This window comes from Leptodactylus fuscus, chromosome 10 (genome assembly GCF_031893055.1).
Source record: "Leptodactylus fuscus isolate aLepFus1 chromosome 10, aLepFus1.hap2, whole genome shotgun sequence".
In the NCBI taxonomy this organism is placed as follows: domain Eukaryota; kingdom Metazoa; phylum Chordata; class Amphibia; order Anura; family Leptodactylidae; genus Leptodactylus; species Leptodactylus fuscus.
In genome coordinates this window covers 18,787,811-18,931,989 of record NC_134274.1, presented here as the reverse complement: position 1 = coordinate 18,931,989, position 144,179 = coordinate 18,787,811, and the positions used below count along the sequence as shown (strand labels likewise).

General features: G+C 43.6%; 1 protein-coding gene across 1 annotated transcript; it reads right to left on the bottom strand.

Annotated features, from left to right (window-relative positions):
• Positions 1–45,545: 45,545 nt before the first annotated feature.
• On the bottom strand, positions 45,546–111,403 carry KNDC1 (kinase non-catalytic C-lobe domain containing 1). Its single transcript, XM_075258483.1, has 30 exons — positions 111,127–111,403; positions 97,925–98,123; positions 95,346–95,404; positions 94,833–94,979; positions 91,637–91,751; positions 90,624–91,477; positions 88,510–88,624; positions 85,353–85,424; positions 84,111–84,178; positions 80,228–80,386; positions 79,561–79,638; positions 79,049–79,109; positions 78,132–78,282; positions 77,266–77,996; positions 75,994–76,138; positions 75,352–75,593; positions 74,006–74,391; positions 72,836–72,929; positions 68,540–68,637; positions 67,666–67,865; positions 64,619–64,732; positions 62,797–62,944; positions 62,048–62,215; positions 60,792–61,007; positions 59,205–59,287; positions 58,073–58,223; positions 57,628–57,750; positions 57,469–57,528; positions 50,199–50,356; positions 45,546–49,032 (listed from the first exon to the last, which is right to left on the bottom strand). The coding sequence occupies exons 1-30, from the start codon at positions 111,367–111,369 to the stop codon at positions 48,801–48,803; spliced, it is 5,670 nt and encodes a 1,889-aa protein (XP_075114584.1). The 5' UTR covers positions 111,370–111,403; the 3' UTR covers positions 45,546–48,800.
• Positions 111,404–144,179: the final 32,776 nt, after the last annotated feature.

Here is a 144,179-nt window from a genome sequence, read left to right as displayed (position 1 = left end):
GCTAGTGTGAGGATTAGTGTGTGCTGAGCTGAGAATCTAACCCTGTGTATCTAAGCCAATGTATGCTGAGTATCTAACGCTGTGTATCTAAGCCTCTGGGAACTAGTGTGAGTATTAGTGTGTGCTGAGCTGAGTATCTAACCCTGTGTATCTAAGCTACTGTCAGGATTAGTGTGTGCTAAACTGAGTATCTAACCCTGTGTATCTAAGCTACTGTCAGGATTAGTGTGTGCTGAGTTGAGTATCTAACCCTGTGTATCTAAGCCTCTGAGCTACTGTCATGATTAGTGTGTGCTGAGCTGAGTATCTAACCCTGTGTATCTAAGCCAATGTATGCTGAGTATCTAACCCTGTGTATCTAAGCCAATGTATGCTGAGTAACTAACCCTGTGTATCTAAGCCTCTGTGAGCTAGTGTGAAGATTAGTGTGTGCTGAGCTGAGTATCTAACCCTGTGTATCTAAGCTACGGTCAGGATCAGTGTATGCTGAGTTGAGTATCTAAGCCTGTGTATCTAAGCCAAATGTATGCTGAGTATCTAACCCTGTGTATCTAAGCCTCTGTGAGGATTAGTGTGTGCTGAGTTGAGTATCTAAAGCTGTGTATCTAAGCTACTGTCAGGATCAGTGTTTGCTGAGCTGAGTATCTAACCCTGTGTATCTAAGCCTCTGTGAGCTACTGTTAGGATTATTGTGTGCTGAGTTGAGTATCTAACCCTGTGTATCTAAGCCTCTAAACTACTGTCATGATTAGTGTGTGCTGAGCTGAGTATCTAACTCTGTGTATCTAAGCCAATGTATGCTGAGTATCTAACCCTGTGTATCTAAGCCTCTGTGAGGATTAGTGTGTGCTGAGTTGAGTATCTAAAGCTGTGTATCTAAGCTACTGTCAGGATCAGTGTTTGCTGAGCTGAGTATCTAACCCTGTGTATCTAAGCCTCTGTGAGCTACTGTTAGGATTATTGTGTGCTGAGTTGAGTATCTAACCCTGTGTATCTAAGCCTCTAAACTACTGTCATGATTAGTGTGTGCTGAGCTGAGTATCTAACTCTGTGTATCTAAGCCAATGTATGCTGAGTAGCTACTGCTAGGATCAGTGTGTGCTGAGTTGAGTATCTAACCCTGTGTATCTAAGCTACTGTCAGGTTCAGTGTATGCTGAGTTGCGTATCTAACCCTGTGTATCTAAGCCACTGTCAGGATCAGTGTATGCTGAGTTGAGTATCTAACCCTGTGTATCTAAGCCTCTGTGAGCTACTGTCAGGATCAGTGTGTGCTGAGCTGAGTATCTAACCCTGTGTATCTAAGCTACGGTCAGGATCAGTGTATGCTGAGTTGAGTATCTAAGCCTGTGTATCTAAGCCAAATGTATGCTGAGTATCTAACCCTGTGTATCTAAGCCAATGTATGCTGTGTAACTAGCCCTGTGTATCTAAGCTACTGTCAGGATCAGTGTGCTGAGCTGAGTATCTAACCCTGTGTATCTAAGCCAATGTATGCTGAGTATCTAACCCTGTGTATCTAAGCTACGGTCAGGATCAGTGTATGCTGAGTTGAGTATCTAAGCCTGTGTATCTAAGCCAAATGTATGCTGAGTATCTAACCCTGTGTATCTAAGCCAATGTATGCTGTGTAACTAGCCCTGTGTATCTAAGCTACTGTCAGGATCAGTGTGCTGAGCTGAGTATCTAACCCTGTGTATCTAAGCCAATGTATGCTGAGTATCTAACCCTGTGTATCTAAGCTACTGTCAGGATCAGTGTGTGCTGAGTTGAGTATCTAACCCTGTGTATCTAAGCCTCTGTGAGCTACTGTCAGGATCAGTGTGTGCTGAGCCGAGTATCTAACCCTGTGTATCTAAGCCAATGTATGCTGAGTAGCTACTGCTAGGATCAGTGTGTGCTGAGCTGAGTATCTAACCCTTTGTATCTAAGCCAATATATGCTGAGTATCTAACCCTGTGTATCTAAGCCAATGTATGCTGAGTAGCTACTGCTAGGATCAGTGTGTGCTGAGTTATCTAACCCTGTGTATCTAAGCTACTGTCAGGTTCAGTGTATGCTGAGTTGCGTATCTAACCCTATGTATCTAAGCCACTGTCAGGATCAGTGTATGCTGAGTTGAGTATGTTACCCTGTGTATCTAAGTCTCTGTGAGCTAGTGTGAAGATCAGTGTGTGCTGAGTTGAGTATCTAACCCTGTGTATCTAAGCCAATGTATGCTGAGTATCTAACCCTGTGTATCTAAGCTACTGTCAGGATTAGTGTGCTGAGTAACCATGTGTATCTAAGCTACTATCAGGATTAGTGTGTGCTGATCTGAGTATCTAACTCTGTGTATCTAAGCCAATGTATGCTGAGTATCTAACTGTGTATCTAAGCTACTGTCAGGATTAGTGTGCTAAGTATCTAACCATGTGTATCTAAGCCTATGAGCTACTGTCAGGATCAGTGTGTGCTGATCTGAGTATCTAACCCTGTGTATCTAAGCCAATGTATGCTGAGTATCTAACCCTGTGTATCTAAGCCTCTGGGAGCTAGTGTGAGTATTAGTGTGTGCTGAGATGAGTATCTAACCCTGTGTATCTAAGCCAATGTATGCTGAGTAACTAACCCTGTGTATCTAAGCCAATGTATGCTGAGTAGCCACTGTCAGGATCAGTGTATGCTGAGTTGAGTATCTAACCCTGTGTATCTAAGCCTCTGTGAGCTAGTGTGAGGATGTGTGTGCTGAGTTGAGTATCTAACCCTGTGTACCTAAGCCAATGTATGCCGAGTATCTAACCCTGTGTATCTAAGCCAATGTATGATGAGTATCTAACCCTGTGTATCTAAGCCTCTGTGAGCTAGTGTGAGGATTAGTGTGCTGAGTTGAGTATCTAACCCTGTGTACCTAAGCCAATGTATGCCGAGTATCTAACCCTGTGTATCTAAGCCAATGTATGCTGAGTATCTAACGCTGTGTATCTAAGCCTCTGGGAGCTAGTGTGAGGATTAGTGTGTGCTGAGATGAGTATCTAACCCTGTGTATCTAAGCCAATGTATGCTGAGTATCTAACTGTGTATCTAAGATACTTTCAGGATTAGTGTGCTGAGTATCTAACCCTGTGTATCTAAGCTACTGTCAGGATCAGTGTATGCTGAGTTGAGTATCTAACCCTGTGTATCTAAGCTACTGTCAGGTTCAGTGTATGCTGAGTTGCGTATCTAACCATGTGTATCTAAGCCACTGTCAGGATCAGTGTATGCTGAGTTGAGTATGTTAGCCTGTGTATCTAGTGTGCCTGTGAGTTAGTGTGAGAATTAGTGTGTACTGAACTGAGTATCTAACCTTGTGTATCTAAGCTGCTGAGTGCTGAGTATCTAACCCTGTGTATCTAAGCCTCTGCGAGCTAGTGTGAGGATTAGTGTGTGCTGAGTTCAGCATCTAACTCTGTGTATCTAAGCTACTGTCAGGATTAGTGTGTTCTGAGTTAAGTATCTAACCCTGTGAATATAAGCCGCTGAGTGCTGAGCTCAGTATCTAACCTTGTGTAGCTAAGCCATTGTATGCTGAGTATCTAAGCCTCTGTGAGCTAGTGTAAGGATTAGTGTGTACTGAGCTGAATATCTAACCTTGTGTATCTAAGCCATTGCATGCTGAGTATCTAAGCCTCTGTGAGCTAGTGTGAGGATTAGTGTGTGCTGAGTTGAGTATCTAACCCTGTGTATCTAAGCCAATGTATACTGAGTAGCTACAGCTAGGATCAGTGTGTGCTGAGCTGAGTATCTAACCCTGTGTATCTAAGCTAATGTACGCTGAGTATCTAACATGTGTATCTAAGTCAATGTATGCTGAGTATCTAACCCTGTGTATCTAAGCCTCTGAGCTAGTGTGAGGATTAGTGTGTGCTGAGTATCTAACCCTGTGTATCTAAGCCTCTGTAAACTAGTGTGAGGATTAGTGTGTGCGGAGTATCTAACCCGTGTATCTAAGCTACTGTCAGGATCAGTGTGTGCTGAGCTGAGTATCTAACCCTGTGTATCTAAGCCAATGTATGCTGAGTATCTAACTCTGTGTGTCTAAACCAATGTATGCTGAGTAGCTACTGCTAGGATCAGTGTGCTGAGTTGAGTATCTAACCCTGTGTATCTAAGCTACTGTCAGGATCAGTGTGTGCTGAGCTGAGTATCTAACCCTGTGTATCTAAGCCTCTGTGAGCTAGTGTGAGGATTAGTGTGTGCTGAGCTGAGAATCTAACCCTGTGTATCTAAGCCAATGTATGCTGAGTATCTAACGCTGTGTATCTAAGCCTCTGGGAACTAGTGTGAGTATTAGTGTGTGCTGAGCTGAGTATCTAACCCTGTGTATCTAAGCTACTGTCAGGATTAGTGTGTGCTAAACTGAGTATCTAACCCTGTGTATCTAAGCTACTGTCAGGATTAGTGTGTGCTGAGTTGAGTATCTAACCCTGTGTATCTAAGCCTCTGAGCTACTGTCATGATTAGTGTGTGCTGAGCTGAGTATCTAACCCTGTGTATCTAAGCCAATGTATGCTGAGTATCTAACCCTGTGTATCTAAGCCAATGTATGCTGAGTAACTAACCCTGTGTATCTAAGCCTCTGTGAGCTAGTGTGAAGATTAGTGTGTGCTGAGCTGAGTATCTAACCCTGTGTATCTAAGCTACGGTCAGGATCAGTGTATGCTGAGTTGAGTATCTAAGCCTGTGTATCTAAGCCAAATGTATGCTGAGTATCTAACCCTGTGTATCTAAGCCTCTGTGAGGATTAGTGTGTGCTGAGTTGAGTATCTAAAGCTGTGTATCTAAGCTACTGTCAGGATCAGTGTTTGCTGAGCTGAGTATCTAACCCTGTGTATCTAAGCCTCTGTGAGCTACTGTTAGGATTATTGTGTGCTGAGTTGAGTATCTAACCCTGTGTATCTAAGCCTCTAAACTACTGTCATGATTAGTGTGTGCTGAGCTGAGTATCTAACCCTGTGTATCTAAGCCTCTGTGAGCTACTGTTAGGATTATTGTGTGCTGAGTTGAGTATCTAACCCTGTGTATCTAAGCCTCTAAACTACTGTCATGATTAGTGTGTGCTGAGCTGAGTATCTAACTCTGTGTATCTAAGCCAATGTATGCTGAGTAGCTACTGCTAGGATCAGTGTGTGCTGAGTTGAGTATCTAACCCTGTGTATCTAAGCTACTGTCAGGTTCAGTGTATGCTGAGTTGCGTATCTAACCCTGTGTATCTAAGCCACTGTCAGGATCAGTGTATGCTGAGTTGAGTATCTAACCCTGTGTATCTAAGCCTCTGTGAGCTACTGTCAGGATCAGTGTGTGCTGAGCTGAGTATCTAACCCTGTGTATCTAAGCTACGGTCAGGATCAGTGTATGCTGAGTTGAGTATCTAAGCCTGTGTATCTAAGCCAAATGTATGCTGAGTATCTAACCCTGTGTATCTAAGCCAATGTATGCTGTGTAACTAGCCCTGTGTATCTAAGCTACTGTCAGGATCAGTGTGCTGAGCTGAGTATCTAACCCTGTGTATCTAAGCCAATGTATGCTGAGTATCTAACCCTGTGTATCTAAGCTACGGTCAGGATCAGTGTATGCTGAGTTGAGTATCTAACCCTGTGTATCTAAGCCTCTGTGAGCTACTGTCAGGATCAGTGTGTGCTGAGCCGAGTATCTAACCCTGTGTATCTAAGCCAATGTATGCTGAGTAGCTACTGCTAGGATCAGTGTGTGCTGAGCTGAGTATCTAACCCTTTGTATCTAAGCCAATATATGCTGAGTATCTAACCCTGTGTATCTAAGCCAATGTATGCTGAGTAGCTACTGCTAGGATCAGTGTGTGCTGAGTTATCTAACCCTGTGTATCTAAGCTACTGTCAGGTTCAGTGTATGCTGAGTTGCGTATCTAACCCTATGTATCTAAGCCACTGTCAGGATCAGTGTATGCTGAGTTGAGTATGTTACCCTGTGTATCTAAGTCTCTGTGAGCTAGTGTGAAGATCAGTGTGTGCTGAGTTGAGTATCTAACCCTGTGTATCTAAGCCAATGTATGCTGAGTATCTAACCCTGTGTATCTAAGCTACTGTCAGGATTAGTGTGCTGAGTAACCATGTGTATCTAAGCTACTATCAGGATTAGTGTGTGCTGATCTGAGTATCTAACTCTGTGTATCTAAGCCAATGTATGCTGAGTATCTAACTGTGTATCTAAGCTACTGTCAGGATTAGTGTGCTGAGTATCTAACCATGTGTATCTAAGCCTATGAGCTACTGTCAGGATCAGTGTGTGCTGATCTGAGTATCTAACCCTGTGTATCTAAGCCTCTGGGAGCTAGTGTGAGTATTAGTGTGTGCTGAGATGAGTATCTAACCCTGTGTATCTAAGCCAATGTATGCTGAGTAACTAACCCTGTGTATCTAAGCCAATGTATGCTGAGTAGCCACTGTCAGGATCAGTGTATGCTGAGTTGAGTATCTAACCCTGTGTATCTAAGCCTCTGTGAGCTAGTGTGAGGATGTGTGTGCTGAGTTGAGTATCTAACCCTGTGTACCTAAGCCAATGTATGCCGAGTATCTAACCCTGTGTATCTAAGCCAATGTATGATGAGTATCTAACCCTGTGTATCTAAGCCTCTGTGAGCTAGTGTGAGGATTAGAGTGTGCTGAGTTGAGTATCTAACCCTGTGTACCTAAGCCAATGTATGCCGAGTATCTAACCCTGTGTATCTAAGCCAATGTATGCTGAGTATCTAACGCTGTGTATCTAAGCCTCTGGGAGCTAGTGTGAGGATTAGTGTGTGCTGAGATGAGTATCTAACCCTGTGTATCTAAGCCAATGTATGCTGAGTATCTAACTGTGTATCTAAGATACTTTCAGGATTAGTGTGCTGAGTATCTAACCCTGTGTATCTAAGCTACTGTCAGGATCAGTGTATGCTGAGTTGAGTATCTAACCCTGTGTATCTAAGCTACTGTCAGGTTCAGTGTATGCTGAGTTGCGTATCTAACCATGTGTATCTAAGCCACTGTCAGGATCAGTGTATGCTGAGTTGAGTATGTTAGCCTGTGTATCTAGTGTGCCTGTGAGTTAGTGTGAGAATTCCTTAATCTTTCCTCTGGGATTTCTTAAGAAATATGAGGAACATGTTTTTTTTGTCAGAAATTTCCTGGAGGCTTCTCCAAAGTAAGTGTTGTTCTCCTGAATATCCTCTCCATGATACGGCTCTGGCTTTGTGCATCAGTTATATCCTCCAGATAAATAGCGCCACCTAGTGGCAAAATGATGTCCAACAACCACATAGAAAGGTCAGGGCTCTTTACTGATCAGTTCACACTCGTTAAGGGTGCAGGGTGCAGGGTGTACTCAACATAGAAACGAAAGAGTAAAAGTAATGACAAGATGGTTATTCACATAATCCCCTAAAATATATAATGTATTCTAACCAAAATGTTATCTGTACCCCAAAATGCTGCCAACTAAAATTAGAATAAGTCCTCATGACTATTTTGACAGAAAAATAATCAGAATTTTGGAATGCAAACTAAAAAAAAAAAGTCAAAAACTAAACACCAAACTGAGCTTAGTGATAATTGCAGAGTCCTCAGGTAATGGCCTAATATTTATAGCCAGTTTTTTGTTAAACTACTTGTTTAAAAAATTTTTAGTGATTTAAATTTTCCATGTTATCAATGCTTTAAAACATACTAAAAATCTCTAAACTCCAACTCTTACAACTAAGCCTAAAATAACTTGACTTCCTCTCTCCTTGAGATGGACCATAGACACAATAGTCTTCATTAGGTGGCCGTCATGGATTGGCTTCTCTCAATGCGCTCGGATTGGTTGTCATAAATGCTCTTTGATTGGCTGGCTTCTATGCTCTCATTGGCTGGCTCGTGTCTGAAGCAGACCTTATTGACCACTCTGGGGAGTTTCCTAGGCATGCTGTGTGACCTGTGCAGAGGGGGAGGGGGGAGATAACCTGTGAAATCACCAATAGTGACTGGTGGATTCTGTGAGGTGACTGGTGGATTCTGTGAGGTGACTGCTGCAAAGAAATCTAAAAATAAGAGGTCTAGGCATATTATTTAGCTTAGTGGCCAAGAGCAGAACGCCATGATATTTTAAACATTTTTTAAACCCATCAAGGAAAAAGTTTAAAAAGCTACCACCAAGAAATCTATATTTATCACAAAACTTGAGAAGCTGATTGATTTACTTATTCTCTACTGCTCCCATCAAAGTGAATGGGAGCGCCATCCACAGACAGTCATACCAACATGCATCAATCTGTGCTAGTACTGAGCTGTGTATCTTATCCTGTGTATCTAATCCTGTGTATGCTGAGCTATGTATCTAATCCTGTATATCTGAGCTGTGTACCTAATAATGAGTACCTAAGCCTATGTGCGCTAGTATGAGGATTAGTGTGTGCTGAGCTGTGTATCTAATTGTGTATCTTGGCCACTGTGTGCTGAGATGTGAATCTAAACCACTGTGTCCTGAGTAACAATGTGTATCTAAGCCTCTGCATGCTAGTGTGAGGATTAGTGTATGCTAGCTGTGTATCTAAGCCTCTGTGAGTTAGTGTGAGAATTAGTGTGTACTGAACTGAGTATCTAACCTTGTGTATCTAAGCTGCTGAGTGCTGAGTATCTAACCCTGTGTATCTAAGCCTCTGCGAGCTAGTGTGAGGATTAGTGTGTGCTGAGTTCAGCATCTAACTCTGTGTATCTAAGCTACTGTCAGGATTAGTGTGTTCTGAGTTAAGTATCTAACCCTGTGAATATAAGCCGCTGAGTGCTGAGCTCAGTATCTAACCTTGTGTAGCTAAGCCATTGCATGCTGAGTATCTAAGCCTCTGTGAGCTAGTGTGAGGATTAGTGTGTGCTGAGTTGAGTATCTAACCCTGTGTATCTAAGCCAATGTATACTGAGTAGCTACTGCTAGGATCAGTGTGTGCTGAGCTGAGTATCTAACCCTGTGTATCTAAGCTAATGTACGCTGAGTATCTAACCTGTGTATCTAAGTCAATGTATGCTGAGTATCTAACGCTGTGTATCTAAGCCTCTGTGAGCTAGTGTGAGGATTAGTGTGTGCTGAGTATCTAACCCTGTGTATCTAAGCCTCTGTAAGCTAGTGTGAGGATTAGTGTGTGCGGAGTTGAGTATCTAACCCGTGTATCTAAGCTACTGTCAGGATCAGTGTGTGCTGAGCTGAGTATCTAACCTGTGTATCTAAACCTCTGAGCTACTGTCATAATTAGTGTGTGCTAAGCTGAGTATCTAACCCTGTGTATCTAAGCCAATGTATGCTGAGTAGCTACTGCTAGGATCAGTGTGTGCTGAGTTGAGTATCTAAGCCTGTGTATCTAAGCCAATGTATGCTGAGTAACTAACCCTATGTATCTAAGCCAATGTATGCTGAGTAGCTACTGCTAGGATCAGTGTGTGCTGAGTTGAGTATCTAACCCTGTGTATCTAAGCCACTGTCAGGATCAGTGTATGCTGAGTTGAGTATGTTAGCCTGTGTATCTAAGCCTCTGTGAGCTAGTGTGAGGATTAGTGTGTGCTGAGCTGAGTATCTAACCCTGTGTATCTAAGCCTCTGTGAGCTACTGTCAGGATCAGTGTGTGCTAAGCTGAGTATCTAACCCTGTGTATCTAAGCCAATGTATGCTGAGTAGCTACTGCTAGGATCAGTGTGTGCTGAGTTGAGTATCTAAGCCTGTGTATCTAAGCCAATGTATGCTGAGTAACTAACCCTATGTATTTAAGCCAATGTATGCTGAGTAGCTACTGCTAGGATCAGTGTGTGCTGAGTTGAGTATCTAACCCTGTGTATCTAAGCTACTGTCAGGTTCAGTGTATGCTGAGTTGTGTATCTAACCCTGTGTATCTAAGCCACTGTCAGGATCAGTGTATGCTGAGTTGAGTATGTTACCCTGTGTATCTAAGCCTCTGTGAGCTAGTGTGAAGATTAGTGTGTGCTGAGCTGAGTATCTAACCCTGTGTATCTAAGCTACGGTCAGGATCAGTGTGTGCTGAGCTGAGTATCTAACCCTGTGTATCTAAGTATCTGTGAGCTAGTGTGAGGATTAGTGTTTGCTGAGTTTAATATCTAACCCTGTGTATCTAAGCCAATGTATGCTGAGTATCTAACGCTGTGTATCTAAGCCTCTGGGAGCTAGTGTGAGTATTAGTGTGTGCTGAGCTGAGTATCTAACCCTGTGTATCTAAGCCAATGTATGCTGAGTATCTAACCGTGTGTATCTAAGCTACTGTCGGGATTAGTGTGCTGAGTATCTAACCCTGTGTATCTAAGCTACTGTCAGGATTAGTGTGTGCTAAGCTGAGTATCTAACCCTGTGTATCTAAGCCTCTGTGAGCTAGTGTGAGGATTAGTGTGTGCTGAGTTGAGTATCTAACCCTGTGTATCTAAGCCTCTGAGCTACTGTCATGATTAGTGTGTGCTGAGCTGAGTATCTAACCCTGTGTATCTAAGCCAATGTATGCTGAGTATCTGTGTATCTAAGCTACTGTCAGGATTAGTGTGCTGAGTATCTAACCATGTGTATCTAAGCCTATGAGCTACTGTCAGGATCAGTGTGTGCTGATCTGAGTATCTAACCCTGTGTATCTAAGCCAATGTATGCTGAGTATCTAACCCTGTGTATCTAATCCTGTGTATGCTGAGCTATGTATCTAATCCTGTATATCTGAGCTGTGTACCTAATAATGAGTACCTAAGCCTATGTGCGCTAGTATGAGGATTAGTGTGTGCTGAGCTGTGTATCTAATTGTGTATCTTGGCCACTGTGTGCTGAGATGTGAATCTAAACCACTGTGTCCTGAGTAACAATGTGTATCTAAGCCTCTGCATGCTAGTGTGAGGATTAGTGTATGCTAGCTGTGTATCTAAGCCTCTGTGAGTTAGTGTGAGAATTAGTGTGTACTGAACTGAGTATCTAACCTTGTGTATCTAAGCTGCTGAGTATCTAACCCTGTGTATCTAAGCCTCTGCGAGCTAGTGTGAGGATTAGTGTGTGCTGAGTTCAGCATCTAACTCTGTGTATCTAAGCTACTGTCAGGATTAGTGTGTTCTGAGTTAAGTATCTAACCCTGTGAATATAAGCCGCTGAGTGCTGAGCTCAGTATCTAACCTTGTGTAGCTAAGCCATTGTATGCTGAGTATCTAAGCCTCTGTGAGCTAGTGTAAGGATTAGTGTGTACTGAGCTGAATATCTAACCTTGTGTATCTAAGCCATTGCATGCTGAGTATCTAAGCCTCTGTGAGCTAGTGTGAGGATTAGTGTGTGCTGAGTTGAGTATCTAACCCTGTGTATCTAAGCCAATGTATACTGAGTAGCTACAGCTAGGATCAGTGTGTGCTGAGCTGAGTATCTAACCCTGTGTATCTAAGCTAATGTACGCTGAGTATCTAACATGTGTATCTAAGTCAATGTATGCTGAGTATCTAACCCTGTGTATCTAAGCCTCTGAGCTAGTGTGAGGATTAGTGTGTGCTGAGTATCTAACCCTGTGTATCTAAGCCTCTGTAAACTAGTGTGAGGATTAGTGTGTGCGGAGTATCTAACCCGTGTATCTAAGCTACTGTCAGGATCAGTGTGTGCTGAGCTGAGTATCTAACCCTGTGTATCTAAGCCAATGTATGCTGAGTATCTAACTCTGTGTGTCTAAACCAATGTATGCTGAGTAGCTACTGCTAGGATCAGTGTGCTGAGTTGAGTATCTAACCCTGTGTATCTAAGCTACTGTCAGGATCAGTGTGTGCTGAGCTGAGTATCTAACCCTGTGTATCTAAGCCTCTGTGAGCTAGTGTGAGGATTAGTGTGTGCTGAGCTGAGAATCTAACCCTGTGTATCTAAGCCAATGTATGCTGAGTATCTAACGCTGTGTATCTAAGCCTCTGGGAACTAGTGTGAGTATTAGTGTGTGCTGAGCTGAGTATCTAACCCTGTGTATCTAAGCTACTGTCAGGATTAGTGTGTGCTAAACTGAGTATCTAACCCTGTGTATCTAAGCTACTGTCAGGATTAGTGTGTGCTGAGTTGAGTATCTAACCCTGTGTATCTAAGCCAATGTATGCTGAGTATCTAACCCTGTGTATCTAAGCCAATGTATGCTGAGTAACTAACCCTGTGTATCTAAGCCTCTGTGAGCTAGTGTGAAGATTAGTGTGTGCTGAGCTGAGTATCTAACCCTGTGTATCTAAGCTACGGTCAGGATCAGTGTATGCTGAGTTGAGTATCTAAGCCTGTGTATCTAAGCCAAATGTATGCTGAGTATCTAACCCTGTGTATCTAAGCCTCTGTGAGGATTAGTGTGTGCTGAGTTGAGTATCTAAAGCTGTGTATCTAAGCTACTGTCAGGATCAGTGTTTGCTGAGCTGAGTATCTAACCCTGTGTATCTAAGCCTCTGTGAGCTACTGTTAGGATTATTGTGTGCTGAGTTGAGTATCTAACCCTGTGTATCTAAGCCTCTAAACTACTGTCATGATTAGTGTGTGCTGAGCTGAGTATCTAACTCTGTGTATCTAAGCCAATGTATGCTGAGTATCTAACCCTGTGTATCTAAGCCTCTGTGAGCTAGTGTGAGGATTAGTGTGTGCTGAGTTGAGTATCTAACCCTGTGTATCTAAGCCTCTGAGCTACTGTCATGATTAGTGTGTGCTAAGCTGAGTATCTAACCCTGTGTATCTAAGCCAATGTATGCTGAGTAGCTACTGCTAGGATCAGTGTGTGCTGAGTTGAGTATCTAACCCTGTGTATCTAAGCTACTGTCAGGTTCAGTGTATGCTGAGTTGCGTATCTAACCCTGTGTATCTAAGCCACTGTCAGGATCAGTGTATGCTGAGTTGAGTATCTAACCCTGTGTATCTAAGCCTCTGTGAGCTACTGTCAGGATCAGTGTGTGCTGAGCTGAGTATCTAACCCTGTGTATCTAAGCTACGGTCAGGATCAGTGTATGCTGAGTTGAGTATCTAAGCCTGTGTATCTAAGCCAAATGTATGCTGAGTATCTAACCCTGTGTATCTAAGCCAATGTATGCTGTGTAACTAGCCCTGTGTATCTAAGCTACTGTCAGGATCAGTGTGCTGAGCTGAGTATCTAACCCTGTGTATCTAAGCCAATGTATGCTGAGTATCTAACCCTGTGTATCTAAGCTACGGTCAGGATCAGTGTATGCTGAGTTGAGTATCTAAGCCTGTGTATCTAAGCCAAATGTATGCTGAGTATCTAACCCTGTGTATCTAAGCCAATGTATGCTGTGTAACTAGCCCTGTGTATCTAAGCTACTGTCAGGATCAGTGTGCTGAGCTGAGTATCTAACCCTGTGTATCTAAGCCAATGTATGCTGAGTATCTAACCCTGTGTATCTAAGCTACTGTCAGGATCAGTGTGTGCTGAGTTGAGTATCTAACCCTGTGTATCTAAGCCTCTGTGAGCTACTGTCAGGATCAGTGTGTGCTGAGCCGAGTATCTAACCCTGTGTATCTAAGCCAATGTATGCTGAGTAGCTACTGCTAGGATCAGTGTGTGCTGAGCTGAGTATCTAACCCTTTGTATCTAAGCCAATATATGCTGAGTATCTAACCCTGTGTATCTAAGCCAATGTATGCTGAGTAGCTACTGCTAGGATCAGTGTGTGCTGAGTTATCTAACCCTGTGTATCTAAGCTACTGTCAGGTTCAGTGTATGCTGAGTTGCGTATCTAACCCTATGTATCTAAGCCACTGTCAGGATCAGTGTATGCTGAGTTGAGTATGTTACCCTGTGTATCTAAGTCTCTGTGAGCTAGTGTGAAGATCAGTGTGTGCTGAGTTGAGTATCTAACCCTGTGTATCTAAGCCAATGTATGCTGAGTATCTAACCCTGTGTATCTAAGCTACTGTCAGGATTAGTGTGCTGAGTAACCATGTGTATCTAAGCTACTATCAGGATTAGTGTGTGCTGATCTGAGTATCTAACTCTGTGTATCTAAGCCAATGTATGCTGAGTATCTAACTGTGTATCTAAGCTACTGTCAGGATTAGTGTGCTAAGTATCTAACCATGTGTATCTAAGCCTATGAGCTACTGTCAGGATCAGTGTGTGCTGATCTGAGTATCTAACCCTGTGTATCTAAGCCAATGTATGCTGAGTATCTAACCCTGTGTATCTAAGCCTCTGGGAGCTAGTGTGAGTATTAGTGTGTGCTGAGATGAGTATCTAACCCTGTGTATCTAAGCCAATGTATGCTGAGTAACTAACCCTGTGTATCTAAGCCAATGTATGCTGAGTAGCCACTGTCAGGATCAGTGTATGCTGAGTTGAGTATCTAACCCTGTGTATCTAAGCCTCTGTGAGCTAGTGTGAGGATGTGTGTGCTGAGTTGAGTATCTAACCCTGTGTACCTAAGCCAATGTATGCCGAGTATCTAACCCTGTGTATCTAAGCCAATGTATGATGAGTATCTAACCCTGTGTATCTAAGCCTCTGTGAGCTAGTGTGAGGATTAGTGTGCTGAGTTGAGTATCTAACCCTGTGTACCTAAGCCAATGTATGCCGAGTATCTAACCCTGTGTATCTAAGCCAATGTATGCTGAGTATCTAACGCTGTGTATCTAAGCCTCTGGGAGCTAGTGTGAGGATTAGTGTGTGCTGAGATGAGTATCTAACCCTGTGTATCTAAGCCAATGTATGCTGAGTATCTAACTGTGTATCTAAGATACTTTCAGGATTAGTGTGCTGAGTATCTAACCCTGTGTATCTAAGCTACTGTCAGGATCAGTGTATGCTGAGTTGAGTATCTAACCCTGTGTATCTAAGCTACTGTCAGGTTCAGTGTATGCTGAGTTGCGTATCTAACCATGTGTATCTAAGCCACTGTCAGGATCAGTGTATGCTGAGTTGAGTATGTTAGCCTGTGTATCTAGTGTGCCTGTGAGTTAGTGTGAGAATTAGTGTGTACTGAACTGAGTATCTAACCTTGTGTATCTAAGCTGCTGAGTGCTGAGTATCTAACCCTGTGTATCTAAGCCTCTGCGAGCTAGTGTGAGGATTAGTGTGTGCTGAGTTCAGCATCTAACTCTGTGTATCTAAGCTACTGTCAGGATTAGTGTGTTCTGAGTTAAGTATCTAACCCTGTGAATATAAGCCGCTGAGTGCTGAGCTCAGTATCTAACCTTGTGTAGCTAAGCCATTGTATGCTGAGTATCTAAGCCTCTGTGAGCTAGTGTAAGGATTAGTGTGTACTGAGCTGAATATCTAACCTTGTGTATCTAAGCCATTGCATGCTGAGTATCTAAGCCTCTGTGAGCTAGTGTGAGGATTAGTGTGTGCTGAGTTGAGTATCTAACCCTGTGTATCTAAGCCAATGTATACTGAGTAGCTACAGCTAGGATCAGTGTGTGCTGAGCTGAGTATCTAACCCTGTGTATCTAAGCTAATGTACGCTGAGTATCTAACATGTGTATCTAAGTCAATGTATGCTGAGTATCTAACCCTGTGTATCTAAGCCTCTGAGCTAGTGTGAGGATTAGTGTGTGCTGAGTATCTAACCCTGTGTATCTAAGCCTCTGTAAACTAGTGTGAGGATTAGTGTGTGCGGAGTATCTAACCCGTGTATCTAAGCTACTGTCAGGATCAGTGTGTGCTGAGCTGAGTATCTAACCCTGTGTATCTAAGCCAATGTATGCTGAGTATCTAACTCTGTGTGTCTAAACCAATGTATGCTGAGTAGCTACTGCTAGGATCAGTGTGCTGAGTTGAGTATCTAACCCTGTGTATCTAAGCTACTGTCAGGATCAGTGTGTGCTGAGCTGAGTATCTAACCCTGTGTATCTAAGCCTCTGTGAGCTAGTGTGAGGATTAGTGTGTGCTGAGCTGAGAATCTAACCCTGTGTATCTAAGCCAATGTATGCTGAGTATCTAACGCTGTGTATCTAAGCCTCTGGGAACTAGTGTGAGTATTAGTGTGTGCTGAGCTGAGTATCTAACCCTGTGTATCTAAGCTACTGTCAGGATTAGTGTGTGCTAAACTGAGTATCTAACCCTGTGTATCTAAGCTACTGTCAGGATTAGTGTGTGCTGAGTTGAGTATCTAACCCTGTGTATCTAAGCCTCTGAGCTACTGTCATGATTAGTGTGTGCTGAGCTGAGTATCTAACCCTGTGTATCTAAGCCAATGTATGCTGAGTATCTAACCCTGTGTATCTAAGCCAATGTATGCTGAGTAACTAACCCTGTGTATCTAAGCCTCTGTGAGCTAGTGTGAAGATTAGTGTGTGCTGAGCTGAGTATCTAACCCTGTGTATCTAAGCTACGGTCAGGATCAGTGTATGCTGAGTTGAGTATCTAAGCCTGTGTATCTAAGCCAAATGTATGCTGAGTATCTAACCCTGTGTATCTAAGCCTCTGTGAGGATTAGTGTGTGCTGAGTTGAGTATCTAAAGCTGTGTATCTAAGCTACTGTCAGGATCAGTGTTTGCTGAGCTGAGTATCTAACCCTGTGTATCTAAGCCTCTGTGAGCTACTGTTAGGATTATTGTGTGCTGAGTTGAGTATCTAACCCTGTGTATCTAAGCCTCTAAACTACTGTCATGATTAGTGTGTGCTGAGCTGAGTATCTAACTCTGTGTATCTAAGCCAATGTATGCTGAGTATCTAACCCTGTGTATCTAAGCCTCTGTGAGGATTAGTGTGTGCTGAGTTGAGTATCTAAAGCTGTGTATCTAAGCTACTGTCAGGATCAGTGTTTGCTGAGCTGAGTATCTAACCCTGTGTATCTAAGCCTCTGTGAGCTACTGTTAGGATTATTGTGTGCTGAGTTGAGTATCTAACCCTGTGTATCTAAGCCTCTAAACTACTGTCATGATTAGTGTGTGCTGAGCTGAGTATCTAACTCTGTGTATCTAAGCCAATGTATGCTGAGTAGCTACTGCTAGGATCAGTGTGTGCTGAGTTGAGTATCTAACCCTGTGTATCTAAGCTACTGTCAGGTTCAGTGTATGCTGAGTTGCGTATCTAACCCTGTGTATCTAAGCCACTGTCAGGATCAGTGTATGCTGAGTTGAGTATCTAACCCTGTGTATCTAAGCCTCTGTGAGCTACTGTCAGGATCAGTGTGTGCTGAGCTGAGTATCTAACCCTGTGTATCTAAGCTACGGTCAGGATCAGTGTATGCTGAGTTGAGTATCTAAGCCTGTGTATCTAAGCCAAATGTATGCTGAGTATCTAACCCTGTGTATCTAAGCCAATGTATGCTGTGTAACTAGCCCTGTGTATCTAAGCTACTGTCAGGATCAGTGTGCTGAGCTGAGTATCTAACCCTGTGTATCTAAGCCAATGTATGCTGAGTATCTAACCCTGTGTATCTAAGCTACGGTCAGGATCAGTGTATGCTGAGTTGAGTATCTAAGCCTGTGTATCTAAGCCAAATGTATGCTGAGTATCTAACCCTGTGTATCTAAGCCAATGTATGCTGTGTAACTAGCCCTGTGTATCTAAGCTACTGTCAGGATCAGTGTGCTGAGCTGAGTATCTAACCCTGTGTATCTAAGCCAATGTATGCTGAGTATCTAACCCTGTGTATCTAAGCTACTGTCAGGATCAGTGTGTGCTGAGTTGAGTATCTAACCCTGTGTATCTAAGCCTCTGTGAGCTACTGTCAGGATCAGTGTGTGCTGAGCCGAGTATCTAACCCTGTGTATCTAAGCCAATGTATGCTGAGTAGCTACTGCTAGGATCAGTGTGTGCTGAGCTGAGTATCTAACCCTTTGTATCTAAGCCAATATATGCTGAGTATCTAACCCTGTGTATCTAAGCCAATGTATGCTGAGTAGCTACTGCTAGGATCAGTGTGTGCTGAGTTATCTAACCCTGTGTATCTAAGCTACTGTCAGGTTCAGTGTATGCTGAGTTGCGTATCTAACCCTATGTATCTAAGCCACTGTCAGGATCAGTGTATGCTGAGTTGAGTATGTTACCCTGTGTATCTAAGTCTCTGTGAGCTAGTGTGAAGATCAGTGTGTGCTGAGTTGAGTATCTAACCCTGTGTATCTAAGCCAATGTATGCTGAGTATCTAACCCTGTGTATCTAAGCTACTGTCAGGATTAGTGTGCTGAGTAACCATGTGTATCTAAGCTACTATCAGGATTAGTGTGTGCTGATCTGAGTATCTAACTCTGTGTATCTAAGCCAATGTATGCTGAGTATCTAACTGTGTATCTAAGCTACTGTCAGGATTAGTGTGCTAAGTATCTAACCATGTGTATCTAAGCCTATGAGCTACTGTCAGGATCAGTGTGTGCTGATCTGAGTATCTAACCCTGTGTATCTAAGCCAATGTATGCTGAGTATCTAACCCTGTGTATCTAAGCCTCTGGGAGCTAGTGTGAGTATTAGTGTGTGCTGAGATGAGTATCTAACCCTGTGTATCTAAGCCAATGTATGCTGAGTAACTAACCCTGTGTATCTAAGCCAATGTATGCTGAGTAGCCACTGTCAGGATCAGTGTATGCTGAGTTGAGTATCTAACCCTGTGTATCTAAGCCTCTGTGAGCTAGTGTGAGGATGTGTGTGCTGAGTTGAGTATCTAACCCTGTGTACCTAAGCCAATGTATGCCGAGTATCTAACCCTGTGTATCTAAGCCAATGTATGATGAGTATCTAACCCTGTGTATCTAAGCCTCTGTGAGCTAGTGTGAGGATTAGTGTGCTGAGTTGAGTATCTAACCCTGTGTACCTAAGCCAATGTATGCCGAGTATCTAACCCTGTGTATCTAAGCCAATGTATGCTGAGTATCTAACGCTGTGTATCTAAGCCTCTGGGAGCTAGTGTGAGGATTAGTGTGTGCTGAGATGAGTATCTAACCCTGTGTATCTAAGCCAATGTATGCTGAGTATCTAACTGTGTATCTAAGATACTTTCAGGATTAGTGTGCTGAGTATCTAACCCTGTGTATCTAAGCTACTGTCAGGATCAGTGTATGCTGAGTTGAGTATCTAACCCTGTGTATCTAAGCTACTGTCAGGTTCAGTGTATGCTGAGTTGCGTATCTAACCATGTGTATCTAAGCCACTGTCAGGATCAGTGTATGCTGAGTTGAGTATGTTAGCCTGTGTATCTAGTGTGCCTGTGAGTTAGTGTGAGAATTAGTGTGTACTGAACTGAGTATCTAACCTTGTGTATCTAAGCTGCTGAGTGCTGAGTATCTAACCCTGTGTATCTAAGCCTCTGCGAGCTAGTGTGAGGATTAGTGTGTGCTGAGTTCAGCATCTAACTCTGTGTATCTAAGCTACTGTCAGGATTAGTGTGTTCTGAGTTAAGTATCTAACCCTGTGAATATAAGCCGCTGAGTGCTGAGCTCAGTATCTAACCTTGTGTAGCTAAGCCATTGTATGCTGAGTATCTAAGCCTCTGTGAGCTAGTGTAAGGATTAGTGTGTACTGAGCTGAATATCTAACCTTGTGTATCTAAGCCATTGCATGCTGAGTATCTAAGCCTCTGTGAGCTAGTGTGAGGATTAGTGTGTGCTGAGTTGAGTATCTAACCCTGTGTATCTAAGCCAATGTATACTGAGTAGCTACAGCTAGGATCAGTGTGTGCTGAGCTGAGTATCTAACCCTGTGTATCTAAGCTAATGTACGCTGAGTATCTAACATGTGTATCTAAGTCAATGTATGCTGAGTATCTAACCCTGTGTATCTAAGCCTCTGAGCTAGTGTGAGGATTAGTGTGTGCTGAGTATCTAACCCTGTGTATCTAAGCCTCTGTAAACTAGTGTGAGGATTAGTGTGTGCGGAGTATCTAACCCGTGTATCTAAGCTACTGTCAGGATCAGTGTGTGCTGAGCTGAGTATCTAACCCTGTGTATCTAAGCCAATGTATGCTGAGTATCTAACTCTGTGTGTCTAAACCAATGTATGCTGAGTAGCTACTGCTAGGATCAGTGTGCTGAGTTGAGTATCTAACCCTGTGTATCTAAGCTACTGTCAGGATCAGTGTGTGCTGAGCTGAGTATCTAACCCTGTGTATCTAAGCCTCTGTGAGCTAGTGTGAGGATTAGTGTGTGCTGAGCTGAGAATCTAACCCTGTGTATCTAAGCCAATGTATGCTGAGTATCTAACGCTGTGTATCTAAGCCTCTGGGAACTAGTGTGAGTATTAGTGTGTGCTGAGCTGAGTATCTAACCCTGTGTATCTAAGCTACTGTCAGGATTAGTGTGTGCTAAACTGAGTATCTAACCCTGTGTATCTAAGCTACTGTCAGGATTAGTGTGTGCTGAGTTGAGTATCTAACCCTGTGTATCTAAGCCTCTGAGCTACTGTCATGATTAGTGTGTGCTGAGCTGAGTATCTAACCCTGTGTATCTAAGCCAATGTATGCTGAGTATCTAACCCTGTGTATCTAAGCCAATGTATGCTGAGTAACTAACCCTGTGTATCTAAGCCTCTGTGAGCTAGTGTGAAGATTAGTGTGTGCTGAGCTGAGTATCTAACCCTGTGTATCTAAGCTACGGTCAGGATCAGTGTATGCTGAGTTGAGTATCTAAGCCTGTGTATCTAAGCCAAATGTATGCTGAGTATCTAACCCTGTGTATCTAAGCCTCTGTGAGGATTAGTGTGTGCTGAGTTGAGTATCTAAAGCTGTGTATCTAAGCTACTGTCAGGATCAGTGTTTGCTGAGCTGAGTATCTAACCCTGTGTATCTAAGCCTCTGTGAGCTACTGTTAGGATTATTGTGTGCTGAGTTGAGTATCTAACCCTGTGTATCTAAGCCTCTAAACTACTGTCATGATTAGTGTGTGCTGAGCTGAGTATCTAACCCTGTGTATCTAAGCCTCTGTGAGCTACTGTTAGGATTATTGTGTGCTGAGTTGAGTATCTAACCCTGTGTATCTAAGCCTCTAAACTACTGTCATGATTAGTGTGTGCTGAGCTGAGTATCTAACTCTGTGTATCTAAGCCAATGTATGCTGAGTAGCTACTGCTAGGATCAGTGTGTGCTGAGTTGAGTATCTAACCCTGTGTATCTAAGCTACTGTCAGGTTCAGTGTATGCTGAGTTGCGTATCTAACCCTGTGTATCTAAGCCACTGTCAGGATCAGTGTATGCTGAGTTGAGTATCTAACCCTGTGTATCTAAGCCTCTGTGAGCTACTGTCAGGATCAGTGTGTGCTGAGCTGAGTATCTAACCCTGTGTATCTAAGCTACGGTCAGGATCAGTGTATGCTGAGTTGAGTATCTAAGCCTGTGTATCTAAGCCAAATGTATGCTGAGTATCTAACCCTGTGTATCTAAGCCAATGTATGCTGTGTAACTAGCCCTGTGTATCTAAGCTACTGTCAGGATCAGTGTGCTGAGCTGAGTATCTAACCCTGTGTATCTAAGCCAATGTATGCTGAGTATCTAACCCTGTGTATCTAAGCTACGGTCAGGATCAGTGTATGCTGAGTTGAGTATCTAACCCTGTGTATCTAAGCCTCTGTGAGCTACTGTCAGGATCAGTGTGTGCTGAGCCGAGTATCTAACCCTGTGTATCTAAGCCAATGTATGCTGAGTAGCTACTGCTAGGATCAGTGTGTGCTGAGCTGAGTATCTAACCCTTTGTATCTAAGCCAATATATGCTGAGTATCTAACCCTGTGTATCTAAGCCAATGTATGCTGAGTAGCTACTGCTAGGATCAGTGTGTGCTGAGTTATCTAACCCTGTGTATCTAAGCTACTGTCAGGTTCAGTGTATGCTGAGTTGCGTATCTAACCCTATGTATCTAAGCCACTGTCAGGATCAGTGTATGCTGAGTTGAGTATGTTACCCTGTGTATCTAAGTCTCTGTGAGCTAGTGTGAAGATCAGTGTGTGCTGAGTTGAGTATCTAACCCTGTGTATCTAAGCCAATGTATGCTGAGTATCTAACCCTGTGTATCTAAGCTACTGTCAGGATTAGTGTGCTGAGTAACCATGTGTATCTAAGCTACTATCAGGATTAGTGTGTGCTGATCTGAGTATCTAACTCTGTGTATCTAAGCCAATGTATGCTGAGTATCTAACTGTGTATCTAAGCTACTGTCAGGATTAGTGTGCTGAGTATCTAACCATGTGTATCTAAGCCTATGAGCTACTGTCAGGATCAGTGTGTGCTGATCTGAGTATCTAACCCTGTGTATCTAAGCCTCTGGGAGCTAGTGTGAGTATTAGTGTGTGCTGAGATGAGTATCTAACCCTGTGTATCTAAGCCAATGTATGCTGAGTAACTAACCCTGTGTATCTAAGCCAATGTATGCTGAGTAGCCACTGTCAGGATCAGTGTATGCTGAGTTGAGTATCTAACCCTGTGTATCTAAGCCTCTGTGAGCTAGTGTGAGGATGTGTGTGCTGAGTTGAGTATCTAACCCTGTGTACCTAAGCCAATGTATGCCGAGTATCTAACCCTGTGTATCTAAGCCAATGTATGATGAGTATCTAACCCTGTGTATCTAAGCCTCTGTGAGCTAGTGTGAGGATTAGAGTGTGCTGAGTTGAGTATCTAACCCTGTGTACCTAAGCCAATGTATGCCGAGTATCTAACCCTGTGTATCTAAGCCAATGTATGCTGAGTATCTAACGCTGTGTATCTAAGCCTCTGGGAGCTAGTGTGAGGATTAGTGTGTGCTGAGATGAGTATCTAACCCTGTGTATCTAAGCCAATGTATGCTGAGTATCTAACTGTGTATCTAAGATACTTTCAGGATTAGTGTGCTGAGTATCTAACCCTGTGTATCTAAGCTACTGTCAGGATCAGTGTATGCTGAGTTGAGTATCTAACCCTGTGTATCTAAGCTACTGTCAGGTTCAGTGTATGCTGAGTTGCGTATCTAACCATGTGTATCTAAGCCACTGTCAGGATCAGTGTATGCTGAGTTGAGTATGTTAGCCTGTGTATCTAGTGTGCCTGTGAGTTAGTGTGAGAATTAGTGTGTACTGAACTGAGTATCTAACCTTGTGTATCTAAGCTGCTGAGTGCTGAGTATCTAACCCTGTGTATCTAAGCCTCTGCGAGCTAGTGTGAGGATTAGTGTGTGCTGAGTTCAGCATCTAACTCTGTGTATCTAAGCTACTGTCAGGATTAGTGTGTTCTGAGTTAAGTATCTAACCCTGTGAATATAAGCCGCTGAGTGCTGAGCTCAGTATCTAACCTTGTGTAGCTAAGCCATTGTATGCTGAGTATCTAAGCCTCTGTGAGCTAGTGTAAGGATTAGTGTGTACTGAGCTGAATATCTAACCTTGTGTATCTAAGCCATTGCATGCTGAGTATCTAAGCCTCTGTGAGCTAGTGTGAGGATTAGTGTGTGCTGAGTTGAGTATCTAACCCTGTGTATCTAAGCCAATGTATACTGAGTAGCTACTGCTAGGATCAGTGTGTGCTGAGCTGAGTATCTAACCCTGTGTATCTAAGCTAATGTACGCTGAGTATCTAACCTGTGTATCTAAGTCAATGTATGCTGAGTATCTAACGCTGTGTATCTAAGCCTCTGTGAGCTAGTGTGAGGATTAGTGTGTGCTGAGTATCTAACCCTGTGTATCTAAGCCTCTGTAAGCTAGTGTGAGGATTAGTGTGTGCGGAGTTGAGTATCTAACCCGTGTATCTAAGCTACTGTCAGGATCAGTGTGTGCTGAGCTGAGTATCTAACCCTGTGTATCTAAGCCAATGTATGCTGAGTATCTAACTCTGTGTGTCTAAACCAATGTATGCTGAGTAGCTACTGCTAGGATCAGTGTGCTGAGTTGAGTATCTAACCCTGTGTATCTAAGCTACTGTCAGGATCAGTGTGTGCTGAGCTGAGTATCTAACCCTGTGTATCTAAGCCTCTGTGAGCTAGTGTGAGGATTAGTGTGTGCTGAGCTGAGAATCTAACCCTGTGTATCTAAGCCAATGTATGCTGAGTATCTAACGCTGTGTATCTAAGCCTCTGGGAACTAGTGTGAGTATTAGTGTGTGCTGAGCTGAGTATCTAACCCTGTGTATCTAAGCTACTGTCAGGATTAGTGTGTGCTAAACTGAGTATCTAACCCTGTGTATCTAAGCTACTGTCAGGATTAGTGTGTGCTGAGTTGAGTATCTAACCCTGTGTATCTAAGCCTCTGAGCTACTGTCATGATTAGTGTGTGCTGAGCTGAGTATCTAACCCTGTGTATCTAAGCCAATGTATGCTGAGTATCTAACCCTGTGTATCTAAGCCAATGTATGCTGAGTAACTAACCCTGTGTATCTAAGCCTCTGTGAGCTAGTGTGAAGATTAGTGTGTGCTGAGCATCTAACCCTGTGTATCTAAGCTACGGTCAGGATCAGTGTATGCTGAGTTGAGTATCTAAGCCTGTGTATCTAAGCCAAATGTATGCTGAGTATCTAACCCTGTGTATCTAAGCCTCTGTGAGGATTAGTGTGTGCTGAGTTGAGTATCTAAAGCTGTGTATCTAAGCTACTGTCAGGATCAGTGTTTGCTGAGCTGAGTATCTAACCCTGTGTATCTAAGCCTCTGTGAGCTACTGTTAGGATTATTGTGTGCTGAGTTGAGTATCTAACCCTGTGTATCTAAGCCTCTAAACTACTGTCATGATTAGTGTGTGCTGAGCTGAGTATCTAACCCTGTGTATCTAAGCCTCTGTGAGCTACTGTTAGGATTATTGTGTGCTGAGTTGAGTATCTAACCCTGTGTATCTAAGCCTCTAAACTACTGTCATGATTAGTGTGTGCTGAGCTGAGTATCTAACTCTGTGTATCTAAGCCAATGTATGCTGAGTAGCTACTGCTAGGATCAGTGTGTGCTGAGTTGAGTATCTAACCCTGTGTATCTAAGCTACTGTCAGGTTCAGTGTATGCTGAGTTGCGTATCTAACCCTGTGTATCTAAGCCACTGTCAGGATCAGTGTATGCTGAGTTGAGTATCTAACCCTGTGTATCTAAGCCTCTGTGAGCTACTGTCAGGATCAGTGTGTGCTGAGCTGAGTATCTAACCCTGTGTATCTAAGCTACGGTCAGGATCAGTGTATGCTGAGTTGAGTATCTAAGCCTGTGTATCTAAGCCAAATGTATGCTGAGTATCTAACCCTGTGTATCTAAGCCAATGTATGCTGTGTAACTAGCCCTGTGTATCTAAGCTACTGTCAGGATCAGTGTGCTGAGCTGAGTATCTAACCCTGTGTATCTAAGCCAATGTATGCTGAGTATCTAACCCTGTGTATCTAAGCTACGGTCAGGATCAGTGTATGCTGAGTTGAGTATCTAACCCTGTGTATCTAAGCCTCTGTGAGCTACTGTCAGGATCAGTGTGTGCTGAGCCGAGTATCTAACCCTGTGTATCTAAGCCAATGTATGCTGAGTAGCTACTGCTAGGATCAGTGTGTGCTGAGCTGAGTATCTAACCCTTTGTATCTAAGCCAATATATGCTGAGTATCTAACCCTGTGTATCTAAGCCAATGTATGCTGAGTAGCTACTGCTAGGATCAGTGTGTGCTGAGTTATCTAACCCTGTGTATCTAAGCTACTGTCAGGTTCAGTGTATGCTGAGTTGCGTATCTAACCCTATGTATCTAAGCCACTGTCAGGATCAGTGTATGCTGAGTTGAGTATGTTACCCTGTGTATCTAAGTCTCTGTGAGCTAGTGTGAAGATCAGTGTGTGCTGAGTTGAGTATCTAACCCTGTGTATCTAAGCCAATGTATGCTGAGTATCTAACCCTGTGTATCTAAGCTACTGTCAGGATTAGTGTGCTGAGTAACCATGTGTATCTAAGCTACTATCAGGATTAGTGTGTGCTGATCTGAGTATCTAACTCTGTGTATCTAAGCCAATGTATGCTGAGTATCTAACTGTGTATCTAAGCTACTGTCAGGATTAGTGTGCTGAGTATCTAACCATGTGTATCTAAGCCTATGAGCTACTGTCAGGATCAGTGTGTGCTGATCTGAGTATCTAACCCTGTGTATCTAAGCCTCTGGGAGCTAGTGTGAGTATTAGTGTGTGCTGAGATGAGTATCTAACCCTGTGTATCTAAGCCAATGTATGCTGAGTAACTAACCCTGTGTATCTAAGCCAATGTATGCTGAGTAGCCACTGTCAGGATCAGTGTATGCTGAGTTGAGTATCTAACCCTGTGTATCTAAGCCTCTGTGAGCTAGTGTGAGGATGTGTGTGCTGAGTTGAGTATCTAACCCTGTGTACCTAAGCCAATGTATGCCGAGTATCTAACCCTGTGTATCTAAGCCAATGTATGATGAGTATCTAACCCTGTGTATCTAAGCCTCTGTGAGCTAGTGTGAGGATTAGAGTGTGCTGAGTTGAGTATCTAACCCTGTGTACCTAAGCCAATGTATGCCGAGTATCTAACCCTGTGTATCTAAGCCAATGTATGCTGAGTATCTAACGCTGTGTATCTAAGCCTCTGGGAGCTAGTGTGAGGATTAGTGTGTGCTGAGATGAGTATCTAACCCTGTGTATCTAAGCCAATGTATGCTGAGTATCTAACTGTGTATCTAAGATACTTTCAGGATTAGTGTGCTGAGTATCTAACCCTGTGTATCTAAGCTACTGTCAGGATCAGTGTATGCTGAGTTGAGTATCTAACCCTGTGTATCTAAGCTACTGTCAGGTTCAGTGTATGCTGAGTTGCGTATCTAACCATGTGTATCTAAGCCACTGTCAGGATCAGTGTATGCTGAGTTGAGTATGTTAGCCTGTGTATCTAGTGTGCCTGTGAGTTAGTGTGAGAATTAGTGTGTACTGAACTGAGTATCTAACCTTGTGTATCTAAGCTGCTGAGTGCTGAGTATCTAACCCTGTGTATCTAAGCCTCTGCGAGCTAGTGTGAGGATTAGTGTGTGCTGAGTTCAGCATCTAACTCTGTGTATCTAAGCTACTGTCAGGATTAGTGTGTTCTGAGTTAAGTATCTAACCCTGTGAATATAAGCCGCTGAGTGCTGAGCTCAGTATCTAACCTTGTGTAGCTAAGCCATTGTATGCTGAGTATCTAAGCCTCTGTGAGCTAGTGTAAGGATTAGTGTGTACTGAGCTGAATATCTAACCTTGTGTATCTAAGCCATTGCATGCTGAGTATCTAAGCCTCTGTGAGCTAGTGTGAGGATTAGTGTGTGCTGAGTTGAGTATCTAACCCTGTGTATCTAAGCCAATGTATACTGAGTAGCTACTGCTAGGATCAGTGTGTGCTGAGCTGAGTATCTAACCCTGTGTATCTAAGCTAATGTACGCTGAGTATCTAACCTGTGTATCTAAGTCAATGTATGCTGAGTATCTAACGCTGTGTATCTAAGCCTCTGTGAGCTAGTGTGAGGATTAGTGTGTGCTGAGTATCTAACCCTGTGTATCTAAGCCTCTGTAAGCTAGTGTGAGGATTAGTGTGTGCGGAGTTGAGTATCTAACCCGTGTATCTAAGCTACTGTCAGGATCAGTGTGTGCTGAGCTGAGTATCTAACCCTGTGTATCTAAGCCAATGTATGCTGAGTATCTAACTCTGTGTGTCTAAACCAATGTATGCTGAGTAGCTACTGCTAGGATCAGTGTGCTGAGTTGAGTATCTAACCCTGTGTATCTAAGCTACTGTCAGGATCAGTGTGTGCTGAGCTGAGTATCTAACCCTGTGTATCTAAGCCTCTGTGAGCTAGTGTGAGGATTAGTGTGTGCTGAGCTGAGAATCTAACCCTGTGTATCTAAGCCAATGTATGCTGAGTATCTAACGCTGTGTATCTAAGCCTCTGGGAACTAGTGTGAGTATTAGTGTGTGCTGAGCTGAGTATCTAACCCTGTGTATCTAAGCTACTGTCAGGATTAGTGTGTGCTAAACTGAGTATCTAACCCTGTGTATCTAAGCTACTGTCAGGATTAGTGTGTGCTGAGTTGAGTATCTAACCCTGTGTATCTAAGCCTCTGAGCTACTGTCATGATTAGTGTGTGCTGAGCTGAGTATCTAACCCTGTGTATCTAAGCCAATGTATGCTGAGTATCTAACCCTGTGTATCTAAGCCAATGTATGCTGAGTAACTAACCCTGTGTATCTAAGCCTCTGTGAGCTAGTGTGAAGATTAGTGTGTGCTGAGCTGAGTATCTAACCCTGTGTATCTAAGCTACGGTCAGGATCAGTGTATGCTGAGTTGAGTATCTAAGCCTGTGTATCTAAGCCAAATGTATGCTGAGTATCTAACCCTGTGTATCTAAGCCTCTGTGAGGATTAGTGTGTGCTGAGTTGAGTATCTAAAGCTGTGTATCTAAGCTACTGTCAGGATCAGTGTTTGCTGAGCTGAGTATCTAACCCTGTGTATCTAAGCCTCTGTGAGCTACTGTTAGGATTATTGTGTGCTGAGTTGAGTATCTAACCCTGTGTATCTAAGCCTCTAAACTACTGTCATGATTAGTGTGTGCTGAGCTGAGTATCTAACCCTGTGTATCTAAGCCTCTGTGAGCTACTGTTAGGATTATTGTGTGCTGAGTTGAGTATCTAACCCTGTGTATCTAAGCCTCTAAACTACTGTCATGATTAGTGTGTGCTGAGCTGAGTATCTAACTCTGTGTATCTAAGCCAATGTATGCTGAGTAGCTACTGCTAGGATCAGTGTGTGCTGAGTTGAGTATCTAACCCTGTGTATCTAAGCTACTGTCAGGTTCAGTGTATGCTGAGTTGCGTATCTAACCCTGTGTATCTAAGCCACTGTCAGGATCAGTGTATGCTGAGTTGAGTATCTAACCCTGTGTATCTAAGCCTCTGTGAGCTACTGTCAGGATCAGTGTGTGCTGAGCTGAGTATCTAACCCTGTGTATCTAAGCTACGGTCAGGATCAGTGTATGCTGAGTTGAGTATCTAAGCCTGTGTATCTAAGCCAAATGTATGCTGAGTATCTAACCCTGTGTATCTAAGCCAATGTATGCTGTGTAACTAGCCCTGTGTATCTAAGCTACTGTCAGGATCAGTGTGCTGAGCTGAGTATCTAACCCTGTGTATCTAAGCCAATGTATGCTGAGTATCTAACCCTGTGTATCTAAGCTACGGTCAGGATCAGTGTATGCTGAGTTGAGTATCTAACCCTGTGTATCTAAGCCTCTGTGAGCTACTGTCAGGATCAGTGTGTGCTGAGCCGAGTATCTAACCCTGTGTATCTAAGCCAATGTATGCTGAGTAGCTACTGCTAGGATCAGTGTGTGCTGAGCTGAGTATCTAACCCTTTGTATCTAAGCCAATATATGCTGAGTATCTAACCCTGTGTATCTAAGCCAATGTATGCTGAGTAGCTACTGCTAGGATCAGTGTGTGCTGAGTTATCTAACCCTGTGTATCTAAGCTACTGTCAGGTTCAGTGTATGCTGAGTTGCGTATCTAACCCTATGTATCTAAGCCACTGTCAGGATCAGTGTATGCTGAGTTGAGTATGTTACCCTGTGTATCTAAGTCTCTGTGAGCTAGTGTGAAGATCAGTGTGTGCTGAGTTGAGTATCTAACCCTGTGTATCTAAGCCAATGTATGCTGAGTATCTAACCCTGTGTATCTAAGCTACTGTCAGGATTAGTGTGCTGAGTAACCATGTGTATCTAAGCTACTATCAGGATTAGTGTGTGCTGATCTGAGTATCTAACTCTGTGTATCTAAGCCAATGTATGCTGAGTATCTAACTGTGTATCTAAGCTACTGTCAGGATTAGTGTGCTGAGTATCTAACCATGTGTATCTAAGCCTATGAGCTACTGTCAGGATCAGTGTGTGCTGATCTGAGTATCTAACCCTGTGTATCTAAGCCAATGTATGCTGAGTATCTAACCCTGTGTATCTAAGCCTCTGGGAGCTAGTGTGAGTATTAGTGTGTGCTGAGATGAGTATCTAACCCTGTGTATCTAAGCCAATGTATGCTGAGTAACTAACCCTGTGTATCTAAGCCAATGTATGCTGAGTAGCCACTGTCAGGATCAGTGTATGCTGAGTTGAGTATCTAACCCTGTGTATCTAAGCCTCTGTGAGCTAGTGTGAGGATGTGTGTGCTGAGTTGAGTATCTAACCCTGTGTACCTAAGCCAATGTATGCCGAGTATCTAACCCTGTGTATCTAAGCCAATGTATGATGAGTATCTAACCCTGTGTATCTAAGCCTCTGTGAGCTAGTGTGAGGATTAGAGTGTGCTGAGTTGAGTATCTAACCCTGTGTACCTAAGCCAATGTATGCCGAGTATCTAACCCTGTGTATCTAAGCCAATGTATGCTGAGTATCTAACGCTGTGTATCTAAGCCTCTGGGAGCTAGTGTGAGGATTAGTGTGTGCTGAGATGAGTATCTAACCCTGTGTATCTAAGCCAATGTATGCTGAGTATCTAACTGTGTATCTAAGATACTTTCAGGATTAGTGTGCTGAGTATCTAACCCTGTGTATCTAAGCTACTGTCAGGATCAGTGTATGCTGAGTTGAGTATCTAACCCTGTGTATCTAAGCTACTGTCAGGTTCAGTGTATGCTGAGTTGCGTATCTAACCATGTGTATCTAAGCCACTGTCAGGATCAGTGTATGCTGAGTTGAGTATGTTAGCCTGTGTATCTAGTGTGCCTGTGAGTTAGTGTGAGAATTAGTGTGTACTGAACTGAGTATCTAACCTTGTGTATCTAAGCTGCTGAGTGCTGAGTATCTAACCCTGTGTATCTAAGCCTCTGCGAGCTAGTGTGAGGATTAGTGTGTGCTGAGTTCAGCATCTAACTCTGTGTATCTAAGCTACTGTCAGGATTAGTGTGTTCTGAGTTAAGTATCTAACCCTGTGAATATAAGCCGCTGAGTGCTGAGCTCAGTATCTAACCTTGTGTAGCTAAGCCATTGTATGCTGAGTATCTAAGCCTCTGTGAGCTAGTGTAAGGATTAGTGTGTACTGAGCTGAATATCTAACCTTGTGTATCTAAGCCATTGCATGCTGAGTATCTAAGCCTCTGTGAGCTAGTGTGAGGATTAGTGTGTGCTGAGTTGAGTATCTAACCCTGTGTATCTAAGCCAATGTATACTGAGTAGCTACTGCTAGGATCAGTGTGTGCTGAGCTGAGTATCTAACCCTGTGTATCTAAGCTAATGTACGCTGAGTATCTAACCTGTGTATCTAAGTCAATGTATGCTGAGTATCTAACGCTGTGTATCTAAGCCTCTGTGAGCTAGTGTGAGGATTAGTGTGTGCTGAGTATCTAACCCTGTGTATCTAAGCCTCTGTAAGCTAGTGTGAGGATTAGTGTGTGCGGAGTTGAGTATCTAACCCGTGTATCTAAGCTACTGTCAGGATCAGTGTGTGCTGAGCTGAGTATCTAACCTGTGTATCTAAACCTCTGAGCTACTGTCATAATTAGTGTGTGCTAAGCTGAGTATCTAACCCTGTGTATCTAAGCCACTGTCAGGATCAGTGTATGCTGAGTTGAGTATGTTAGCCTGTGTATCTAAGCCTCTGTGAGCTAGTGTGAGGATTAGTGTGTGCTGAGCTGAGTATCTAACCCTGTGTATCTAAGCCTCTGTGAGCTACTGTCAGGATCAGTGTGTGCTAAGCTGAGTATCTAACCCTGTGTATCTAAGCCAATGTATGCTGAGTAGCTACTGCTAGGATCAGTGTGTGCTGAGTTGAGTATCTAAGCCTGTGTATCTAAGCCAATGTATGCTGAGTAACTAACCCTATGTATTTAAGCCAATGTATGCTGAGTAGCTACTGCTAGGATCAGTGTGTGCTGAGTTGAGTATCTAACCCTGTGTATCTAAGCCTATGAGCTACTGTCAGGATCAGTGTGTGCTGATCTGAGTATCTAACCCTGTGTATCTAAGCCAATGTATGCTGAGTATCTAACCCTGTGTATCTAAGCCTCTGGGAGCTAGTGTGAGTATTAGTGTGTGCTGAGATGAGTATCTAACCCTGTGTATCTAAGCCAATGTATGCTGAGTAACTAACCCTGTGTATCTAAGCCAATGTATGCTGAGTAGCCACTGTCAGGATCAGTGTATGCTGAGTTGAGTATCTAACCCTGTGTATCTAAGCCTCTGTGAGCTAGTGTGAGGATGTGTGTGCTGAGTTGAGTATCTAACCCTGTGTATCTAAGCCAATGTATGCTGAGTATCTAACTGTGTATCTGTGTAACTGTCAGGATCAGCCAATGTATGATGAGTATCTAACCCTGTGTATCTAAGCCTCTGTGAGCTAGTGTGAGGATTAGAGTGTGCTGAGTTGAGTATCTAACCCTGTGTATCTAAGCCAATGTATGCTGAGTATCTAACGCTGTGTATCTAAGCCTCTGGGAGCTAGTGTGAGGATTAGTGTGTGCTGAGATGAGTATCTAACCCTGTGTATCTAAGCCAATGTATGCTGAGTATCTAACTGTGTATCTAAGATACTTTCAGGATTAGTGTGCTGAGTATCTAACCCTGTGTATCTAAGCTACTGTCAGGTTCAGTGTATGCTGAGTTGCGTATCTAACCATGTGTATCTAAGCCACTGTCAGGATCAGTGTATGCTGAGTTGAGTATGTTAGCCTGTGTATCTAAGCCTCTGTGAGCTAGTGTGAGGATTAGTGTGTGCTGAGCTGAGTATCTAACCCTGTGTATCTAAGCCTCTGTGAGCTACTGTCAGGATCAGTGTGTGCTAAGCTGAGTATCTAACCCTGTGTATCTAAGCCAATGTATGCTGAGTAACTAACCCTATGTATCTAAGCCAATGTATGCTGAGTAGCTACTGCTAGGATCAGTGTGTGCTGAGTTGAGTATCTAAGCCTGTGTATCTAAGCCAATGTATGCTGAGTAACTAACCCTATGTATCTAAGCCAATGTATGCTGAGTAGCTACTGCTAGGATCAGTGTGTGCTGAGTTGAGTATCTAACCCTGTGTATCTAAGCTACTGTCAGGTTCAGTGTATGCTGAGTTGCGTATCTAACCCTATGTATCTAAGCCACTGTCAGGATCAGTGTATGCTGAGTTGAGTATGTTACCCTGTGTATCTAAGCCTCTGTGAGCTAGTGTGAAGATTAGTGTGTGCTGAGCTGTGTATCTAACCCTGTGTATCTAAGCTACGGTCAGGATCAGTGTGTGCTGAGCTGAGTATCTAACCCTGTCTATCTAAGTATCTGTGAGCTAGTGTGAGGATTAGTGTTTGCTGAGTTTAATATCTAACCCTGTGTATCTAAGCCAATGTATGCTGAGTATCTAACGCTGTGTATCTAAGCCTCTGGGAGCTAGTGTGAGTATTAGTGTGTGCTGAGCTGAGTATCTAACCCTGTGTATCTAAGCCAATGTATGCTGAGTATCTAACCCTGTGTATCTAAGCCTCTGTGAGCTAGTGTGAAGATTAGTGTGTGCTGAGTTGAGTATCTAACCCTGTGTATCTAAGCTACTGTCAGGATTAGTATGCTGAGTATCTAACCCTGTGTATCGAACCCTCTGTGAGCTAGTGTGAGGATTAGTGTGTGCTGAGCTGAGTATCTAACCCTGTGTATCTAAGCCAATGTATGCTGAGTATCTAACCCTGTGTATCTAAGCCTCTGGGAGCTAGTGTGAGTATTAGTGTGTGCTGAGATGAGTATCTAACCCTGTGTATCTAAGCTAATGTATGCTGAGTAGCCACTGTCAGGATCAGTGTATGCTGAGTTGAGTATCTAACCCTGTGTATCTAAGCCTCTGTGAGCTAGTGTGAGGATGTGTGTGCTGAGTTGAGTATCTAACCCTGTGTATCTAAGCCAATGTATGCTGAGTATCTAACCCTGTGCATCTAAGCCTCTGTGAGCTAGTGTGAGGATTAGTGTGTGCTGAGTTGAGTATCTAACCGTGTGTATCTAAGCTACTGTCGGGATTAGTGTGCTGAGTATCTAACCCTGTGTATCTAAGCTACTGTCAGGATTAGTGTGTGCTAAGCTGAGTATCTAACCCTGTGTATCTAAGCTACTGTCAGGATTAGTGTGTGCTGGGTTGAGTATCTAACCCTGTGTATCTAAGCCTCTGAGCTACTGTCATGATTAGTGTGTGCTGAGCTGAGTATCTAACCCTGTGTATCTAAGCCAATGTATGCTGAGTAACTAACCCTGTGTATCTAAGCCTCTGTGAGCTACTGTCAGGATCAGTGTGTGCTGAGTTGAGTATCTAACACTGTGTATCTAAGCTACTGTCAGGTTCAGTGTATGCTGAGTTGCGTATCTAATCCTATGTATCTAAGCCACTGTCAGGATCAGTGTATGCTGAGTTGAGTATGTTACCCTGTGTATCTAAGCCTCTGTGAGCTAGTGTGAAGATTAGTGTGTGCTGAGCTGAGTATCTAACCCTGTGTATCTAAGCTACGGTCAGGATCAGTGTATGCTGAGTTGAGTATCTAAGCCTGTGTATCTAAGCCAAATGTATGCTGAGTATCTAACCCTGTGAATCTAAGCCTCTGTGAGGATTAGTGTGTGCTGAGTTGAGTATCTAAAGCTGTGTATCTAAGCTGTCAGGATCAGTGTTTGCTGAGCTGAGTATCTAACCCTGTGTATCTAAGCCTCTGTGAGCTACTGTTAGGATTATTGTGTGCTGAGTTGAGTATCTAACCCTGTGTATCTAAGCCAATGTATGCTGAGTAGCTACTGCTAGGATCAGTGTGTGCTGAGTTGAGTATCTAACCCTGTGTATCTAAGCTACTGTCAGGTTCAGTGTATGCTGAGTTGCGTATCTAACCCTGTGTATCTAAGCCACTGTCAGGATCAGTGTATGCTGAGTTGAGTATGTTACCCTGTGTATCTAAGCCTCTGTGAGCTAGTGTGAGGATTAGTGTGTGCTGAGCTGAGTATCTATCCCTGTGTATCTAAGCCAATGTATGCTGAGTAGCTACTGCTAGGATCAGTGTGTGCTGAGTTGAGTATCTAAGCCTGTGTATCTAAGCCAATGTATGCTGAGTAACTAACCCTATGTATCTAAGCCAATGTATGCTGAGTAGCTACTGCTAGGATCAGTGTGTGCTGAGTTGAGTATCTAACCCTGTGTATCTAAGCTACTGTCAGGTTCAGTGTATGCTGAGTTGCGTATCTAACCCTGTGTATCTAAGCCACTGTCAGGATCAGTGTATGCTGAGTTGAGTATGTTACCCTGTGTATCTAAGCCTCTGTGAGCTAGTATGAGGATTAGTGTGTGCTGAGCTGAGTATCTAACCCTGTGTATCTAAGCCTCTGTGAGCTACTGTCAGGATCAGTGTGTGCTGAGCTGAGTATCTAACCCTGTGTATCTAAGCTACGGTCAGGATCAGTGTATGCTGAGTTGAGTATCTAAGCCTGTGTATCTAAGCCAAATGTATGCTGAGTATCTAACCCTGTGTATCTAAGCTACTGTCAGGATCAGTGTGTGCGGAGTTGAGTATCTAACTCTGTGTATCTAAGCCAAATGTATGCTGAGTATCTAACCCTGTGTATCTAAGCCAATGTATGCTGTGTAACTAGCCCTGTGTATCTAAGCTACTGTCAGAATCAGTGTGCTGAGCTGAGTATCTAACCCTGTGTATCTAAGCCAATGTATGCTGAGTATCTAACCCTGTGTATCTAAGCTACTGTCAGGATCAGTGTGTGCTGAGCTGAGTATCTAACCCTGTGTATCTAAGCCTCTGTGAGCTACTGTCAGGATCAGTGTGTGCTGAGCCGAGTATCTAACCCTGTGTATCTAAGCCTCTGAGCTACTGTCATGATTAGTGTGTGCTGAGCTGAGTATCTAACCCTGTGTATCTAAGCCAATGTATGCTGAGTAACTAACCCTGTGTATCTAAGCCTCTGTGAGCTACTGTCAGGATCAGTGTGTGCTGAGTTGAGTATCTAACACTGTGTATCTAAGCTACTGTCAGGTTCAGTGTATGCTGAGTTGCGTATCTAATCCTATGTATCTAAGCCACTGTCAGGATCAGTGTATGCTGAGTTGAGTATGTTACCCTGTGTATCTAAGCCTCTGTGAGCTAGTGTGAAGATTAGTGTGTGCTGAGCTGAGTATCTAACCCTGTGTATCTAAGCTACGGTCAGGATCAGTGTATGCTGAGTTGAGTATCTAAGCCTGTGTATCTAAGCCAAATGTATGCTGAGTATCTAACCCTGTGAATCTAAGCCTCTGTGAGGATTAGTGTGTGCTGAGTTGAGTATCTAAAGCTGTGTATCTAAGCTGTCAGGATCAGTGTTTGCTGAGCTGAGTATCTAACCCTGTGTATCTAAGCCTCTGTGAGCTACTGTTAGGATTATTGTGTGCTGAGTTGAGTATCTAACCCTGTGTATCTAAGCCAATGTATGCTGAGTAGCTACTGCTAGGATCAGTGTGTGCTGAGTTGAGTATCTAACCCTGTGTATCTAAGCTACTGTCAGGTTCAGTGTATGCTGAGTTGCGTATCTAACCCTGTGTATCTAAGCCACTGTCAGGATCAGTGTATGCTGAGTTGAGTATGTTACCCTGTGTATCTAAGCCTCTGTGAGCTAGTGTGAGGATTAGTGTGTGCTGAGCTGAGTATCTATCCCTGTGTATCTAAGCCAATGTATGCTGAGTAGCTACTGCTAGGATCAGTGTGTGCTGAGTTGAGTATCTAAGCCTGTGTATCTAAGCCAATGTATGCTGAGTAACTAACCCTATGTATCTAAGCCAATGTATGCTGAGTAGCTACTGCTAGGATCAGTGTGTGCTGAGTTGAGTATCTAACCCTGTGTATCTAAGCTACTGTCAGGTTCAGTGTATGCTGAGTTGCGTATCTAACCCTGTGTATCTAAGCCACTGTCAGGATCAGTGTATGCTGAGTTGAGTATGTTACCCTGTGTATCTAAGCCTCTGTGAGCTAGTATGAGGATTAGTGTGTGCTGAGCTGAGTATCTAACCCTGTGTATCTAAGCCTCTGTGAGCTACTGTCAGGATCAGTGTGTGCTGAGCTGAGTATCTAACCCTGTGTATCTAAGCTACGGTCAGGATCAGTGTATGCTGAGTTGAGTATCTAAGCCTGTGTATCTAAGCCAAATGTATGCTGAGTATCTAACCCTGTGTATCTAAGCTACTGTCAGGATCAGTGTGTGCGGAGTTGAGTATCTAACTCTGTGTATCTAAGCCAAATGTATGCTGAGTATCTAACCCTGTGTATCTAAGCCAATGTATGCTGTGTAACTAGCCCTGTGTATCTAAGCTACTGTCAGAATCAGTGTGCTGAGCTGAGTATCTAACCCTGTGTATCTAAGCCAATGTATGCTGAGTATCTAACCCTGTGTATCTAAGCTACTGTCAGGATCAGTGTGTGCTGAGCTGAGTATCTAACCCTGTGTATCTAAGCCTCTGTGAGCTACTGTCAGGATCAGTGTGTGCTGAGCCGAGTATCTAACCCTGTGTATCTAAGCCAATGTATGCTGAGTAGCTACTGCTAGGATCAGTGTGTGCTGAGCTGAGTATCTAACCCTTTGTATCTAAGCCAATATATGCTGAGTATCTAACCCTGTGTATCTAAGCCAATGTATGCTGAGTAGCTACTGCTAGGATCAGTGTGTGCTGAGTTATCTAACCCTGTGTATCTAAGCTACTGTCAGGTTCAGTGTATGCTGAGTTGCGTATCTAACCCTATGTATCTAAGCCACTGTCAGGATCAGTGTATGCTGAGTTGAGTATGTTACCCTGTGTATCTAAGTCTCTGTGAGCTAGTGTGAAGATCAGTGTGTGCTGAGTTGAGTATCTAACCCTGTGTATCTAAGCCAATGTATGCTGAGTATCTAACCCTGTGTATCTAAGCTACTGTCAGGATTAGTGTGCTGAGTATCTAACCATGTGTATCTAAGCTACTATCAGGATTAGTGTGTGCTGATCTGAGTATCTAACTCTGTGTATCTAAGCCAATGTATGCTGAGTAACTAACCCTGTGTATCTAAGCCTCTGTGAGCTACTGTCAGGATCAGTGTGTGCTGAGTTGAGTATCTAACCCTGTGTATCTAAGCCAATGTATGCTGAGTAACTAACCCTATGTATCTAAGCCAATGTATGCTGAGTAGCTACTGCTAGGATCAGTGTGTGCTGAGTTGAGTATCTAACACTGTGTATCTAAGCTACTGTCAGGTTCAGTGTATGCTGAGTTGCGTATCTAACCCTATGTATCTAAGCCACTGTCAGGATCAGTGTATGCTGAGTTGAGTATGTTACCCTGTGTATCTAAGCCTCTGTGAGCTAGTGTGAAGATCAGTGTGTGCTGAGCTGAGTATCTAACCCTGTGTATCTAAGCTACGGTCAGGATCAGTGTATGCTGAGTTGAGTATCTAAGCCTGTGTATCTAAGCCAAATGTATGCTGAGTAGCTACTGCTAGGATCAGTGTGTGCTGAGTTGAGTATCTAACCCTGTGTATCTAAGCTACTGTCAGGTTCAGTGTATGCTGAGTTGAGTATGTTACCCTGTGTATCTAAGCCTCTGTGAGCTAGTGTGAAGATTAGTGTGTGCTGAGCTGAGTATCTAACCCTGTGTATCTAAGCTACGGTCAGGATCAGTGTGTGCTGAGCTGAGTATCTAACCCTGTGTATCTAAGTATCTGTGAGCTAGTGTGAGGATTAGTGTTTGCTGAGTTTAATATCTAACCCTGTGTATCTAAGCCAATGTATGCTGAGTATCTAACGCTGTGTATCTAAGCCAATGTATGCTGAGTATCTGTGTATCTAAGCTACTGTCAGGATTAGTGTGCTGAGTATCTAACCATGTGTATCTAAGCCTATGAGCTACTGTCAGGATCAGTGTGTGCTGATCTGAGTATCTAACCCTGTGTATCTAAGCCAATGTATGCTGAGTATCTAACCCTGTGTATCTAATCCTGTGTATGCTGAGCTATGTATCTAATCCTGTATATCTGAGCTGTGTACCTAATAATGAGTACCTAAGCCTATGTGCGCTAGTATGAGGATTAGTGTGTGCTGAGCTGTGTATCTAATTGTGTATCTTGGCCACTGTGTGCTGAGATGTGAATCTAAACCACTGTGTCCTGAGTAACAATGTGTATCTAAGCCTCTGCATGCTAGTGTGAGGATTAGTGTATGCTAGCTGTGTATCTAAGCCTCTGTGAGTTAGTGTGAGAATTAGTGTGTACTGAACTGAGTATCTAACCTTGTGTATCTAAGCTGCTGAGTGCTGAGTATCTAACCCTGTGTATCTAAGCCTCTGCGAGCTAGTGTGAGGATTAGTGTGTGCTGAGTTCAGCATCTAACTCTGTGTATCTAAGCTACTGTCAGGATTAGTGTGTTCTGAGTTAAGTATCTAACCCTGTGAATATAAGCCGCTGAGTGCTGAGCTCAGTATCTAACCTTGTGTAGCTAAGCCATTGTATGCTGAGTATCTAAGCCTCTGTGAGCTAGTGTAAGGATTAGTGTGTACTGAGCTGAATATCTAACCTTGTGTATCTAAGCCATTGCATGCTGAGTATCTAAGCCTCTGTGAGCTAGTGTGAGGATTAGTGTGTGCTGAGTTGAGTATCTAACCCTGTGTATCTAAGCCAATGTATACTGAGTAGCTACTGCTAGGATCAGTGTGTGCTGAGCTGAGTATCTAACCCTGTGTATCTAAGCTAATGTACGCTGAGTATCTAACCTGTGTATCTAAGTCAATGTATGCTGAGTATCTAACCCTGTGTATCTAAGCCTCTGTGAGCTAGTGTGAGGATTAGTGTGTGCTGTTCTGAGTATCTAACCCTGTGTATCTAAGCCAATGTATGCTGAGTATCTAACCCTGTGTATCTAAGCCTCTGGGAGCTAGTGTGAGTATTAGTGTGTGCTGAGATGAGTATCTAACCCTGTGTATCTAAGCCAATGTATGCTGAGTAACTAACCCTGTGTATCTAAGCTAATGTATGCTGAGTAGCCACTGTCAGGATCAGTGTATGCTGAGTTGAGTATCTAACCCTGTGTATCTAAGCCTCTGTGAGCTAGTGTGAGGATGTGTGTGCTGAGTTGAGTATCTAACCCTGTGTACCTAAGCCATTGCATGCTGAGTATCTAAGCCTCTGTGAGCTAGTGTGAGGATTAGTGTGTGCTGAGTTGAGTATCTAACCCTGTGTATCTAAGCCAATGTATACTGAGTAGCTACAGCTAGGATCAGTGTGTGCTGAGCTGAGTATCTAACCCTGTGTATCTAAGCTAATGTACGCTGAGTATCTAACATGTGTATCTAAGTCAATGTATGCTGAGTATCTAACCCTGTGTATCTAAGCCTCTGAGCTAGTGTGAGGATTAGTGTGTGCTGAGTATCTAACCCGTGTATCTAAGCTACTGTCAGGATCAGTGTGTGCTGAGCTGAGTATCTAACCCTGTGTATCTAAGCCAATGTATGCTGAGTATCTAACTCTGTGTGTCTAAACCAATGTATGCTGAGTAGCTACTGCTAGGATCAGTGTGCTGAGTTGAGTATCTAACCCTGTGTATCTAAGCTACTGTCAGGATCAGTGTGTGCTGAGCTGAGTATCTAACCCTGTGTATCTAAGCCTCTGTGAGCTAGTGTGAGGATTAGTGTGTGCTGAGCTGAGAATCTAACCCTGTGTATCTAAGCCAATGTATGCTGAGTATCTAACGCTGTGCATCTAAGCCTCTGGGAACTAGTGTGAGTATTAGTGTGTGCTGAGCTGAGTATCTAACCCTGTGTATCTAAGCTACTGTCAGGATTAGTGTGTGCTAAACTGAGTATCTAACCCTGTGTATCTAAGCTACTGTCAGGATTAGTGTGTGCTGAGTTGAGTATCTAACCCTGTGTATCTAAGCCTCTGAGCTACTGTCATGATTAGTGTGTGCTGAGCTGAGTATCTAACCCTGTGTATCTAAGCCAATGTATGCTGAGTATCTAACCCTGTGTATCTAAGCCAATGTATGCTGAGTAACTAACCCTGTGTATCTAAGCCTCTGTAAGCTAGTGTGAAGATTAGTGTGTGCTGAGCTGAGTATCTAACCCTGTGTATCTAAGCTACGGTCAGGATCAGTGTATGCTGAGTTGAGTATCTAAGCCTGTGTATCTAAGCCAAATGTATGCTGAGTATCTAACCCTGTGTATCTAAGCCTCTGTGAGGATTAGTGTGTGCTGAGTTGAGTATCTAAAGCTGTGTATCTAAGCTACTGTCAGGATCAGTGTTTGCTGAGCTGAGTATCTAACCCTGTGTATCTAAGCCTCTGTGAGCTACTGTTAGGATTATTGTGTGCTGAGTTGAGTATCTAACCCTGTGTATCTAAGCCTCTAAACTACTGTCATGATTAGTGTGTGCTGAGCTGAGTATCTAACTCTGTGTATCTAAGCCAATGTATGCTGAGTATCTAACCCTGTGTATCTAAGCCTCTGTGAGCTAGTGTGAGGATTAGTGTGTGCTGAGTTGAGTATCTAACCCTGTGTATCTAAGCCTCTGAGCTACTGTCATGATTAGTGTGTGCTAAGCTGAGTATCTAACCCTGTGTATCTAAGCCAATGTATGCTGAGTAGCTACTGCTAGGATCAGTGTGTGCTGAGTTGAGTATCTAACCCTGTGTATCTAAGCTACTGTCAGGTTCAGTGTATGCTGAGTTGCGTATCTAACCCTGTGTATCTAAGCCACTGTCAGGATCAGTGTATGCTGAGTTGAGTATCTAACCCTGTGTATCTAAGCCTCTGTGAGCTACTGTCAGGATCAGTGTGTGCTGAGCTGAGTATCTAACCCTGTGTATCTAAGCCAATGTATGCTGTGTAACTAGCCCTGTGTATCTAAGCTACTGTCAGGATCAGTGTGCTGAGCTGAGTATCTAACCCTGTGTATCTAAGCCAATGTATGCTGAGTATCTAACCCTGTGTATCTAAGCTACGGTCAGGATCAGTGTATGCTGAGTTGAGTATCTAAGCCTGTGTATCTAAGCCAAATGTATGCTGTGTAACTAGCCCTGTGTATCTAAGCTACTGTCAGGATCAGTGTGCTGAGCTGAGTATCTAACCCTGTGTATCTAAGCCAATGTATGCTGAGTATCTAACCCTGTGTATCTAAGCTACTGTCAGGATCAGTGTGTGCTGAGTTGAGTATCTAACCCTGTGTATCTAAGCCTCTGTGAGCTACTGTCAGGATCAGTGTGTGCTGAGCCGAGTATCTAACCCTGTGTATCTAAGCCAATGTATGCTGAGTAGCTACTGCTAGGATCAGTGTGTGCTGAGCTGAGTATCTAACCCTTTGTATCTAAGCCAATATATGCTGAGTATCTAACCCTGTGTATCTAAGCCAGTGTATGCTGAGTAGCTACTGCTAGGATCAGTGTGTGCTGAGTTATCTAACCCTGTGTATCTAAGCTACTGTCAGGTTCAGTGTATGCTGAGTTGCGTATCTAACCCTATGTATCTAAGCCACTGTCAGGATCAGTGTATGCTGAGTTGAGTATGTTACCCTGTGTATCTAAGTCTCTGTGAGCTAGTGTGAAGATCAGTGTGTGCTGAGTTGAGTATCTAACCCTGTGTATCTAAGCCAATGTATGCTGAGTATCTAACCCTGTGTATCTAAGCTACTGTCAGGATTAGTGTGCTGAGTAACCATGTGTATCTAAGCTACTATCAGGATTAGTGTGTGCTGATCTGAGTATCTAACTCTGTGTATCTAAGCCAATGTATGCTGAGTATCTAACTGTGTATCTAAGCTACTGTCAGGATTAGTGTGCTGAGTATCTAACCATGTGTATCTAAGCCTATGAGCTACTGTCAGGATCAGTGTGTGCTGATCTGAGTATCTAACCCTGTGTATCTAAGCCAATGTATGCTGAGTATCTAACCCTGTGTATCTAAGCCTCTGGGAGCTAGTGTGAGTATTAGTGTGTGCTGAGATGAGTATCTAACCCTGTGTATCTAAGCCAATGTATGCTGAGTAACTAACCCTGTGTATCTAAGCCAATGTATGCTGAGTAGCCACTGTCAGGATCAGTGTATGCTGAGTTGAGTATCTAACCCTGTGTATCTAAGCCTCTGTGAGCTAGTGTGAGGATGTGTGTGCTGAGTTGAGTATCTAACCCTGTGTACCTAAGCCAATGTATGCCGAGTATCTAACCCTGTGTATCTAAGCCAATGTATGCTGAGTAGCCACTGTCAGGATCAGTGTATGCTGAGTTGAGTATCTAACCCTGTGTATCTAAGCCTCTGTGAGCTAGTGTGAGGATGTGTGTGCTGAGTTGAGTATCTAACCCTGTGTACCTAAGCCAATGTATGCCGAGTATCTAACCCTGTGTATCTAAGCCAATGTATGATGAGTATCTAACCCTGTGTATCTAAGCCTCTGTGAGCTAGTGTGAGGATTAGAGTGTGCTGAGTTGAGTATCTAACCCTGTGTATCTAAGCCAATGTATGCTGAGTATCTAACGCTGTGTATCTAAGCCTCTGGGAGCTAGTGTGAGGATTAGTGTGTGCTGAGATGAGTATCTAACCCTGTGTATCTAAGCCAATGTATGCTGAGTATCTAACTGTGTATCTAAGATACTTTCAGGATTAGTGTGCTGAGTATCTAACCCTGTGTATCTAAGCTACTGTCAGGATCAGTGTATGCTGAGTTGAGTATCTAACCCTGTGTATCTAAGCTACTGTCAGGTTCAGTGTATGCTGAGTTGCGTATCTAACCATGTGTATCTAAGCCACTGTCAGGATCAGTGTATGCTGAGTTGAGTATGTTAGCCTGTGTATCTAGTGTGCCTGTGAGTTAGTGTGAGAATTAGTGTGTACTGAACTGAGTATCTAACCTTGTGTATCTAAGCTGCTGAGTGCTGAGTATCTAACCCTGTGTATCTAAGCCTCTGCGAGCTAGTGTGAGGATTAGTGTGTGCTGAGTTCAGCATCTAACTCTGTGTATCTAAGCTACTGTCAGGATTAGTGTGTTCTGAGTTAAGTATCTAACCCTGTGAATATAAGCCGCTGAGTGCTGAGCTCAGTATCTAACCTTGTGTAGCTAAGCCATTGTATGCTGAGTATCTAAGCCTCTGTGAGCTAGTGTAAGGATTAGTGTGTACTGAGCTGAATATCTAACCTTGTGTATCTAAGCCATTGCATGCTGAGTATCTAAGCCTCTGTGAGCTAGTGTGAGGATTAGTGTGTGCTGAGTTGAGTATCTAACACTGTGTATCTAAGCCACTGTCAGGATCAGTATATGCTGAGTTGATTATCTAACCCTGTGTATCTAAGCCAATGTATGCTGAGTAACTAACCCTGTGTATCTAAGCCTCTGTGTGCTCGTGTGTGGAATCCCCCCATTTGGTGTTAGTTAGCAGCAGATTGCAGTAAGGGCTCCGCCTACTTGCTCTCAGTCCTCTGACTGGGGTAACATGGTAAGGTGAATGTTCTCATGGTGTCTGCTGCTCCTGTGCCCGTGGGGTAGTGCCGCCCAGAGCCTGGTGACGGGTCTTGTGGTAGCCATAAGTGACTAGTGGGCTTGTGAACTCTGAGTAATTTGTAGACTAAGAATGTCATGAGATTTATTGTAGAATTTGCTGAGAAGCAGTAGATGAATGTATACATAAAGTGTGGATTAGTGAGCTGAGATGTGTATCTAATCCTGTGTATCTAAGCCTCTGTGGTCTATTGTGTTTAGACCAGGCCTTCGCTCTTTCGGGTGTTTCGGAGATAGGTTATTTCTAAAATAATGACCCCCAGTGCACTGCAGCGAGGTCACCATCATCTTTACAGACCTGGTGTGCACCATAACATCATGGTGGGTGCCGGGGCTTTCACACCACTGGGTCTCCCTCTCAGCCCAGGGCCTGCGGCATCACCCCACTCCTTCCGCATCAGTAGCATTTTTGGTTTGTGAGGATCTGATAGACTCCCTTTAGGCTACCCATAGATACTAGAGAGAAGGTGAGGAGGAGCGCCCCTTTATATCTATGAAATCTTCCATCACTTCCATAGCTTGTGGTTTTATTCCTGCCATGTGCAGCCGTCAGCAGAATCTCAGGGTGATGTGTGAGGAGTTCAGCGTAGTCCGCTATCGCTCAGGACATGTTTTATCTTCCAATATTCATTAAACTCAAGGTTGCCGACATGGCAGCGAGAGAAACAGAAGCTTGGAAATGTACTGGAAGGGAAACAGAGATGTCAGTAATAAGGAGGGGGTATCTGAGGTAGTCTGACTAATGGAAAATCCTTTAGAGGGTCCGTCCATTGTGCTGGTGTGTCTTAGTGAATACTTGAGATACTAATGCTTTGTATCGGATTGTTATTCTGTTAATTCTTCTAGGAAATGTATAAATAAACAGACAATCTGCGCTGCTTGTGTCAAAGTAAGGTGTAACATACCTCAAGGATATCAATCAAATGTTAATATCTATAAGCAATATGTATAATACAGTACTTGGAGGGGTTAAACAGGTTTTACACCATTCAGTTTCTGATCTTACAGATAGGGGGCATCTTAAAGAAGCTTGAATTAATATGAGACAGTTTGTACAGACTTGTGTATGGATTCCAAAAACAGCCCCACATCTGTCCACAGGTTGTATTTGCAATACCAGACACAACCTATAGACAATTGTGGCGCTGTTTCGGTGGTAACTATTGATATAAACGGACCGTAAACAAGCGAGGCATGAAAATGCAGACACCAACACCTGACATTAAACAAGTGAGGCGCATTTATTGTACAAATACACAGATCAGACACAATAACTCAGCGTTACACCAGGGAAACGAAACAGGAACCAAATCCATCGGAAGAGATTTTTTTTTGCTTTTTTTTTGTCTTTTTCCAACACATAATACTGAGCAGAAGGGTCATACATACAAGAGAAGTACAGACGAGGGGTTAAAAAGGGGGCGGCAACACAGACTATAAAGCGTTGTACACATTACGTCAGTTTTATGGGGCGTGGATAATAAAATCATACAAAAATAATAATAATATAACAATATTAATAATCATGGAAGGCGCCTGAGCCGGACAGTTATCATGACGCTATACATACAAGCTCTCCAACAAGTCTCTCTTTTTTTTTTTTTTAACCCTTTCACACACAGGACTCACTGATATCTCTCGGAACTCCGTTCCAGTAAGACAAAAATATTTCTGTAAGTTGCGCATTACCCCATGCTGATCTCAGGCAAAAAAATATCGATTTTTAGTACCAAAATATTAAGAAACATGCTCGTCCCCGGAACGCGAATGGGATTTCTTCACCCCTCCCTCCCATTCCTGTCCAGATATAGTCACTCCAGGCCAGTATACAAAAAATATCTTTATTTTTTTTAGTGACGTTTTTACTTTTCGTCATTGTCAGGACAAGTATGGCTTTTTCTTTATGGCATATCGTAGTTACAGTATCCGGGTGAAGGTAATAGTAGAACATGCCAATAAGATTCTGCCGATTACTGTTCTGAAGTCGTAGCCGTCGTAAGTTTTTGACTATTTTTGTATTGGTATAGTCCATACGTATGGAGAGAAACCAGTGGGTCTTATAGGTTGCACATGTCAAAACACTATAATATTCATGCCTAGGGTAAAGATGTACATACCGAAAAGGCAGACCATGCAGAACCTATGGGGCCCCTGAAGAGAGGGGGCCCATTTTAAACTTTTCTAGGGCCCCTCTCTTCTTTCTATTGGCCCATGGTGTACAATGTAATATATAGTATATCTCCAGAAACATGCACTCATATGACCGTAAGCCAAGGATAGTTGTCAGAAATATTATATGAAAACCTTTGACACAGAGGTTCTCAGTCCTTGGCAATTCTATACAGAATACTGTTTATTTCCGCCCACGAGGAGCCCGGAGGATACGTATTGTCCTAGAGTATGTCTTCTTCTTATGATACATCCCTGCTTAGTATAGTAATTGGTTACCCCGATTTGTTCCTGTCTTTCTAGTCTATAAAAGATGAATAGCCGCAGTCTGATAATATTTTTTTGTTTGTCTCATGTGATTAGGTAATCCTATGGGCTGAGGAACCTATAGATGTGATCCAAGTGGCATCAATGTACCGTCAAGCTGAAGGGGTCACACTGGGTAAGAGGAAATATTAAGATTTTATGAACCTCAAAAACGCTCAATGGAGCATAAAAATGTGGTTCTATTTAGTTATGTCATGGAAAAGTGGGAATCTGGACCTTTATGGTGGTTCTGAGGATGATGGTTTATCAGATGTTGGTGAGATATCTGTGGTCATATGCTGGACCTTTACTCCCGTCAGGCTTATGACTACTCAACTCACCATGCTGAATGGGGGAGTGGTAGAAGCCACTGATGGACGTCTTTGAGGACTTCATAATGGCTGCTCTGGGTATTCCTTAGAGGTGGCCTCATAGATTTGTTATTGATGGCCTCCTCTAAAGATTGACCATCAATTATTTTATTACTTTTTAAAGGACAATTTCTATCCCAAACTTAAAGTAGGGTTGTCAAAAACCTCAGAATGGTGAGGTCAAACATCTGAGATCTCCATCAAACTTGTCCCATTACTGAATCTCAATGGTCACATGGGTGTAGGTGCTACCCACTGATATGAACAGTAGTGAGATTTACAAGTATTTTTGGAACCTACCCATAATATTCTCTATAGTTTCCCCTTTAATTTCTCACATCTTTGGTCAAACCCATATGGCACATACAGGAAGAGATTATAGCTATAGGTAAGATCAACAGTCAGAGCTGGAATTGCTACACCATAGATTTCATTGTGGGATTACAATGTCTACAGGGAACATTTTATTTGCCAATTTTAGGCCATACAATAAATATCTGTAGGTGAGACAGTGCTACATATTGAACAATTTGCATATGGAATTTTAGGCACCTTAAAGGGGGTCTGTCATCAGGGTCCAACATATCAACCAAGCCCCTGTGATAGATGGGTCTTCTGAATCGAGCAATGTCTTTCCCGTGTGATTCGAGGCCTCTGTTGCTGATATTTTGCTGTCTTTCTTGTTTGGAGTACTGCCATTGCTTCTATTTGTATATAATAAAAACAGCAATGGAGGCCTCGAATCACACAGGGAAAACATTGCTTGATTCAGAAGCCCCTCAGCTTTCTATCTGCGGGGCTGGGTTGATATGTTGGGCTCTGATGACAGACTCCCTTACAGTCCACATTTAACTTGGACAATATCATAAGACTACAGAGATCTGCTAACAGTCTGAAAACTGTCGAGTACATCTTCATAATGATAGCAATATTGTTGGATATTGGTTCCAATCACATAATCAGGGGTCAGAACACTGATACAATACCCCAGAGGAGGTAAATGATGATAGACTCCCTAGAGAACCCCTTTATGTTTGCATAGGCAGACTGAGCCAGATAGATAGGAACAGTGACTACCACAGGTTTCGGACAGCTCTGACTGTAACATGAAGTGGAACGTCACGTTAAAATAGTGCAAAACAAGTACTATGGCAACTAGTTCAATTCATAATAACTAAGGCGTACCACCAAAGAGGAGCGAGGTCTTCTCTGTACCCCTAGATCTTCATGTACGAAGTCCCTTCCAAGCTCAGTCATTTGTAGAGCAGACCGCTAACATATTCTGAAGGGACATCCCAAAGTGCTACATCATATAACAGTCCTTATTTTTCAGGCAGAAGCCAAAAAAATGTTGCCATGATCTCAAAAAACAAAAAGTTGTAAAATGAGTCCAAATTTCCTTCCATGGTTGTGTACAGGGACAGGAATAGCGTTGAAACCTATGACAGTACATAACAGAGAGCCTACATTAGATACATGAGCCCTTATGGTAATATTTGTGTCCCGCCCCTAAGTGCTGCCAATTGGATTTTGCCCATCCGTCGCCCAGAACCTCGGTCAGTTTGCAATTTACTCTTTGGTTCTTCTGAAGGGATACAAATGTGCAGGTCCGATAGTGTCTATGGCTTTCACTGAAATGTTGCCTTCATCCTGCGCAGGGTATCCTGTATCTTGCGAGAATGTTTCTCCGAGTTCACATGATGAAAGTTGGCGTTGTTGTCCGCTGCCAGGACGGAGATATCTGCATCGCTGAAATGCGAAATACGTTGGCGGAGGTAAAACTGCAACTCTGGATCCGGACTGAAGGAGTATGGGATTTCTTGAAACGCATGAACCTGGCTTACGACTTTGGCAATATTTCTGCGGAGCAAAAGACATTTTTTGAAGGTAAGACATATTTCTATATTGCAGAAAGTACCTTGACTATGTCCAAGGAATATTTCTAGGTTTCATATTTTATTAATTTTCTTTTTAGGACCTTACTGATCAGAACAAGTAAAGCAGTTCAGCCAAAAAATAGGATGTGTCCGTGTGGATAGTGAACTGCAAATCCGTAGGAGAAATCCAAAGGTGAGCCTCAGATATTTGTTGTTTTGTGAATATGTCCTTATTGAGATTTACCCCAGGACAACTTGCAGGTCAGCGAAACCCTGACTCATTTTTGTCTGCTGTTCTGAATGGAGTGGTGGGTGCACTGTTTAAAGGAGTTGTCCTATGAAGTAAATTCAGGAGGACCTTTATTTTGACAGCCAAGCAGAAAGTGGGAAGGAGCGGTGGCGGTCAGTGCACCCATTTGTTTCAATGGAAGTGCCAACCATCACCAGGCCAGTCCACATTCAGCTTGACTGAGGAGCAGGAGAAAGGTCCTTATGAGTTTGTGTGGTTGGACAATCCCTTTCATCTCTGCTCCATTCAGACTGAGGATCATTTCCTGATCTGTGGGTGCCTAAAGTGGTCTCATCTCCCCTTAATCTGCACATTATCCCCGAGAGGAAATAACTTATCCAAATGGGAAAACCCCCTTTAAAATGGTGTGCAGGATTTAAAGGGGACCTTACATCATCTACTCCAACATAACATTCTTCCATAGATGCCACACCATTAATTTTGGCACTGTTGGAATATTTTTTTGGGAGAGGTGGTGAAAAGTCTCCATTTAAATTACTAGGATGGGTCAGGATCCAAAAGTCACCCTTAGAACAGAATACTGAAGTGGCAATGGTGGTCCAGTGAAGACCACTTCCTCTTCAAAGAACTGTGACATTATGTTCACTGGTCACATGGTCTGTCCAGAGCTCAGTCCCATTCAAGTGAATGGAGTTGCAATACACTATACAAAGTACATTGCTCTACCAACTTATTTATATGGATAGCCATGATATAAAGAGAGCATGTCGCTTTAACATTAGTTGGCATATTGGAGTCGGTGCAGTATTGCTTGCCATGATGGGGAACAATAGATCTACGTTTCAGACTCATTAGTTTGAGCTCTAGTGTCATAAAAATTTCAGCCACGTTGCGCTCACCTTAGCTTATTCCACTTAAATGCTCCATTTGCCATCGTAAAGCCGCCGGTCTCGAGCTGTTGAATGTGCATTGCTAAGAGGTACGAGGAAGGAATTGTGGGTAATGTTCTGAATCTGTCTCCTTTCATCAGACACAAGCTGTCACTCTTGAGAAACACCTGGTGAGAAGCAAGTAAGGAAACTCAGCCAGCGAGTAATTATGGCACGCAAAGCGCGTCACCGGCGACAGGAGGCCGACAGAGGTATTGTAATAAACATAGTCATTACATAGAAGGAACTAGAAGCATTCTATATAGACAGGCCACATGTACTTTAAAGCCTTCTAGGTTATGGAATAGAAAGATTTATAAGAACATGGAGTATTATTATTAATATGGCGCCATTACTTCCACGGTGCGTTACATATGAGGGTTACATACGGTACACAAACAAATACAACACTAACGCTGGGTTCACACCTGCGTCTGATTTCCGCTTCCAGGTTTCTGTCTTCTGCTGACAGAAGACAGAAACTTGGCAGACCGTGTCCGGCCGTGAGCGTCACATTTATTTTTAACCGGACACAAAGTCCTGCATGTTAAACTTTGTGTTTGCCACGGAGAGCACAAACCGCTCACGGCCGGACACTTTACAAATCCATTCAAATGAATGGGTTTGAAAATTGACTGCAGGTTTTCGTCTCCTGTCCAGTTTTGGGAACGGAAATCTGTAAAACGGAGACTGGGGTGGAGATGTGACTGAGCCCTTACAGTGAGGGGTCAGGCTGTGCAGATGGTGGTGTGGTGACAGTAGGGTTATTGGAGGTTGTAGGCCTTCCTGAATAGGTGAGTTTTCAGGGCCTTCTTGAAGTCTGTGATTGTGGGGGTCAGTCTTATGTGTCTTGGTAAGGAGTTCCAGAGTATGGGGGATGCATGGGAGAAATCTTGAAGATGGTTGTGTCAAGAGTGAATAAGACCAGAGCGGAGTAGGAGGATCTGAGGTTACATGTAGGTAGGTAGTGGGAGATATATGGAGGAACAGGTTGAGGATGGTTTTGTATGTCATCGGTAGTAACTTAAAGGAATCCTATCATAGAAACCCTTTTTTTATGAGTAAGACGTTGGAATAGCCTTAAGAAAGGCTATTTGTCTCCTACCTTTCGTTGTCTTCTCCGCGCCGTTCCGTGGGAATCCTGGTTTTTGTCGGTATGCAAATGAGTTCTGCAGCACTGGGGGCATCCACAATGCTGCGAGAGAACGCTCTCTAGCGCGGCCGCAACCATCTTTGTCAGCAGCGTCCTCTTCTTCCGGCGGTGGCTTCTAGGCCTTGGGCTGAGTACACTGCGCATGGCCACAGGCCACGAGAAAATGGCTGTTTGCACAGTATTGTAAGTGGCCATTTTCTCGTGGCCTGTAGGTATACGCAGTCTGCTCTGCCCGAGACCTAGAAGTTACAAGCCACCGTTGGAAGAAGAGGATGCTGTTGACGAAGATGGAGGTGGCGCTGGAGAGAGTTCTCTTGCAGCACTGGGGACGCCCCCAGTGCTGCGAAAGAACTCATTTGCATACTGCCAAGAACCGGGATTCCTACAGAAAGGCGGTGTGGAGAAAACAATGAAAGGTAGGAGACAAATAGACTTTCTTAAGGCTATTCTGACGTGTTACTCATAAAAATAAGGTTTTCTATGATAGGATCTTTTTAAAATGTATTTGCTGGGCAATGGGTAGCTGTGAATTAAGTGGGTAGCACAGCTTAATAAGGTGGACTGGAGTGAGAGTATTCGCTGGGAGGCCATGGACTAGCATCTTTGTAACTTCAGGGGTAAGGAAAGTTATTTCAAGGCAATGGACCTTTCAAGGTAAATGTGGTTCCATTAACTTTCATAGAGAAAGTGGGAGGAGATAAAGGAGGATACGGCTGCTATATACTCAGGCACCCTGGACAACAAAGAGGTAACATCTAGTCCAGAGAGATATATTTGATTGTGGTCAGCATAGCAATGTTATTGAAAGGCAGGAGATTCTCTGAGTTGGGAGGGAGAACAGGAAGTGGGCGTGGTGAGAAGACTGAATGTGGGCGTATTAGGAGAACCAGGTGTGAGAGGGTTTCTAACAGAAGGGAGTGTTCCACTGAAGGCAGAGGAGGTCAGAATAGTAACTTATGGCGGTTAAAAGGTCATTAGTGAATTTGGTTTGGGCAGGTTCTGGTGAGCAATGGGGTTTGTAGTAAGAACAGTGGGATGGGGTGATGGCTGGAGAGGACGTATTGAAGGATGGTTTTAGTATAGGTGTGACAGTTGCATGGAAGGATCCATTGTTTAGGTATTGGTGTTATAAGGGTTTCTCATTGAAGATAAGGAGTGCTAGACCAAAGCTAATGGACAACACTATTTTGAAAGATGAAATTAGGATTGGTTTACATTAGCACTTGTATTCTGTCTGGAAGGAGTCTGCATGGACAGAATCCAATCACAATTGCAAGTGATGTGTTTGCAAAGTACATATAGCCCATTATAGTCTGAGGTTCGCGTGTTTTGCCGGCACATTGCTTGCAATTGTATTTTGTCTGAGGGGTGTTTGTGTGGATGGAATATAAGCGCTAGTGTGAACTAATAGAGATGAGCGAATATTGTTCGAATCAGCACGCACCCATAAAAATGAATGGAAGCACCTGGCACGTACACTTTGCCTGTCACTGTGCCAGGTGCTTCCATTCATTTCTATGGGTGCGTGCTGTTCGGACCGGTTGATCCGAACAGTGTTCGGTCGTCTTTATGAACTAACCCTGAGGTAAAAATACTTAAATTATTTAGAATGTATATAATTAAGTAATTTTTGGAAATGTAATATAACTGATTGTAAAAAATACATAGTATTAATGTTTTATATATAACCAGTACACAGGTGAGTGTGCGCATGCATGTATGTGTGCGCGTGCGTATGTATGAGTGTGTGTATGTATGAGCGCATGCGCGTGCATGTATGTGTGAGTGCGTATGTGTGTGTGTGCGTGCATATGTATGAGTGCGCATGAGTGTGCATGTATGTATGTGTGAGTGTGCGCGCGCGCGCGCGCATGAGTGCGCATGTATGTGTGCGTGCGTGCGCGCGTATGTATGTGTGAGTGCGCACGTATGTATGTGTTAGTGCGTATGCATGAGTGCGAGTGCATGTATGCATATGTATGAGTGCGCGTGTGCGTGAGTGCGCATGTATGCATATGTATGAGTGCGCATGTATGTATGTGTTAGTGCGTGCGTGCGAGTGCGCATGTATGTGTTAGTGCGTGCGCATGAGTGCGCACGTATGTGTGAGTGCGTATGCATGTATGCGTATGTATGTGTTAGTGCGTGCGCATGAGTGCGAGTGTGTGCGCGCGCATGTATGCATATGTATGAGTGCGTGCGCATGAGTGTGCATGTATGTATGTGTGAGCATGAGTGCGTATGCATGTGTGCGCGCGTATGTATGTGTGAGCATGAGTGCGTATGCATGTGTGCGCGCGAGTGCGCGCGCATGAGTGTGCATGTATTTATGTGTGAGTGCGCATGTATGTATGTGTGAGTGCGTGCGCATGAGTGTGCATGTGTGAGTGCGTGCGCATGAGTGTGCACGTATGTATGTGTGCGAGTGTGTGTGCGTGCGCATGTATGCATATGTATGAGTGCGCGCGCATGAGTGTGCATGTATGTATGTGTTAGTGCGTATGCATGTGTGCGCGCGCATGTATGCATATGTATGAGTGCGCGCGCATGAGTGTGTATGTATGTGTTAGTGCGTGCGCATGAGTGCGTGCGAGTGTGTGTGCGCGCGCATGTATGCATATGTGTGTGTGCGCGCGCATGAGTGTGCATGTATTTATGTGTGAGTGCGCATGTATGTATGTGTGAGTGCGCATGTATGTATGTGTGAGCGCGCATCAGTGTGCACGTATGTATGTGTGCGAGTGTGTGTGCGTGCGCATGTATGCATATGTATGAGTGTGCATGTATGTGTTAGTGCGTATGCATGTGTGCGCGCGCATGAGTGTGCATGTATGTATGTGTGAGTGCGCATGTATGTATGTGTTAGTGCGTGCGCATGAGTGTGTGCGCGCGCATGTATGCATATGTGTGTGTGCGCGCGCATGAGTGTGCATGTATGTATGTGTTAGTGCGTGCGGATGAGTGTGTGTGCGCGCGCATGAGTGTGCATGTATGTATGAGTGCGTGCGCATGAGTGTGCATGTATGTATGTGTGAGCATGAGTGCGTATGCATGTGTGAGCGCGCATGTATGCGTATGTATGTGTTAGTGCGTGCGCATGAGTGTGCATGTATGTATGTGTTAGTGTGTGAGCATGAGTGCGTATGCATGTGCGCGCGCATGTATGCATATGTATGAGTGCGCGTGCGCATGTATGCATGCGTGCGCATGAGTGTGCATGTATGTATGTGTGAGCATGAGTGCGTGTGCATGTATGTGTGCGCGCATGAGTGCATGTGTGAGCATGAGTGCGTATGCATGTGTATGAGTGCGCGCGCATGAGTGTGCATGTGTGCGAGTGTGTGTGCGTGCGCATGAGTGTGCATGTATGTGTGTGAGCGCATGAATGCATATGTATGAGTGCGCGCGCGCGCATGTATGTGCGAGTGTGCGCGCGTTAGTGTGTGCATGCATATGTATGAGTGCGTGCATGTATGCGCGAGTGTGTGTGCGTGCGTGAATGTGCGTGCGTATGAGTGCGCGCGCATGTGTGCATATGTATGAGTGCGTGCGCATGAGTGCGCATGTATGTGAGTGCGTGCATATGTATGAGTGTGCGCGCGCATGAGTGTGCATGTATGTATGTGTTAGTGCGTGCGCGTGTGTGCATATGTATGGGTGTGTGCGCGCGCGCATGTATGAGTGCGCGAGTGTGTGTGCGCGCATGTATGCATAAGTGTATGAGTGCATATGTGTGTGCGAGTGTGTGTGCATGTGTGCATATGTATGAGTGCGCATGAGTATGCGCGAGTGCGTGCGTATGTGCGCGCATGTATGTATGTGCGAGTGTGTGTGCATGAGTGTGCGAGTGCATATGAGTGCGCATGTATGTATGTGCGAGTGCGTGCATGTATGAGTGTATGTATGTGCGAGTGCGTGCGTATGTATGAGTGCATATGAGTGTGTTTATGTATGTATGTGTATGTGCATGCGTGTGAGTGCGTGTATGTATGAGTGTGTACGCATGTATGTATGTGCGAGTGTATGAGTGCGTGTATGTGCGAATGCGTGTGTATGTGCATGTATGTGCGAGTGCGTGTGTGTATGAGTGAGTGCGTGCATGTATGAGCGAGCATGAGTGTGTGTGCGTGCATGTATGCGTATGAGCAAGTGTATGTGTGTGTACGCGTGTACGTATGTATGAGTGCATGAGCAAGTGCATGATTGTGCGTGTATGTGTGAGTGCATGTGTGTGTATGAGTGCGTGTAGGTTTGTGAGAGTGCATGTGTATGTATGAGTGTATCAGTGCGTGTGCATGCATGTGCGCAAGTGTGAGTGTGTGTGCAAGTGTATGTGCGTGTACCTGTGTGTGAGTGCATGTGAAAGTGAGTGCATGCAAGTGTATGTATGAGTGTGTGTATTGTATTACCTGTGTACAGGTTATATATAAAACATTAATACTATGTATTTTTTACAATCAGTTTTATTACATTTCCAAAAATTACTTAATTATATAAATTCTAAATAATTTAAGTATTTTTACCTCAGGGTTAGTTCATAGAGATGAGCGAACACTGTTCGGAATCAGCCGATCCATAGAAATGAATGGAAGCACCTGGCATGGCGACCGGCCGCCGGCAAAGTGTACGTGCCAGGTGCTTCCATTCATTTCTATGGGAGCGTGCTGTTCGGATCGGCTGATTCCGAACAGTGTTCGCTCATCTCTATTAGTTCACACTAGCGCTTGTATTCCATCCAGAAGAAACGAACCTCAGACTATAATGGGCTATATGTGCTTTGCAAACACATCACTTGCAATTGTGATTGGATTCCGTCCATGCAGACAGAATACAAGTGCTAGTGTAAACCAATCCTAATTTCATCTTTAAAGGGGTATTCCCACGTCGCATACTCACCAGTTTTCACTGCTGTAAAATCTTCTTTCTTCCTGGTTTCTTGCATCATTTGGTGGGCGGGGTTTCACATGCAACCTGCCGTTTAGCTCCGCCCACCCATATTGGACTATGAAGTACAGGCAGCAGCAACTCCATTCTGTGTTACATACAGAGACTGCCTGTCTCTGCCATAATGAACACAATTGAATTAGCTAGCCTGATAACTGGGAGAACAGAAGAAATGGAAGTAGCTCCTCTCCTCTATCTGATAGCAGGAAGCTAGGTCACGTGGTGTAGACACAGGAATAGCTAGATACACAGGCTCACTCCCTGCACTTAGCCCCTCCTCCCTCCCCCCTGAGAGCAGCAGATAAGTCAGGGCTGTGGCCACAAAGAATTGAATAAAGTAAGATAGTGGACAAACAAAGCCGTTTTGCTGAAGCAATGTATTTAGGAAAAGTCTTACATCCACACTAACAAGCAGTATAGATAGGATCCTTGTGATGGGACAACCCCTTTAAAAATAGTGTTGTCCATTAGCTTTGGTCTAGCACCCCTTATCTTCAATGAGAAACCCTTATAACACCAATACCTAAACAATGGATCCTTCCATGCAACTGTCACACCTATACTAAAACCATCCTTCAATACGTCCTCTCCAGCCATCACCCCATCCCACTGTTCTTACTACAAACCCCATTGCTCACCAGAACCTGCCCAAACCAAATTCACTAATGACCTTTTAACCGCCATAAGTTACTATTCTGACCTCCTCTGCCTTCAGTGGAACACTCCCTTCTGTTAGAAACCCTCTCACACCTGGTTCTCCTAATACGCCCACATTCAGTCTTCTCACCACGCCCACTTCCTGTTCTGCCTCCCAACTCAGAGAATCTCCTGCCTTTCAATAACATTGCTATGCTGACCACAATCAAATATATCTCTCTGGACTAGATGTTACCTCTTTGTTGTCCAGGGTGCCTGAGTACAGTTCTATGAAAAAGTTTGGGCACCCCTATTAATCATTTTTAGTTCTAAATATTTTGGTGTTTGCAACAGCCATTTCAGTTTGCGCACACACACACATGTGAACGCACATATGTATGAGTATATGTATGATTGTGTGTATGTGCACGCATGTATGTATGTATGAGTATGTGTGTGAGTGCATGTGTAAACACATTACATAATGGTGCACAAAAGGACACTTACCTCCACAGCTTTAAGTTCCTCCAAAATTTCAGATACTTTTGTAGGTAAATTTTTCCAAGCCTTAAAAAAAAAAAAAAAAAAACCCAGAACATTAGCATTTTATTACTTTGTTAAACATATAATAATTAAAATGTATTTTCTTAATCCAAAAAATCTCACCGGTAGTTGCCGCACTATAAGGTGTTCAAGTCCCCACAGTATCTGAGTCGCGGTTGCAAAATCTCGTTGTTCATAGCACAATTTGGCAACAAGAAGAAGTTTTGTCAGGATGCTCGTCTGTAACTACAAAGCGGAAATACTAATTACAAGGAGTAACTATAGAACAGGCCTATAGAATACATAATACCCACACCTAGGAATACACATTATTGGCTACACAGTAAAACAGAATTAGACTTTTTCCTGAGACAGAGATAAGGAGGGAATAAGAAAGGAAGAGAGAGAGAAGGAGGGAATAAGAAAGGAAGAGAGAGAGAAGGCGGGATTAAGAAGGAGAGCGGTAGAGAGTCTGGGCTAGAGGGAGCTCAGTGAGACTGTGCAGAGAATGCAATTTGGATTCAATTGTCAGGATTATAGACACATATGTGGAAGTATGTACACCAACCTTGGAGGTGTGACAGGTAACAATCTCAGCAGCCACCCAAGTACTGACATTGTCTGCAAATCGTAACATCTGAAGCAGATACTTGTCCTGTGTGCAGTTAGGGGAGAAGAGACTGCAAACCTCGGCGGGAAGAGGCTCCAAGGAAAATGTCCTATCAACAACGCAAAACGCTCCGATTAGGAAAGGAATCAAATACATACCGTACTTCTATATGTCTGCGCTATACTATGTACTACACCATATCTAATGCATATTTGCCAGTTATCATATATATTGTGTCAGGATCTGCAGCCCGAATCTAAGATTTCTACCACCGATGTGCTATAGAACAATGTGATAGACCTAAACTATATAGGGTCTATGAGTAATGCAGATTTCTCTCCATACCTACAGACTACAGCCAAACCTGTGCAGTCTGATCCCCAATCGTACTTACTCTCATCTGTTCCCTACCTTTAGCAAGCAGACAGAAAAGGAGTGCGAGTGCCTGCAGGGTCAGACTACACAAGGCGGCACAATGATTCCACGTAAGGGTAGCATAGTCAGATTAAAGATTATGCCCACCTTTACAATTGGTTTCTTTAACATACATTCATTGCATCTGATACAACATGAAGCAGGAAATATTATACAGTCTTGTGTACACAGCTTGGCACACCATGGTAACAGACTACAGACAAACCTTGTGTAGTCAGACCGTGCAGTCACACTCTCTCCATATACAGTAGTCAAAGAGAAACAAAAATGTCTAATGTATTCATGAAGGAATTACAACCCCCCCATCCCTGCAGAGTATACATAAGCCTGTCAATGTAGATAGTAGCACGGTGGGGGTCTCATAGTTATGAACTGGCTATATACTATCATTGCTCCTAATGGCAACATATAGCTTATTTTTGTGCCATTTTGGCTAATATAGAGACCTGTCAGAGTCTGCCCCCAGTAAGAGGTCATGCTTATCTTCAGACCACTATGCCCCCCTTCAGCTCGCGATCACTTTATCAGGACACCTGCACCCCGCTTGTGTATCTAACTTGGCCATGGATTTATTTTCCTCCCCCCCAGCCCAGAGCCGCACACTACACCCCCATGATGTACAGACTTGACCTTGGGTCGCTATCTTCAGACTTACTTTGGAACATTGCTGGATTTGTCTTTAACTCCTAGTGCCCGGGAGTTCAAGAAGTGGACGGGGTGACATCTCTGAAACATTTCCTGCCAAAGGAAGAAAAAAAAAGCTTCAGACATTTAGCAATAATGATCCCCAAGGTGCGACGTGATGAGGCCATAATGGCGGTATAATTTAGCGGAGAGGAAGCCGTCGTGTATACTAGATATCAATTTACAGGGTAATTTCTATAATTATATTTAATAACCTGTAAGTGGAAGGAGAGATATAGGTCAGCATTTCCATACGCAATCACTGGCTCATCGGAAGACGAAAAAAAAAACCCATAAAAATAAATATATATATAAAATATTTAATCATTTTTTGGGGGGAGTATTACAGTATTTAAGTAATATATTCTCATAAATATTCATGTTTTGCACCATCTCAATCTTCTAATCTATTCTTGAGGGTGGATTTCGCTGGGCACAGTCCATCCCCCGCCAGTTAGGATACATTCATGTGGCATGGGATTCCACCCCAAAATCAGAGTAATGGCACAACATTATGGAAGCAGGAGACGATATTCAGCTGCAGAAAGTCAAAGCTCTCGGAATAGAAAAGGCGGATGACTGACTAAAAACTCCTATTTATTTTCAGCCATGTGAACAGAGCCCTAGTCTCCAGCGTAGTGTAAACATGGCCACCAGTCAGTCTCAGGTCTAAGGCAAGTCCTGCACCTGCTCAGTCTACAGTCCGCTAGAAAAGCTGCTTTGGTTTTACCAGCAATAAAGTTTTCCAGCCAGAAACAATTTGTCTTCCATTTTTTTTTCATTGTTTTATTATATCAGGACACAACAGAATCTTAAAGGAACTGCTCAAAACTTCTGCCATGTCAGTATGATCTGCAGGTACTGAGGTGGTCTGTATACAGGGACCCCTAAGAAAGCTGATAAGAAGGGTGAGGGACACATGGCATAGCTTAAGCCCCTGTCCATCTGACCTCTGTCACAAGGCAGATACCCTCTAACTCAGACAGTAACACAGTTATATCTGTAGCAGTCAAGGAGGAGCTTTAGCGCCCTCTAGGGGTCACTGGTACATATAGCCTCTGCTCATATGTAAGAATTAATCTGGTAGAACTTAACGTAAAAATAATTACACCCAACTATCCTCCTTCTCACAGTTATGATAATATCAAGAGCCCCATGAAATGTGATATGTAATATAGAGTATAGAGGTGCGGAGGTAAACCTGGTCACACATTAGGAATTTCAGACCACTGATCTGACAGTATGTTGTTATCTTGTGCATGGCCCATAGAGATGATACAAATACATTATGTAGGACATGGTCTTCTTATACAAGCTGCATGTCCCTCATGCTATAAAAATGATCTGCTACTTAAGATACAACAGTGACCCCTACAGGCTGCATTGAAGTGAATGTTTTTATCGTAGCTCTAGCGATTCCACTCACTCCCATCATTCACAGTCATGTCAATGCACATTACATGGTAAAACTGATGACGTGTCTGATATGTACGGCCACCTAATGGTATTTTGGTCTAGATATCCTTTTATAGGCACAGTTAAATGAGTATACACCAACCTCTTGAAGTAAAGTCAGTTGAGTAGCGATCTGCTGGACGCTGCACTCGTGTACAGAGTATGTGCCGCACTCCTCCCCCTTGATATAGTACGAGGACAGGTCTTCTACAAGTCCAGGGTAACATGGCCGAGGCAAGGCTGCCGATATAGTGTACTGCTTCTCCCTGTGATGAGGTATATGGAGTCCATTGCCTTTAGAGAGTCTCCAGTTAAAGCTCTGCAAAACAAGGACCTGTATTAAGCGATTGCTGATGGGAACGGCTATCTGCAGTCTGCAATGTAGTGTAATACAGGCAGGCTCCAAATGCTAAACAGTTCAAAACTCTATTACAAAAATGTTTTGCAACCCAAAATAAATATCCAATTCATTAAAAAAAAACAAAAAACAATTCATACAAAGAATCCACCACATACACACAGAAAATGTAATCTAATGATTATTGAAAAATGTGGCCTGTCAGAAAAAATGGCGCAGAGACTTAGGGGCCATTCACACGGAGCAAAATGGCATGAATACTGCACGTATTATGGCACTTATCCGCGTGGTATCGGTGGCAGAGTCCACATGGTAAAAAAGCCTCCCTATAGAACTCTAAGGAGAGGCTTTTTTTACCAAGCGGACTCTGCCACCGATCCCGCGCGGGAAAACGCCATAATACGCGTGGTATCTGCGCTATTTTGCTCCAAGTGAATGCCACTTAAGAAATACGACTTTCAGTACAACATGTGAAAAGGGGATGTGATGGCATAAAGTAGACTGTTCACAGTCCTACTTAAAGAGGACATTTCACCTTCTCCAACAAGTCCAGTTTTTTTTTTTTGTTTTTTTTTTTACATTTAATAATCTGATGCATCAGTGATTCCAGCACAGTTGGAATTTTTTCTCTAGCCCCACCATTCCTGAGCAATCACTGCTGTTAGTTTGGTGCCTGATATGTTAGTTTTTATACCGTCAGGGTAAGGGGTCAGGCAGGACCAGGCAAGGGTGTGATTCTGAGCTCTAACAAAACAGAGCCTAAAAAGTATATCAGGCATCAACACTAACAGCACTTCCAACAGTGCAGGAATCAGTGGCGCAGCAGCTATTCACAGATGCCTGGAATTGGTGGAGGTGGGGAAAGGTCCTCTTTATGATAACACTAAGCAAAGAGAGTATTATGACTGTATGCAGGGACTGTGAGGATCACTGATAAACACTATACCGAACAAATATACATACTGGATCTGTCATAGAGCAGAAGCAAAGGGAAAACAAACCTTTCTAGAAACATTATCTTCAGAGAACTTTGTGCACAGGGAGTGCAGAGATTTGGTGTCATCCCTCTTCTCAGAAGTCAGGGTGGGAGAGGAGATGGTGTACTTCTTATTGGAGAGCTCCTGGAGCAGCGACACCAGATATTCACCACGCTCATCTTTTGGAAGAATCTGAAATATTGGACGCATATGTTATTACAGGATCACTGATAATGCATGGATAACACTATATGGACTTAAAGGGGACATGTCACCAGATCTGAGAAGCCCAATGATATGTCCATACACCCGAACATGACCTACGGACATGAAGCAGTGGCTGCATACAGTGAACTCCATCCATGGTGGCCAATGGTTGAATGATTTTGAAGGTAAATCCAAAAGGTATTAACTTCAATATCAAGCAGCCATTTTGGGTTGATGGGAGTTTGGTCACATGTGGCTGCTGCAGCATAGAAACCCAACTTAGTAGCCATAAAGCGATATCCTCTGATCTCAGTTTCTCCTCTAACTCACTCGAAAAAGTAGTAAAATCCAGACTTAGGCTGGAAACACACATGCAGTATATGATGCGGTTTTGAGCTAAACCCTATAGTATAACATTGTCCTTTATACTTCTCATTCCTTCTGAATCCACACCCGGCTTTGGCTTAAAACCTGCACCAAAACCTGCATGTGTGTTTGCAGCCCAGTAACATGCCTACTAGTCTTAGCCACTCTCGCGCTTGTTCTGCCATCGATCAGCAAATCACCTGGGAGTTACTTAAGTCTTCGAGCTTGTCTAGAAGATCTGGATTCATGGAAAAGTCAATTTGGCAGCATTCTTCAATCCAGGCTTGTAGAAGCACAAGTGACCGATGGTAGATCTTGGCGTCCATACAAGAGGGGTCCATATCTTCTCTGGAATCACAGAACAGAACATTACAAAATGCTGGCCGCCATATATGCTAAATGTATTCATGTCATGAGCTTCATTTTACCCACTTGCCGTCCATCTGATGTTCTTGTCAGACGGGGCAGAGGCACAAAGGCATTTAAAAATAGATGCTAGAAGAAGGCACAGAGGCCGTATACTACCACCTATAGCTTCCAGACTGCTATATACACAGTATTCAATGGGCGCTTGTATACTGATAAAGAAACCATAAGAAGCCTTCCTTCTCCCCTCAAAAATTATATTGGAGGAACAGCACTGGGAGACCCTGGAGAACTGGGGACAGGTGCATGGGGGGGGGGGGGGAATTATCCTGGACAACCCCCTTTAAGTTATAAATATCTTGTATATAAAATGAACCAAGCCGTAACTTTAGGGGGTACAGAGGTAGCATTCACTACTGGAACCTGTGGGTGGCCAAAATCCTCTCCACAATGTGAGAAGACATCAGTATTTCACATAGCATATGGCAACTGTAAAACTTTGCTATTTTCACAAAAATTACTTACAATTAGGATAAATGTATTACACAAACCAGGGATACAAAATTCTGAAATGAACTAAATGAAATTGCACTTTCAACACCAAATGTCTGACCACAAACTGAGAAAAACTGTCTTGAACTGATTAAACCAGAAATAGAAGGGGGACAAATAAACATGTGCCCCCCCCCTTCTTAATACAGAGAAGCCACATTTCCTATGTTGTTAGCCTGCAGTGTATCTAACGCCCTCTGTCTGGCGGAATAATAGTAATATGGGATTCATTACCTACAGTAGAAACTAGAACCACAAGCTGTGACAGTCATACTGAGAGTGGCCATACACGAGACACATGGGGGGAGCGCTGCAGTCAGACCCCCTCTGGTGGTGGCTTATTAGTCCCAGAATACAAGGATTGAAACCCAAGTGCATGATCCTTATTATCCCTGACATCTGCTGTGAGGGGATAGCTCGAGGACGACAAACTCATCAAACACAAGCCATCATATACAACATCCATCATCTAATGTGCACGGCCAGCTTAAAGAGGTTTTCTAGGACATTTAAATCTGAAGATCCATGGGGGTCTGAAAACTGGGACCCCTGTGTAAAGCTGCAGTGGCGCTCCCCGAGCAAAGTTTCTGATTCACAGTCTACCTTACATCGGTCATATGGCCTCATCGCAGCTCAGTCCCATTCAAGTGAAATGGCTGAGCTACATTACCAAGCACAGCCACTATACAGAGGTACAGATTGGCTGGGGGAGAGGTGTCAGACCTCTGCCTGTGTCTCATACATGACCGATCCTAAGGATAGTTTATCAATTTAGGGTCCCAGAAAACCCCTTTAATAATGATTTTTGGTCCTGAATTCTGTACTGATCCAATAGAGTCTGACTGTATACTGTGCTATTAGGCAGTACAATAAACAGAGAGCTCCCTCTAGTGGTGACTGCAGGCTACAGAGGGGATTTGGAACTCTAAAAACATCCATCCTACACCAAGGTTGATCTGCCACGTAACTGTGACCAGGGAATAAACCCCCAACATGTCCATTTTGGTTGGCTGATGGTGTGCACGAAGGAATAAAAAATGTCTGCCAGGCAATGCTTGAGTCATGAACTGAGTTGAAATATCCTTAAATATATGGCAAACCAACCTTGGCAACGTGTTGTTAATCCTGTCAACAAGGAACTGCAGAAGATCTTCCTGGCAGCAGAAGTATCGGAAGGTATAGAAGAACTGCTGGACATAGCCATCCACTACTGCATTTCTAGAAAATACAATGAAAAGCGGTCACTGCAGGGAACATAATCCATCACAGGTGCAGATGCAAGCGGACTGGTCCTCTGTACATCCTCCTGGAAGTGTATAAATACATTGTGAAGGTGTGTGTCCTAGCACTGTGTGACATATTTATGGTATAGCCTGTCTCTTGTGGAAACATCCAATTGAAACAAAAAGAATCAAAGATTTATACAACTTTTAGGGTCTAAAAACTACGTAGGTATACAGGTTCAGGTCTGGGGTACTCTTGGCCTTGGTGAGGGGTATGTGCACAGTAGATATATATGTATATATATATATATATCTATCTACTGTACGCATACCCCTCACCAAGGCCAAGATAGATATATATATTCCCTTTCTTCTTCTTTTGGGGAGGGGGGATAAGGGGCTGTACAGACCACCAGAACCAACCAAAAGACAAAGGGTTTCCTTCTTTCCTATACATCCTATTGCTGTGCCCTTTCCTGTTAACTATAGTTCTCAATCTACCTTCTGCATCTATCCCTTTTGGATTTAAAGATCTCTTCTTGCAGTCAGTGAATAGAAAGTATCTCATTGCTTACTCCGGGGAAATGTAAACCTGTCCTGGTCATGTGATGGAGACACTGGTGCACGGCACAGCACACGGCTCTGGTAACTGTAATGTGATGTGATGAGTAGGGTTGACCGATCAGAATTCCAATCCCGATCTTTTTAGGCAGGATCGAGGTCATTTCCCACAATACTTTGCTACTGGCATTGTGGGAAAAGCTAACAATGTTAGGAATGGATGCCGCCAGCATACAGCCTGTGCCGGTGTTTGGCCGCTTAACCCCCTGCGCGCCGGCTGCATGCATTCATTCCTATGCCATAGCAGGGAGGAAACAGAAGAGTAGATGCTATGTACTCTTCTGTTTCCTCTTTGCTGTGCCGTATCCTCGATTCTACTACATCTGCATTATTGTACATTGACTTGTCTATCTACTCTTCTTCTTTATCGTCCCTGCTTTACCGTATACTCATCAGCTCTGCTACATCTGAGATCTACATCTATACGATAATGCAGGGACGAAGCAGAAGAGTCGATAGAAAAGTCCACTTGCCTGCACAGATCCGCTGCCGCTCCCCATCTGTTCTCTTCTCGCCTTTTCTCAGTCTGTGCACGCCTCTAGCTCCCAGGTTAGTGTACAGACCTAGGAAGAAGGTGGGGCTTGTGGCTTAGGAGAGTGTGGGCAGGTACTGTACCGGTCCCCACCCTCCTAAGTCACAACAAGCCCTGCCTACTCCCAGCATCAGTAACACTAGCCTGGGAGGTGGGGTCACATACGGTGCTCTGCAGACATGCACAGTACAAAGAAGAGGAGCGAGAGCAGCGTGGATCAGCAGCGCTTCTGTGCAGGTAAATGAACAGCAGGGGGACTTAAGTAGCCGGGGGATTTTTACTACACAGCATAGAGTCTAAAAATTAAAGCGTTCAATTTTTGGATTCCAACATTTGGATTGTTTTTAAAATCCAATCTCCAATTATTTACAAAATCCCATTGACTTGCATTGGGATCGGGATCGAATGGAAAATGATCGGAAATCGGATTTTAAAAACGAACCTGAAATCTCAAGATCGGCTCAATCCTAGTGATGAGCCATGCATCTGTGTGTCCATCACATGACCATGGACAGATTGATATCTACTGAAAAGATTCTGTGTATGACAGCAAGCAGAGATGGGGAAAAGTGTGAGGAATTGATAAAGAGAGTATTTTGGAAACTAATATATTGTATAACATTTTACTATACAAAGAAAACCATTCAATGGTGGAGGGGGGATATCACTTTAAGATATGTCATACAAGAGGACTAGGGGGGAGTCTTGGAAGTGATGATATGACCCCCCACCCCAACAGAGCCCTGATCGCAACATCCTCCAGTCTGTCTGGGACTACTTGAAAGAGACAGATGGATTGGAGCAAGCAACATCCACAGAAGATCTGGGCTTAGTTCTCCAAGACGATGGGAACAATCTCACTGCCCAGTTCTGCCAAAAACTGTCTGCAAGTACTGAGAAGAACTGATGGAAGGGAAAGGGTAAAGGTCACACCAAATATTGATGGGATTTACATCTCTCTTTTATTCATTTACTTTATTTTAATTGGTGGAAATAAACTATTAACTCCCTCTATTTTGGAAAGCATTCTTACTTTGCAGCATCCCCCCCCCCCCCAATCCTGCCTAAAACTTTTGCAAGACACTGTATATTATGGCAAAATCTCTTTATTTCCTTAAGGTAACAGTTCAGAGATGTTCATCTTCAACATTGTGGTTTTTTTGTTGTTATTTTAGGAAGCTTCTAACATTTTAAAAGGATTTTATGGGAGTTCTACATCAATGACTTTTCCTTAGGATAGGTCATTAATATCTGATTGCTGGTGGTCCGACATCCAGGACCCTCACAGATCAGCTGAGTGAAGTGACTGAGGTGCTTCCACATGCCAGCAATGTCACATTCATTTGTCATATGACCTGTGTGCAGCTCAGTCCCATTCAGGTGAGTGGGGCTGGAGAACAACACCAAGCAAAACTACTATATACTATATAGTGCTGTTCTTTCAAGACATGGAAACATTGCAGCCTCGCCAATCAGCAGGTGTCCCGGGTGTTGATGGTATGCGCTTGTTTTTTTTTTTTGGGGGGGGGGTACAGGATACAAGGTGACAGCTGACAATTTCAGTTCTATTTTCTTTTCCGTATAACTGTGGGGTTTCCAGCTGCATCGCGTAAAGCCACAAGGGCAGAATCCAGGATTTTACAAAATTTACTGATTTATTCATTTCAGACCCCAAAAACAAGATTCCTATATACCATTCTTATATATATTGGGTCGATGCTACGTAATCTCACATGAACTCCATGTCACTAGCAAGTATTACACAGTAGACATACCTGGAGTAGAGGTGTACCAGCAACCCAAGGGGGGTCCCAGCTTGGAGGTTCTTGGATGTGTTGTCTCGCTTATGGCCCTTCTCATTATACGTGAGCAGGAAGGTGTCATTGTCAGAGGAGCTTAGAGATGTAAGACTAGCGAGGTTAGCCACTGTAGGGAGGTCCCGAGACTCCAGACCCCACTGCTCAGCATAAGAAACCTTCAAGTAGAGAGCGATAGAAGGATAAGACGACTCAGTCACCACACATATAACAGGTCACAGATTATATTCTCATCATTTACAACAAAGCCCCCATTGAGTTAGAGCAGGGATAGGGAACGTACGGCTCTCCAGCTGTTGCAAAACTACAACTCCCAGCATGCATACTTGCTCTGCTGTTCTTGAAACTCCCATGGAAGTGAATGGAGTATGTTGATGTTGGGAGTTGTAGTTTCACAGCAGCTGGAGAGCCGAAGGTTCCCTACCCCTGATTTAGAGATATCACTGGATAAAGCGGAGCGGCATATACTCGCAGCTTCACTTTAACCAGTGTGCAGGAGAACACAAGAAGCTGACAGTGCAGGGAGTGGGGCAAAAACATTTTATTACTCTCCTGTCGCTTCAGATAACCCCAAAGTATAATAATTTCACTTCTGGTTCACGGGTGACCAACCCTAAAAGTTCTGTACGAACACTACACAAAATCTTTGGAAAATTCAGGACGAAATCCAGTTCGCTCATTTCCATTACTGACAAAATAAATGGCAAACCCAATATTCATAAATTTTCAGGTGGAAAGATGCAACAAAATTGTTATGTTCTGGGGAACTGAATTATTTACGAGAATTGGCCGACTTCTCTTCAGCCGATGAATTTTAGGACAGCAGACGTACCTGAAGCAATTTTTTGGCCAGTTCAAGAAATTGCACCTTCGATTTCATTTCTTCCAAATGTCCTTTGAGCTTAGGTAACAATTCTTTTACGTCGGAGCCTAGAGTAAAAAAAAAAGAAGATATAGAATACGTACAATGGATACAAGATGGCGACCAATCGCATATTTTGAGATTGTTAGGATTTAATTCATTTATGGTCGAATCCTTTGGCAACCAACCACTAAGACGGTTAGAGGAAATGTTTAAAAAAAACTGCAAAATTTTTAATAATTTACATTTGCAAAAATCTAACTTTTAATGGTCTACAAATATGGACATGGGAAAACTTATTTACACAAACTTTAGTGAATAGTAGACAGCTATTCCTTCTGATGCCCCAATACACATGCATACTTGTCTTGGCCAACCACTGATTTGTCCTCAATGGGTAGAGAGGAGGAAGCCTCCGCTAGACATGTCTGACATGAAGAAATTTAACATGGCTGATCCTTCTTTCCCCTGAAATCTGCCATCAGTGGAATATCAGGACACCCCCAAAGGTTGGACAACATTTGTCTGATGTGTATGGCCGTCTTACTAGACAACTGCATGTAGCTCACACAGCATTCCCTATGGTCACAGTAAATAAGGAATGGGACTGAGGTGCAAGCAAATTAATATGACATCATTAATATGACATTGAAGTGGAAGCATCACTCGATCGCTTTCAGTGGCTGATCTGTAGGGGTCCGGAGTACGACACCCTTACCAATCAGATAGGTCATAATTTAACAATTTCACTGCCAAGCACGTAGCTCTACGTCCTCCCAAGGTGGCACCACAGTAGCCGAGGACGTAGCTACTACGTCCTCCCTACTAATGCCGATATCTCTGGACTACATCAACTTATCTTGATGCTTTGAAATGCATTTTAAAGAGGAGAATCTCATCTTTAACATGATACCAAGAACTTGATGATTGAACTTACAGTTTTGGAGCGATTCACTGTTGAATACGCTATTTGGCATTGAGATCCAACTGCAGATCTCAATTCCCCACAGCGTTTCAACAGTGAATCGCTCAAAAACTGTAAGTTCAATCATCAAGTTCTTGATATTTTAAAGATGAGATTCTCCTCTTTAAAATGCATTTTAAAGCGTCAAGATATGTTGATGCAGTCCAAAGATATAGAGCTCCAAAGTGTCCCCCCCGCCCTCCTGTCTAAGCAAGCAATTTGCGAACTGTAACCGGAAAAGGAGGGGGCACGAGCAGCCCAGCAGAGTGAACAGAGACAGAAAAACAATCTGACTCTTTCCATAACTTGTATGTGACACCAGGAGGGGGGTGGCAGGGACTCTTATGTCCCTGTTAACCATTCTCCTGCCAATCAGAGAACATACTATATATTTGTCTCTGATTGTCACATACAGGTATAATGTAATTCCCCCCTGAGCTTTACTAGTGGGGTATTCTTATGTTATACCTCCTGAACATAACCAGGAAGTTTATTGGCGCTATCAGCCAGACGTTTACCATTGTCCAGGTCACAGCGCCAAAAAAAAAAAAAAACTCGCACTAAATACTTGCACAACATATACACAAAGTCATGAATAAAGTTTACATTTCACCCAATCCCTGTCCTGTCTATACCTGAGCTTTCTACAGTAAAATACGTCTCTAGTGATGTCCGTTACACACTAAAATAATAGTAATAACGATTATCACTAGAGATGAACGTATAGATTGCTAAAATTATTATAGGGGGATGGAAAATAACATTTTTATGTAAAGTGCTATTTAATTTGCATGCACAAAATGGGATGGCGCATTGCTGCGATTTTGGCGATTCTTTAACACCCGCCCCTGTAAATATATACATGTGTGGTATGTATGAACTCCTCACATATTGCAGTTTTATGGACAGTACATTTTGTTTGCAGAAAGGGATTTCTTGATCTGCACATTAGTGGCAAATTTGACTTTTTGTGCAATTTTCGCTAGCAATCTCTGTTTGCGGCAAAGTTGCATGAAGGTGGTTGTATACACTCACCGGCCACTTTATTAGGTAGACCATGCTAGTAACGGGTTGGACCCCCTTTTGCCTTCAGAACTGCCTCAATTCTTCGTGGCATAGATTCAACAAGGTGCTGGAAGCATTCCTCAGAGATTTTGGTCCATATTGACATGATGGCATCACACAGTTGCCGCAGATTTGTCGGCTGCCCATCCATGATGCGAATCTCCCGTTCCACCACATCCTAAAGATGCTCTATTGGATTGAGATCTGGTGACTGTGGAGGCCATTGGAGTACAGTGAACTCATTGTCATGTTCAAGAAACCAGTCTGAGATGATTCCAGCTTTATGACATGGCATTGCATTATCCTGCTGAAAGTAGCCATCAGATGTTGGGTACATTGTGGTCATAAAGGGATGGACATGGTCAGCAACAATACTCAGGTAGGCTTTGGCGTTGCAACGATGCTCAATTGGTACCAAGGGGCCCAAAGAGTGCCAAGAAAATATTCCCCACACCATGACACCACCACCACCAGCCTGAACCGTTGATACAAGGCAGGATGGATCCATGCTTTCATGTTGTTGACGCCAAATTCTGACCCTACCATCCGAATGTCGCAGCAGAAATCGAGACTCATCAGACCAGGCAACGTTTTTCCAATCTTCAATTGTCCAATTTCGATGAGCTTGTGCAAATTGTAGCCTCAGTTTCCTGTTCTTAGCTGAAAGGAGTGGCACCCGGTGTGGTCTTCTGCTGCTGTAGCCCATCTGCCTCAAAGTTCGACGTACTGTGCGGCGTTCAGAGATGCTCTTCTGGCTACCTTGGTTGTAACGGGTGGCTATTTGAGTCACTGTTGCCTTTCTATCAGCTCGAACCAGTCTGGCCATTCTCCTCTGACCTCTGGCATCAACAACGCATTTCCGCCCACAGAACTGCCGCTCACTGGATGTTTTTTCTTTTTCGGACCATTCTCTGTAAACCCTAGAGATGGTTGTGCGTGAAAATCCCAGTAGATCAGCAGTTTCTGAAATACTCAGACCAGCCCTTCTGGCACCAACAACCATGCCACGTTCAAAGGCACTCAAATCACCTTTCTTCCCCATACTGATGCTCGGTTTGAACTGCAGGAGATTGTCTTGACCATGTCTACATGCCTAAATGCACTGAGTTGCCGCCATGTGATTGGCTGATTAGAAATTAAGTGTTAACGAGCAGTTGGACAGGTGTACCTAATAAAGTGGCCGGTGAGTGTATATGAACTATTAAATTGTGTTTTTATATACGGTATGCTGTGTACTCTGAAAAAAGTTAGATTTTGGTATCACAGTCACAGTTTGGTAGGTGCAGTATAGCTTTTTAACATATTAGTGAACAGCAGCAAAATCCTGCTTGTCTTCTGTATTAGGGTTTTTGGGAGTCCGAGCTCTTGTTGTAGTTGATAATTGCGGTACATATAGTATATATACACATTGTATACACTATAAGCTACTATTTTAAATGCATTTTGTATATGAATGTGAGATTGAACATGAGTTTTAGGTGCAAATATGTGTTTTAGCGCATTTTTTCAACAAATTATTTGTGTTGGTCGCAAAGTTGCATGACGGTGGATGTGGATATTGATGACCCATTAAGACATTTGTAATCTTCTCAGTTGTCTACTTTAAAAAAATATATAGGGTTTGGGGGTTCACTTACTTTTCATGGTGTGTAATCCCTACATTTTATAGGATGATACTTTTTTAACATTTCCAGCTTCAAAGCAGATTTTTGTTCCTTCCAGTTCTAGCGATTTTCTGAAGACGCGTGCATGCCGGTGTAGGCCATAGTGATATGTATGAACTCTGCACATGTTGAACTCTTATTTTTAGGAGGTTTGGTGCATTTAATTTTTTGTTTGGTTTCCGCTTTTAACAACTAATATACATTTATTTGCATTTTTTCATAGCACATTCACTTTAAATTACATGGTGCCTGTTCGTATACAGTACCAAGTGGCATTCTGACAATGCTGCAGGTGTCTACTTTAAATAAATATATAGGTATGGGGGGGTTGGATGCTTTTGTTAATGTTGCAATTTAGGTTTGATTTGTCCATCTCAAAAAAGTGACAATTGCTCTGGCTACTGGAGGTGCAAAATTTCCAATGACCCTTGGCAGTGGAAGGGTTAATCCTCAGAAAACCCCTTTATGAATCACATGACCGCCAATCCTCGCAGGTTGTGGCTGCCTATAATATAGGAAAGGCTCCATGTACCACACCCTTGTACATGGCCCCATCCGGACAGCGCCATTTACCTTTATTCCTCTTCCCCTTCAGCATTAGGTTCTGGTAGAGCTTCACTGTTTTCCTGTAGTTTTTCGTTTCGATCATGAGCTGTTGTTCAAGTTCCTACAAAGGCAGAAATAAAATTAAATTTCACACAATTAAAAATGTATCTGGCGTTTTATTACTATAATGTGAATGGTAAATCCCAGGAGGATATTCCAAGATTGATTTATTCACTTCATTTTGTAATATTATTAGGCGGAGGTTAATGTGATGCTCCAGGGACAATCCCTATTCATTTTTACACCAGCGAGTCCAGCTCACAAGTGGCTTCAGCTACTGAAGTGGTAGATGATGGAGAAGGTATTAAATATGGCAGAGAGGACTTTGTGTAACACGTCATCTGTATCTGCAAAAAGTGCCAGGGTAGCAAGATGTATCTGATCATTATATTGGGGGCAGAATGAGCCAGGAGAGCTAGAGTGAAACACACTATGTTACCTGCTTATATGGCTAGGGCTACACCGCAACTTTACTACTTCAACGCAACGCACGTCCAAATATCGCAGCATTGCACCTAACTAAAGTAATGTGGACACGTTTCAACCCATAACTTGCTGCAATGGTAGCTAGAAATACGCCTGGATTTGTAGCAACTGTGATGTCGGAACCTAAACACCTTGACCTTCCTTAGTTGTGATCTCGGCAGCAAGACGCTACCATTTTGTCCATGCAATGGCTCACCCAGCCAAAACCACCAAGTAGTCCTAACCTAAAGCTCCCTGTGTGTATTTGGAAGCTTTAGGAGGCGTATAACTTGGCCGATCCTGCGGATATTTGTGGAATTGGGGGACAACTGATTGTCTTTAGGACCACCAGAACCCGCCCACAACGGTAGATGTGAAAGATAAGAAGAATCGGGCTTCTGGGTTTCAAAATGGTGGATCCTTAGGACCCAGGAGGTGATCAATATTACAATCAAAGATAATACTTTTACACTGGATTTCCAGGGCCCTACTACCAGAGCTCAATCGCTTTCAGTAGATGATCTGTGGGGGTCCCGAGTCTGACACCCCCACCGATCAGATAGGTCATGATCATGTAATACTCAGAACACCCCGTTAAGGTTACATAATACCCACAGGAGCTTCATGGTCTGTACTATCATGAGAACTACAATAACCAGCAGACACACTCACCAGCCTCTTGGCCTCCATACTCTTTGAACATTTATCTTTTTGTCGCCCCAGTATGGTCACATAGTGCTGGACATCAGGGTCAAACATCTCAGCCCCATAGAAAGCGCTGGACCACCCTGAGCTGCACTTGTACAGCTCAGACGGAGATATGGACATGCTCTCGCGCTGCTTCACTTCTTCATTCTCTTCGCTGAAGTCGGGGCTGACACAAAGACTGTTACAGTCCGGGAACGCTGCGTACGAAAAGCTCTCTTCGCTTCCCGTTGGCGCTCTAGGGGCAGGCGGCTGCTGATCCTTATCGGTGCTCTGCGGTGGTGAATCAGTCATGTCGGTCTCATCAAATGAAGTGTGACTCTCTGTGCCCAACGCCACCTGCGTCTCAGGACCTTTAAAGGGAACAGGGAAAGGTCACAAGGGGGAGAAGTCACACTGAGTTTTCTTGAAAGGACTAAATGCCATAGAATAACAGAGCGTGCTCAGAAAGAGGGATTTCAGGATGAGAAACCAGGCAAGTGGTGAAAATTAGCAGAGTTATTACAATGGGCAGAGCGGATAAGCAATAAGTTATCCCCTCCCCAAATCTACTCTAACAGTAAATTATCAAAAAAAATAAAAATTATAAAATAATAATTTCTTCCCGCTTGGAAAGTGCGCCACCCCTGTTCATGGCCAGTGTCAGGTACTGCATATCAACCTAAGCCACTTAAAGGGGTTGTCCAGGGAGTTTTACTTTACTTTCATGCTTTGATATTTACGGGCTGATTCTGACCTTGGGTCATACCCTCAGATCTAGCACCCACGGCACTCTTTGCCTCCTCCCACCTCTCCCGTTTTCGCCACTAGTTACCCTGGGGGCTGACTTTACTATATAAAACTGAAGAAGCGGAAGAAAGAGGAGCAACTGGGGACTGGATACTGGTTTCAGTCATAGGAACCAGGGTCGGAGCCAGCTGGGACTCCCCAAATCCAGCATCAACTATATCAAGTACAAGATGGGTAAAACTTCAAGACGAGCCCTTTAAAAGGGGGCCTTTCAGTTATTAAGGATAGGCCATCAGAATTAGATCGATGGGGGGGCAACTCTTGGCAACCCTACCAAATAGCTGATAGGGCTGTGATACCCCTGGAAAGATCCAAGTCCACATCACCACCACCACCATCATCATCATCATCAGAGGCACACGCTTCCCAAAAAAAATAGGCACATCTTCAAAACTCAAATCTACACCATGAACTTGCAGTAATCTCAGTCCCTGACACGTGTGTGAATTGTGCAAAAACAGCCCAAGGGTCCCAATGTTTGGTGCCAATTGGCCATATGTCAAAAGTTGTGCCATAAAATGTACCTGGTGGCTTTTTGTCTACTGTTGCGTCGATGTCCTCAGGTGACAAGGAGTAGTTGGACTCTGGTGGCGATTCCTGCTCGGTGGCGTGTGAGGAGCCGTCTGTGGCTTCTTCTCCTTCTGATACATTGGTCAGCTCACTGGTGGTCGATCGTCCTTGCTTCTTATTTTTTCGTGGTTTTCTTTGAATTTGTTTTCCAAGTTGAGCGGGATTATTGTTCAGAGAAGAATCGGTCGAGGATTTCCTGTGGAAAAAAATAATCAAGGTCATATATGGGCACAGATGGAGAGCAACAAGAAATATCAGGCTGGAGAAGATCATGGTGGAGGATCACGTGATCAGATGTCTTATACATGAAGTCCTCAGCCTACTGACATGCTCAGATGTTTTTGTCATGCTTGCACGATCTCATAGATGGCCTCTTCTTTAGAATAGGTCATCAGTTAAAGATCAGCAGGGGTCCAACTCTGCGGGCCCCTTGCTGATCAGCTCTTTAAAGCAACTGCAACAATGAGTTGAGCACAGGCCAAGCACAAGCCTGTACATTTCTATAGTGGGGACTGAGCTGTGATCAGGCCATGTGACCAAAGAATGCAACGTCCCATGGCCTTTGAAGTGAAACCAACACTCCATATGTATCGCACCTGATAGGTGGAGGAGATTTGCCATTGATAATCTTGTAGAGGTTTTCCAGTAGGTGGTCATCCCAGAAGAGGTCGCAGAACTTCTCACATATTGCGCTGCAGAAGGTCGTCTGCTGAAGACCCTTCAAGGCAAAAATGTACTCGCCTATAGAAAATAAAAGGGAGGAGAAGCGGTCACATCATAGCTTACCGATATAACATAGTCATGTGTACAATAGGCGGGACACTCCCTGATCAGCCATCTTATGGATATGTGATAAGGGGGCTGGGTCAAGATACTAAGTTGGGTACTAGGAGGAAACTATATAAAAATAGACAATCCTACTGACGCCAGGGCTGCTATGCTGGTCCTGCAGTTATATACCGCCCTCAGTGGTCACATGCTGTATACAAAAATAAAAGATTCAACGCTGAAGCCGGTCATGTGGACGATGTACGTGACAATATCACTGCAGGATCGGAGGGGTCACCAGAGCAGGGCAGAGGGTATATTACGCAAGTATGGCTTATTTATGCCATTTCCCCATTAGGGTTAACATGCTACAAATTTATTTATTACTGAGTTCAATAGGGTCATCAATCAAAATCTATGGGGAGGGTCCAACACCCGGCAGCCCCACAATCAGATGTTTGAAGAGGACAAGCACTGCAGCTCCTTCATTGAATACAAAAGCAAAGCGCCATACACTGTATAGTGGCTGAGCTTGGTATTGCGGTACAATCCCATCCGCTTGAATGGGACTGAGCTGCAAACAGGCCACGTGATGTCACATCCTCTTCAAGTAGCCATTCAGTGGGGGTGCCGGGAGTCAGACCTTTGTCATCAACATTTAATTCCCAGAAACCCCACTAGGAAATCTGTCATTACGATTCATGACTCTAAGCCAAACAAGGTTCCTTACAGACCAGAGGTTTGGTGTTCCAAATAGCCCAGCTGTGAAGGCGTCCACACCCGTGTTGGAAGAAAAAAAAAAAAACCCTATATATTTACCTACGTACACCTCGGCTTCAGTGTAATTGGGCCAGACCTCGGGCGCATGCGCGGTGAAGTCGAAGCGTACTTCCCCAGCTTCACTCACAATCTGCGCAGGCGCCGGGCAGCACCAGCAATGAGTTGGATGAGACTCTTCTCTACTCAAGTATAAAGGTTTTCTCATTCAATATGGGCACGGACAGGTTTACAAGAGGGCTATTTGGGAAACTAATCCCGAGGCCCATGAGGACCTTAGGAGGTTTATTGTCCCGTTCCGTTTCGAGTATTTGACTACTTACCCATAGCGATATCTTCCACGCCATTTTCTAGGTAGCCATCGAATGCAAACTCCTCGTGTAGAAGGTTCACCACTCTCTGCAGAGGAGAGGACGTGATCTTTCTAGGTGGAGATTCTCCATTCACCAAAGTCTCATGTGAGGAGTGACTGGAGGGGGAGTCCTGTTTGTCCTGACAACTGTTCACATGGGTACCGTTCACAGTAGGTAACGCGTCACTGGGCGGGGCCTGTGACTCTTTACATCTGTCACATGATGCGGTGGGAGGAGTTCTGGAGGCCTCATGGTCATTGGTAACCACATCCTGATTTGCTGTCGTTTCAGAAGGGGTCACCGAGGCGGTCTTAATGGTCTGGGTAGCGGGTTCAGCTTCCAGGGACACACTTGGGATATGTTCAGGTATACTGAGTTGTACCCGGACAAGGGTGAGGTTCCCCGTTTTTGGGTCCTGCTTTAATAAATAATTATTTACGATGGGGCTGCTGGTCACGGTCGAGGAGTTAGAAGACACGGAAGAGGCAGCCGAGGGGCTTTTCTCCTTCCAGTCATATGAACAGTCTGAGTCTGGTCTGAAAGAAACTTTGGTTCTGCTGCCGGATTTTGGTGCTTGGTTCGGTTTGTCTTCGGCCACATGGTTCTCTATTTCCGTCACAGAAATGTCCTCTTCTATGTGATCTAGGTCTTCTGGACTCGCATGTGCTTTAGGGTAAGGTGATGGGTTCGGGATTTGATTGCTGGAAGAAATTGACATTGATTTTGAATAAAAGCGGCAACCAAAAAAATTTCAAAAAGTTTTTATACACTTCGCCCACATACCAGTCATTGACAAAAAGTACATTTTTGAGATACCCCAATATACACATCCATACCTATTGACGTCTGTGTTTTGCATAATGACAATAGGCTTAAAATACGTGGCCGGAGAGGTAAATGCAGCAGGTAGATTGGTGGGGAGGTCCTTCAACGGAACAGGTCCTTTCACCGCCATCAGCTTAGTATGGGTTGTGACTGGTACAAACCCTATGGAAACAAACATGCATCACCCATTACACGCTGTGTATCGGGAAGGCAGGGATGATGATAAACCGTTCCTGCCTTCTCTTTGAGTTGTGCTCCTATATCTGACAGCTGCCTCCCTGATCCCGCAGCTACTTGATCTTGCACAGCTGCAAATGTTCTAAGGACATACGGGGACATCCTTGCAAGTTATATGCTAAACGCAGCTAGTAAGAGGTAAATTCAATATATAAAAATATCATAAGCTGTAAAGTTATGTCCTATCTTTTCAGCACATAATAAGGAAACAACAAGCACCTCCAACAAGTCCGGCTCTTTAAAGCATTTAATAGCTTCTTCTCCACCGATTCTGTCACAGTTGGAATTTTTTCTCTAGCCCCCACCGTTCCCAAGCCATCACTGCTATTAGTTTTGGTGCCTGATATACTATTTACACTCTGTACTGTCAGGAGGCGGTGTCAGGCAGGAGCAGACAAGGGGTGGGATTCTGAGCTCTGACACTGGCGGCCTCTGATTGGAGCTCTGAGTCACACCCCCTGCCTGACACCGCCCACCTGACGTTACAGAGCTTAAATAGCACATCAAGCATCAAAACTACCTGTGCTTGTTACTCAGGAATGGTGGGGGCTAGAAAGAAAATTCCAACTTCGCTGGAAACAGAGGAGTGGAGACAAGAGCTAGAATTGGTGGAGGTGGTGAAAGGTTCTCTTTAACCTGTTTAGTTATAGCATACTGTTCAAATAATACACAATTGTCAGTCTCTACTTACCAGCTGAAGACCCCGATATACGAGCACTGTCTTCACCGTGATATATGGAGCACTGAGCACTCTAAATATAGAAAAACAGCACAAGGTTTATGTTCTTGCTTTCTTTAAGAATGGGGATCAATGGCAGATGTATACAACTGTATACGCATAGAGCTGCCTACACATGGGGCATACATTTAGTGGCAGGCATCAGACAAGTACACCAAGCATATGCCCTAAATGTGTGTGAACAGAACCAAAGAACTACTGTCTCTTAAGCAGTTATCACATTTATAATGTATTATATTCCAGTTGTGTGTTTCACTGACTTTTACATTTGAGACCAGGACCCTCCCCCCCCCTTTGCCCCCTCAGTCACACATAGGACAAGTGTCTGTTCCTATGCAAAGCCCTAAACACCTATTACTAATCACTTCCTCTTCATACCATACATGCTCACTATGACAAATTACATTCTGTGTACAACGCTATGGCATATGTAAGCTTCACTCTAGTCAGACATATCTGCCCACCTGATCCGTTAGGCCGACTAAACGTGTCCAGATGGCTTTACTGTCCAGATTCTTCAGCTCCAGATACTTCTTGCAGACCTGAAATAAAGAATTAGAGTTTATATTACCAAGAGGGTTCAAAACATATAATTTAGACAACGTAATATGAAGGCAGGGCTAGATATCTGCTGAAAAGCCAACCAGTCATGTTAGACGAAATTCTACATCCTCCTACCACCTTGTCTGTACACCTCCTCAGCTAATGCCCTAACCTATCCTAGCTTACTATATCACCCCCAACTGCCCTCTGCCCAATAACTAGCGTACCAATGCCTGTTTAGCATTTCCCTCTAGCCTTCTTCCAGAGACCCCCCCGATTCTTATCCGGAATCCGCCTCCCATAGATCGAAGCAGGGCCTGTGAATGAACCAATAGCATACAAGGTATCCCCCCTCCCCATTATCACCTCTCCAGTTATAAGACGTCTGTGAATGAATCCATAGCATACCAGGTATCCACATCTACCCCTTATAACTGCACATATCCAGGATGCGGCCACACACACAGAGGATTTATTTTTACAGTCCGCACACGCACTACATCTGCCGTCATCATGTAACCTCCAGATGTGGAGAGCGGGACCCTCGCCATAGATTCCCTGCCAGACTCCGTATCTCCATGCCATTACCTGCACAGCGTCCGCTAAGCTTGGCCTCTCATCACAATCCCTTTTTGCCATCTGTAGGAGGAAGCGCTTGAGCTTTTTGGGCAGCGTGAGCTTGTGGTTAGCCGGGAAATTGAACTTGGCTGCCGACCATAAAATGGCTGCGATGCCATAAACACAGGTCTGTAAAAAGCAAAATGTGCACAACATCATAAAGTGGGAGAGACAGACATTAAGAATATGGGCAGGGAGGTACGGCACTGAAGACACGCAGGTAAGGGTTAAATAAATGGATCTGTCGCATTGTATACTCTGTGGAATTCACATTCTGTTGTTCCTCTGTTATTCCTCCTGTAAATGTATGAATATACTGACAACTGGGAGTTTTGCCAAAGGGCTGTCTGTATACACAATGACACTGGCAATGGGAGAGTCATGTTGTGTCGCACCGCATCTTACTGGCAGAGGGAATGGTAAGGTCACATACTCATACACTTCCAGGAAGAATAACAGAGGAATGCAGAATTTCAATGAATAATATTCTTTTATTTATACGGCGCCAACATATTCTGCAGAACTTTACAAATCATAGGGTTAGTGAACAGACCAAATGGGACATTATAGTGAAATAAATCAATTCACACAATAATAGGGAAGGCCCTGCTCGCAAGAGCTTACAATCTATGAGGTAGAGGTGACATACGAGGTACGAAAGACACCACCAAATTGATATTTTATGGCAAACATACTTAGTATTTACTATAACAGGCATGTCAGGAAAGGCGATGGCTGCTCTTTAAGGGGTGAAATTTTTAAGGGCCAGGCACAGATTTATTTTTATATTTTTAATGGCCTGATCTTAAAGGAGTTTTCTGGCTATACCCAACACCCAGACCCTGCACAGATCATCTATTCTAGCACCTATGGATGCCGAAAGCTGCTATACAAACAATAAGAGTGGTGCTGCAGTTCACTGGAACCACCACTATGCAGTAGATGGGGCTGCTGTGCTGCTCCTACCATTTCCATAGAGCGGTACTGTAGCGCCCCCCGTCCATTAGCAGCTTCCAGCACACAGAGACTACTAGAACAGATGATCTGTGCTGGGTCCGGGGCCAAGATACATCATCAGTATGGAAACTGGCCTGGTGCCAAACTTCAGGGTTTGGGGCTCCAAACCTTAGACACCTAACCAGAATCAGGACCCGAGTCGCTCAGCCCCCCCGCCACTTTCCCATTATAAAGGTAGACAGTTACCTGTGACCTATGACAATGATCTAGTCTGCCAGTACAGGGCAAAGTGACTCTCTGGGTCTGATCATGTGACTGTGAGTCAGAATCATCCCAGAAACCTGAGGCTCGACCGAAATAGATTCAGAGAGGTTTAAAAAAAGGCCACAAATAACCCCTTGAAATACATTTACCGCTTTGATTTCTAAGATGACAGCACATGTGGAGGCCACATCCATCCGTATGCTCATATAAGTCATTGCAACATGGATTAGACTGACCTGGAACGGCCCTCACTCCAGGGGGCTCACAACGGGCTCCTGGGTCACATATGCCCTTAAAGGGGTCCTATCATTAGAATAGGTTTTTAAACTAAGTACACATCGGAATAGCCTTAAGGAAGGCTATTCTCGTCTTACCTTTCTTTTTCTGATCTGCGCCGCTGTTCCTGAGAAATTTCTTATTTCCTCCATATGTAAATGAGTTCTCAGACAGCACAGGGGGTGTTTCCTTTTGCTTAAAGAGTACAGGGGCATCCTCTGTCCGGACCGCCTCTTTGCTGGGTCATCGACCACAAGTTCCGCCAAAAGCTCCAACTGCACATGTGCGTCAGTCATTTTCCTGTAGCCTCTTACATGAGCACCCGTTAGACCACAGGAAAATGGCCGATGGACATGCGCAGTCGGCGCTTTTGGATGAAGATGTGGCCGGTGACGCGGCGAAGAGGCGGCCGGCAGAAGACAGGTTTCACTGGAGAGTTTTCGGACAGCACAGGGGAAGCCCCCCGTGCTGTGTGACCAAAGGGTAATGCCCCCTGTGCCATCTGAAAACTCACTTACATATGGAAGAAATAAGAAATTTTTCAGGAACAGCGGTGCGGATCAGAAAAAGAAAGGTAATAGAAGAATAGCCTCTCTTAAGGCTGTTCCAATGTGTGCTTAGTTAAAAAAGGGATTCTAATGATAGGACCCCTTAATAAAATGGCTCTGCTCTGTGAGCTTCTCTGACCTCGTGCTCTACAGATTACATTGGGGCAGATTTATTAAGACTGACGTCTTGTATGCCAGTCTTAATAAAGGCCGCAGCCTCTTCATAAATCAGGCGCATGGAGGGTAAATGTACAACAGTCAGGAACTGGCATACATCCCTACATACTGGGGCAAATGATAAGAAATACAAGTTAGGCAAAAAATATTTTTTTATAACTATGTCAGGCCGAGGTGTACTCACTCTCTGTTCCACATTTTGTGTGAATGCGGGCAAGGCAAAGTGAAGAATGGGCAATGTGGCATAAAAAAGGGCCTTGCCCAAAAGATGCGTCAACTTATCACACATCTAACCTAATTTCCTCATAACGAGACTAGTAAAGGATTATCTTATCTACACAAGCTGGTATATATGGGTTGATAAATCTCCCCACCCCCCTCCAATCCTGCTCCCCCCCTACAAAAAAAGGGCTCCTCTCTAACTTAAAGTGGCATGCAAACATAACATCACAGCATCATGTGATCATGTGAACTGAGGTGTTGGAGTGATTTATTACAAGTAACGTCATTGCAAGGGAGAGTGGAGAAGGGAGTGATACACAGAGAGTGAGAGCAGGCAGATGAATCATGGGAATTGTAGTTTGTCCACAGATTCACTGCATGCAAATAACTGTGACACAAGGAGCAGCAAGTAAAATAAAGCCAAACAAAGGGTGCACAAAGAATCAGTGAGTGTATAGCAGCGCCGTGGATGTAATTGCAGATCATTTTGTAGAATAAAGTGAGCCTGCACAAGAGGGCTGTGGATTGGTCATAAGTAGCTGATCCTGCCATGTACTGGCATTTTTGCTAACAGTCAACTACAATTATCCGGCATGGTGACTTAGCAGATGGGGATAACCCTATCCATAACCCTACAGGCAACAAACCCCACGAGGTTGATGCCAATTGCCCCATGTCAGGTGAGAAAAATCCTTTGCGACCGAAAATCCGACAATCTGTATAAAACCCTGGATCATTACTGAAATCTAAAACCAGTAAGATGTAATATGGCCGATCTGTTTCCAGCTAAGTAAAGTTGGCCATCGGCAGCCACACACCACCGAACAGGCCATTTCGGCTTCAGTGCGGCCCCACACAATGCCGGCCCTATGTATATGGTATATGATACGATGTAGCAAAGCTTCCATTAACATCCTGCAGTTATCCCTGGGACATTCTCACGCTGTGTGTGAACAACGGCTTAAGATCCACAATTAATGGAAAATCCCACACTGGATAACAAGTTCTCTACAAAGACAAATCACAAGCAATCTTGTTTTACACTTGACTTGCTCTTATTTTTCAGGCTTTGGATGGGGAAGGAGACGTCTGGCACATTTTTTTCATCTTACTTCTGGCAAAGCTTCCCCTATGGGAATTAAATATTGTGCGAAAAAGCCAGCGCCCTAGGAGGGGCGTACAGCGATGTTAACCCTGACCATGGCTGACACACTGGAGGCTCAATCAGTTCTCCGGTTACTATACATAGCAGCCAGAGAACAGAGTCATCTGGGAGCCAGATGTCCGCACACTATTACTTAAAGTGAACTGAATCCACTGCAATACCACGTTCCTGCCGTGGCGGTAAAGCTTTCCGGTGGCGTGCTCAAAGGCTCGGATTACACTGGCAAGGAAATTTCATGTTTTACCTTTTCAGTCCCAACTTCATCTCCGTCGGGGTCATGTTCAGGGGGAACACAAAACGCATCATAAGGCTCTGGAAAAAAGGAGGAATAAAAATGATATATGCAAATTTGGAGAGTGAAAACTTGTTCTTAAAGGAGACCTTCCCAAAGTGTAAGACAGTATAGGACATGTGAATATGTGATTTCCTTATATATGTAAGTATGTTCCCACTACTGTTAATGTCCATTGCTCTCATCTGTCATAGGATAAGAGCAACGGACATTAAATGTAGAATGCAGTTGAAGCCCCCTCTGTTTGGTGTCAGTCTACATTCACCCCATGTAAAAAGAAAAAAAAAAAAGTCTGTCATGTTTCTATTTTACCGACAGAAGAAAGCTTACATTAGAGTCAATGGGAAGAGACAGACAGGGGGCGCCTCATCTGTGACCATCACTGTACAAGTCCATTGCTCTCATCCCATGATGAAAGAGCAAAAGCTTGTCACAATGGTTATGTAGATGTCCCCCTACACCGCAGGCCAAATGAAGCTTTTTTTTTTTTTAAATTTTAATCCAGTGACCCCATGACAACACTTCTGGTTTTATGCTCTGGTTAGGTCAATGGGGGAACCTATTAAGGACTCATGCGCACGACCATAGTTTTTAGCCACAATTATACATCCAAAAATACGGCTAAAATTACGGTCCCATTCATTTCTATGGGCCCAGTCACACCACTGCAAGTTATATGGCCATATTCAAGGCCCACAAATTATGGAGCGTGTCCTAGATTTGGCCACATTTGCAGCAGAGACTAGTATAGGGGATCATCCAAGGTCCGTGATTGTAGATGACATACTGATGCATTGATGGATTATGGATCTGTATTTGCTGACAGTAAATCCACTATGGTCGTGCGCAGGAGGTCTTACAATGGGGTTTCCTACACCAGTCTTAATCCACTCCCCTACTGGCACGAGGTGCACCTGAATTATTAAGAGGAACATCTTTGGCGCAGCATAACACTACGAGTCCTAGACGCACAGCTTGGTATTCCCAGTGTGTTTCTATACTCGGCTCATAAGACTGACATCCGCCGCCACCTCCAGGGAATACTTGTTTTAATCTGCGATTGTCACACAACACTTGTACATATGGCACAAACACACGCCAGGGCGCGTCTTCTATAATGAGGTTATTTAGCTCCACTTTCATGTGCGGCAGTGGGGACACGTCATAATCTCTCGCTTTCATGAGTCACTTTACCTTCATTCTGATGAGTAACAAAGAGGACTTCTCCACAGTGGTCAATGAAGACGGATTCAAGACATAGAATGGCTGCAAAACAGGAGAACACAGGACGTCAACATTACATTTCGGTTTAATCCTCCAATGACTGTAATCAAACAGATTTCACTGGAGGAACACTGAGGACCCCAACCACTGAATTGGTCTTTTCACCAAATTTACAGAATCCGACATCTAAACAGAATTTTGCTAATACTTCCACTCCCCTGCTCTTGGCTCCTGCACGTCTCTATATTGTTACCAGATTACTATTGTCATCATCTATTGTCTATACGTGGGGAATGTAAAAAAAATGAAGCTTTTCGGGTGGATTTCATGGCAAATATAGAACAGATTTTTTTCCATTTAATTTACATCAGATTCTAATAATATATATTTATAGCTCTGCCTTGTTAAAGGGGTTTTCCAAGTCTTATATCTTAACAACCTTTCCTTAGGATAGGTGATTAATATGTAAAATCATAAGATCCAACCCCCAGGACCGCCGCAGATCAGCTGGATGGAGATGCCGCAGTGTTCAGTTGAGTGGTGCGGCCTCCTCACTGTATACCACCATACATTGCATCAGGATTGCACTTGATATTGCAGCTCAGTCTTATTCACTTGAAGGGACTGAGCTGGCACGAGTGCCAAGCCCCCTTCAAGCAGCTTATCTGTTATAGTCCTGGTTGTCAGACTGATCATTTATTGATGACCTATCCTAAGGATAAGCTATCAATATGAAAGTCCCGGAATATTCCTTTTTAACCTCATGTGGACTACCGATCCTTACCAAGCCAGACGTGTACTTGCCATTACTTCAAGTGTCCTGTATTGACCCAACGAAGCAAATGCGGTTACTGTGTACAAATGTACACAAGAAACTTAGAAGCCCTTAAACCTATGCTCTAATGTTGTGGCAGCCGCAGTTGGACCACACATGACCTGCATGTGGCTATCAATGATCACACATGCAGGTGAGTTTTGATCCGCATGCACCTGTCACAACCTTTGCATGCAGCTTTGCAAATTGGCTGGGTCAACCTGTGACTCCTTCACTAATGTTAGTGAATTGAGTCAGACTGCGACCCCTAGTGTGCTGCGATCCGGACTTCTAGTTGAACGTTACACCATCTAGCAACACGCTAGAGGTCACAATCTGACCCTATTCCCTAAGATTTGTGAAGTTGTCCGTGTAGTCCTAGCCTAAATCCTGTCCTCAAGTGTGAATGAGGCCTATGTGAATCAGACCTGTGTGCCTTCCAATCCTCCATGATGTGAACCCCAAGTTTTACAGCTGTTCTACAAACCAGAACATCTAATAATCTAGAACCTCTCTCTATTTGATGCAGTAAAATTGTATAATATGACATTCATTATTTCCAATTAATCTGCAGCGATTGCGGTCACGAGAAGGTTTCCTGTACGAGACAGCGACCATTGACAAGACAATACAGTATAGTGGTTCTGCCAGCTGGGACACAATGGTCTCCACACAGGCCAGGACCAGACGCGTGTGCTGATGTATGTCATTACATCAAACCTCTTCATCATGTGCCAGCAAGAAGAGACTTTTGTGTGCAGCACAAACAGTCTCTGTCAGCGTTTTACCGCAGGCCAGAAAGTAATGAGCGTCTTGTTCTGTGCCCGGGTCACGATCCGGGGCAAGTGAAGGGATGACAGCATGTTATATCCAGGATTAGAGGGCGGGCCGGTGCCCTGTACTGTGCAGGACCACACACAAAACCCCAATAGACATGTGCACGAGAGTAAGACTGGACTCACACTGGCAGGTTTTGGTGCAGTTTTTAAGCCAAAGGAGTTCAGAATGTATGTGAAATATAAGGGAATGTCTTCTGGTTTTGATGAAAGAACTGCATTAACAACTGTACATGTGTTTTAGGTCATATGCTATGGAAAAGCAGCATATTTACTAAAACAAACGCCATTTTAGAAAAGTTCATGTGGGGGTGCGACACCTGGGTCCCCAAGAAACAGAGGCTTGAAGATACTCACAAGCACTGCAGCTTCTTCTCTGTGCTGATGACATTACCTTTAACAGTCACATGGTACAGCAGCAGCTCAGTCCCATTCAAGTGAGTGAGGCCGAGCTGCAATACCAAGCACAGCCCCTAAGACTGGATTCAAACCTGTGCCGGAGACTCTAGCGCAGAAACCGGCGGAGAGAAAAATCTTGCTTGGAGGTATTCAGTGGAGAAGCCACAGTGCTCACCTGAACAATGCGGCCTCTTCAACCAGATGGTCAGCGAGGGTCCCCAGTGGCAGACCCCTACCCATCACTATTGATGACCTATCCTAAGGATATAAGCTTTGGGATACCCCCTTTACTGAGAAACCTTTGCATTTCATGGGAGTGGCGTAACAGAAATGAGCGTGGTTTGGTCAAAACCGGCGCGGCTTAAGATGAAACAATGTGCGCTACAATTGTGCAACGTAAGACAAACAATAGGTGGTACAACCACACTACATAATATGCGCCAAATATGTCATCCCACTGTGATAAATCTGGTGCATTTTTTAGGCTTAGTGGGGCCCCCCCGATTATGGCTAGCTCTGGGGCCGTAATGGTGATTCATACACTGTCATGATGCATTGTCCTTTCTTTAAATTGGAGCTACTAGGGTGTATATACCTACAGGTTTTCGGTAGAGAGCACCTCAGCACTATACGGCCTCCTGCATGTGAATACGGGCCATGAAATCAGGTCGGTACATTGGCTGGATTTCACATACCAGACCCAATCATGAGACTGGGCCTTCTTACACCACAGTGATCTATGATCCTAGGAATCTGTAACGTCTCATGGATCTGCTGTCTGCATTATATACAGGACAGTGACGCTGCGGCCAGGCAGGGCCTCCTAGATCACCAAGACCACATTCAGTCCAGGAAACATCAGCAATATAGGGTCTGAATATGCCAGACCGTATCTGCCCTGTGTATGGGGTCCCAATAAGGATCAAGGTAGAACTAGGTAGGAATAATTGAGAACTAAACTGGACATGAGCCAGATTACCAACCTCTATGAATTATCAAACGCCAGATTAAAGGATTTAACTGTATAATCTAAGAGAAAAATTATATGGAAAATGTGACCCCATGGGTAGATTGTTACCTGGGTAATCCACGTACGTCTGTAGTGTATATAAGCACTCGTAGCACAGCGCCCACAGCTCATCTTCTTCTAAGGGCTTGCCATAATTTAGTAACACCTCCTTCAGAGACACCCACTGGAAGAAGAAAAGAGGTTAGTGCACCAAATAAGCAATGCCCTCCAGCCTGGGGCGAACTACAAGTCCCAGAATAACAGCTCTTTATGGGCATGCTGAAAGTTGTAGGCTGATCACAGCTGTAGGGTGACATGTTAGATACCAATGGGGTAGATGTATTGGTCTCATTCTAGATTTTGGAAACGTAAGGAATTGTATGAGGAGTCTAAAGTGTCAAGGCTAAACAAATACCATTTAAAGGGGTTGTCGCATGGTAGAGACTGATCCCCCTATCAATAGAGGGTAACCTTCCGACGACTGCGATCCCCACCGATCCCAAGAGTATGGCTCATGATGGATTGGCAGAGCGGGCATTCACTCCCTATGAGGGCGCTGGAGATGGCGCTCATATCTACAGAACCATTCACACTTCAGACACAGGCCCAAAGTCAGAATAAACTAATTGAAAAACTAAATTTACATCTTTTGGCACTAAAAGAAATGTGAACGTCTTCCTAATAGTGAGGAGGACGCATTCACGTGCAGATTTGTTTCCAGGACATCTGCTCCATTCTCTATAAGTAAATGGGGTTGTGTCTGCAGTATGTAAATGGTTGCTGTACACACTATTCAGATAACCGGGGCAGAGGCAGACTTGGGGTACGTTCACACAGAGTATTTGGCCGTGGATTTGGGTGCAGATTCTGACCCAGAATGTAATATCGATGCGGCTCGAGGCTCCCTGTTGGTTACACCCTTTCACCTGGGCCTAATCTGCAGCAGCAATCTGCAATCGTATGCTGACGCCCAGGACTGGCATCCTGACACGGGTAGCCCGTGGCTGAATACTACAGTGGAAAATGAAGAGGAATTCTTCATCATTGTCCGCTGTGTGAACATACCCCAAATTTTTGTTATGAAAAGTAGTCATTGGAATAGATAGAGAATCGCTGATAATGCGGTCACCCATGTCTAGCACTTGTACCCAAGTCTATTTCCAAAACAAGGCAGAGCTAATTCTAAGATGGACCTCCTTACACTGTGAGGATGATGTCAAAGGTTCTGCAAACAGCACCAACTCCTGCTCATAACACTGGGGAAGGTAATGGAGGCCTGGTAACCTCACTGTGAGGGAACACTGAGCCGTATGTGAGAGTGGGTGCTATAGAGACCATGTTATGTGATAGGATGAGGGGGGCAGGGAGGTAGTATCATACAAGTAGAGCAGAAGACCATTGGGGTTGGACCTTGATGAGTAGCTCTTAATAGTATCTGCAGTCAGTAAAAAGAGACTTCCTGTTTACACAGGAACCAATGCTAGAAAAAGGAGGTCACAAAGTAATTATGTGACTTATAGAGGAAGGTGAACACAGGATAAAGAAAGACGCTGAGAGCAGACAACTATTACCATTGAGAGGACAATATAAGGAATATAAAAAATCATGGAGTGCCCCTTTAAGCAACAAATTTGCCATGTGTGGACTTTCCCTAAAAAGCAGATGTGCAATGGTATGCAGTGGAAATCTCAGCCGCTTGTGTCAGGAGCCTAAATGCAGGGAATCAGGGATACGCCAAAGCTTACACAATACTCTACACAGTACCGAGGGCAGTCGTACATACAGAGCATTGTTCTTGTTGTGTATGGCCATCTATTATAGTCCCTTATTGATGCAGATAACGTACAGGCCTGGCTATTGTACAACAAGAAATGAAGGGGATTGGTGCTGATAACATTTGATTTTCCTATATTTCTGCCCACGTTTCTCCTCTTATAGAACTTGTGAGCCTAAACATGTATTACTATAGGGATTCAATAAAAATTAGTTAGAGAACCCCTTTAACTAGCACAGAATATTGGACCTTATACATAAATCGTGTTCAAATGTGGAAATTCACTTTAGAGTTAGGGTTAAAGGGAAGTAGAACATAAGAAAAGCTTAGAAAGCTTTCAACAGAACAGCTCAAAATTTTCCTGCCAATTTTTTATTTATTTCCTTGGCAAAAAGCAAAGTATTTTTACCCGCTGGTCGTCGTTGACAGCCGCCGATTCGTAGCCGTCACTGAAGTCAGGATCTAGTTCGGGACTGTTAACGTGTCTTGACATGGATAAAACGTCCTCCTGGTAAACTGGCGCGGACGCAAACGTTTCCTGGGCTTTGTTGTGTTGTTTGATACTTAGCCGGATTGTATCTAGAATGGGATCTTCAAATTTTTTGGAAGCTATGTTTCTGTCTGTACAGAGGAAATGCTGGTTTTCTTGTTCGAGAGCCGTAACTAGATTTTCGTAAGAAACCTGAGAATGGCACTTAGACTGTCCGAGAGGGGATAAACAGTTTGTGTGGTTTGGCACACTGACACTTGACTGGGTTATAGGTCCATCTCCAGAATCTTGGTCTTCACAGCCTTCGTTCGGTGACAGACAGCTAGGAACGGATGGCCAACTTTTTAAGGTGACCATTCCTACACCCGGTGGAGATTGGGAAAGAGACCGTTTTTCGACATTAACCATAGAAGAGTGCTTATTCCTTCGGTGCTTTTTTATAGAGAGTTTGGCCATTTCATCCTCCACCTTGGCCCTTTCGAAGCACTCAAACTTTTCGGGAGAAGACGACTTGCTCCTCTCCCGTTTATTCTTCTTGAGGTGATGTCCAAATGAGTTTGGAGAACATGGCTTCTCCAGCTTGAAATCGGTTTCTCGCCATCCATTGTGATACTCTTCTTCCTGAACCGGGTCCGAGGTGTGGGAGAAACCGGTAAGACTAACGGAGCAGTTTTCGGGAATAGTTGAGATACGATTGGGAGTCTTCTCGACTGTGGGAACTTTCATACAATTGTCCTTTTTGTTGATGTCCTTCCAGAGACTTTCCCAGCCGTCTACACCAAAAACACAGAGATATAGGTTTCATTATGGTCACTGTATTGGGCAGGACAATGAAGATCATTGATTTTTGTAGGATGGTTGGTCCTTTACATCACTACATTGATTATATTTCAGGAGGTATGGATTAACATAAGACAATACACAAGATTTACCTTGGAAAGCACTGACGGATTCTATAGAGAGCACTCTTCTGCCGATGGACGAAAGGCTTCGGCAAACAGATGAGGAGGAGCAATTAATCTTCTCTTCACAAAGGGATATAATGCTCTGGAAGCGGATAAGATTTATTTTTTTATGAGAAATAAGATTTTTATAGAAATCAATACATTTTCATATAGAACACTAAACCCCACTAAAAATAGAAATAAAAAAAAAAAAAGAAAGAATATTGCCAAGGAATAATACATTACCAACAGTACCTGAATGCTGCCATAGCATGATCAGAACATGACCTATCGTTTATGCCTATTGCTATATTAATTATATTATTTATTTTAAGATAATTTGGTGCTATTTTATTTTCCATGTCATAAAAAATTCTTAAAATCTTGTAGTTTTTACTTTGGCCACAAAGCATCAGTTTTAAACACTTCCTGTCCTGTAGAGATCACTTCTCATATAGTAACACCTACATATAGATACCACAAGGTCACAATATGGACAATGGTAGCGGCTAAATACTAAGACTAAGGATCATGTAAGGGGCCACCTCAATGTCTATGTCAAACAAGATGGGTTCAAGTTGCATTTAGTGGCATTTTGAGACGTGGACCATGCAGAGACAAGAAATATCAAGGTGGAGGATGTGTTAGTCATGACAGGCTGACGGGTGGAGCCTGCCAGACGACACATCTGACATACTAGGAGCTGGATCCACATGAAGTGGAGAGGTCCTTATGGAAAAGGGTATTCAGACACAACCTACTGGTAATAGGTGATGGTCACAACTCATACCCCTCCTCCTACTTTTTGCAATGGCCACAGAGTTGGCCCACAACACTCTTCCAGAAGTCAAGGAACATCTCCAGAAACCAGTTTCCTTGACCCCGTGGCGGCTGTAAAGCATACTATCGAACTGCTGCCAACAGAGAAGGAGCTTTATCTCAGCCAAGATGGCTGCCCCAATAACCATATACAGAAAATGCAATAAAAACCATCAGAAACTACAGAGAAAAATCTATTAAAAAAACATGTAATGATGTGAAGGCTATCTGGTTTTACTTAGTAAAAAATGTAGTTGATGCATTCCCTTTAAGCCTAGTATATATTCCCAGGCAGAGGCCAGAGGAGCGCCTGTGGGAGTGTGAGCATCAAAGCAGCCCTCATATTACTGACTATCTCCACCTACTAGGGGATTGCTTAAATAACACTATATTACTAAATTAATAATAAACTTATTAATAGATCTGTTCCAGTTAGCAGCTGGAGTGGTGTGAAAACAGCGCAGGGGAGCCGGGGGAATTTCGTGTTCCTTACAACTTTCATCCACAGACCTCTGACAGTTTCAGGACAGTCTAAGTCTTCTTTCCAGACTGCAAGTTGCCTCAAAGGATATGTACAATGTTGGAACCATTTGTAATCATGACCAATACATCTGCGTTATAACGTTATCGTTGTGTGTACATATAAACAGACCTGTCTCTATGGCTACAGACTACAAAAAACGCACCCTGTGTAGTCTGATCCTGTGGTCAAACTCCCTTCCCCATGTTCTCTACTTCTATCTAGCGCAGGGGTAGGGAACGTACGGATCTCCAGCTGTTGCAAAACTACAACTCCCAGCATGCATACTGGCTCTGCTGTTCTTGGAACTCCCATGGAAGTGAATGGAGCATGCTGGGAGTTGTAGTTTCACAGCAGCTGGAGAGCCGAAGGTTCCCAATCCCTGATCTAGCCTATCATACAGTGTTTAAATTAAAGGGAGCCTGTCACCAGAGCCCAGCACCACAGATAGACTGATTCGGGTGACCCTAACCTATCAGTGTTTTAACCCCTTGTGAATCTGTGGCTGGGCTGATTTGCTGAGTTCTGGTGACAAATCTCCTTTAAACAAGAAGCAGGGCAGTTACAGAAGGTTGTATGACTGCAAAAATCAGACGACACAGATTTCACAGGTAGTCTGTAACCAGAGACACACAGATCTACATAGGAACTAAAGAAACAAAACCGTAGCCAATGTTACCTGTAAAGCGGCTACATTTTATCATTCTAATTAAATTGAGGAGCCCTTATTACATATCATGAGTTTGTGTACTTTTATTTCTACTAAGCAGTATTATTTCACTTTTTTTATTGCATGATCACGTCATGTCCTCCTGTATGTGCTACAGATGGATGTGTTACACATGGATGCTCAGGACAAACACTGCCTGATATTTTTTATTTTTGGATCTTTCTCGCTACTATCAGGATCAATCCCTCACCAAGACGGGAATGGCTGTTTCATGTCCTCATGCATACAGTATGTGGCTTTATATACTGTTAGTAAGCAGACACGGCACTGAATTCAACGCACTGTCAGCTTTCCTGTTATGTGCCCCTTTAATTTCAGCACTGAACTCACCCCACTATCAGAAGGGCGTTCCTGACAGTCTAGCATCATTGCTACATCCTCTCTGACAGTACAAGGCTATGATAGAGTGTCAAGACCACCCTTCTGACAGTGGGGAGAGATCAGTGCCGAAATTAAAAGCACTGATATCTCCAGCGCTGGGGCACGGATCGTGAAAGCCGATAGTGCGCTGAATTCGCTAGCTTACTAGTGGTATATAAAACCGCATGTGCCTGAGTACGTGAAAGGTCACCACACCCAAATCCTCCAAAGCTTTACAATAGTTGTCACTTTACTGATTCCAGCACAGTTGGAATTGTTTCTCCAGCTCCTACTGTTCCTAAGAAATCTTTGTCATTAAGTTCAGGACCTAATATTCTAATTATGATCTCTCAGGTTGGTGGACCTAGACTGGAGAAGACCATCTAGCACTGCCATCCAGACAGTAGAGAGTATATATATATATATATATATATATATATATATATATATATATATAGATAGATAGATAGATAGATAGATAGATAGATAGAGAGAGAGAGAGTATTGTGTGCTGAAACTAATGGCAAAGATTGCTCATGAACTGTAGGAGCTAGAGAAAAAATTCCAACTGTGCTGGAATCAGTGGAGATGAAAGTGAAAATCGTTGGTGGAGGTGGTGAAAGGTCGTCTTTAAAGTTGAGCAATGAACATGCATGTCAAGCTCTATACATTATCTATTGGTAAGGTACCCTCCCTTCAGTAGCAGCAGTAGGTCTGTCAGACTATTGGTCCCATGTAAACGTACAGACTCCTACCTCAATGTCTGGTCTGTCTGCCGGGTTTTCCTGTTGCATAGAGTCCAGCAGCGAATTTAAATCTTGGCAAAATTCTGTCTCGGTATCGGGGTCGACCACAAATTCTATTGCTGCTTTTAGCGTAGCACCCAGAGAATATATATGCCCCTGTAGAAGAAAGCAAATATGAAGAGGAAACACATGAATTTTGACTTTGTACGGTATGGTAGAGAATACCGCAGATTGCCAAATATAAAAGGGGTTGCCCAATTGAATCAACAATACGAAGAGAAGTTCTCTCTCTGGAGGACCAGTCAGGTCTTGTATTACAAAAGCAATGGACATTGAATGGACATTGTGTAATGCTTTATTTTACCTGTGGCGGTGCTGTAGGGAAACTGAACACTTACTATTGTGTTCCCCTCAGTTTAGTGACCGCTGGAGGTCTTGGCATGGGGACACTTACTGTGGTCTCCATAAGCTCTAATTCAGTGATACCTGAACTTTTACAAAAAGCAACAACCATGCACGTACCTCTATAGTGTTTCCCGTCAGATCAAACTCCGGAGGTACAAAGGCCCCTTCAGGATCATCTAGAAGATAAAATGTAACCCAGTTTCATAATTGCTTTACGGAGCTCTTTGTAGTTGATATCACTCTTACTGCACACATTTTTCCATAAGTCAGATCAAACAGAACCAGAGACATTGGAAATATGCAAAAACACATCACAATGAATATTTCATATATGGAAAATTAAACAAAAAAATAAGAAGAAAAATCAGCGGCAACGTTGTGTCCGGCATTCATGAAAAACAAAATGTGCAAGGCACGGGAGTAATAAAAAATAAAATAAAAAGCTGATTTTGGAAAAAAGTAGAGAAGTGTAATGGTGGCCAAAAACATTGGTCGAAAATTGATCAAAATGGACCAAAGAGATCATTTGTCAGGTTACAACGAACAATTGTTTTAGTTGTCTGATGACAGATCGGCATTGTCTGGAAAGAAGTTGCCAATTTTCATTCAATAGTTTAGTCTCTAGTCTACGAATGATTCGTCAATGGAGGAAATTAAGAGATTGCTTGACCCTCACTGAACAAGTATGGCCAGTCCAAACAATGGGAATGACCAACAGGGACTAAACGTGTATGTCTGTATCGGTTGTATGATCACTTCCTACACCATTGTGTCCTCTATGAGTGTTCAAACATCGATCTACCATCTAATGGGCATGGCTACCTTTAGAAGAAGAGACTCTACGTCTAGTCCCAAAAAGTACTTTTGACATATTCTGATCTCTCATATGTAACAGGGATTCTACCACTAAATCGCTTTTTTTTGTGCTTTAGACGTCGGAATAGCCTTTAGAAAAGCTATTCGTCTCTTACCTTTAGACGAGGTCTCCGCGGCACCGTACCTTAGAAATACCGGTTTTAACCAGTATGCAAATGAGTTCTCCGCAGCAATGGGTGCGGGCCCCAGCGCTCAAATGGCGATGAGGGCGTCCTCACAGCTGGCAGAGACCTCTCTCCAGCATCGCCTCCATCTGCAGCTGAAACCCCACCTCTTCTGTCTTCCGTCTCGGTCCAACCTCAGATGCCTGCGCAATACGCTCCTGTATTGAACTACAAAAGCAAGAGCGGCCTCCCAAAAATGGCCGACGGCCATTTTTGGTAGGTTGCTCTTGCAGTTCAATACAGGAGTGTACTGTGCAGGCGTCGGAGGGTGGACCGACACGGAAGACAGAAGAGGCGGGGTTGCAGCTGAAGATGGAGGCGTCGCTGGCAGCAGTGGGGACATCCCCATTGCTGTTTGATCACTGGGGCCCGCCCCCATTGCTGCGGAGAAATCATTTGCATACTGGTTAAAACTGGTATTTCTAAAGAACGGCGCCGCAGCACCCTTACAGCAGGAGGTAAGGGTGTGAACCATAATACAAATATTTATGTGGACAGAGGCCAAATTACACAGAAAATTACATTTTAAGGCGGCTTTCTGGGCCCCAGTGTTTTTCATACTAAAGACTTATCCATCAGTATCTGATCAGCAGGGAACCCGAATATTGATCTTGTCAGCTGACCCTGGAGACTTTGGACATCAGAAGCTATAGAGATGAATGGAGCCAGAAGCGGCTTCTAGTAAAATAATAGACGCAGAGCAGCACCCTGTCCACTCTATATAGGACAGATCAGCTGATTTGTGTGGGGCTTGGGAGTTGGACCCTCACTGATCAGATAGATTGGATAGCATCTTTATGAAAAATACTGGGGAACCCAAAAAACTTTAGGCTATGGCAACATGTGACCCCAGCATTAATATGTTGCAAGTACAGGCCTGTCTCCAAATCCTCTGACCTCCAATGTCACCATCTTCAGGACAATTTTGTGCAAGCGCTGTAGAGGGGGGGGGGGGGGGGACATAGATTAAAGGGGTTGTCCTGTTTTCGGAAAGGAGGCTGGGGAATGTGAATAAAACAAAAACCCACACTCACCTATACAAGTGCTCCAGTGTGTCCGACCAAGGCCCGATCCTGCTAATCCAAGGTCTTGTTTTGGGAGATGTCCCCGTTGCAAGTAACTGATGAAGCCAAAGCAAAGGAACTGGGAAGTCATTCGGATACTGGTGACATTTCGTGTCCTTTCCTTACACCGTTGATTGGCCTCAATGGTCACTTGTGGCAGGGACTTTCGCTAAAACAAGAGCCTGGAGCAGCAGGACCAGACTATGGTAGTAGACACTGAAGAACAGGTAAGTATATAATATATATGGATATGGATTTTTTTCACCATCCCCAGCCTACTTACTAAAACAGGTTATCCTGGACAACCCCTTTAAGGAGGAGAGCCTGAGCACTTGCCACAAAGGCTCCACCCACTGTGCACTTGCAGCCTCATTAACTTCTTGTAAAGATATATTATCACCCCTCCCAGAACGCTGCACTGAAGATGGCGTCAGATGGTGGACACAAGTACTTTCCAGCTCTTCGGGAGCAGGTTTAGTTGTGTATCGCCATGTTTTGTCGTACCCTTTACGAGAATCTCTTAATTGATGCCCTGTTGTCATTGAGAAAGCTGCTTGGGGACTTGGCACTAGTGGATGAAAGGAAGACTTACCACTAAGCTGCTCCATGAAGCAGACGTTGCCGCTGGTGTTAAATGCCAGTGTGTCTGGAGTAATGCACAGCGTCTGGAAGATGGCTGCATGAGAGATGTCCTTCATGGAATAGCAGCACTCCAGGCAGATTGCCCAAATATCCTGCTCAGTCAGACAGTTATCTCGTAGTGACAGAATATCAGCCAAGGACACGTTTTCCTGCCAAGACATTTCACAGCACTTCAGTAATGGTATAAACAGTCAGCGTCTCACTGGCTCTTCATTTGTAACCAATAGTCGGGGATTAAAAATGAACAACTCACATGAACAATGACCTGCGAACTAAGCTATGAAGTCGCTCGCTATCCCCTGGTGTACATTAAATCTGCAAGCAAGGAATACGTTATGGTTTCCGACAGATTAAAGCCGGTAATAAAAATGTAGGAAAGAGGGGTTTCCTATAGAAAAATTCTATTTTTAAAAAAATTGTTAAAGGGGTTGTGTCACTTTAACTAATCCAGGTCTACAGGTTTCCGCATGTATCCAGACAGGATTTCCATGTGGACCCGAAGGATGGAAACCCAAACACTAGTGTGGACCTAGCATCAGACTACGACTGCAATTCCTACAAAAATGGCCACAGCCACCAGGGACCTGACATGTCCCCGATCCTATGGAAAAGGAATGAGCGGCATCAGTGGCAGAACCTCTATAAAAGGGACCTGAATTTTCGTGAAAAGTTGAAATAAGAGCATGGACTTGCCCTGCAGGCTGTTCTAGTGTAATCCTTCATACATGGTCCCAGATCATCATGGTGGTCATGTGACCGCCAAAGCCACATTTTCTGGTTTGCTGGTGACGTTCCATTTCCAGAAACATAACCACCAATATCATCCCCATCATACTTACATACCTGTCTTCATGTCTTCTTCTGGGCATGAAACATCACTTCCTACATTTCTGACGGCACCTGCCCAATAGATCCAAAGTGCCGGAATAGAATGGAAGTGCCAGTCTGGCTCTATTGTTCAGAAGTGGATAGAAGGAGGACAGGAAGACAGGTAAGTAAGATGGGGTGGAGGGAGTGGACTGAGTTAGTTAAGTAGGGCCAGTAGTCCGTGGGCTAGCTACAGAAACAGGGAGGGGTGTGAGAGAGGGAGTGAGTGAAGAGCAATGCATCATGATAGTTGTAGGATAACGCCGGGTTCACACGGAATATTTTGAACCCGAACATGAGGCAGAGGCCGCCTCAGGTTCCGGTCCAAAAATACGAGTAGCTGCAGCTGGATGCCGGTGTAGTGCACCAGCATCCAGTCGCACACTCTGCTCCGGATTAGGCCTAAATGAATGGGCCTAGTCGGGAGTGTTTTCAGGCGGATTAGTGAGACGACTCTGCCTGAAGAATGAGCATGTCCGTTCTTTTTTCCGCGAGTCGGAACAAACGGTTCCCAGAAAAAAAGAACTGACCGACCGTCTTTTTGGTCAGGATTTTGAGCCAAATACGGCCTCAAAATCCTGACCAAAATACCCCGTGTGAACTCAGCCTAAGAGAGGAGGAAGCTACACGTAAAGAAATGCAGAGAATGCCAGGAGCTTACAGAGAAACCCCAAAATCACTGAAAACACTAGTAAAAGGAAAAAGTTTTTTTGCCCAGAAAACTCCTTTAGGTTAAGGCCCGATGGGATGACCCACAGCAATAAAGCATTGTGGGAAAAACCATGGTGGGAACGCATTGAGGTTCTTCCCGCAGCGCTTTAAACAACGTTTGTGGAGTTTTCCTCCGCAGACTCTCTGTTGCAATCATACCTATGGAGAAACAGTCGGTGTTTCCGTAGGTATAATTGACATGCTGCAATTTCCAAAACCATGCCATTTTTGGAAATCGTGGTATGTCTGCACGGTGGTTTTTACTGTAAAGTGGGCATGGGATTCGCTAGATTCCCATCCACTTTGCCTACACTGTAAAATGCCGCGTTTTTTTTCTGGCGATGTTTCCGCCGCAAGCAAATCATGGCATTTCCATCCCGTGAGGCCCCAGCCTTAAACTTCAATGGGCCATGCTGCAGGACCTACACCCACCACTATAGATTGTACGCTGAGCGAGTAGCGCGGCTTTAGGAATGGAAACAATACTGGGAGCAGCTTTCTTGGTATAGCTGATCTACAGGGGTCCTGGGTGTCAGACCCCACAGATCTAATAGAGACAGGCCATCCATACTAGAAATCATATAACCCCTTTAAGGAATGGGTAACAATGTTATCTATTCATCAATTTCCAGGAAGAACAAAAGAGGGAACACCACAATACATAGGTCAAAGCTAACAAGCTCTAGATCTATCGGGAGAGATGATCGGTCCTCTTTAAAGGGATTATGCCACAAACAATACCTATCTGCAATCCACAAGAAACAGGACGTGGGGGTCTGACCGCTGAGACCCCCACCGAACCTGAGAACAGGGGGGGGGGGGGTTGCTTACTCTTGGTGTGATGGTAGTCATAGGAAAAGCAGCCAAACCCCCTGTTCGCAGCAAAACACAGCTAAAAACTGGGTGACACATCAAGTAGGAGCTATAACAACAAACATATTGGAGTGACTCAGCTTTCCTAGACGCAGAAATAAACAGCTGAACGGCTCGACAGAACACAACTGTAAAGACTGCAAAAGACTAAAAACAGCGGCATAATAATAAAACAGCAGATTGTTGGATTTCCATCAAGTGTTGGATGTTTGTGCCAATGTTTTCTTATTACACAAAACAAACAATACAGGCACAAATAGAAGAACGACCCACAAAAACATAAAAAGGCGACTGTATTTGCATAGTATAAAAGCATAAGAGAAATTCTACCCAAGTGTTACACGCCAGCAACGGCCAAAACTGAAGCAGGTGCAGGAAAGCGTCCAAAGGGAAAGGGTTCAGGGACAATTGCTTTAGGTACCATAGACACCCGGATTATGGGGACAAGAGGGTGGCATCATTCCTAGTCATAATTACGGCCACTGGGAGAGTAAAGGTGTCCCATAGAAAAGACCCTAAACCAGTGATGGCAAACCTTTTAGAGACCGAGTGCCCAAACTTCAACCCAAAACCCACTAATTTATCACAAAGTGCCAACACAGCAATTTAACCTTAATAATGTGCAGATCCACAATGGCACACAATTGCAGACCTGCAAAATATGGTCATACAAATGGGGCTTTATAGAGCTTTCTGCTCCACTGTGACCCCCACACAGTCCAATATGCTTCACAGTGACCCCACACACTACAGTCAGCTCCATAGTGGCCTCCACACAGTACAATCTGCTTCACAGTGACCCCACACAGTACAATCAGCTCCATAGTGGCCTCCACACAGTATAATCTGCTCTACAGTGACCCCACACACTACAGTCAGCTCCATAGTGGCCTCCACACAGTACAATCTGCTTCACAGTGACCCTACACACTACAGTCAGCTCCATAGTGGCCTCCACACAGTATAATCTGCTGCACAGTGACCCCACACAGTACATTCAGCTCCACAGTGGCCTCCACACAGTATAATCTGCTGCACAGTGACCCTACACACTACAGTCAGCTCCATAGTGGCCTCCACACAGTATAATCTGCTGCACAGTGGCCTCCACACAGTATAATCTGCTCCACAGTGGCCCCCACACAGTACATTCAGCTCCACAGTGGCCTCCACACAGTATAATCTGCTGCACAGTGGTCCCCATACAGTACAATTTGCTCCACGCTGGCCCCACACAGTATAATCTGTTCCACGGATGGGTGCCCAAAGAGAGGGCTCTGAGTGCCACCTCTGGCACCCGTGCCATAGGTTCACCATCATAACCCTAAACGGCGTAACCCCTGCGAAGTGCTATGATATCAGGAGGGCTGTGAAATCAGCAGGCCAAACAACCAACTCTGACATACTCACCTGTCCCCAGAGCTCTGCTCCTGCTGCTCTGGTGTCTTGTTTTGGCAGAAGTCCCCGCTGCACATGACTGCTGAGGCCTAAGTAAAAGGAACTAGGATGTCACTCACGTACATCACTTATGATGACCCAAGTCCTTTTCTTAGGACACTGATAGGTCTTAGTGGTCACGTGCGGAGGGAACGTCCTACAAAACAAGACCCCGAAGCAGCAGGACCATACTGTGGTGGGAGATACCAGAGAACTCGGGACAGGTAAGTATGTTTTTTGGGGGTTTTTGCTTTAGTTTCCTGGCCTCCCTACCAAAAATGTGTCATATTCAAGTAACTTTTTTTGTCATACAACATTGGTCCCAACTTCACCTCCACAGCCCTGACAGCCACCAAAGGAGCGTAAAGGAGTCCCATATTAAAGACCCTTTACAGTATAATCTCTGAGATAGGTTATTGGGGGTAGATATTTAGTTGGAAGAGTTACGCACAGAGGGGCTGATAAGATTTTAAAAAATTAGGCTCAAGTAATCCAAAAATTATATATACAAAACTCAACATGTGGTTCTCAGAGTAGCAGATGGGGATACCCTTTCGGTTATGCAGGCTGCACACAATTCCCTACCCCAGTTGCGTGATCTCATCACATCAAGTTACACCATGTCATATACTGTACAACTATTTCTACCTACCCCAAAACCTGGGGAGCATCTACTGATACAGCCTGACTAATATTTTGTATATTTTCTTGCCACAACGAGTCTTAAAGGGACCTTTCACCAACTCACAAACTTCAACTCTCTGAATTCTTTCAATAGGCGTCACTCCATTGATTCTGGCACAATTGGAATTTTTTCTGTAGCCCCCACCATTCCTGAGCAATCATTGCTGTTACTTTCATTAGAATTATGTTCTGTACTGGTGGGCGGTCCTTATCTGACTGTTTCAGACCACCTGACTGTACAGATCATAACTGTAGTGAAACAGCATCAATTGCTCCGGAATGGTAAGGGCTAGAGAAAAAATTCCAAATGTTCCAGAATCCGTGGATCAGCGCCTATTGAAGTATGAAGTTGGTGGATTTGGTGACAGGGGCTCTTTAAGTTTGATAAACTCTTCTTCTGACAAAACATATTTTACCTGGTTGGATACTAGATTGTTTTATCTATTGCTCTCGCTTATAGTTTTTATACAACATACAATAGGCTAAAAAGCTTCTCCTGGCCAATAGACAGACATGGGGGCTGAGATTTGGGCGTCGGGTCCTCTAGTGTACTCATGTAACATAAAACAAGAACATAGACATTGAGTCTTGTACCAGTACAATTGGATTAACCTCATTAATTGTAGGACGTCCTTACACAACCCACACGTTGCTGACCTACATAACACACCGAACATGCGGATAAAAGCAGATCTGCGACATTGTGTCTGGCTGCTCTGATGGCTTTCTATACATAAAATATACGATAATCTGGAAGAAGGAGGAGGAAGAGGAGCGAGCCTCGTGTATCTTTGATCTATAATTGAGTGATCAATGCAGAACGTATGAAAGCAACTTCTACATCTGCACTCTAGATACGAGGACTCCATTCAGAGGTAATATTTGATGAAGGTCTTTTCTACGTGAACATGTGTCGGTTCTCAGAGATGGCGATAACCTGTAGGAAGTGATACTGTGCATCTTAAGTCGTCGCCATAATTAATACTAATGAGAGCTGTGCCGCCATCGCACATGACAATCTGATATTATCACCGCCATAATCAGAGCCATAAGATCGAGCAGGCCAGGCCTATAGCTCAGGCTTCCGTAACTACGTGCCATACAGTATCATAAGCATGGCTGCTGTGTATTTTAAAGGGGTTTTCCGACCCTATATCAATTTTTCATACGGATGACCAATACACAGGTTGTGATCTACAGGAGTCCAATACCTGGACCCTTCACTGAACAGCTCCTGCAGCAGCCTCCAGGTGGCGGAAGTTGCGAAACAACAATTCAATTGGCTTCTATTACTTGACCACTAGCAGCTCATCTGTGCGGGGTCCTAATGTCAGACCCCCCCGATTACATACAGATAACTAGAAATGAGCGAGTACTATTAGAAACTGTAGTTTCGAATAGCACGCTCCCATAGGAACGAATGGGAGCGGCCGGCTCGCAGGGGGTTAAGCGGCAGGACGTCGGCCCCAGCTGCGTCCATTCATTCCTGTGGCAGCGTGCCATTCGAAACTACCGTTTCGAATAGTACTTGCTCATCTCTATTGATAACCTATTCTGTCAATTTGGGTCTTAAAAAAAAATCACTTTTTCTATGAAAATCCTCTCTTAAATATGAATGCTACAAGATGGAAACCTTAAAGGTAGGGCCGTTCCAAAAAAAAAATAAAAAGTCTAAAGTCATTCTGATTTTTGACCAAAATTGTCACATAGCTGTTAGCCCTGCCCTAGAGACCTTAGTCAGTAGTTAGGTGGTACAATTAGGAAGCTGCCATATATCTGACCACTTCCCCCTAGGCCAAATCACTCAAAAATGCAACTTCTTTCAGCAAAAACATGAAAATGGAGAATCACCCATAAGCTTAAACACAAATTAAGATTTTATCTAAAGGCAAAACTCGTCCAGCCCTACTTAAAAGCAAAGTAAGGCTAAATTCATATCTGCGCAAGGTGTCTGCTCTTCTCTGCTCGCCCCCGCGACAGGTGCGCGCTCTTCTCTACTCGCCTGCGCCAGGTGCCCGCACTTCTCTGCTCGCCTGCGCCAGGTGCCCGCACTTCTCTGCTCGCCTGCGCCAGGTGCCCGCACTTCTCTGCTCGCCTGCGCCAGGTGCCCGCACTTCTCTGCTCGCCTGCGCCAGGTGCCCGCACTTCTCTGCTCGCCTGCGCCAGGTGCCCGCACTTTCTGCTCGCCGGCCAGGTGCCCGCACTTCTCTGCTCGCCGGCCAGGTGCCCGAACTTCTCTGCTCGCCGGCCAGGTGCCCGCACTTCTCTGCTCGCCGGCCAGGTGCCCGCACTTCTCTGCTCGCCGGCCAGGTGCCCGCACTTCTCTGCTCGCCGGCCAGGTGCCCGCACTTCTCTGCTCGCCGGCCAGGTGCCCGCACTTCTCTGCTCGCCGGCCAGGTGCCCGCACTTCTCTGCTCGCCGGCCAGGTGCCCGCACTTCTCTGCTCGCCGGCCAGGTGCCCGCACTTCTCTGCTCGCCGGCCAGGTGCCCGCACTTCTCTGCTCGCCGGCCAGGTGCCCGCACTTCTCTGCTCGCCGGCCAGGTGCCCGCACTTCTCTGCTCGCCGGCCAGGTGCCCGCACTTCACTGCTCGCCGGCCAGGTGCCCGCACTTCTCTGCTCGCCGGCCAGGTGCCCGCACTTCTCTGCTCGCCCCCGCGCCAGGTGCCCACTCTTTTCTGCTAGTCTGTGCAAGGTGTACGCTCTTCTCTGCTAGCCCATGCCAGGTGTACGCTCTTCTCTGCTCGCCCGCACCAGATATACGCTCTTCTCTGCTCATCTGGTCCATTTGAGAACCAGAATGCACAAAACAGACCACAAAAATAGCTAACAGATGCCGAAGGACCCCATTGACTATAATTGGGCCCACCAGACGTCTATTTTGCCAGACAAAAAAGTTGGGCTTGCAGCACTTCTTTGTTACACGATTTATGACTGATCTGCGCTGGACGGTCACCTGGCACAGATGAGAACCCAGCCTAAGAATGAAAGCAAAAAATAAAAAAAATAAAAAACCTGACTGCAGCCAAAAACTGAACTGGACAGCCACTTATCAACCGAATAGCAAAGGCAGCAGAGGAATCTAGAGATCGATATTACAGACAGGAAGGTTTTACAAAAATGAACAGTCAAGCTGTAAATTCCTTTTACACTGTCTAACTCTGAAGGAAAACCAGAAAAGAATCAATAAGATGTGTATTTCCTGAGATTTTAGTGACATAATCACTCCAGTCGTATTAAAAGGGGTATTCCCATCTCAGATATTTATGGCATGTCCACAGGATCCGCCATAGAAGTCTGATAAATGATTTCTCTTACTTACACATCATATCCCGCAGGTCTTTACAGCCATTGTCAGTCCCATATAGGGTTTACAATCTACGCTCCCTATCAGGATGTTTTTGTTGTATAGTAGGAAACCGGAGAACCCGGAGGAAACCCACACAAACACGGGGAGAACATACAAACTCCACGCAGATGTCGTCCTGGTCAGGAGACCGTTTACTCCACATAATAGTCTCCGCGTTCCCTTGCAGGACCGTGACACAGCAGCTGGCGTCTGACTCTCATTTCTTTATCGCTTTCGTCAGTCAGTAAGAAGGATTGCTGTACGGTGATATCTGTGCCATCAATATACTGAAGAGCCGGCTCAGCCGGACGGCCATTATAATCAGGTCTCCTGGCCAGAGCTGTCCACAGATAACATAATGTAAGCGGACGACATGATGGCCATATCTGAAGAAAATCTACTGCTGGAGGAACAGAAGGTCCTCGGATATTTACACCCCCCTCTGCCAACTCGAAATCACCTCGTACAAAGGTTTGTCAAAATTTAGGTGACTATAATGCCGACTTGGACTAACTGAGGTTCAGGCTGGTGGTCTACCCTCGACCCCCATATGGAAAACCCATTTAACTACTTGAGGACCAGCACAATAACATAATATATGAAAAAGGTTTTCCTATATGGGCAAACTATCCCCTATACACAGTATAGGAGATAATTGACAGGTTGGTGGGGGTCTACTCACTCATACCCCCTATTAATCAGGTGAAGGGGGCAAGTTTGACCCCAGTTCTGAATGATGTGGTCCGTTCATTTCAATAGGATAGTCAAAGTACAGGGCTCTGGCGTTCCCATTGAAATGAATGAGCGGGGCGGAGGGAATGCCAAATGACCACAGAATAGTGGTGGGGTCTCGCAGAAAGGGGGTCAATAAACCTCCATGCTCCTGAATGATGGAGATCTGAGTGGATGGACCCTCACTGATGTGCAAGTTATCCCCCATAATGTATACTTTAAGGGATTTTACCACTTATCCTTTATCCAACCGATGTTGGGAGAAGTATCCAAGTCCCCTGTGTGCGCAGTAGTGGTAGTGCACATGTACGACCGCAGCTCAATTCACAGCTACAAGACTGACAGAGTACACCATAGTAGTGAATGGGCTGTGGTCATGCACGTGCACTACTGTTCCTGTCACACAAGAGACCTGGAGTCCCCTGTTCTTGTGCAATCATAAAGGGCTTGTGCAATACTGGCACCCTATAATGGTGCCCGCTCTCGGTGACTACTATAGTGTTGTATCTACCTGTACAGCCGTGTTGTGTCCATCACCAGGGTGTCAGTTTCAGAAGGTAAATGCACAACTATACACATCCTAAGATTTCCTTACATGACTAAGCGAACGGAAGAAAAGGAGGAAACCAAACACTTAGAGGAACATTTATAGAGTCACTGCAGAGGTGGAGACAAAACAGAGACCTTAAAAGGGATTGTCCCAGACTAGAAAAACATGGCTGCCTTCTTCCAACATATGTCCATGAGTTAGGTCTAGAGCTACAGTTGAGCTCTGTAAGGATGCATTCACACTAGGGTCTGCCCAGGAGCTTCCATCCTAATCCTCGGAGAAACTGGATAGGGGACGGCTTGCCGGCGGTCAGATTTAAAACCCATTCAAATAAATGGGATATAAAACTGACTGCCGGCAAGCCGTCCCCTGTCCAGTTTCTCTGGGAATTAGGAAGAAAACCCACGGGCGGACAACAGACGCTAGACGCCTCCTTAAAGGGGTTTTCTGACCCCCTAATGTAAGTTTCATACGCATGTCCTATCCACAAGATAGGTCATCAGTATCTGATCTGAGGGGGTCTGGCGCCTGGAACAGACAAGGGAGCCGGAAGCTTCTGCAGTGGACAAGGAGCACAGGAGGTCAAGTAATAGGAGTAGATATACAATGGATGGGGCTGAAGCTCTGTTCCTATTACTAGAATAGTACAGCTCCCCATCCCATCTACTGCAGTAGTGTCCAGTTCCCTAAGGCTGCCACTTGCGCGCAGTCCCAGTATTGGGGTCCCCACAGATGAGACCCCTACCCTTTGGATATAACATCAATATGAAACATGCATTGGGGCCCAGAAAAGGGCTAAAGCCCCACATTGCAAAAGTGCAAAGGAAACATTGCAAACGCCGCTGCATCTTACAGTACCTAGGATTCTGCCCAATCCCATCCACACATTGCAGAAAAAAAATTGCAGCAGAAAAGCGGCTTTTTCAAAAACGTTGTGCTGTGAACAGAAGCGAACTGCAATACCGCACAGCCAGAGGACGGGCCTGGGAGAGAGCAGCCATATGTTTCTAATCCTAGACAATCCCTTTAAAGGGCTTTTCCCGATTCAGCAATAATAAATATAACAATAATATAATAATAAAGCCTGAAAGAGAACCCAAGGCTGGGTACAGATGTGACAGAACTGCCAAGACATAATGCACGAATTCCACATGGTAAATTATAGTATAATAAATATGGATTGGGTTTTCATAACCCCCATGAGCACAAAGCAAAAAAAAAAACTGAGATGCACGTCTCCAAATCCGGAGTATACTCAGCTATTTTGCAGTAAAAAAACAAAGTTCAGCAGCCATTCATTGCATATTTGTCTAAGAAATTATCAGCCACCTTTGGACCATCATGGTAGCCTAGTGCTGATCTATGGAGAGATGTACGCTGCTGCTTATTGTATATAGGTATATAGGCTTGTGTGTACTGTGGGGAAAACAATTATATCTCAGGCACTTTAATACGTAAAAACGTGCTCCTGGTGTTGTATGAAAGTTGTCCAAAAGTGTAGTTACCCTTTAAAAGCAATGCGTCTAAGGGCGAGTTCCTGTATAACAAAGTACCAGTCAGATTCCATATCTCTCTGTATGAAGGAATACGGGCCCATACAGACGTCCTGCCAGGACCTAAACACTATAAGCACTGGTGACATACAGTAAGGGGTCTCTGTGGTTCTCTAAAATTTACCTATGACAGAAGGTAGATTGAGGGTCGCCTGTAGCTGGAAAAAAAAGTTACTAATTTCAGCTTCAAAGTGAAATGATGAACTATTTATATTTAAACGATACAAATATTGATATTATATAATGTACAGATTGTTACAGAATAACTTTCATAGGGATCAGTCAATAACTTAAAGGATTTTACTGTTTTGGACCGATTGTCAGCCTGAGAAGAAATCGAGGAGTCTGAGTGAGTCGATGGTTTGGCACACTGACTCCACCGCCCGGCGTTTAACAGGTTAACAACTAGATATTGTATATACAGCTATATCCCATAGGAGCAAGGGGCAGAATTAGGATTGAAGCTCTGAACAAAAATGGTCACAATGAGATCACTGGTACAAATACAGGAATGTATACATATAAAGGTATATGCAGATTTAAAGAGGTCTTCCACTATCGTGTGCGACGGCACAGGCTAAAGCATTGCTATAGGATTAAAGGGAATCCAACAATCCCAAAACCAATATAACTATAGTGCTACTTAAAGGGGTATTCCCAAATCTAAAATACGTGATAGCTTGCAGATTGGGGTGGTATGAGCACTGTTCCGGTCATTTCAATGGGAGACCAAAGATAGCCGAGCACTCCCGTGTTAATAGAGATGTGCACAGGGCCCCAACCATTCAGAAAATAAGGACAAATCTCCCTTGTTCTTCTGAGCAGTCAGACCCCCACCAATCTGCAAGTGGATAACAGGTGAAGGTGGGAATACCCCTTTAGGCAAAACAGGGAAAAGGGAATACGTTACTGGTGTCAAATTGGTTCCCCTGAAAACTAAGGGATGGGGAATGTTAAAGCCCAACTGTTTGATCCTCCCCACCAAATATCAACCATTGGGGAAGAGTCGGACCACCACCATACACATGAGATGGTTGGCTAGTCTGGCAGGTTCAACCAACATTCCTCTATGTATGGTCACCTTTAGCCAAGATGTGCTGCAGCAGCATTATGAATAAGATTTAAACATGTCCACCTGTTGCAAAGGTTGCAGCACCCCAGAAAGTCCATCTATAAGCCAAGAAGGGACCCCGATGGTCACACACATACATGCCGATGGAGTGTTATTGCCGGTGCCAGGTCCAGCAGGGTCCTAATAGTGCTGTATGGTGCGGTGTTCTTCCCATAAACACATGATGGGGCTACTATAAGCCCAGTGTCCACTGACTATAGGGTGCACAGGATATCCATGACTAATACTGTCCGGTGTGGTAAGCAGAGACATAACCAAGTCCCCGTGTATTCACACACAATCCTGGCGGTGTACACAGACACAACATTGCACACTGAGGAGCCACAGGCTGGAGATCAGTGGGTGATCCCTGGCACCAGCACTACACGCCATTGGCATGTATGGTGTGTAAGGGCACAATGCCAGTGTATGCCTATAGGTGGGCATTATGGGCTGTTACTATAGTATCTGTAGTCTGCGGTCCATTGCGGCTCAATAAGAGTGCTCATCCTGATTGGCTGATGGAGCGAACAGTCCATTGGTCACCGTATGACTATATAACCTGAGATGGGGCGACCTGCACCAGGGCACAAGACACTGACTGGGATCACATGTCCCCCAACCTAAGCTCTGAAGAAGACCCTATAACTCTGTACCTGAGAAAGAACTACAAGTCTCAGCATAGCAACTAACAATCTTGTCCTATTAGGGTGATGATACTACAAAGATACTGACGGCAGGGCCCTGCAACATCTTATTACCCATTGCTTTATTAGCGGTACTACAAATCCCAGCAGACCACCATGGACTCCGGCAGACAGGCCCTGCCGCCCAATGTTCTCAGTGATACTACAAATCCCAGCATGCAACCCATAGCCTCTTGGTCTGCCGGCCAGGCCTATAACCCATCACTCTCAGTGGTACCACAAATCCCAGCAAACCATCTCAGTCTAACAACCAGGGCCTACAGCATCTTGCAAACCATGGCTCCCTCAGGAGTACCACAAGTCCCAGCATCTCGGTCACAGGGGGTACCACAAATCCCAGCCTTGCCTCTTGGTTTGCCCAGCAGGGCCTGCTGCATCTTTCCACCATCTTAGACTAGGACACCCTGGGCCTGTCAGGTGTTGCCCAGCAGGGCTCGCCGGCAATGTAGTACTACAAGTCCCAGCCTCCGGTCAGCCTCGGCCTGCTGGGCTCTGTAGTGCCGTCCTGGCTGGTGAGCCTTAGGCTGCTGCCCCGGAGGATTAGGGCAGAGGACACAGCGCACACCGGCTCCCTCCTCACCTCATCCTCCAGCAGTGTAGGGAGAGGCTGGAATTCATAAAACTCTTTGCCACCTCCATCTTCGTCTCCCCCCTCGTCCTCCTCGTCCTCCTCCTCCCGGTAATATTCGGGCACCTCCTCGGCCTCCTCCATGCCCGCAGACGCCAGCACCTGTCCGTGCCCAGCAGCGCTGCCAGCTCCGCGATTATTAGACAAATCGTGCTGCCGCTTTGAAAAATTGTTGAAAGCGGCACTAGTGCGCATGCGCCCTGCCCGAGCGCTTCCGCATTTCCACTAATCTCAGCGTCTCTCCCGTCACCTGGTAACGTGACGTCATCGGGGGTCCTGCCTCCTATTCGGTTAGGTTAGAGCTACAGCGCCCTCTGAAGGCAGTGGCGTGGACTGCATAGTTAGGCGATTATAGTTGCAGCCTGGTGTGTGTCTGTTCTATTAGTCTCCTTTATAATGTGAAATATGGGAACTCTATGGGCAATACTGAGGTTGTGAATTTTGTTTGTGTGTCTTATCCCTGTGCTGTGACGTCACTGTGTGTATTATCCTGTACTGTGACATCACTGCCTGTATTATCCCTGTACTGTGACATCACTGTGTGTCCGCGCTGCACTGCGATTTTTTCCACGAAGTGACCATGGGTTACACATGAATCCCATCCACTTCGCAAGTACTGTATAACGCAGTGATTTTTACTGCGGCGTTTCCGGCCAGTGGGGCCCCGGCTCCGGATTTTTCTCCCAGAATCCGCCTCCCACTGTTTTCAATGGGAGGCAGAGTTCGTACCAAGACGCGGAAAAGAGAAACGTCCTGCTCGGTCTTGCTGTGGATTCTGCTACGAATTCCACCGCAGCTCTAGACTCCCTCCTGAGCACGCCAATGAGGAGCAGGATGCCGCGACGGCATATTGATACCCTGCATCAGCCTCCCGTTTCCATTTTCCGCTGTGTGAACATACCCTTAAGGTAAACTCACACTGGGTTTTTTGGTCCCTCCCTATGGGAGGCAGTTTTTTAAGCCAGATTTTGACATGAATTTTACATCAAAATCTGTACCAAAAAACCTAGTGTGAACTTACGCTTAGGCCGGATTCAGACAGGTTATTTTGGACCAGAATTTGATGCGGAGGCCGCCTCAGGTTCGAGTCCAAAATATGGGTAGCCGCGACGGGATGCCGGCGCAATGCAACAGCATGCAGTCGCAGCATTCTGCTCCGCATTAGGCCCAAATGAATGGGCCTAGTCGGGAGGGAGTGTCGCGAGGTAGATATCCGCAGCGAAATATGCCTCAAGAAAGGGCATGTCGATGCTTTTTTTAAGTTTGTTCCCGCTCGCGGAAAAAAAAACCCAGTGTGAGCTTACCCATAGGGTATGTTTCATTGGAATCTTTTGCAGGCTGAAAAAGTCTGCTTCAGGATTTAGGAAATTTTTTTAATGTTTTTTTTTTTTTTTTTTTACATGATGTGGCTTTTGCTGCGTTTGATGCGTATTTCATTGTGCACCCTCGGCGGCCATCTTTATTCTATTCCTATTAATACTTGGCACATATTACTTTTTCATCTCTTTGGATTGCTACTTTTGGGGGAAATAGAGTTGACCAAATCACATTATTTTGTGCATTGCGTTATATATTGTTTTTTTTATTTATGGCTTTCACCATACCGGATAAATTTGGCTATTTTATGGATAGTGGGGACTTTTTTTTCTTTTTTTAAATGTAGATTAAAATAGGGCTCATAATGTACATTTTTTCCCCTATCAGTAAGTCTTTTATAGAATGGGAGGAAATCTATGCAAACACAGGGAGAACATACAAACTCCTTGCAGATGTTGTTCCTGGCCGGATTCGAACCCAGGACTCCATCGCTGCAAGGTTGCAGTGCTAACCACTGAGCCACCGTGTTGCCCCTGGATAGTGGGGACTTATACGCACATGTGGATACCTAACTTGTTTATTTTTTGTTTTCGTTATGTTCATCTATTTTTTTTAAATGTAACTTTTTTTTTTATTTTTTTACTTTTTATTATTAGAGATGAACGAACACTGTTCGGATAAGCCGATCCGAACAGCACGCTCCCATAGAAATGAATGGAATCACCTGGCATGCAGACTTTGCCGGCAGCCGGCGGCTTAACCCCCTGCGTGCCGGACGCTTCCATTCATTTCTATGTGAGCGTGCTGGTCGGAACGGCTGTTCCGAACAGTGTTCGCTCATCTCTATTTATAATTTTTTTAATATTTTTATTTTAAATTATTGGAATTATTTGGAACTGGGGTTCCATAGGGAGGAATTATTTGAGATTGTGGACATGTGGGGGGAACTATTTGAGACTGAAGCATAATTAGAGACTGGGACACATGAGAAGTCATTTCTAGAGAGTAATGACCTGTGGGGGTATTATTAGAGACTGGGGCATGTGTGGAGGCATTAACAGAGATGGAGGCATTATTAGTGAGTTGGGTACAAGAATGGGCACTATGTAGTCCAGGAGGTGATGCTATAGACCAGGGGTCTCAAACTCGCGGCCCCCCGAACAATTTTGTGCGGCCCGCACAAGCCTAGGGACTCCGGATCCGAGTTGAATACATTGCGAGATGATTATATCCACTAGCCGCTACGTTCCGGCTAGTGGACATATAGGCGCGATGTGATGACGTCACATCATCACATCGCGCCTACAGGTCTATTAGTGGGCAGAGATGGGGGGACATGAATCTGGGGGCAGAGATGGGGGGACATGAATCTGGGGGCAGAGATGGGGGACATGAATCTGGGTCAGAGATGGAGGGATAAGAATCTAGGGCAGATGACGGGTGTATATGTAACTGGGGGAAAGATGGAGGGGGGACATATAGTTTACGGGTGACTGTAGGAGGATTATACAGTGTGGGGGCACATGAAAAATGAATGAGAATGGGCGGAGTCAACATACAAGTGGGTGGAGCTAAATTTGCCACGGTGCGGCCCGCCGACTGGCTGGGATCTTGCTCTGCGGCCCACATGCTGAGTTGAGTTTGAGACCCCTGCTATAGACAGTGCTAACTCTGTATATACAGTCATAGACGCGAGGCTGTCAGTCACTGAATATACTGAATCTTTTCCTCCTGCTCTATAACAAGCTGCTGTAGACCAGACTGTATTTTCCATGTTACAGGCTCTTTATTTATAAAATAAGAAATTAATTATAGAAATGATCTTGCATTAATCATAGTCTATTTGTTATACTATATCACATACACACAGTAGTCCATAGTACTCACATAATCCATAAATTCTGGCAATTCTAATAAATTCTAATCAAACATATGTAAATGTGAAGATGTAATAGCATTTCTGAATATGACATCACCGGGCTAGAGAACTCCATGATAGGTATGTAAATGGTAGAATCCCAGAAGATTTGTTTGATCCCATGTTAGGACAAAGCGAAACCCAGTCCGAACATATTCAGTTAGGAAGTGAAATGATTATACTTTGGGGTCTCATCAGAGTCTAGTGTATAATAGCTGGAGGCCCATGTGCTCTTCTCAGACATCATGTGCAGACCTCCCAACTTTTAAAGGACAGAAAAAGGGACAAAATGTGGATGTACTATGCGCACCACAGAAAAATGAGTTCCACTTCTAAATTGACCCCACCCATTCCCATCCATTTCTCTTTGGGTACACCCTGCACCCCACATCTCCCCCCCCAGTACACCCTGCACCCACATCTCCCCCCCAGTACACCCTGCACCCACATCTCCTCCCCACAGTACACCCATGCACCCCACATCTCTATCTATACAGTACACCTTACATCCAACATTTCTGCCCCAACAGTACACCTCATACCTCACGTCTCCCCTCCCACACTACACCCATTCACCCCACATCCCTGCCCTACAGTACATTTAACCCCTTAACGCTCTGGTCATTAATAGCACATCCTCCCAAGTAGCACGTTCGCGCTCAGTTCAGTACTATTACTGACCTATAATGGCGCGGCCTTACACCCGACACCTGGCTGCGTTACACAGCCGAGAGCCAGGACGAGCTACCCCGCTCCGATTGGCGGTATTAACCCTTTCAATGTCGCGGACATATGAGAGAGTTGCTTTGTTTGTGGATCCCCCTGGGCACCCCCCGCAGCGAGATCAGGGGGTGGCCCTGATGAATTTTATGTAGCCCAGGGTCTGGTTATTGACCCCGGGCTGCTAGGACCCCCTCGTACCTGGTTGATCCTGCCGTGATGCTGGAAGTGTGTCTGTGTCTCCATAGACACACTTCCTCTATAGTCTGCAAAACACATGTATTGCAGGCTATAGTACTGGACCAGCAATCAGAGTATTGCTGGTCCAAGTATACTAATATAACAAATAAAAAATGCAAAAAAAAGTGTAAAAATAAATTAAGTGTATGATATAAATAAATAAATGAATAATAAATGAATAAAGCCCCAAAATTCAGTTTTCCTATATCAAATGAGTTAAATAAAAAAAAAAAAAAAACACCTAAAAATTAATAAAACAATGCATATTTGCTATCACCGTGTCCACAACAACCTGTACCATAAAACTAAAATCTTATTTCACCTATATGGTAAATGTCGAGAAAAAAAACGGAAAAAAAAAAAAAACGGAAAAACACCGCCAAAAATAATGATTTTATGCCATTTCATCTTAAAAAATATGCTATAAAAAGTGATCAAAAAGTCGTATGTACACCAAAACAGTACCAAAAAAAGCACAGGTTGACCCGCAAAAAATAAGCCCTCAACCAACTCTGTCAATTGAAAAATAAAAACGTTACGCATCTCAGAATAAGGCGATGAAAAAAACATTGATTTATGTCCCCAAATGGGTTTTTGTTCTGCAAAATTACTAACGCATAAAAAAACCTATAAATGAGGTATCGCCATAATCGTACCGACCCGCAGAATAAAGGTCACATGATACTTATGCTGTACGCCGGGTGGAAAAAAGTTTAATGCATTTAAAAATTAAAAAGCAATGCCAGAATTGATTTTTTTTTTTATCCAGCTAAAAAGAGTTAATAAAAAATAGCCAATAAGTTATAGGCACCCCAAAAAAGGTATCATTACAAAATGCATCATATCCCGGAAAAATACAAGCACTCATATGGCCACATCAACACAAAAATAAAAAACTATAGCTTGAATAATGTGAAGACAAAAAAAAAAACCCAAATCGCCAAACGCGTCAGGAGGGGAATATATAAGCTGTGCGAGCGTATGTCAGGGTACAGACCAGTTTTGCAGCTTACAAGAGAAAATACAATAGAAGAGACCCCCAAAGTGACCCCCCCCCCCCAATCATAGGAGCTACTGGGACATAGTAGGGAATTTGGTGCTCCCAATGTCCTCCACACAGCTTAAATATTACTTCTTCACCATCCACTGTGCATTCACGTCTGGGATACTAATACTCACTACACCCCCTGATAAATTCTTTGAGGGGTGCAGTTTCTAAAATGGGGTCACTTGTGAGGGTTTCCCACTATTGCGGTACTCCTAGGGCTCTGTAAATGCAACATGGTGTCTATAAACCATCCTAATGAAATTGCTGCCCGAAATCCCTAAAGGTGCTCTTTGATTTCTGAGGACACGTATTGAGTCACGTTGCACAGTAGGGCCACATATGGGATATTTCTACAAACTGCAGAATCAGAGAAATACATGGTATGGTATGTTTTGCTGTTAACCCCTTCTTTGTTACGGAAAAATGAGGTTTGAAATGGAAAATGTGCAGAAAAAAGTCACATTTGGAAATTTCACCTTCATTTTGCATTAATTCCTGTGGAACACCTAAAGGGTTAACAAAGTTCCTATATACAATTTTGAATAGTTTGAAGGCTATACTTTCTAAAATGGGGTCATTTATTGGAGTTTTCTATTATATAGGCCCCTCAAAGTCACTTCACAACTAAATAGGTCCCTAGAAAACACAATCTTGAAATTTTCTTGAAAATCTGACAATTTGCTACTAAAGTTATAAGCCTTCTAACATCCTAGAAAAGTAAAAAGACATTGAAGAAACAATGCCAATATAAATTAGACATATGGGAAATGTTAATTAGGAAGAATTTTGTGTGTTATGACTGACTGTGTTTTCACGAGAATAACAGAAACTTTCAAAATTGGTAATTTTTTGAAATTTTCAGTATATTGTCCTTTTTTTTAAACAAACAAACGCAAAGTATAATGACAAAAATTTACCACCAACATAAACTACAATGTGTCACGAAAAAACAATCTTGGAATCACCTGGATAGGTAAATGCATTATGAAGCTATCCTCACATACAGTAAAAGATGTCATATTTGAAAAACGGTCTGAGCCTTAAGGCTCAAAGTACCCTGCGTCCTTAACAGGTTAAACCCTACATCAACTCCCCCACAGTATACACGTTCACCCCACATTTCTCCCCCCCACACACACACACAGTACACTCTGCACCCCACATCTCTACCGTCCACACCTCTCCACATTCATCCACCAGGCTTTTCTTACAAGCAAAGACATGACAACCCAGTCACATGACTAGAGAATACCATGTGACTGTCTGATGTCAGAAGGTCCTTATTGAGTACAGTATTTAGCCTTTACCCTGGGCTAGGAGCCGGCCGATGGGGGCAAAGTTTGTGAACGAGCAAGAAACTTCAGACATACAGCGGGACAAGCTCTAAACCATCCGGGATGGCGGGACAACAGTGCAAAATTGGGACTGTCCCACCGCATCTGGGATGGTTGGGAGCTATGCATGTGCTCAGGGTCACCCCTGAGACCCAATCACAGGCTTCAGTAGTGACCCCAGGCAGATGACATCACAGAAGAGCGCCAGACGCCGACTCTGGAGCTCTTGTATGATGTCATCTACCTAGAAGATGAAGACATGGATCACTGAACGTCATCAGGAGGCCCAGAAGAGGTAACGGAAGGTGAATATAATTTTTTTTTGTCACCTCCCTTGGACCACCAGCTATCATACTTTAGGCTCTAAAGAGACCTCAGAGCATAATAATTTACTGGCGGTGGTCATTTTAGTTGATCCGAGACAAATTCAGACTATTTGGGTCAATTCGCCCAAATCTATATGTAAAAACAGAAAGTATTAAGGAAAGGATTTGTCCCACCATTAAGTAGTACATTTATCTGTTAGATGCGGCAAATAGGATAAATTACATATTTGTTATAGCGTCCGCTGCTGCTTTTGATTTCCGCTTATGACATCCATGTAATGTGTCTAGTGCTGGTGAGAAGTTACCACTTGTACGTTCTTCGCTTCCCTGTACAATAGCAGGAATCCCTGTACTGTGATAGAATGGATTAACAGAACTGAGCACGTGGACAATCTAAGGAGGAACAAGAACTGCAGGGGGCGCCATAGCGAGTATGTTACAGCCAGGGGCGTAACTACTGGGGTAGTAGCGGTTGCAGCTGCCACAGGACCCGGGACACTAGGGAACTTGGCGGGACCCTGATTTTTTTTTTTTTTTTAATAAGCTACCGTATTACCTGCTGGAGTAACCGAAGCATGTAACAGGCTTTATTTACTTACTGCTCCTCGCTCATGCTCACGGCTGCCAGCGCTTCCCCTCCTGCCGAGGCGACTGTGATAAGGAGAGGGGACCAGTAAGTGAGGGGACCCCACAAACATCGCTATAGTCTGATAAGCCCCATCGGCTTGGAGCAAAATCAAATGTAGGAAAAAGGATAATGTCCGGCAATCAAACGTGCCCCATAAAACTTAGCTTTTAATCAAAAAGACATGCTTGTAAATAAAAAACAGGAAGTGCTGTCAAGCAAAAATAACCCGTCATGCATATACGACGTCTAGCTGACGCGTTTCGGAGAAACTCGTCTCCTTAGTCGTAGTCAGGCTACGACTAAGGAGACGAGTTTCTCTGAAACACGTCAGACTTCTTACATGCGTGGCAGGGGTTATTTTTGCTTGACAGCACCCCCTGTTTTTTATTCGCAAACATGTCTTTTTGATTAAAATCTAAGTTTTATGGGGCACGTTTGATTGCCGGACATCATCCTTTTTCCTACATTTGATTTTGCTCCAAGCCGACGGGGCTTATCAGTCCGTGTATCCGTATTCCACAGACGATGGTGTAAACCAGGACATTAATCCTTATGGAAGGTGTCACAAGTGGGCCGTGTTTTTCCTCATCCCTGTTTCCCCATTGTTAAAGTAAGTACAACATTTGCATGTTTTTCCTGTGGGTTTCCTCCCAGACTCCAAAGCCATAGTAATAGGTAATTTTGGTTGTGAGCCCTATATGGCTCAGTGACTGACACTGATACCAGTAAAGTGCCGCAGATTATGATGGTACTACATAAGAAAATAAACTAAAGAATCATTGCTATGTTATGGTAGTGTGAATTACTGCCAAGGACAGATTTGCTGCAATGACAGTAGAGGGCGCCCTAGGCTCATAAATAACATTGTCGTCCATTACCTTCTGTTCTCTACAAGGAAAATCATCCTTCTTGCCGAGTTATCATGATTGTAATATTTTCAGACACTCCTGGAATCTGGTTTTCTATAGGTAGAAGCAGAAAAAAGATACTAAGAACTGGTTGTCTCATCATACAAAGACTATTACTGGGGTTTGTGTTACACATATCAGTTAAATTAATACAATTGTATGTGCAATAATACAAAATATTAAATGTTTATAAGAACATTATTTCCGATTTGTTATTGTGTGTTTGCGAATAATATTTGTACAAATTTGTTACTCTGATGTTGGACAATTACACTTGTAACTTTTTTTTCCCTTCTAGAGATGAGCAAGTTGGTTCGTAACAATCTGAATAACAAATTTTCAAAAAAATGTAGGGTTTGACCAACCCTAAAACTTTTGGGGTTCCTCACCCTTAAAGCACTATTATACTACACAGTCTCTTCAGACAGCAGATACCAATAGGCAGAGGCCGAGAGAAGACAGGGAAACATAATAAACAGCCTAAGGCCCTATTCACATCTGCGTTCGGGCTTCCATTTGGGGGACGGGGGTCCCCAAGTTGACTCCCTGAATGGAAACCCGAATGCAGAAAACCTATACACACTAAATAGGGGTTACCTAAGGAAACCAGTGGACCTCATAGACCAATGACTGTGAAACTTTTAGAGACAGAGTGCCCAAACTGCAACACAACACACACTAATTTATCACAAAGTGCCAACACGGCAATTTAACCTTAATAATGTGCAGATCCACAATTGTGGACAATTACAGATTGTCTGTAATAATATCACGTCTGCTATGAAAGAGATACTGTGTAATAAAAATAGTGAAGGGCCCCCACACAGTACAATCTAATCCACAGTGGGCCATACATAGTACAATTTGCTCCACAGTGGGCCCCACACAGAATAATCTGCTGCAAAGTGGCCCATATACAGTATAATTTGCTGCACAGTGGACCATATACAGTACAGTTTGCTGCAGTGGCCCATATACAGTACAATTTGCTGCACAGTGGACCATGTACAGTACAATTTGCTGCACAGTGGACCATATACAGTACAATTTGCTGCACAGTGGACCATATACAGTACAATTTGCTGCACAGTGGCCCATATACAGTATAATTTGCTGCACAGTGGACCATATACAGTACAATTTGCTGCAGTGGCCCATATACAGTACAATTTGCTGCACAGTGGACCATGTACAGTACAATTTGCTGCACAGTGGCCCATACACAGTAAAATCTGCTACAAAGTGGCCCCCACACAGTGTAATCTGTTCCACAGATGGGTGCCCACAGAGAGGGCTCTGAGTGCTACCTCTGGCATACGTGCCATAGGTTCATCATCATGGCCATAGACCATAATGGGGTCTGTGTGCTTTCTGCACAAAACTGACTTTTCTCACTGCATGATTCATGCAGAAACCAAGCTGAAACGACACGGACCCCATTATAGTCTATGGGGTCCAATCTCAAAGATCCTATCTATACTAGCAGTTTATGTAAATTGCAGACTTTTCCTAAATATATTGCTTTAGAATGCTGCTTTGTTTGCCTGCTATGTGAACTTATTCCTCCCATTGTTTACATAACAATGGACCTGTGAGATAGGACATGTGATGTCACTCACTGCTCTGCCAGCAGGACAATCAGTTCAGATAATTGCAATTTGCTGATAAAGCTGAGTGTTATCTCTCTATGTAAACACACATAACACTGAGTCCTTCTCTACAAGCATGTGCATATTATCTGATCTGCATAAGTATTGTGATACTTAAAGGGGTATTCCCACCTCACATACTCAGCAGTCTTCACTCTTGTAAAATCTTCTTTCTTCCTGGTTTCTTGCATCATGTGGTGGGTGGGGTTTCACAGGCAACCTGCCGTTTAGCTCCGCCCCCAAATTCTCATGTAGCTCCACCCACCCACATTGAACTATGAAGTACAGGCAGCAGCAACTCCATTCTGTGTTACATACAGACACTGCCTGTCTCTGCCATAATGAACACAACTGAATGAGCTAGCCTGATAACTGGGGGAACAGAAGAAATGAAAGCAGCTCCTCTATCTGAGTGCAGGACCTAGGTCACATGGTGTAGACACAGGATTAGCTAGATACACAGGCTCGCTCCCTGCACTTAGCCCCTCCTACCTCCCCCCTGAGAGCAGCAGATACATCATTTGACTCAGGAGCAGCTAGGTCAGGGCTGTGGCCACAAAGAATTGAATAAAGTAAGATAGTGGACAGACAAAGCAGTTTTGCTGAAGCAATGTATTTAGGAAAAGTCTTACATCCACATTAACAAGCATTATAGATAGGATCCTTGTGATGGGACAACCCCTTTAAGTGTTCAGCAAGAGCGGGGAGGGGAATACAGGATGTGAGAAGAAGAGACAACAGGCACACTGCTGAGACATTGAGATGGGAAAACCCCTTTAATACATTACCACCTTAGACTAGACCAAAATGCACCAGGGGTCTGGGATCTTATGCACCAGTTTGCCGCAGTGGCTGAGGTTGGATCATTATGCAACCTATTAGTTGGTTTACCTTTTGCCAAAATTCTGGTGCAATTGAGTACGTGGGTGACAGATTGTGGCATCATTGTGCTCCTCTTTTCTGATAAGACATTCCAATTACCACTACGGCTGGGTTCACACTAGTGTTGGAGTCTTCGTAGGAGATTCTGCTGCAGAATAATATCGGCGGAAAGCCAGTAGTCCCCATTATAGTCTATGGGGTCTGGGGGTCTCCGTGAGTAACCACAGGGTTTGCTTGTGGACCCAAAGGACAGAAGCCCAAACGTTAGTGTGAACCTAGCATAAGAGTCACCCGCTTCTTGGACAAAGCAAAACAAGTATCTAAAAAAAAGTAGCCATTTTCTTAGTAGATCCACTCCCATATAATGAATATTTGTGGGTCAGGGCAACGCAGCCCCTAAAACACTTGCCTCTGCCTCCAGAAGTTGACGCGTCCCCTTTAACGTTCCGCCATGATTTTACCTTCCCTTTAAGCCTCGTTGTGCCGTTCTCTTTGATTGCTGTAAGTAACTTCCAGACCATTTGCCTTCATTGTCTAATCTACTTACTGAAGCGCCATGCCAACTCCACTCGCATCAAACCGGGACCTGTAATCTGGGATGTTTACACGGAAAATACACTCCGAGAAAATTGCTTTCATTTAATTTTGACAGCAAACTCCCACAAGCCGGTTTTATTGTACAAACCATTTTAGGAAACAAATGTGAACTTCTTGTATTTTTCAGAAATTAATGCACTTACATGGATTTTACATTCTCGAGTGGGTTATTCGGACTAAATGTAAGTTTAGCGTTATAATGTATAGGATCTGCTTCGCGTGCATTTACGGAATATAGCAAGCTTGTCGTATCGTATAATGCTCACGCTATATACAGACTTATATACTGTGTGTATATGGTCACTTATGAAGAGCAAGACTTATATGTATCCATCTACTAATAGGACAATGGATAAGTCTTAGGCTAGGTGCACATCTGTGCTAGGCTCTTCATCATTGGGGTTCGTCAGCAGACCCTAATAATGAAGAACTGACCACCAAGACAGCTGTTACCCACGGACACCAGTGGACCCCATAGATTATAATGGGGTTCGCTGGGACTCTGTTGGGTATTGGGTGGCGCAGATTCTGTTGCAGATGGGAAATTAAATTAACAAAATGAAGTGAATGAAGAAAAGAGAAATTAAATCCTATCAGGGTTTGGTGTGACCTTTGCCCTTTGGAGGAGCCGCCCTGGAAGCGCTGATATGGCCCCCAAAAGCCCTGATCTGATTGTCATCCAGTCTGTCTGGGATAAAATCAAGAGACAGATGGATTGAAACAAGCCTACATCCTTAGAAGATCTGGGCTTAGTTCTCATAGATGGCGGGAACAACCTCCCTGCCGAGTTCTGCCAAAAACCGTCTGCAAGTACTGAGAAGGCGGCAAAGGTCACACTAAATATGGATGGGACTTGGAATCCTCTTTTCTTCATTAAATTTGACAATTAAAACCTTTAACACTTCTAATTATGAAAGCCTTTTTTAAATTGCACCATTCACCCCTGCCTAAAACTATTGCACACCACTGTACATGTAACATTTGGTTCACGGGTGTGATCCCTACTGCAAATAGTAACTTGTCCAAAAATCATCTCCCTATAATTATCTTTACCTGATAAAATTGCATTGGGAAATAAATAGGTAACAATGCAATGCATCACTAGTTCAGTCTGCCAGAGGGGGCGCCATTGTACTTAGATGATTTACACCTTAGCTTTTGTAAGGCTATCCCATGCAAACTGTCCCCTGTGATATCCTTGTGTCCTTAAAGAGCATGTGGATATGGGTTATCCTCTTTCAACCAGAAGAAACTCAGCACAGGGACAAACCATATGATCTGTCGCTGACTATGCCTTAGATTGTCACTACAGCAATTAGGGATTAAACAAGGATGAAGCAATTATGCCAAAATTATTGCTTAAACTAGTTCTTTGGGACTTAATATCTATCTTCTGTCCTTAGAATTTCCATCAAGAATCCCCAGCAATCAGCTGTTTGAAGGCGGCACAGCGCCATCCATAGTATAGTGGCTGTGCTTGGTACTGCAGCTCATCCACTTTCTCTTTAAAGGGACTATCACTTTCCTTAACCCCTTCAAGCTGCCACCATAGCGCTGTAGGTGCTGTGACAAACTTCCATATCAAACCTTTATCAGGAGGCTGAAGCATGACCATGTGTCCAATGGACATGATGTCACAGGCAAGTGTAGCTCACTCAAGTGTCGGACTTTACCAAGTCGATCCTAAAGGAAAGTCATCAATATCCTGGAAAATCACATGACTATCCATAGACTATTCTGGATCAACAGAAACAGAAATATAAAGTGACTGGAATGAAAATCCCAATGTTATTACCTATAAGAAATTCTATCCGTCCACAGGCAGATGGCACTAGAAGCTCGAGTCAGAAAGGAAAGCCATTGCATCCTCCTCTCTTATTGAAATGCTCCCTATTTGGGGTATATTTCATATTGCAGATTCTCTCCATCCCAAAATTATGAATATCTTACCATTTTTTGTTACAGGCTGACTAACATTGATAGCTGCAGATGTTTATATATCCCAGGAGAAATTTCCTTGCAACATTAAATTTTACATTTTTCATTCTTTCGGCTTTTCAGAGGTTCTGTGTCCCCAGATATTCAACCTATATTCGAGAACTATTGTAATAGTCGCTCATACAGTAGTCACAATAGGTAAAGCTTTCCGTAGAACAAGAGAGCGGCAATGTCATGTAAATATACCGAATTGTAGAGAAAAAAATAAGCAAAATCAATGGCGAAGATGAATTGTTCAATGATTGTTCTAGAATGTCAATATGGAGATGAACACGTGTCCTGGATAAATGGTCCGATGAATAAACCTGATTAAAATGCTCATATCAGGACTATGATGTCATCTAGAGTTGTATATGGGGGATCCATAATAATGGGAAAGGATAAAGGACCACAGGATGTGAAGTGGTGGTGAAGGGCAAGTGGAAGATCCTCGCCGGGAAGAGCGGACCTTTGGAAGGTCCTTACCTGCAACACGTGTCCTGGATAAATGGTCCGATGAGTAAATCTGATTAAAATGCTCATATATCAGGACTATGATGTCATCTAGAGTTATATATGGAGGATCCATAATAATGGGAAAGGATAAAGGACCCCAGGATGTGAAGTGGTTGCGAAGGGTAAGTGGAAGGTCCTCGCCGGGAAGGGTGAATGTTTGGAAAGTCCACACCTGGAACATCGTACTGAATGTTTATAGTTGGCGTAGATTTTAGGCATCGTAAAACTGGCATAAATGATGATAAATTTGACAGGGTCAATGGCCCGGTTCTATCCTGCCCCACTCTGGAACTGGAAGGAGCAGCATAAAAATATGCCTGTTCAGAAACAATTGGTCTCAAATCGCATATAAAAAGGGCAAAACCCTAGTTTGCAGCTTTTTTATGCTACAAAAGTGGGGTAGGAGATTGGTCATGTTTTGAAATTGTAGAGCTGAAGGGTGTAAAAAGTCACAGTGGACAATCCAATCACGGTTGGCCCCATGTTAAGAACTCTGTGCTAAATTGACTGTGACTGTCTCAGATTTACCAAGACAGTCTCTAATTTTTCAGAAACCATCCCAGAATATTTGGGCTGGTTGGGGGTAGGACTTAAACCAAACCATAGGATAGGGGGATAACTTGGAAATAAATGGCGACTGTCCAATGTGACCTCCACTGAACAGGAGAATAGGGGGACTTTTGCCATTTGTTCTGAGTGGAGTGGTGGTCATGCAGCACATGCTCTACTCCATTTGTTTTGGTCTGTGTGCTGGAGATGGCTGAAGTACTGACCACCAATCCATTCCGAACAAGGGACAAAGCCTCCCGTTCTCCTCTTCAGCAGGAGTCTAGGTGGTCATACTCCCACTGATCAGGATAGGGCATAACTTGTTTAATTGGAAAATTGCTTTAGGAAGTCTAACACCCACCACTCACTCAGCTGGACACGTGATCAGGGGTTGGAGCCAGCCTGGAAACCTGAGGTTCAGAACCTTGGTCCGGGGGCTGGTAAGTTAAGTCCTCTTAGGGGCATAGCTATAGGAGGCGCAGTGATAGCTTTTGCTATTTGGCCCTGGTTCGTAAGGGGGCCCTAAAGTTCCCACATAAAATATAACACTATTCTAAATAGCACAAGGTAAGTAGGGGACAGATTACAAAATTTTGCATTGCTTCAAGTTACGCCTCTGATCCTCGGATAACCCATTCAACCAAGAATTTAGACATATTAGTCTCAATTCTTGGTTGAATAATCGCTTCTCTCCATCCAAACCTCTACCATTTTGGTCCATCGTGTTGTCATCTTTAAAGGGCTGAAACTTTAAATTATTATATTCGGTGCAGAATTATGCCACAAAGCTCGGGTTTGCTCAAGAACAGAATGAAATTGTAAAATTAAAAATTTCCCATGTTTTTCCGTCCATTCTGTTGAATCCTTATCTTATCCCATATTTCTCAAAGATATCCAGAATTGAACGCCATCGCCACAGATGGTAACCGTATCTGAGAACATTCCTATTGAGGTTTATGTAGTGTTAAATGTCTTCTACACCCAAGAAGGCAGGTGTAAACGCTGGGAGTCTTCCAAGGTGTGAACTAACAGTTGTGTAAAGGTAAAGAGTGACAATATAAAGGAGGCGACAGAAAACCATCTAAATTCTACTCACAAGCGCCAATGAAAAACACTCGCGCAAAGTCAACCTGAATATCATCTAAATGGAAAAGAGTGATAAAGGGGAATGGGTTTCTGGAGAGAAGGTTGAGGCGAGAGGAGAATTGTTTTCCTTTCAGGTCGGTTTCTAAGACGTTGATCATTTAATGTAAGTGAAAAGTTCCTTCGCCAAGTAAAGACAAGAAGGTGGGAGCAGCTCCCAACTCGCCACCCCCCAAGTGCACCTTTTAGTTTTGATGCTTGGAGAAGGGAGAGTTTTTATTAGGTTAAAGGGATTGGGGGTCTGGGGTCAGCAGAAACAAGCCAGCGAGAAAAAAAAAAATCAAAAAAAAAAAATCAAATGTTAAAAGAAACTCAGGGCTTGTTCACATCTGCGATCAGTATTCCGTTCGGAGAATCTGCTTGGGACCCCCCCCAAATGGAACAACGAATGCATTGACAAGCGGTGAGCAATGAAAGTACTATATGCTACAATTTGCACCTGCCAACTAAGCCTAATAACAGACACTTGCCAATTCTGGCAGCAGTCAATTCATTTACGTCATAGACAGGATTACAATAGAAGATAACACCTTTACTACTTCTAAACACCGACACTTCATGACATCCACTACCGACAATACATGATGTCACAGTTTATCTCTACCCCTCCCTGCATAGAGCAAACTCTCCTATAGACCTCAATGATCCAATCATGACGATGCTGTAAAGCATATCACTAAATGCAGCTAACAGAGCAGAGGAGGGCACAGTTAAGATGGCCGTCCCCATAATCCTGTACAGAAAATAGAATGAAAAAAAAAACCTACAATCAAAAAATAAAAATCGTATTATAAAAATCGTAATAAAATCTGGTTTTGATGCAAAAAAATCTGATTTTAAGGATAGACTAGATTTTTTTTTTTTAAGTGAATTTTTCTAGTTCAGTCTACCCCTCTGTACAGACATGTGAAAGGACAGATGGAAAGGAGTAACAGCGTTCGACCCATAGGTTTCCATAGACAAAATGGGAGCGCGATTTTTAATCAAGACTAGATGTTCGGAGCCGGTTTATCTACCCAGAGGCTCCGTCATAATAAGTCTGGTCCTCAGCAAGAAGAGGTATTATCATTTTAATAGTTCTCCTTGAACTCATACATGACACGGTTTTTACTCATGTCGACATAACTGCAAAGACATAGAAGACATAACACGGCGCGCGCTACCCTGGAAGATGAATACCTCGTGGTGTTGTGTAAGAAGATATTACGCGGACGAGCTGTCAAGGTAATAAATGGGAGTCTATGGCTTACTAGTTTATCTTGTGACCCCCGGGGCATTGCATTTGAAGTTAGCGCTGGTACCGTGTCATTTTCCTTAGAATTACCCCTATCTGTTTACCTTCATCCCGTCTATGTGAGGCGCACTGAGGGACATCCTTCATCGTGAATTTCCATCTTCCCTATTAGGATTGCCATCGATCATACCGTATTTATGCAATGCAAAAATGCAATGAATGTCGCCCATCCTGCAACTGTTTTCATCTTTCGCTCAGAATGCCGGTCACCCCGCCGTTCCCATAATGATTAGATTGCGAACGTGTTTTGATTCATCACTATTTTGCAGCGTATGTTGTTGCCATAGAAATCTGGGTCAACGCAACTTGACAGCTGGTACCTGCGTCTGTGTGATGAGATTATGATTGAAACATTTCCAATCAGATTTGTTTATCCGAAACGTTACTCGACGGCAGAAGCGTCTTTTCTTCATTGAAAAAAAAATAAAAAATTAACCATCAGATGCCACCAGAAGTTATCCAACGGCTTCACGTCCTCTGTTGCCAAAGTTACTGGAAGCGATTGAGTTGTAAAGACGTAAGTTGTGTTATGGTGACTCATGGCGGTCCCCAGATGACGGCGGCTCATACATATGTCAGTATTTCCCTTGATGATGCTACAGACGTAAAAACAATCTCAATGCATTACAGAGCTGAATCGAAGAGCATTTCATATCAAAAGCCAGAGGTCTGAAAGGAGCCAAACACATGAGCTATGAGAAGAAGGAGCTTGTTCCATTATCCACCTGTCAGGCTGGGCCATCATCATATCATTATGTTCCCTATTATATAGACTTATTTCCAATACAGATATTAAAGTGCACCACTTCTGGATCCGGCAAAAATTGGTCAATGGTGTCCAAAATACTGCAGTTACCAGTTACTTACATAGTGCTGTATAGAGATTGCCATCAATGACATTGACATCTAGTTGAGTTATCTAGTTCATTACATGTTCATTACGAATTTCCCCAAAATTCCCAAGATTCTTGAGGTTCTCTACCCATGAACTACCAAGGTGATCAGGTGTAGGAATTTGGCAATGATTTTGACTCCAGCACCAAATTCTGTCCTGAATGTTCTTCCCTTTGTATTCAATGGGAAGCAGGACACTGACAAAATATTCAATCTTGCCGTAGACTCCATGGCTGGTCAGCAGCAGACCTCGTGAAGTGAGAAACTCAGCTGATCATCTCCATTCACCTTAGGCTCCTCAGCAAGAGCAAGATGAAGCTCCTCTTACTTTCCACCATGGAAAATGAAGAGTCTGAGGTGGAAGTCTACCTCGATTCTGCTTCAATTTCTGCTGAGGGGCCCTAATACTAAAGGGTACCAAATATTCAGACCCCAGAGTATAACAAACAGAGGCCCTTGGGAGGGGTCATAAATAAAGAAACGTCGATACCTTCCTACATGGGGTTTGATCCTCTTCGTGTCTCTTCTATGATCTCACAGGCTTCTGGGGACTGACGTCTGAGATTGGGTCTCAGAGGTCATGTTGGGTGTGTCAAGTTTACGTCGAAATGTCATGATGTTAATGCACCCAACCTGACTTCTGAGGCTCAATTACAGGACTCGTTGAAACGAAACTGGCGGTTAACCCTGACAAACACTTACAAAATTAATTTGTCAATCTTTACTTACAACCAATTTAGCCTCTCTTGGAAAGGCACACTAGGGACAATTTCTTATAAAACCTTATAAAAAGGGGTACAAAGGAGTAAGACTGACCTTACCAATCCTCACTACTTCTGTACCGACACTTCATGATCTCTGTTCACTATACTCCAGCAATGACGTGTGGACTAGAGATGGGCGAGCCTTGTGAGATTTGTTTTAATGAATATTTGTCAAGTTCAGCCCTCTGGTTAGTTTTGGGCCTAAGTGCTGTTATTATAGGTGAGGTGAGTAAACCTAAACCATTATACTCACCTTGTCTGACCTCTCCTAGACATCCTCGCGGTGTCCGGCAGCACCCAGTGGACCTACGGCATCCTCTTCCACCCTCTTTTGGTCTCTGGCTGACTTCACCACTGAGGTTTATGAAGGGTCCTTACTAGAGATGAGCGAGTACTGTTCGGATCAGCCGATCCGAACAGCACGCTCCATAGAAATGAATGGATGCACCTAGTACTTACGCTTTGAGGGCGGCCGGCCGCTTAACCCCCCCGCGTGCCGGCTACGTCCATTCATTTCTATACGAGCGTGCTGTTTGGATCGGCTGATCCGAACAGTACTCGCTCATCTCTAGTCCTTACCAGTTACTAAAAGTACATTGATTTCATGACACTGAGTCAAAGGAAGCCCAGGAGAGGTGAGGCAAGGTACACCCGCACTGAAATCTAGAGATCATTTGATTTATGAGCCGCACCCTCCACCGATGCAGGGAATAGGAACATGGACCCCTCATTCTTGTCACACTGAATAACATTGGTGCAGTTTTTCTTCAGAACCAAAGATGGCAAAAGACACCACTAAATCAAAGTCAGAGAGCCGTCTTCTCAGTCAGCAATTTCTTATGTATTTCTGCTGTACATGAAATCTCATTATAGAAGTTGTTTCTAAGCTGTGGCTCTTCAGCTTGGCTATAGCTGCAGGTACTGCCGCGGTGGTCGCTGCATCTGGGCCCTTGTGGCTTAGGGGGCTCTACATCTGATCTGACACATGAGAAGGCTGAAGGATTATAAGTAGCATATCTTAAAGGGTTGTATAAGATGGGAACAGAGGTATTGACATAAGGAACAAACCAGAATATACAGAGGTCATGTGAAAAGAGTATCCAAGACATGATACCGGGATTGGTGGCAGAGGTACAAACATGATGGCAGTCCGTAGGCCACAGGTAGAAGATGCCTGAAGGCCAAATATTCATAAGCCCAAAGGTCACTGGAGGCAGAGGTACAGACATAATGAAAGAACATTGGCAAAGGTTATAAGTAGCAAAGATGCAAACATAACGAAAGGACATAGGTGACAACAAAGACACCCAAATGTCACAGGTATTGCAGAAGCCTGAAGGTCACAGGTAAGGGGGGTATTGCTGAAGTTCGAAGACCACAGGTAGCAGAGATACAGATAGAACGGAAGCACATGCGCATTGACACAGAATCCCAAAGGTCACATGAAACACAGATATTGCAAAACCCATAGGCCACACAGAAAGATTTGACGGAAAGACAAATACATCCACAGAATTACAGACATAACTACGGCATCAAACAAAACCATAACACAGACCTACAGAACAATAGCATGTATGCAAACAGCAGATCATAAAACAGACAACTGAACACATTGCTCAGTCAGGGTGTGGGTAGAGAAGCAGAATTGTATACAAAGACAAGGATTGGCAAGAGGAAGATTAGCAAGTAAGAACACCAATCCTTAAAAACAGGAGTAAGCACAGATATAGTTGGCTGGGAAATGTAGAAAACTGATGTTATACCGTAGACAGGCGTGGCACTATTTTTAGAACCAAATCTCTCTGTTTATACATCTTGTATTATACAATGTAAGGCACAAGAAGAAGGATATTGAGCGCTGTATTTGGAGATTAGCCTTACCACCTGAATCTGCCTCAGTCTGAATTATTTCAATTATGGGGCACATGTTTTTGCAATCTCTGGAGACAAATAAATGGCCTTAAATCTGATGTTCTTTTAGTTATTAATGAAATGAATGCTGCCATTTTCTGCTTGACTACCATGTAATAGAAATCCACATTAGTTTGCAACAATGGCAAAACAATCACTCTGGGAAGTGATGCAATGCATTTAACAATTTGCAAGGCTACATTTCACTAAGCGCTGACTATGTAGAGGTCAGCCCGTGCACGTGTTGGAAAGAGCACGTCAGGGATTACATGCTCCGCACATACATCATTATTCTTGTCAGGCTGCATACGTCCTGCACGGCTGACATTTGTAAAATAGGGTCTGATTATAACGTGACCCCCGTCTGGCCACTACGCCGACATTTGACCTGTGCTTGAGACGCTTGTGGGGTTAGGAGAGTCATGATGTGACAGTTACATAACTGATCGAGTTCTAAAAAGACACATCAAGTCCAACCAAATGTATTATCGAGTAAGTCTAGCTCACAAGGTAGCAAATGGGAGAAGTAGGCGCTCTAAGGGTATATTCACATGGAGGAAAAGGTCACGGAAACCTTTTCAGACATGTGAATATTCCACGCCATTCGCTGTGACGGAATGCCAATGCAGCTTCAGCATTTTGTCGCGGCATCCCGCTCCAGTGTAGGCCCGAATGAATGGGCCTACACTGGAGCGTGTCTTGAGCCGCAGAATCTGAGGCAAGATAGGACATGTCGCTTCTATTTTCTGCTACTAGCTAGCGGAAAAAAACAGCGAGTGGCTCCCATTGAAGTCAAAGGGAGCAGTTTTTGGCAGCGGATTTCTGCGTCAAAATCTGCTGCCAAAAAACTCTGTTTGAAATAAGCCTTAGAGTTCCACAAAAAAAACGAAATACCTGCCATTTACAAAGCTGTGCGGTTTAGGTTCCCCTCACAATCTCTGTCACACACTATTTCCAAACCGTAAGCAGAACCAAAATGGCTAATCTGATGACTACGATATTAACACCGTTGTGACTTGTACGGTCAAGATGAGCAACTACCTCCCCTTTCCTTTCCTGAGGCAGTGACAGAAGACCATGAAAGTCAGCCATGTGACTACAGTCTTTTGGAATGGCTGTCACTCAGGCTAGGTTCAACGTACTAGCGTTGGGGTTTTCATTCCTTGGGTCCACTTGGGGACCCAAATAACAGAAATCCAATCTGCTTAGAAAATAGTTACCTATGGAATAGACTGTAATGAAGTCCGAGGGGTTTCCACCCAGTCTCTGCCCGAGTCCTGCTTGCAGGACATTTCTCTCTACATTTTTCAAGTGCACTGGGGGACGGAATCCCCGAACAGTCACCCAATGCAGGTGACTGTAACCTGAGTTTACTACCACTGCACTCCTATATGTGCACCATACTGGTTACATCTCCTTCCCAAGAAGTGATTACCCATCTTAAAGAAAAGGACATGGTCAGCAAATTATAACGTTGTCTACTTCTTGCTCAAACAAGGAAATTCTCTTGTAATGGAGTGCTAATCCTCTTTGGATAGAATTATTCGATGTTACGTTGTAGCCTATAGGATGAATTCTGTATGTATTACATTTTATACCCGTCAATCTCCAAATGCAGCCGACTCAGCGCATCCTTTCATTTATAATTTAAAGCGGCAATAGAGGATAAGATATTCCGCACATGATCCATGTCTATTTCTCCAGCTGATTATTCCTCTGTCTTTTAACTCCATAAAAATTATTTATATGTATCTCCTCCCTCTTCCTGCTAGCAGGCAGTCATCCTTCAGCTCGCGCTTGCTGTGCAACCTCCACCATTTATATTCCCTGTGACAGATATACACTATCTCGTCTCCCTTGATACTAGAGGTCTGTGTTTAGCCAGTTTGTTGGAGGATTTTGTATCATGTATTTGTGGCATTGTTTCTTGGTAGATAAGGCAGGGACACTTTGGGAGTCCATGTTGAATTACAAACATGGATTTTTTTTGCTCAGGTACACCGCTGTTGGTCTTATATGCGATAGGACTTTTACTCTTCACGTCGCAGAATCGGCTGCGTTTTACAGCACCAGCAAAGTCTATGAAATTTCTTTAATCTCAACCATACATTGTGGAAACAAAGAGCTGTGGAATTCTCTCTGCAGATTTGCGAGCTTTTTCCTTGCTGGAGGAATACGTAACAAAACATAACGTAACAAAAACTCAATGGAAAATACGAGACTGGTTTTGCTGCATTTCTTAGCAGAATTTTGTTCTACGGTGTCAGCCTAAAAGAGTTTCCCCAGACTCACTGACTTGGACATTAAAAATGAAGCCATTGACTTGTATTGGGTCCATTTGGCCGAGAATATTTCCAAAAAAATAGGGCATGTCCAATATTTCGATGGAACGATATTCATGGTTTAACACCCCCCCAACCCCTGCCACAGAACTGTGACTATACCGGGAGACTTTCATTGTTCTGAAAATGGGCATGGAACAGCGGTTCACCCTCATCGATGTGACTGCAATGGTTCACAATTCATTGGTTGTAACCAAAAAGAAAAAGACATGGACCTAACATTCCAATCTTATACATTGATCTCAGCTTCTCAGAAAATTCTACAATACTGACCATGAGGTTCTTAGGATACATATAGATCAATGTGCATAAGCCCACCAGACACTTCACGGCGACCTCTTTATAGTGGGTCCCTACTCTACTGGGTGCGGCGCTGCACAACAACCGCAACACGGCGCTCACAGGGGAGTGACCCAGTGGTCCGGCAACACCCCTGCTACCAGACCAAGCCCCTGGGCCGCACCACCCTATGGGCACAGCACCACAGAAGCAGCAGACACCATGCAGCACCGCACCAGATCACAGATCACTAAAATTTGTTGGTTGTGTTACATATAAATATATATATTTATATAGAGCATGGGAGGAAAGTTGCCCCTGCAGACTGCTGTATATGCACACTGAAGAAAAGGTTCAAAGGTTCAGCACTGATCCTGGCTATAGTCTATGGTGGCATCTATAGGGTTAGACAAAGAGACTGTCACCACTATGTGTCCCCCCCAACAAGGTCATAAGGTGCTGATGACTTGACTCATAGCCCCCTGAAAGTTATCAGTAGTGATGGGTGAACTGGCTCGTAACGATCTGGGTTTGTTACGTAGTTTACAAAAATTCTAGATCCATCAGAGCTCTCCACGTACATCGCTTTAATGCTCTCAGACCTGTTCCAGAATGTGAAGAACAAGGCGCAGAGTGGAATTATGGCACATTTGGCACACGGAAGGTCTTGCAACAAATGTGCGCGACAATGTAATCTCTCTATGCCAGAGAGCATGGACAATGTGAGTAGCTCCATTGAAATCAATGTTGGGGATTTACAAATCCCTCTACACCGGTACTCACATTTCCATTTTTGTAAGGTTTGATTTTTGTCCTTTTGCATTTTTTTTTATTTTATATTTTTCAAATGCCCTATTTTTCTTCTTTATCATGGATCTTTTAATAGACTCAGGTCTGTAAAAGATTTATGAAAACAGATGTTCCACGGATCTAAAATGGCCATGAAAAGTAGATTGTCTAAAAAAAAATAAAAAAAAAATGTGTACAAGAAAACTTAACACCTTTTTGTTTGTAAAAAAAAAACAAAAAAAACAATGGAAAACAAACATTTCACTTTTTTTTTTTTAGACGTGACAGCTATTAAAAAAATGGATGTCACGTGACCTTAAAGGGGTATTTCCACAAAAATCACCATACTTAAATTTATAGACCATTAAAAGGGTTTTTTTTTGGCAAATATAATTATTTTGCAGTGTTTTAAAGCTTTGCTCTATCTTAGTGGTGTCATCTTTTGTCTTGATTAGTTACTGATGAATGCAAGAACTTTCTATGGTCAGACACTTGTAAGAAATCCATGATGTCCTTATTGTGGACAGGTTATTAGGCAGAGATACTCCATGTATGAGGAGATAACCTGACCACAATAAGGACATCATGGCTGGTTATCAGGAGGACACTACATGTATGAGAAGATACCTTGGCCACAATAAGGACATCATAGCTGGTTATCAGGAGGACACTACATGTATGAGAAGATAACCTGGACACAATAAAGACATCATGGCTGGTTATCAGGAGGGACATTACATGTATGAGAAGATAACCTGACCACAATAAGGACATCATGGCTGGATACCAGGAGGACACTACATGTATGAGAAGATAACCTGACCACAATAAGGACATCATGGCTGGTTATCAGGAGGACACTACATGTATGAGAAGATAACCTGACCACAATAAGGACATCATGGCTGGTTATCAGGAGGACACTACATGTATGAGAAGATCACCTGACCACAATAAGGACATCATGGCTGGGATTCTTACAAGTACCAGACAATCATTGGAAACCTCAAGCCTGCTAAAATGGTTAGAGGAAATCTTTAAAACTCAGCAATTTTTTAAAATTTCTTTATTTGCAAAAATGTCGAACTTTCCATAATTATGTTCATGAAAAAAACGTTTAAGAATGGGGATTAAAGAATCTTAAAACTTTTACTCTACTGGTTTAGAAAAACATGTAAGCATACCTGTCCCAAAAGTAGAGAGTTAGCTGAGCTCTTAGGGTGTCTTAGTTTTGTTAACCGTTTCCAAAAACCGTGCAGAATTATGAATGCAGCTCTGAGTTATAACACAGAAAGAGTAAAAAATAAGTAATGAAATGCATCTCCAAAGTTACTGAACGTTTATGTAGATCTTATATAAGCTATAAAATGGCGTCCAAAGGTGAATATATACTTTTTTACACCTCAACATCGAGACTGGAAACCAGGCCGAGTCTCCGAAAACTAAGTAATGTTCTTTACGCTTAGCGGGAGATTTAATACAGAACTTACTTAGATGGTGAGGCTATAAAATCAGAACTGGTTAGGTTTATTGCAGGACGGGAGGAAGACTGATTTACATTCTCGGCAGAGAAAATCTGAAACAGCAGTTTAATGAAAAACGATGGACTTCAGGAATAAGATGTATTTTCTTAGCAAAATTAGCAATCTATATCCTGAGAAAACGTTATGACTTATGGTTTCAAATCAGCAGGTTATGATAGAGATAACCTATTCTCAAGGTACAGCTATAAAGGCAAAATCGGGGCCCGTTTTATGTGTCATAAATCCACTTGTTATTGCTTCTTGTGTCTTGTGCTAGTGACTTAGAAGGTTACTCGTGCCTTAGCAGGCAGAATCCATAATGTTCTCTTCTGCTCTTTTCTGCCGATGACAAGATCTCTTAAACCGTCACTGTGAACAGAATGGGAAATAATAAATTACAAGTTTTCGGAGTCACCGGATATCGATTTTCAAGGATTTATTTTTGTATCATTAAAGGTTTTGGGTTCAATTTTTATATATTATGATGAATCAAAATTGGTCATTTAGGTAATTGGGAAATAATTTTTGCTATTAGTCGGGGGGGGGGGGGGTCCTGGGCAAAGGTACCCCAATTATAGCTTTCAAGAGTGGGTGGGACAGAAGTGTAAGCGTTAGAGATGAGCGAACAGTAAAATGTTCGAGGTTCGATATTTGTTTCGAGTAGCCCCTCAATATTCGACTACTTGAATCAAATATCGAACCCTATTATAGTCTATGGGGAGAAAATGCTCGTTTCAGGGGTAGGCCACGTTCAATCAAATTATACTTACCAAGTCCACAAGTGAGGGTCGGGCTGGATCCTACGAGAAGTCTTCTCCTTGCAGCATCCCCGCGACATCTTCCGGCTCTTCATTCACTCGGTCAGGCATCGGGCCTGGGCAGAGCCAACTGCACATGCCCGCACTACAAGCAGACATGCGCAGTCGGCTCTGCCCAGGCCCAATACCTGGCAGAGTGAATTCAGAGCCGGAAGACGCCGTGAGGAAGCTGCACGGAGAAGACTTTTAAAGGTAGGAGAAGAACCAGCGTTGATTGGCCGACTGTATAGCATTCGGCCAATCAATGCTGGTTCTGCATCGAACTTTTCCATTCGAGTAGCGAGTGGTACTCGATCGAGTACGAGTATTTAGAATTCCGTAGTATTCGATCGAATACCTACATGATCGAGTACTACTTGCTCATCTCTAGTAAGCGTACATAGGGTCCCTACCTATCTTGTGCCTTTAAGAATAGTGGTATGTTTTTTGAACCTTTGGTGTACGCTCATATTCCAGAGCCTGGTAGCCATTACTACGCCCCTGGGGTGGAACAACACTAATATTAACTAAGCTATAATATTTTTTGCGGAAGGTAAATTACCATCATACGCTATGTAGAATATTATGGACAATTTGCAATTTTATTAAGCCAAATAGTTATCACATGACCTTCAATGCTCCTCAACAGAAAAGACATTTCTTATATATGAGCATATTGTGAGGACTACAACACCCTATAGGCCAAATATATTTTTAAGCATACTCTAATATAGAGATTTTTATACACCAATTGCGTAGGGATAGTAGAATAATATTGAATTTAGCATACGCAAACTTGGTATGAGAAAAAAACCTCATATGGACACTAGAGTTAAAGCCTTGTATGCTCCATTTCTTGAGCTCAATCCCGGGGTGATATTGAATGAAAATCATAAATATAGTTAGACCGTAGAGTCCCAGCACGCTCTACATCAATTCACTGAGATGACCCATGTTGGAGGTGGCCACTTAAATGTTGACTATTCATTGGTTGACCAGGTGATTGGATGGGAAAACTGGGACTCCCGGGTGAGTGGACATGTCTTCAACTGGAAGCTCTAGTCAGGCCCACCATGACCCTAGCTACCGGATCACACAGCTCTTCTATGGCCATGCAAAATGACATCCAGCTTCTCCGACTCATGTGAAGATCTATCCTTGGGTCCCAGCACCAGCCATGCTGAAAAGATCCTTCCAGTAGACCGGGGATGAGCTCTCCATCTTATAGTCTGTTCTAATATGTCTCTGCTGGTTATTAAGGCTTCCCCTTGAAGATACTATTCACACTTGAAGACACAGTTCGTATATATAACACTCAATAATTTACTGAATAATAATCCGTATACATTAAGGCTAGAGATAATGAATTGCTCTTCCTCATTTTAATTGTAAAATACTCTCAGCAGAAGAATTATAAATTATTTGCAGTTTATACAACAATATGCCGAAAACAATTTGACAAAATACCTAATAATGAATAGAATTGGTATCTGTCCAAAATAAATATTTTAGTTTCATATAATTCAGTAAATGAATTGCAAATTCGGAGCAGTAATGCTCAATATTAATGCAAAGCGAGCGGTGGAAGTGGCGGGATGGTGGTGATAATTAGCTGCCTGCTGGAAGGCCGGGCTCTTGTGTCTTATTACATTCTGTAACTAACTCAAATTTGCTTGGTCTAGATGGTTTATAATGTTTTTTCTTTTTTTTCTTTTCACCATGACCAACCACTTTAATGTAGGGCATCAACGTGATGAGAATGCTCATCTAATAAACAGGGCCATAGAGGATAGCCAAAAAGAAATCTAGGGACTCTTCAAACTTATCCAGAAGCCTAGGGGAGGTGCAGAAACATATTCACTTATAGTCATTTTCCTTCACTACTGTCCCTCATGATGTCACAACGGCATCCCCAGCTTCTCTGCTATGATGTCAGTGGGTTCAGGTCATGATGAAGCTTGTTACTGGACCTCAGGTGGATTGCAAGCTTCATGAGATGATGCACCCAATGGGACCATTGAGACCCAATCCCAGGCTTCAGCAGTGACTGGCGGCCACTCACTTCATTGAGTAGGTCGTAAGAGGTTGGAAGATGCCAGGGAATATTGAGTAGGAGTGTTCATTATTTTTCTATATCTCCCTTGGGCCTCTGATTATTATACTCTGGAGACTCTCCATAGTATTAATCAGAGGCTCAGGAGGTGCGGGAAACAAATACTTATACTCTCTTTCCCTCACCACTGTCCCTTGTGACGTCACAAAGGCATCACCAGCTTCTGCCCTATGATGTCACGGAGCTCAGGTCATGCTGAAGTTTGTAAATAGACCTCAGAAATCATGTGGACTGCAAACTTCATGCCGATAATGCACCCCATGAGACCATTGAGATCCAGTTACAGGCTTCAGCAGTGACTCCAGGCCACTCACTTCATACAGGAGGTCACGAGAGGTTGGAAGATTTTTGGGGAAAAAAAAAAAACCCACTCTTCATCTTAAGGAAACCTAAGAGGAGTAGGAGTGCCCATTTTTCCATACCTTGCCACGGCCTGTTCTGAAGGGACCCCAGAGTATAATAATGATTTTAAAAAAAAAGAAAAAGACATGGCCTGCACATCCCAATCTTATACATAGATCTATTGTTTCTCAGCAAATTCTACAATACTGAACATGAGGTTCTTAGCATACATATTGATCAAGGTGTATAAGCCCACCAGCCACTTCACGGCGACCTCTTTATATTGGGTCCCTATTCTACTGGGTGTGGTGCTGCACAGCGACCGCCACAACCGCAACACAGCGCCCATAGGGGGAGGGGGATTTATGGGTGGCAAACCTGACTTGTTACGAACCAGTTGCCTCATCTCTACAGCTTATCACAAAAACAGGGTCCCCTGATCGCCATTTATCCCCATCCTTTACAGCATACGGAGATTGGGTACAAAGAGGAGGACGACCTATCACTTTGGTGCTTCACATGAATAGATGGTTGTTATGTTATACACTATATCTCCTGTGTACAGTGCAAGGAAATGAACATTTGCCGTTCTGTTCCACCACATATTCCACTAGAGCCCACAGCAGTAGTACTAGACCTTGCGAGCACTGTATGCAGTGGACATTCCCTTTAATTACACAGTCTGATATTCTTATTATCGCCATTATCGGGTGCACACTTAACAAAAGTAAAGTATCAGGGAACGCTAAGACGCTCAGTGTCCCTATAGAGATAATATACACATTTGGAGAACATATTTTGTTTTTATGTTTTATTTATCTTATCAGAAAAAGTATCCAAACATTTTAGATGCTAAAGCACAAAAATATGAGTATAATCCCAACAACATTTGATCAGCTCGGCAGGGTTTCCATGTTACAGTTTTAGATTGCTGAAATTCTCAGCATGGCTCTGCATAGTGCAAACCTGCAGATACAAGACAAGAATCCTTCTACTTGATATGCAAACCCCAGAGCACAAATCTAAGGACTGATATTTCTACTACTAGAAGTGTTTGGTACCAGATTTATATCTTAATTTAATATTATTATGAAACATTAGGGGATGTAAAACTAGATTTACACCTATAAAATATTCAAACCTATAATCCAACAGACCTATAGTCAAGACCCGTGACACAACTGGTATCGTAGGAATTAAGATTTTCCTGTAAAAGTTCTTAGCAATACAGTTACCGGAAATCCATGGACAAAACCGGCACTGATGCTGGGGCCGAAAGTTGAAAGGACCCATCCCATGTCATTGGGCCCTTCCAACTGTCGGACCCCACATCAGCTCCTATGCGTACTACAATGTTGGTCCAGTGAAAAGAAATGGTAACTTTGTTGCAATATACTATAATTCAAGATTTCAACATCTCATAAGACGTCTTTGTCGACAAGAAGGATCTCTACCAACACAGGAGGAAACGCTCTTCCGTTCCCCTCCAAGAAACGGTCACCACACGGTACCTCTTAATATTTCAAGCACCTTTATGTAAGATCCGAGTCGGGTCTTGAACTTGAAAATTCTCACAACATAGTAAAACAAGCCAAAAACTCACTTCGTACTCTTGGGAGGATTTTCTCAGCCTAAAAGCCTTAACAGCAAAGGTTTCTTTACAAACCATTTTTTTAACACTTTGAAGGTATTGCCATACAAAGATATATCTCCAGGTACCAGTTCTTTTTGCCCGTAAATAAGAACATTGCTGTTGAGGTTTTTAGGCTGGGAAAATCTTCACTCGTATTATGGGGGCATGTTATTCGTCTCACTGTGTTTGTTATGGGAACCCATAACCAAAAACAGTGAGACTATATAAACTCTAAGACATTGACGCTTTAATGGCAGTATATAAGAAAAGTGTTGCAAAAAGATATAATTTGGAAACCATTTTTTCCACCAGACAACCCCTTTAAAAGTAAGGTTCAGATAGTGATCACTGAAAAATGGAAAGTAGATTGGTGGGAATCAAGAGAAGAAGCAATAGACAAATGTAAGGTAGTTTAAGATCAAACCAATCTTAAAGTGACTCTCCTATCAAAGCGTCCCACTTCTCATAGCAATAGGTTGGAATATAAAGATTCATGGAATGTGATTGTCATCTTGTGATTACTAGGTTGCTTACTTTGAACAATCCCTTTTGTTAGGGTGGTCCCATAAAAATAAGTTTATCTTTTGGACCATTATGGAACAATCTGGTAAGATGCATTTGATTTCCCTACAGTGCCACTACAGGAGAAATACAGTGCATGTATTGACATTACTGGGTTATCTATATAACTCAGACTTAATGTCATGTGAATATAACTTGTCATTCAAGTGAATATCTTTCAGCAATCAGAAAGGGCCAAGGATGATCTAAGACAGTGATTCTTAGCCCACGAGAAACAGAGCTCCGGGGGTACACCCTGCTATACCATTAATGGGATGCCATTATATGATGTGTGGGGGTACTGTGGGGCGCCATTATACTGAGTGTAAAGGCCATTATATGACGTGGGGGTACTATGGGGCGCCATTATACTGAGTGTAAAGGCCATTATATGACATGTGGGGGCACTGTGGGGCGCCATTATACTGAGTGTGAGGGCCATTATATGACATGTGGGGGCACTGTGGGGCGCCATTATACTGAGTGTGAGGGCCATTATATGACATGTGGGGGCACTAAGCAGAATATTATACTACATGTGGGGTCACCTATAGCTTAGACCCATCCATTTAAATGAAGCTGAGCTGCAATATCACACATAACCTGAGCTCTCGTGTAATGTCTTACCTGTAAGAAAGCAAACAAGCTTTTCTACTTCTGGATTACCTGTGTAAATGAGCTAATATAGACATAAGTGGAAGATTCTCCCAGTGCGAGTTTTATAATTTTGTGAATCAGTTTGTGATCCAATTAAAATACGTTGACAAAACAATTTAGGAAAATAATAGGCAAATTGATTTTCCCCTCGTATCCTATTGACTGCTCAATCCGTGCATTGGAAACTCCAGTGAAATGGTTTACTCATTTTTAGTATTAACCATAATCCAGTAGAGATGCGCTAACCTAAAACAAACAGCTCATGACATCCTATCAATAGGTCTGAAATAAAGAAATTTTGCAAAGAAGAGTGGGCTACAATTCCCCCAAATCACCAAAACAGATGGATATCAAACTATAGTAAACTAGTGGGTACAATTAGTGATGCTAAAGATGGTACAACTGGATTTTAGGGAGCGTATGACCAGAACTATAATATAAACCCAATCCTGCAGACAGATAGGTTAGTATCACCAGACCCCAGCATATCACCCCAGCCCTGCAGATAGATAGGTTAATGTCAGGATAACCCAGGATATCAGCCCAGTTCGGCAGATAGAGAGGTTAATGTCACTAGACCCAGCATATTACCCCAGCCCTGCAGATAGATAGGTTAGTGTCACCACAATCCAGCATTTCACCCAAGCAGATAGGTTACTGTCACCAGACCCCAGCATCACACCAGCCCTACAGATAGATAGGTTAGTGTCATCAGAACCAGCATATCAACCCAGCCCTGCAGATAGATAGGTTAGTGTCACCAGAACCAGCCCTGCAGAAAGATAGGTTACTGTCACCAGAACCAGTATATCAACCCAGCCCTGCAGATAGATAGGTTACGGTCACCAGACCCAGCATAACAGACCCTGCTGGTGTCCGTGTATAACCTATTAAACCGCGGACTTAGTCATAGAGGTCCCTGAATGATAGAGATCGCGGCACAGATATAAACTATGAATCAAAATTAACTTAAAACGGAGTTTTAATAAAAGGAGGTTAGAAACAAGATTACCCTGACGAAATTACTAAAGGAGATTTTATAACAACATTCCTTAACCAAAGAGCAGAGGTATAAACTACACCCCTGTATCCATTCCTATATAATCCTGCTAATGGGGCCGAATCCTTACGGTTAGCGCTAATGTAAATCAAGGCGGTAATTATCATAATAGGAAATAAATGAGCCAAATACATTTTTATTTCTGTATTTTTCCCTCTTCACATATTTAACATATGCAGTATTTTCCTTCAAATTGGTATTTTCTCCTCTTCTGTTAAGGTTAATGAAGGACTATTGTCAGTTTATTGCACTTTAGGTATGTCCCAGATTGTTAGAAATGTCCGCTCTAAC

Coding starts and splice junctions, on each gene's coding strand:
- KNDC1 (XM_075258483.1), bottom strand. CDS start 111,369: ATGCGCACTAGTGCCGCTTTCAACAATTTTTCAAAGCGGCAGCACGAT. Junction 79,110..79,560: donor TAGTCGGCCTAACGGATCAG/GTGGGCAGATAT, acceptor TTCTATATTTAG/AGTGCTCAGTGCTCCATATA. Junction 57,529..57,627: donor TTATAGTGCGGCAACTACCG/GTGAGATTTTTT, acceptor TTTTTTTTTAAG/GCTTGGAAAAATTTACCTAC.